We start from the raw sequence: 144,179 nt of genomic DNA, 5'->3' as shown, positions 1-144,179 counted from the left end.
TTTTCCCTTCGCAAATACCTTCTTAGTTGGGGTTGGAAGCCTGCCTTAGTTACTGTCCTATCGCTGTGAGGAAACACCAAGGTAACTCTTTGAAAAGAAAGCATTCAACTGGAGACTTGCTTACAATTTCAGGGAGTTAGTCCATTATCATCATGGCGGGGAGCAAGGTGGCAGACATGGTGTTGGAGAAGTAGTTGAGAGTTCTATAGCATGATCCATAGGAGAGAGAGAGAGAGAGAGAGAGAGAGAGAGAGAGAGAGAGAGAGAGAGAGAGAGAGAGAGAGAGAGAGAGAGAGAGAGAGAGACTGGGGGGAACTTTTGAAATCTCAAAGTCTACATGTATTCCTTATCCCTGATGACTAAGCACTCAAATATATAAACCTATGGGGACCATTCTTCTTCAAACCACCACAGGCTCCATGTCCACCTCCTCTTCTGGGACCCTGTCTGGCTTGAATCTGTGCAATCTATGCAATCATACTTGCTGGCACAGTCTCGATAAGTTCATAAGTACATCCATTCTCTTGTGTCTGGAAGACACAATTTCCCTGGAGCCATCCATCACATCTGGCTCTTACAACCTTTTTGCAAAGTACCTTCTACATAGATCCCTGAGTCATGAGGGGAGGGGTTTGATGAAGACAGCTCATTTAGGACTGAGTGCTCCAAAGTCTCTCGTCTCTCACGTTGTCCAGTTGTGAGTCTCCGTGTTAATTCCCACTCACTGGATGAAGATGCTCGTCTGATGTGTTGAGCGAGACAGCAATCTAAGGGTCTAAGGGTATAGCAGTATGTCATTAGGAGTCATTTTTCTGTCTTGTTTCTTTAGTGCATTTGTCCATTTTTTTAACAGACATATAAACTGCACTTTAGCTCAGATGACCTCTTTTTACAGCCAGGATTTTATTCTCCAATCCTGAAAGTTTCTCTTATGGGTTGATCTAGGCATCAGATTCTTGACCTGAGAGTTTTCCATAGTGTGTCCTCCAAGTCTACCCATAAAATTCCATGTTTGTATGCTGGGGGCCTCAAGCGTCCCTTGCTCTGCAATGTTAACCCTTCTGTCACTGTTTTTCCAGAGGTGGTTGGTGAACCACTTACATCTTTTCAAATCTCAGGTCTTGGGGGTGGAACCCAGAAACACACATATGTTTTAAGTTTCCCATGTGTACCCAATATATGGGTATTAAGCAAATTTGCAAACTTTCCTATAGATAACCAAGCAAGGCAGTCTATGCTTGTAATCTTAGCACTTGGGAGACTGAGATAAGAGACACAGTAGTTCAAGGCCAGCCTCATTACAAAGCATGTTAAACGCCAGCTTAGGCATCACAAGACCCTGTCTTTTTTTAATGCCTACTGATATTAAAATCACCTGGATATCAGTGTCAGAGGCAGTTTCCCAGACATCTCCAATTCTGACTAGTCTGCTTGGGAGGGAAGTAGTCACTTTAAATTTTTTTATTATTTATAATGTTATAGGTGTATCTAATATGTTTTAATAAAATCCATCCCCAATTCCTAATTACTCAAGAAACAGAAACAAGATAATCACTTTAATTCCAGCAATTTGGGGCCATAGTAAGCTAAACAAGCACCCACATGAAGTTAGGCATCAATACAGTAACCTCCTAGAAATGGAGGGCACCACCAGTTTAGCTAAGGAAGGGTGAACTGACCCAGGACAGAAGTGAGCTTTATTTTTAATAAATGTTTCAGGTGATTAAAAACATCTAGCAAACATCTAGTGTTGGAAAACACTAGCCCACACTAACAGATTCAATGTTGAGATACCTTTCTTTAATGCCAGGCTGAACATTACAACTAAGGCTGAAGACAGTCAGCACCAGAGAATAACCCTCAGAAGAGGAGCTAAGCAAGGAATTCTTGCTTTTATTACATTTTTCACATAAAAAAATATCTTAATTAATGAGTGCTTTAAAAATTTACCTGAACCTTAAGACTCATGTTGCAAGAGTAAGATTTTTCATTGCTCTTTTAAAAGGAAATTATTTCAGTTCTTGTTTCAGACTTATCCTCATAATAAGCATTTTCTAGGTAAGTGTGTGGTAAATAGATTACAAATATAATAACATTTACTAGGAAAAATGGTTGGTAGATAGATTACAAACATAACATCATCTAAACCCACTGTCTTAGAAATGCTCCTCTAAGCACAGCAACTGTTGAAGTTTATTCTATATATTCTAAGGTCTTCCTCATAACCTCAATAAACCCCCTCTGAGTCTCAATAAACCCCTTCTGAGTCCCTTGGAATTCATTTTTAGTAGTAAAAAAAAATCACCGAGTTCCTAAAAAAAGCCAATGAGACCTCATGGAGAGTTTCAAATTTGAGGTTAATCAAACCTGAGGACCTGGTGGTCCTCCTCTTGTGAGCTGTTAAACAGTAATAAAACCAGATGGCTCTTCTTTTAATAAATTTCAGCCACTTTTCTTATAAATTGTTTAAAACTTTGATGAATCCAGCTAGCACTTGGAGGTAAATGCTGAGCGATGTCTAGTTTACATATCGAACTGTCTAGAACCCGTCTGTTTGGTGGCGCCAGCATTCTTGGAGATATAACTCAAAGTGATAGAATTTTATGGTGTTCCAAAAGGTAGTGAAAATGCGCTAGGTCTGGGAGAAATAAAACCTGAGTTCAAAACTTGGCTGTCATTTAGCAACATGTGACTTTGTGTACTGAGAAAGCATTTCTGTGCCTCAGCTGAGAAGAACCATAGACACTCTTACTTACTTCTAGTACGAAACGTTGTTCTGAAATTATGTTCTCAGATGGAAAGATAAATTGCTGGTGGAAATACTGCATAGACCACAAATTGCTATACAATTTATTATTTTCCATCTCTGCCTTATTAAATAGTATACATTCCATATCACAGAAAACGCCTTTACTAAATATTTTTATGTTCCATTGAACCATTCAAAGCATTTTCATCACTCTGTCTGCCAAGTTGCCAGATCTTTAGGTCCACAGGCCTTTGACCTTCTTTGATGCTAACGCAGACCACTACTGATGCAGGACTGGAGAGGGTCAGGTGCACAGACTCTTGTGCTGATCCAGCTTATGAGACAGTCTCCATCCAAAGCGACTTGCCATGACTATTCTACGCATTGCTGTAGGTCTTGAACCCTCGGAGAAAGCTTGCTACAATCATTCTGCTAAATGAACACAGCAATAAAAATGACTCCTAATTACTCCTAATTACATATGGCTGCATCCATAGACCAGTGAATTGCTGAACTCTCATCAAGGAGGCTTCTTATTGCAGTAGATGGGAAAGAGCACTGGGATCCACAACTGAACGATATGCCAGGAGCAAGAAACTTTGTAGCACTCAGCCCTTAATGAAAAAAATATGTATATATACATATATGTGTATATAGATATATCATAGATATACATATATAGGTATATTGCCCCTTCCCTCAAGGCTCAGGGATCTATACAAAATAGGCTGCATAAAGATTGTAAGACATCATTTTCCAGACACAACTGAGCTGATACATGTATGAACTCAGAGAGTCTGTGACAGCGTACACAAGACCAGATTCAAATCAGACCAAATCTTAGCAATAGAAGAGACTAAAATGAGCACCAAGTCCCACACGTATCCAATAAGCTATTTGCGATTGACAACTGCTGAAAAGGGAGAAATTGGTTTTCTTCAATGGAGCGACACCTGGGTAAATCAACCACACCCCAGGACAAGCGGCCCTCCACCCAGGAGTAGCTGACCATCACAAAACGCATTCCGTGGGTTGTTTGGTTTTCATTTTGTTTGGTGGGTTTTTTTTTTTGTTTTCTTTGTTTTGTTATGTTTTGGTTTTGGTGTAGGGAGTGGAGGATCTCAGATGGGATGGGAGAGGGGAAAGAGTATGACCAATATATTATATAAAACTTTCAAGACAATTGGACTAATAGCTGAGCCAGCTTGGGGCCAGAGCGCTGCTGCTGTGTCCTCTTCCCGCTTGCTGTGCTCACTATTGAGAGTGTAAACAAATACTGCAAACACATGGATAAAATCTAGAGCGCATATATGTCAACTCTCCATTCAAATATCTCCTTTCAAAGAATTCTCCTCCCTAACATATATCCAGCTTGACTTAAGGAGGCTGCTGCAGGGAGTGCATCTTGGACCTGGGGAGGGATCAGTATTTCATAGCAAGTGCGTAGCAATTCTTTGACTAATAGAGTAACTTGTATTCTTCATCTTTAGCCTTGAAGACCTATCCAGAGCTACATATCAACAGAAAAACCTCACTAAACATAGGCTATATGTGTGTAATTCTATTAAAAATGGACACATTAATAAGCAGACTCCATTACGCTTGTCTGTTGGTCCTTGATATTGAGAGAAATGAAGCCATGAATATGATTTTAAAAATCATATTTTAAAAAAGTCTGCCATCCAACAGGGGTGATAAGCTATGTTAACAAATCGCTGTAATAAGAAGCATTCAGATACCACAAATGACAAAAACCAAAGCATTATCAATGAAGGGAGACGGGGAAGTTTGCTTCCGATGCTGAGGACAGCAGAACATTTATTAAGATAGGTTAAATTTCAGCCTGATTCTGAAGAATTGGATAGAATCTCGACAGTCCTAAATGGAGATGGGGTGGGGGAAACACGTATTCCAGAGACAAGAAACAGAAAAGTCCAAGCGGAGACTGAAAGCACAGGCGTCTCTCCAGGGAATGCTGAAGGATCAGGGCTGCACTAGTCCTCAGAGAATTTGGCATTCTTAGCCATAACAACAGCAAAGACGGGCTAAAGCACTAAGGATTTCAGTTTCTTCATTGTCATGTTATTAGGCCACTGGGAAAATATCTTGGGAACACATCACAAAAGGTAGCTGGAGAATTCGGACAATTTATTTGGCAGTAAGGATACAATGAAACATGTATTACAAAGAGATGCCAAGCCCTGCAAGAGCTAAAGGCAAGAAGGGGAGTAACTAGAAATGTGCAAAGATCCCTGAACTGGGGAAAGGTGTGCAAATGCAAAGGAACACACCAACCCAGCCATAATCACCCACCTTTTGAGCCTTCAGTCTGTCAGTCACCCTGATCACAGTAGGTAAGCCTTCCTGGAGAGGCTCTGAGTTGACTGCGCTAGTGATGAAGGATTTGCACTGAGAATACAAATTTCCACTTCTTGGCCCTCTCAAGCCCAGAATAATGAATTTTCCAAGACGCTGGCTAGTGTTAAGGGTCCAGGCTAAAGCTACAGGAAGAAGCAAAGTTAACTAGCTCGTGAGGGAATCCAACACACCGACAGGGATAAAGGGTCACTGGCACTTGTCAGGATGCTTAATTGGCTTGACAAAGGGAAGGGATGGAAAAGTGACTCATCTTCCTGACCCTGCCTCCATAATAGATCTATCCATCACAGCAAAATGTCCAACTTCTCCAGGCAAGCAACCATCTGTAATAATTTTTTAAAAATGGTCTGGCTCTGGTGGCCTCTGATCCCAAAATTAGGCAGGCAAATCAAGAGGATCTCTGAGTCTGAGACCAGCCTGGTCTACAGAGTGAGTTCTAGGACAGCCAGGGCTATGCAGAGAAACCCTGTCTCAGAAAAGAAAAAAAAAAAGTTAACTACAGGTAGTAAACATTTAGACTGTGCTAATCTTAAATGCTAACCAGCAATCAGTTTTTATACAAGGTGCGCTATAATGTGTCAATCCATGACCAAGAATTTTTAATATTCTGGTCAATATTCATTGTCATCATTATTAAAAGCTTAATGGCTACCTTAGTTCCAATCTAGCATCCTTGATGTAGTATAATGAGTGATCGAGCGTTTTGATAGTAAACTGAAAGGGAAATAAGGGAAACAAGATCTTCCTGCCATTGCAAACAAAGGTCATCTTTGGAGAAGCGGTAACACCTGCATTCCAGCTTCGCCAGGATTGCTAGTAGGAAGGCATGCACGCCTTTGGTGGTACAGGACTGACATCTAGAGGCTTAGCCCCATGCCTGCACGTTATAACACAAATTGAAAACTCTAAAATGTATGCGATACAATAAGACAGGAAATGGGTAAAATTCTAGCATATTCTCAAGTAATTCCTACTGCAGTCGGAAATGAAAAGTTTCCGAGTCCAAGGAACAAAAATAAAGGGCTGTTTCAGAGGAGAGAAGGTGTATTCCTCAGAAACATGAACTCGAAAGTCAAGTGGATCAACTGCGGAACTAGAAGCAAATTAAGGACCAAGATTAAGTGAGTACAAGTGCCATCGACTACCTAAAAAAACCCTAGGATTAAGCATGAGAAACCTCCTTTTCCTCCTTTTATGCTGTTGCTCAGGATAGTCCAAGAGACTCCCAAAATAATATAGGTATTGCTGGTGTCTTTGGTTCATGTTCAGAAATTGAAGGCAGGTCCCTATTGCTGAAAACACCACACCTTTCAGACACAGAACTTGGAAGATCTGAGCTATGTCTAATCTGACAGCCTACTTCCTGCGGTCTGGCTTTCATGGCACCAGATGGGAGGGAAGCAATTAGTCGATGGGCCTGTGGGGCGATGATGCCAATGAACTACAAAATCGACCAGAGCAGCAAGTTAACCCTGGTGTTACTTGCATCTCTTGGTGATAACCAACAGCTGTCTAAAGGGACTCAATAAGAGGGAAATCATGCCTGGTACTTGAAATCCAGGGCTAGTAAGGCCATGAATCTTAAAAGAGAACCTACTAGCACCAATTTACTAAACTTGCATACTTCCTAACACATTTTAAAACTTAGCCTATATATCTCATATGTGTGTAACACACACACACACACACACACATATACAGATAAGGGTAGCTCTCACCCCTCATCAGAGATCCACAGACTGGGGAGCCCAGCTCCAACAAACAAACCCTCAACAGATCTCAGAGAACAGCATGAGAGCAAAGGTGGAAATGTTGTAAGAGCCAGAGTAACAGGAAGTCTGCTGTGAGGTGGTGTCTCCTAGAAATGGCAAAGAAAAGTTCCATCCTTGATAGTCTAGCAATATGGCTGCCTAAACAAGACTTGAACAATGACAACAATGACAGTATCAATACATAGGCTAACTCGGAGAGGAGAGAGCCACAGTAGGCCCACCCCTAGACAAAGAAGTACAAGTAGATGGTGACTGCCAAGAGAGGGAGAATTAGCTACACCCAGGGATAAGACCCAACTGGTTAATAACACAATACAATATGGTCAGCCCTTAAATCATCTACACACACTAAATGCACTCAGTAGGGCACACACACACACACACACACACACACGGTCTCCTCAGGGAGACAATCATAGGCTTATTTAGATGCTACACTGTTAGACCCTAGGTTAACCTGTAAGCCTCACCTGCCCATGGACTGGAAATCTTTCTGAAATTCTGGGAGATATAGTTCTTAAAAATAACAATGAATACTTATGGGAAAGTACCTTTGGGTTTTATCCATAAAAGCCCTGACAACACGTATCTCAGGGCCACTCAACTGCAAAGTTTACATGGAGTGGTCCTGACCAAATTCCATCTTAGTTGGTATATAAAATTTTAGTAAAGTTTTTCTTAACTTGGCCCAAAATGGTGGAATTGGTTTTTTTCTGGTGAATCTTAAGATTAACAATATACACGATTAGATTTCTATTCAAGATCTGTATTTCTTAAACTCACCAGAAGCATGTCGACAAGTATAGTGGAGCATTTCATTCAGGGAAGGTAATCTGACAGATGAAGTCACTGCCCTCCAAGGATGTATAGTATGCAATTCATCCAACTGCAGACCTTCAAGCCCCAGATAAATATACAGACACAGAGCAAGTGTGGTTTTTGCATTCCCAGTGACTGCATAGGTTTTGTTTCTGTTAAGTTTCAAATCCAGGACAAAAGGCTGAGGGGCCTATTTAACATACCAAAGTTGGACCTGGCCTCTGGTTCTCCCAGCATCCTTCAGTCCCTACCTGTTACAAGGTATGGTTGGCATACTTGGCCCTCTACCCTAACCTTTCCAGCCTAGGAGCTGGGCTGCCCTTCCCCCAGAGGCTCTTCCCAATATAATCCAGACAGTTTGATTTTGACATTTGAACTCTTAGCTGCTGCACCTGGTTCTACTCTCTCCTTCCCTCTCTTCCCTTCTCCCCACATGGCCCAGCTCAGTCTGGTCATGTCCACGCTGGACTCTCCCAGATGTCTCTGCCTCTTCCTTTGTTCTCTATTTTATCTACAATAAACTTTCTCCTCACCATACCTCAGAGCAGTCATGTCCTTCCTTTTCTTGCTTTTTTTATTATTATTATTCAGTTTCCTACCAAACTTTCCAGTTAGCAGGATCTGGTTTCTTGGGAGTTCCCATTTCCACCAGGTGGCATGCAAGGATTGCACCACATCTGAGACAACACTTGGTCGGGGGAAGCCATCAACCAAAGATGTCAGGATGAAGGATGAAGGAGTTTATGGGAACATAAGCTATAAAGAAGCTCTGCTTGCACCAAAAAAGTCCAACTATTTACATAAATTTTATAACAAAACTTTCCTTGTGTTGGGCACATGAGTGTGGGTAGGTAGGTGGGTATGTATGGTATCAGCAGTCTTCATGGGTGAGCATCTGGCCTCTTCCAACAGAGTAATAACCAACAGATGTGCAAGATTGCACAGCTATTAATCCTAACCAATGGTCATCTCTTGCTTATTTGCCTATTAAATGGGTACAAAAAACTACACAGACTGTTGCTATGCTAAAAGAATCTACTCATGGGTTGGAGTGAGGGCTCACTGTTTAAAAACCATCTGATATTTGACAAAAAGGCCAAAAACACACTGGAGGAAAAAAACCAACATTTTTTGTTTGTTTGTTTGTTTTCAAGACAAGGTTTCTCTAATTGACAGCCCTGGTTGTCCTGGAACTTGCTTTGTAGATCAGGCTGGCTTCAAGCTCACAGAGATCAGCCTGCCTCTGCCTCTGGGATTAAAGGAGTATGTCAATAACACACTCCTTTAATTAAAAAAAATGGTTCTAGGAAAATTGTAGAAGAATGAAATCTTCAGGTAAATAGATTGAACTAGAAAGATCATATTGAGTGAGGCAACCCAGACCCAGAGAGACAAAGGTCATATGTTCTCTCTCATTTGTGGTTCCCAGCTCCACGTCTTTAGGTGTGAGCATATAACCTAGAATGGTGCAGACACCAGGAAGGTAAAAGGTAGTTACGTGGAAATAGCAGAACAGAGATGACATGAAGGGAGAAACAGGAAAAATGGGAGCTGGCTTTAATTGAGCAGAGGGAGGAATATCAATTCAGAAGGAGTAAGGACAGATAACACTAAGGATGTCTAAAAAGGCCATAAGAAATCATATTACTTTGATGATGTGGGATTTCCTTCTGTTCGCTGTGACTATGTTTTATTACTACTGGTTAATAAAAAAAGCTGCTTTGGCCTATGGCTAGGCAGAATAAAATTAGACGGAAAATCTGAACAGAGATATCTAAAGAGAGTAGGCAGAGTCAAAGAGACACCATTTCACTAAGGAGAAAGACGCTGGACCTTACCAGTAAGTTATAACCTTGTGGTGATACACAGAATAATAAAAATGGGTTAAATTAAGATATAAGAGCTAGTTAGTAATATGCCTGAACCATTGATCAAAGAGTTTGGGAATTAATATGGTTTCTGTGTGATTATTCGGGTCTTGGCAGCCAGGAAATGAATGTGCAGCCTCCATTTATTCTTTCTATGTATCAATAATTACAGATAATACACACAAGTGTGGGTGTAAACATATATATACACAGTTTAGATGAAGTTATGCTACTTGGGCTTCCAATGCTTCCCCCAACAACAACAGACTATCTAACAAAACCCCATACTGGGCATGAGTAACCCCTTTTCAAACTGTTGGTCAGGGATGTCCAAAACATCTCTCAAAACAATACAGCTTATTGTTGTTGCCCTTAGTTGCCTCCTAGAGGATAAAGGTAAGTCCCAATTACAGAAGACACCATGCACTTCAGACATAAGACTCTAGCTAGGGCTGACCCGAAAGCCTCCTCCCTGAGGACTAGCTCTCCTAGTACTGTAATTTGCTATGAAAGCTGCCAAGGTAGGGAGACAGTCAACAGTCCTACCCAGCTATGATACCTATGAACCACAACAGTGGCCAGCACATAGAGCAAGATCTTCCTGAAGGCGCACTAGTGACACTCACATCTTGTTAGTAACCAACAGCTGTCTAATTGGATTTACATAGTCACAGAGCTCTGCTGGAATAATGCTGCCTTCAGCTATAGCCTCAGTCTCCCTTAAAGTTACTGCTGCTCCTTCAGCGTCAACAGAGTGAAATACTCCCTACCACCAGCCTTTAAGGTGTCTCATTTCTCAGATTCAAACTATTAGGAAGTCAGATGAATATCAATGCCACTTCCACAGCCTCATAAATGCTGCCCTGTGATATTTCCCAAGTCAACAATTCTCATAGCAGGACTACAATAGAGATTTGGTCTTATCTCAGAATTCTAAAAAACGGTAAAGGAGAAAACTAAAAGAAAGTGAAGAATTATTTTCTCCCCCTCGCGTGTGCGTGCGTGCGTGTGTGTGTGTGTGTGTGTGTGTGTGTGTGTGTGTGTGTGTGTTGCATGTCCAAGTGTGGAAGTCAGAAGACTACTTATGGGAGTCAATTCTCTCCTTCTACCACATGGGTCCCAGGGATCAGACTCAAGTCGTTGGGCATGGCAGCAAATACTTTACCCACTGAGCCATCTCACCAGCCTGAGAAATTATTCTTGATTTCTATCTTGCCAGTAAACTGTGGCTCCATGGTAAATACTTGGAAAGTACAATTTAGAAAATTACAATTAACAGAATTCCCTTAAATTTATGGTTCGCAGAAACATTTAAGTGTTTGTAACAAGAGAGGTTATTATTGACTCCTAGAAATCCAAAGAACAGCAAAAGGTACCCAATGTTTCTCATGGAAACCTTGCTTTCAATCCCTGGGGCCTTGGCTAATCGTCATTTCTCCAAGAGCCACATTAAAAATAAAAATCCAAATAAATAACAAGTACTCCCATGTCATACTGTTTGGCTTCCTACTGCAAACGGGCCTGTTGGTCTCTGGAGAACAAAGCAATCCAGTGCCTCTTGAAGACAGACCTGAACATGAGGCACAGAAGAGGCAGGGCAGCGCTGCCAAATAGCTAAATGTACCTCTCAAGTGCCCAAGCATCAAAGCCCTGACATTTTGAGGTCAGTCTTCTCTGGCTCCGGCAAGAGTTTGTCTTTGCCTGTGTTCTATGTTCACACTATCAGAAGCCACTTCTGCGAGGTCACAATCAATGGAAGACGGCTTCCTTGATTTACAAAAGGACCTCACTCCCGTCAGAGCCATACTCCTGCCTTTTCAAGCTGCAGCCTCCAATCAAGCCTGACCTCACGATGAACCTTTATTTCATGCCAAACCCAGGCCAAGCTGCACTCCAGCAATACCATCTGCTGCAGCTGGCTGCCGCAATTTAAGCCAGCTGCCGCACATCAGACAAAAGCCAGTCTTCCCACACAGCACTTTGCCTCCAAATTCCAGGCTCTCTAATTATACCCACTCAGTCCCACAGAGAGCAGTATTACTAGGAAAAGAAAATGAGATTTGTATGACATTAGGCTGATGCTAAATTCAAAACCTGCTCCTTCAAACCCACCTCTGCTGTACTAAAAGAAACTAAAAGAAACACAGTCAACGGACAATAATCATTTGGAAAATCAACACCATATTAACAGCCAAACCAACAGCCAATAAACCTTCATACTGCGGTTTGACAGGGTTGTGTCAAAAAGCCTACCCTAGTCTCTAAGTGAAACATCTCCACCAAAAATGTTCACCTTTACAGAGGAAACTCTGGCATTATGTAAGGGCCCAGTCAAAAGTCTGTAAGGGGAAGAAAAGAGGCAGAGTGGTTTTGTCTAGAGAAAGCAGCATATCAATCCAAGATGAGAGAGAAGTAGAATTAGCTGCCTGATTTGTTCTACAGAGATGGAAAATCTGGATGTACTTACTCATGAAGGCGTCAAGAACAAAACAGGACACACACGTAAGCAGCAAGACTTACAGTCCCTACTGTTCTGGTTGAGGCTGCAACAGCAAAGTATCACAAATGGGGCTTGTTTCTCATCGTTGCAGAAGCAGGGAGGTCAAGATTAAGGTGCCAGTACGATCAAGGTCTGGAAAGGTCAGAAGCAGAAGCAAACTGCTAACCTCTTCCTATGACTACGCCATCTGCCTAATTCATCCCAGTGGGAGTTACGATTTCGGCCTAAGAATTTTGAGGAAAATACAAACAGATCAAAATACCTACCTACCAAAAATGTTCAGTAGAGGATCGACTTTTTATTCATGACACTAAGAAAAGTTAGGGGACACTAAGAAAAGGACAAACCATAGGTAAAAATGTTTACATAGGTTCATACTTAAATAAACACACGCAAAGACATGCATACTAGCCAACTTCCTAAGCTTGGGCACTGGACAAACCTTAATTTCTAGATAATCTCAGATGTGGGAACCCAAAAACATGAGCCTAGTCCACTTGGTCTGAAGGTTGGAGAGTTTGAGTTTATTTTTGCTCTTTCAAAGTTGTTGACAACAGGTGTGGCTATAAAACAAGATATCCTGACCTAGGGTGTGGCTACTGGTGCTTTGGACATTAGGATGCCCCGTAGGTCATCTGGCCAAAGGTCAGAGAATTCAAGCATACTTCTGCTCCTTTTAAAATAGGAGGTTTGACTTAGGGAGTGACTGTCTGCAGGATACTTGGTCTTGGGTGTGTTCACTGGCCCAAACATCAAATGTTTTGCTCAGGAATGAATGGCTTAATGTCTTAAGTATTAGAGCAAGTAACTTCTGGTTGTCCTTTTTATCATGTTAAAGCAGTCTGTTGCCTTCTTCCCCAGTTTTGTATTGAGGTATAAAATGTAAGGAAAATAAATGTGGGCAGAATTCAGCAGTCAGTATTTGCTGGGTGGCCCTCCCATTACCATCCTGTGTTTCTGTGTTTCTTTCTTATCTCTATTCCTCCTACCTAACTTTTCTAATCTTCACACCCCTCCCCGGGAACTTATGAACCCACTGTGGCTAGGATTGCGGCAGAAGTCACCCCAAAAATGTGGGTTATGACCCTAAGATTGAACAGATAAAAAGAACCAAGAGCCAAAGCAAGCTCCGTCAGCTGAAGCAGACCCTGGAGCAGGGTGAGCCAGGTGAGACACCTTGGGGCTTTTAATTTTGTTTTCTAGTACCTTAACTCCCTTACCATAGCCCTCGGTCTGTACTGAATTAACATATGTAGTAAAAAAAAAAAGCATCATGATTTACAAATACAGAGCACAAAGCACAGAAATCCAGGTCTAACAAACAAAGGACTCAGAAGATAATGAAAAATCTCAGTCTTTATCACTGGGTAATCAGAACCAGGCTTACAATGACTAGTGTGTCCCATTGTGTGCAAATACTCCATAAAATTTCACCAAAATTTAAGATTTTAACTTAAGAGCTATTGAATTAATTATTATTCCTACATTAACAATTTTCCATAAAATAAGTCAAGAAGTAGTTTAAACAAGGAAATTACTGCTTCACAGTTTTGTTGGCTTATGAATTAAATGTTCTTACTCAGGGTCACTAACAGACTACAGTCAAGACATTAGGGCTGTAATCATCTCAAGGATTCCCTGAGAAAAGGTGGGCTTCCAAGTTCATTCACATGGTTCTTGAATAGGTTCAATTCCTTTTTGACTATTGGCCAAAGGCTGTGCAGAGTTCTTGACCCTCTCTATCACATGGTGTATGTCATCAAAAGAAGCTTTCAGTGGTACAGGTGCTTGCCAATAAATCAGTGACCTGAGTCCAGTTCCTGGGACCTATTTGATGAAAGAAGGAACTGATTCCCCCAACTTGTCTTCTAGTCTACAGATTCACTCAGTGGCATGCACACTGTAATGGCTATTCTTGGTTGTCAACTTGACTATATCTGGAATGAACTACAATCCAGAAATGTGATCCAGATCTTCAAGCAGGAAGACAGCATGCCTTTGATCCAGATCTTGAGGCTGGATAACAAGGGCTTTTAATCCAGATCTGGAAGCAGGAAGGCACACATCTTTGATCCAGACCTTGAGGCAGGAAGTCACACCTTTAATCTGGGCCATACCTTCTGCTGAAAGCCTATATGACAATGGAAGAAGGAAGCGTTCATTTTTCCATACAGAAAATCAGCTGAGACAGCCGGCCTAGAGGGAATAAGCAACTACTAGATTCTTGGACTTTCCATTCACAGCTAGCCATTGTTGGACTGCAGTCTGTAAGTCATTCCAATAAATTCCCATATATATATATATGGGGGAGAGAGAGATTCATTCCATAAATTCTATGACTCTAGAGAACCCTGATTAATACACACACAAATAAGTAAAAAGCATATCAACAAAAAAAAAAACCCACACATCTCAAATGATAAGAGGGGGAAAAAGTGCCAAAAAAAGTGTCTTTTATTGCTCAGTCTTGGAACTGATGTTCCATAACTTTAGGTATACTCTATCCCTAACGGTCAAGGCATTAGGTACATCCCACTCTCAATAGGATTACACCAGGGCATAAGTACAAGAAGAGGGGGAATTGTAAAGAGGGACACACTTTAGAAGACTGTCTACTACACCCATGAAGATCAAGGGGGAGAAATAGATGAGAACAGACAATTCATACTTAAACTGTAGCAGGTATAGGCTATAATCCGTCTACACACCGTAACTCAAACAGAAATCTCCTCATTTGAAACTTGGTGACCCTAAAAGGTGCGTGCATCGTTTTAATAAATACTTAATACTAATGAATATCCCAAGATAAATCATTATGCCACAAAGGTATTTGTGTTGCCATCAGATAGGTGAAACTTGTAGGAGGTATCTGTTTTAACCACCTCAGGAAACTTTGTATCCATTGGAAAACTTCCCTTCTCCATCCTGCATGACTGATGGAACTGTTAACCACCAAGCCTGTTTGAATAACCACATAACTATCCTTTCCACAATTGGTCAAGGGGTGGACACAGAAGGTATACAGTGTCACAGTCCATCCATGTTCTTTGATGAAGGAGGCTGAATGGGCAGAGGTCTAATCTCTTTTCATTTCAACAGGAACAATAAGGTGAGAGCCTACTGCTACCAGGAGCCACCTCTTCCACCTCAAAAAAGGTTACAGTGCCAGAGTCGAGAGAGGGAGGGAGAGGGAGTGGCGGACAGAGGGGAGCAAGCCCATAATGTCTTCCTGGAGAGCTCTTTTGGCTTTATTCTAATCCTCCCAGCTTTATAATCCAGTAAATCTCATTTTGCTCATGTTTGGTTGGGTTCTAACTTTTTCTTAGCGCACAGAGTCCTAATACAAGCCTATTTCTAGGCAAGTATTAGATTTCTGTGTGACTCTCCCATAGTGAAATTCAACAGTTACTTAAAACGGTTTATGAGAATACAGATTTCTAGGCTCTATCCAACCATAGTGCTTCAGGAATCTCTACTAGGGCAGAATCCTCTTATAGAATATATATTATTTTGTTTTGACATGGTCTTACTATGTAGACCAGACTGCCCTTCACCTCATAATTGACCTGCTTTCCTCCCAAGTTCTGGGATTGCTGGCATGTACCACCATATCTAGCTTATGTATTGCTTTTTTATTATCCCAAATTGTTCTGAAGTCCTGTGAATGTGGCCAACTATTAATGTGTCTCACATCATGTTTCTAATACTGAAATTGGAGGCATGAATCTTTCCATCTAGAATTCTGCAAAAGCAACAAATATCCCTTTGCCAATTAATATTAAACCCTATTTCCTCCAACAGAAAAATCCATGAACTGCTTGCCAATGTTTATATAGCATCTGTTGATTATTTTTAATTGATGGCTAGATATTGTTTGGAGGACTATTACAAGCACAAATGTGGTCATAAATATTTGTTTAACATGACCTCAGTTCTATATCATAAAATTTTAAAAAATGGCATTGATGCTGGGCTTCGGGTTGGTGAAACCTCTGATTGAGAGATTTCTCTGGATACACTGATGAAGCAGGCCCATGTTAAGAACAGAGCACCTCCCAACATTTGCAATGTCACAGTGGTTTCTTTCTACTTAGAGGCAGTCACTTGACTACTGGCAGCTGACAGCCTGGTACAGAAAGCTCAGGTTAGGCCCAGTTTATTTTCACAAGATAATTTATATGCTATGCCAAGGGAAGAGAATGAAAACAAAATATCTACCATCTTTAACACTTGAACTCTGTTGAAATCATCATATGCTTGCAACTCCATAAATCACTTCCTTAAAGGAGACAGCTTTCAGGATTCTAACAAGGGAAGCTAGCGATCAAATGCCATTGCTGCCGACCACTTGGGGTATAAAATCAGAAGCCAGATTACCACAGAAGGACCTCGCAGTAAGAAAATAATTTCCAGAGTTTGACTGAGATCATTATCTTTCCATCCACATTTCCTAGAATGGAAAATTTCCAAATTTGCTCATGCGCTTGAAAAATTATGTCAAGGGCTCTCGTCATTAAGAGAGGAATTGATGAGAAATCAGTGATGTGGTGAATTTTAACATCCTCTTGAGCACAAAGTAAGGAAGGTTCATTTCAAGATGAATAATATGGTTGGCAACAATTAATTGAATCAGCATAAGCAATTGAGAGGATCTGAATTACTCTCAGAACAAAGAAATGTTGTATGTCTGAGAAGATAGGCCAATCACCCTCATCTGGTCATTACACATCCTCTACATATATTGAAGTATCACTTCATACCCCATATATATATATAGTATTTATAACTGTCATGTGCCAATTAAAAATAAGCTTTATTTCTTTGTGAAACCCATTCTCTATGGAAAGATACCTTGCTCACTCTTGGCACGGGGATGAGGAAGAGGGCCTTGGTCCTCCCTCAAGGAGGTGATGGGACAGACTTAGGTGACCTCCCAGGGGAGGACTTACCCTTCTGAGGAGAGGTTTGGGGTGGGGTGGTGGGAATGTGGCAGGAGAGGGAGGGAAACTGGGATTGAAATGTAAAAGGAAAAAAGATTTCCTCTCTGAGGATTAGTCTAGAAAAAAGGATATTAAAAGGCTAATAGATCGTGAGATCTCTGCCCTCAGGAAGATATTAAATGTGGCTCCCACAGAGCAAATGGCCACTTCAAAAATGAGATGTTACAGTGTGAGCTCAGCTCTACCCCCACACTCTTGCATTGGCTGCTCTGTCCTCTCTGACTGCCTGTCTGCCTCTCTCTCTCTCTCTCTCTCTCTCTCTCTCTCTCTCTCTCTCTCTCACACACACACACACACACACACACACATGCACACACGCACACACACACATGCCAGCTTGTTCTTTCATTTCTTTATACTGTGTTCTGATGAAGCATGAAGCTCTCACCAAATATGATAGCTGATCTTGAACGTCTCTTCCTCTACAATCTAGAGTTTAGATTTTACAAACTTTATATATATATATATATATATATATATATATATATATATATATTTGTGTCTGTGTGATTTTTTAAATGATGACTTTTTAAAATGTTTATTTATTAAGTGTGGGTGTTTTGCTGGCATTTTTGTCTCTGTACTTCAGGCATGCTTGGTGCCCACAGAGGTTGGAAAAAGGCATCATGGCCCATGAGATTGGAATTACAGTTATAAGCTACCATGCAGGTGCTGGGAATCAAACTTGGATCCTCTGAAAGGACAATCAGTGCTCTTAAACCCTGGGCCATTTCTCTAGACCCCTAATATACATTCTTTAAAAAAAAGCATAGACTCCTGACTGACACTTATTTCCTGAATACTGTCATTGATTTGCTTTAGAAAGAAATAATTAATGGATGGATCTGGCAAGAAGAGACTCTTTCCTGATATTTAGCCAATTTTCCCCTCAAGACAAAACAACTCAGAAAGCAATTGTGCACATCATCCAATTATTGTCCATTAAAATATGTATGAGGACAACTAAAATTATGTTTGGCAGACACTATGTACACAGATGAGTGCCCTAGCCAAGGGGTTAATTTGACTGGTTATCTAAAAATCTATTCACAAATAGCATCTTAGTGGGTTCAAAGATCAATAAATTACTACAAAATTCAACAACAAACAAACAAAAGAACTGTCCTTAAATCAAAGATTTATTTTTAGAATTCCACCCCACCCCAACCATCTTGCTGTACATGCAGAATATGGTGTATCCCTCAGCTCACTGAAGCAGAAGCATCAAACATGAGAGCTCAGCCATCAGCCGCTCAGTATAAGCCCAGAGGCTTTTCTCTCTTTTGCTTGACTGGCATCTATTCTTGCCTCCCAGAATCTTCATGCATGGCAAGGAGCTGCCTCAAGCAGATTGATATGCCTGCTCCTTTAATATATGCATGATCTTGCAGCAACCCTTCATTCCACATCTGCCAGCAATGGGAAAACAGAAAACAGAGAAATTCTCAACTGCTTCAGCATACATAAAAGGAGCACTTTTCCTGGAAATATAAGCAACTTCCCCTGTCCCGCAGCAAGCAGGTCGAGGGCTCTTTTGTTTTAGACTACCATTCCTACCACGGAATCTATTTGACTTTTAATTTGGACTAGACTCCCCACTCATCTCTTTCATGGTCCTGCCCGGTTTGGGGGTGGGGTTGAAAACTTTCGCGGGGCATATGATGATGATTCCACAGTTGCAAAGCTGCCTGCTTCCACCAAGCCTTCCAGAGCCTTTGCCAGTGGGACCAAAGGTGCTGCTCATTTGTGAGCATGCGTGTTTTTATACAGTGGGAAGGGCAAGGAGGAGGCATTGTCTTGGACCACAGAAATACCGGATCTTCCATATCCCGGAGAGCAAAGTACCTCCTCCAAAGGGGTCTTTTTTAAAAGGTCTGTGTGTGCCCAGTGATTTTTTTTTTTTTTTGGTTTTTCGAGACAGGGTTTCTCTGTAGTTTTGGAGCCTGTCCTGGAACTAGCTCTTGTAGACCAGGCTGGTCTCGAACTCACAGAGATCCACCTGCCTCTGCCTCCCGAGTGCTGGGATTAAAGGCGTGCGCCACCGCCGCCCGGCTCCAGTGATTTTTTTTTTTGATGATTTTCTTTTTGAGGACAATAAGAGATCCCAGTAGCAGCTTTAGGTACACATTTCCAGGCTTGAACTTGTAGAGTTACTCAATATGCAGTAAAATTAGAATCTACTAGAAGGGACATCTTAAGGTTGCTTTGACTGGGTTTGGTGAGTCTTTGAAAGTACAAAGTGCCTCTTTTAGGGTGCCCTAAGATCAGAGAACTTGTGACTGTCTGGTAGGGAGGAAGAAATTATCAGTAGATGTAAGAAGGGAGCCAGTATTGGTCTGGATATGGCTGCTCTTCTGCAGAAGTCTGGGCGCAAGTTGAAAGGAGTTGCAGGAGCAGGGAAAAAGCTCATGAGAGAATACTGTTAAGTGCCTTTCAGTGTAATTCCTACCAGATGATTAACCAGCTTAGGGTTTCCTGCCAGGAAGATGGACCTGCAGGAACTGTTAGGCAAGTTTCTCATCCAGAGAACCAAAGGCTCTCATTACACAGGCAAAAGGGCAATTTGGCAGTTGAGTTCCAGGCTAGATGTGTGACTAAGAGACAAGTGGGAAGGAAGATGTTAACATTTTGGGTTAAATCAGAAATGGCCCATGTTCCCTTGCTTGGGCTGATTGCCAATAACTGTGGGTTTCAACTGAGCCTGCATTCCCTGGCAAATAAGCACCCACTAGCACCCAGACCTGTGCTGGTGCCAGCTGCACACAGTCCCTTCCCAGGGCAGAAGGACATAACCAGCAGGGTTAGTGAGACATTTAAGAGATGCAGTTCAGCTAATCAAACCACAAGCACTCAGTTCCTTAGGCCTGTTTACCAGGGTCAAGAGAAAGCTTAAAGTCAGCAAAATCAAGTTTTATTTTGTTCTTTTTTTTAACTGATCTTTAGATTGTTTTCTAAAGAGCAGTTGTAGATTTTCAGTGGGCACACTAGAGTGTTTTGTTGTCTCTTAGTCCTGGAGTCCATGGAGAGATTTAACCCGGTAAAGATAAATCCAGCTGTCTCTCCCAATTATATTTACTGTCATCACAGTGGCCAGCATGGCAATATAGGGTCCCATTCCATTTAGGACTAAATTTCTCTGACGGGGAGCCTTCTTTCCGAGTTTTAGTTAGTACCCATTCCCTGGTGTTGATTTTAGGATCAATGGGGTTATGATCTGGAGCCAGGAAATCCTGGATCGAAACTTCTCCAGTGTCCTTGGAAACTATTACAAATTAGTAAGATATGTGAGCATCTAACCAGTCTTGGGGTCTGCTATTAAGTTCTTATATAAGCATTTTAATTTGTGTTTTAGGGGTGTCCCATGTCCTCAATGTGATTGGGAGTATGGTTGGCTATTTTTCTCAAGTCTCTTGGCAAAGCTTGGCTGATTTCGTTAGCTCTTCCTACTTTTCTAGGGGACTGAGACCTCCAGGAAGAAGGAAAGTAAAAATTAATGCCTGATTACTTTGTCATTCTTTGGGTCATTTTCAAGTAAAGGAGGGGTCTGTTGTCACTTTGTAGCAACTGAGGTACTCCAAAGCCAGGGACAATTTATATTAGAAAATAGTCTTTGCTACTTTTATAGGTCTTTCTCTTCTGGTTGGCGGAGGCTTGTATCCACCCTGTGAACATTTTAGACTATGAGATAAACATGAGATCTTGGGGACAAGTGGCTGGAAGGTTATGGTTTACAGTGAAGTGAAGTGTTTGTGTCAGGTTGAAAGCATGCTGGGTTGTAACAGCTAGTTTTAATTACCAAACTGATACAACCCAGAGTCGCAGGGGACGGGAGTTTCAAAACAGGACTACTTAAATCAGATTGGCTTGTGGACATGTCTTGATACTGCGGACTGTTTTGATTGCCTTAATTAATGAGGGAAAATGGAGCCCCAAAGTGGGCTGCACCATTCCCTCTTTGGGTCCCAGGCTGTACAAAGAGTAGAGAAAACTGAGCAAGCATGCCGTCCTCACGCTGTCACCCCCCACCGTGGATGTGCTCTGACTACCTGTCCCAAGCTCCTGCCACTGTGACTTCGCCACAGTGAGGGACTGTAACCTGGAACTGTTAACTAAAATAAACTCTCTCTCCCCTAAGCTGCTTTTCATCAGGATATTTTATCACAGCAGCAGAATCAAAATGAGGACTGGACCAAGGCCATTCCGAGCAGCAGTTGCCTCTCAGAACTGTAAGGCAGTACTGGTGAAGAGCTTCCATACATGTTAGGGGAGTGGGGTCCACACATTTTTACACAGCAGATGTTGAATAATTCAGAAAGACAAATAGACCCTGACCCTAAAGCATCTGCTTAGCACGCAGGAAGAGCTGCTTGCTATAACTATATCCCATTCCGACAGCACTAATTATTCTCCTCCAGTTTAGAAGTTAAACAGTTTGTGCAGTTACATTCATTTCTGGAAGTCATAAGTAGACTACAAGAATTCTCCAAATTCTATTATAATTGCCAAACGTCGGGAAAAGCTGGGGGAAACATGTCTTAACTATGTAACCAGTCAGACTCTGCTGATATTTTTGTTCTTAGAAACACAGCCAGGGGGCTGGAGATATGGCTCAGTGGTTAAGAGCATTGCCTGCTCTTCCAAAGGTCCTGAGTTCAATTCCCAGCAACCACATGGTGGCTCACAACCATCTGAGATGAGGTCTGGTGCCCTCTTCTGGCCTGCAGTCATGCACACAGACAGAATATTGTATACATAATAAATAAATATTAAAAAAAAAAAAAAAAGAAACACAGCCAGAGGAGAGCATTAAAATAGTGAGTATGCTTTGGCTCAAAAATAAAATAAAAATTTAATTAGTCAGACAAAATGTTGTGATACAGTAAATTCATCTCCATAATAAAGACACACAATGACGAAGCAGCAGTGGCTAGATAGCGCATCTTCTCTCTGGACCATTAGGAGACATAAAGCGAGATTAGGTACAGGAGCAGATGCACATACTCACCGAGGAGAGGCACAGAGAGGATGTTTTATGGTGTTACAGCATTGAGGAAAGGGAGCTAATTATTCTGGTGATGACCTGACACTTTATATTGTTAATTCCTTGGGATTGGAACATTCTCTTGAGTAAGAGCTAGCTGGTGAGATTCAGACCGTTTACGAAATTTACTAAGATCAGGAAACTCTGAAAGTTCCAATCAAGGTTCACGGACACTTTCCTCAAGATTATAAACAAGTAGTAAGTAATTGCTGGAGAGAGATACTAAGCAGCAGAACCCCCTGCAAGGTTGTGTGGGGACCTCCAAGGCTATAGCTTTTGTGAGCCATCTCCTCCCGTGGAGTGGACTGCTCAGTCATGCAGCTGCCTTTGAGTCACCCAGGGTCCTGTAACTCCTAACCCACACTCCTGACCATGTTTCCCATGTTTCTATATTTATCTGACCTGTTCGCAACTTCAGCATGGTGCAGAGTTAACGCTGTCGCAACCACCAAGACGTCGCTGCAGTTTGGGTTTTCTCATATTTAGCTCCTTGTCTGTGAAGTGTTCTGGGGTGACCTCCCAGGTGGAAGCTCTTCTTAGAAGCTATCCTTACTTGCCATATAGCCTGCTACTGTTACCTACACCAGAAGCAAGAGTAGATGAGAGGATAATCAAGAGTATCTCCTATCTGCTCTTCCTGGGTTTTGGAAGGTGAGGCGGAAACAGACGGGTAGACAGCCTGCTGGCACTAGCCCAGAGTCCTGTCTCTCCCCTCTTGTCTATCTTGGTCTTTTCATACCCAACTACAAACCCTCTTATTCATCTGCTTCAGTGCTCCAGATTTCAATTTTTTAATTTATCTTAACCTTTAATCTCCCTTAAGCCCTAAAGTCCATCCTTATCATAATAAGTCATAATATGTGGGAGTTGCTTGGAGTCTTAACCAAAGGTCCTTTCCCCTGACTTTATTGACTACTGAGAACTAACTTCTGTGTCAGTACTATCCCCTAGGTTCCAAGATACCCTGCTTTTTAACATGTAACAATTCGTATAATTGTCAAAAGTCTAAAAGTACCAGATATTGGTGAGTATGTGGAGCAAGCAGAACCCTCATGGTGGGAATGCAAAATCGCATATCAGCTATGGAAGATAATGTAGCGATTTCTTAAAAGGTTAAACCTGCATTTGCCATATGATCCAGTCCTTGCACTTTAGATATTCACACAATAGCAAAGGAAATGTGTGTGCATATGTATTTTCTTGCCCGAAAAATATTCACAGTAGCACTCTTGAAAATAGGTTGAAACTAGACACGCTCTACTTGTCCATCAACGGGTGACTGGGAACGAAACCGCAGATCATCCACGCAATGAGATACATTTAGCAACAAAAAAAAAAAAAAAAAAAAAAGGAGATACCGTGCAGATAGAGGAATATCCAAACAATTACACTGCATGAAAGGAAGCAAAGCAAAAAGAACGCCAAACTGTGATTGGGCTTATGTGACACTTAAGAGGATGGAGGCGAATGGACAAAACAACGGTGCTTAGGTATGGGGCAGGAAGGAGGCGACTATGGAGGGGCACAAAGACGCCTGACGATGGTGCTCATGTCCATTCGTGGCTTTCCACGGGCATACGTATGTCAAAGCTTGCCACGTGATGCTCTTTAGATATGTCAATTTTACCTCAATAGTTGCTGTTTTTTAAAATCCTAGACTCGGTCATCAGAATTTGAGAGTGGAAAGGGAGAACAGAAACTTTCTGTTTAAAGGCCCCAAAGACATTTGGGGGCGATGTTAAGTAGGCAAGGAATCCATCCTTGCCTCCCGCCAGCTGGTTGTCACACACGTTAATGATACATCGGGCTGATCTTCTCCACCCACCACCATCTCTGCCGGTCCTTTTAAGAAAAGGATGAACTGTTCATTATATCTCGGCGAGATTGTGCATTAAATATATAGCCGACATTTACAGATATTTTAAAGGGGTGTTCTTCTAGTGAGGTGGTATCGTGTGAACTTCTTCAACACAGTAATTTGCCTAATGTCTCATCAGTTATTCTCACCTGTAAGACGCAATAAGAAACTAAGAAAGCGAGAAATTACAAACTGGCTTCGTAAGGATTACTAGTTATTATTCTTTGGACAGCACTATCTTTTTTCCCACGCAGAGAGACATCTGCTTCTTCTCTCCCTCGTCTGCACTCAAGTTTTTTTTTTCCTAGTCTGCGTGCTTCCATCTACAGCGATATTTGCAGAAGGTCCTTGCACGGCCTTGCGTTATATCGTCATGCTCAGCCTGTGAAAACTCCCATCTGATGGGCTGGCCTGCAGCTCTTCAAATCTGCTATCCTGTATTCCAGAGTCTGTAACCCCTTCGCAGTCTGTATTCAAAGACAGGATGGCACACTCTCGATATCATCTCCAGTTCTAATTGAGCGTGGAGGTAGTTCTCCTAAAAGATACTTTCCAGGTACAGGTAGGTCCACACAGGGCTTTAGCTCTTCGGAGATTAAAAATGAAAATTCATAGTTGGTGAATCCAAAAACTCTAGAATTGAACATCTCTAACTTGAGCTTCCATCCCTGTCACTTGTTGTGTGGCACTTATCTCTAATATTTGAGCACTACAATGGAGTTTAAACTTTTTTAAAAAAATAATATTCCCTTCCATTGTAAAATACAGCACTGTGGCCAGGTAGTGGCGCTGCAGGCCTTTACACCCAGCAATCCAGCACTCTGAAGGTAGAGACAGGAGGATCTCTGTGAGTTCAAAGTCAGCATGGTCTTCAGAGTGAGTTCCAGGACAACCAGGGCTACATAGAGAAACCCTGTGGGGTGGGGAGGGCAGGGGGGCTCAAGGGGCTCACAGACTCTGGACCAACAGCCAGGGAGCTTTTATGGACCCCACCTATGTCCTCTCCATGTGTGTGACAGTTGCGCAGCTCGGTCTATTTGTAGGAGGACTTCTAGCAATGGGGCAGGGGCTGTCCCTAACGCTTTGGCTGGCTTTTGGGAACCTATTCTTTATTCTGGGTTGCTTTGCTCAGCCTTAAAACAACAGGAGGTGCTTAGTCCTATCTCAACTTGATATGCCATGCTTTGTTGACACCCATGGAGGCCTGTCCCTCTCTGAGCAGAAAAAAAGAAGTGGATAGGAGGGAATGGGAGGAGAGGAGGGAAGGGAAACTGCAGTCGGGATGTAAAATAAATGAATAAAATTTAATTAATAAAAAAGAAAGCCTGTCTCAAAAAAAAAAAAAAAAAAACCAACCACCAAGCAAAACAGAAACATTGTGGCTATTCTTAAACAGTATTTAAGGTATCAATTCAACTTTTTCATGTAGATATTTAAATAAATATCTCACATAGTCATAATATACTGAGAAAAAAAAAGGTTTTCGCTTTATAAGTTCGGGATTCCAGGGACCAAAAATATCAAGACTGGTCAAAAAATGGCACTAAAGTCAAAAGGCCAAGGCTCTCCAGCCCAGGCAGCAGTTTCTCAGGGAAAGCCCAGCCCACTCTGTCACGCGGGACCCCGCCCCTCTCCGCGAGGACCCGCCCTCCTACACCCGATCCCGGCTCTGATTGGACGAATCCGAAGGCTGTACACACAGCCGACACGCGCAAGCCGGGCGGGGCCTTCGCGCGTGCGTAGCAGCGCGGCCAGCGGCTGGCCTGGCCGGGCCGGGGGGGGGGGAGGGGGCGGCCGGCGGAATCCTGCTCCGTAACAAGCGACGCGCCGAGCCGCGCCCCGCGGTCCCGGCTGCGTGGGCCGCTCGGGTGGGGCTGGGCGCTGCGGCTGCGGTGGCTGCTGCCGCAGCGGGCGCGATGGAGGCCGTGCCGGAGCCCCGCACGCTCGCCGGGGGCGGCCGAGGCAGCCGGAGGGGCTGGTAGATGCGGCGGCCGCGGCGGCGGCGGCCCGGGCTCTCCATGAGCGAGCGGCGGCGGCGACGGGTGCGGCGGCACCGGCGGTCTTCGGTCCCGCGGGAGGTAGGCACGGAGGAGCCGCCCGCGGCCCCGGAGGCCAGGCCGCCGCGGCGGGAGGGTGGGCGTGGCCGCGCGGGCGTGGACCCCTCCCCCTCTCTCCGGGAGGACTGCGAGTCCGGCCACCCTCGGTTGTGCGGTGTTCGGTTCCCGCGACAGGTGGTCCAGTCCTCCTGGGACACCCTGTGATCCCTGGGCATGACTGCGCGGGAAAGGGGTCAGGTTGATGGAGAAATTGCGGTTGGGGAGTTTCCCAGGCTCAGTGCAACTGAAGGGGCTGGGATGGAGGCAGGTAAGAGCCAGCGAACACATCCTCCAGTGAGTCCGTGCCAGAAACTCAAGGCTATTTCAGTAAAGCTCTTTGCAGCCAGCTCTCCCTCCCCCCCTCCCGTGTTTTCAAGTTTTACATTTGAACAACTGACCAGTTTATTGCTGGAATTTTAAGCGTGCTCAAGATCATTCCAGAGTTCCCTTAAAGATAGGTTCGTGCCCTATATATCCATGCAGTCTGGGCGTTGCACATTATAATCATTGCTTTGCGGAGCTGTGGGTCACTTCTCATTTGATCACAGAAACACTAAGGAGTCATTCTTCCTTTCCAGTAAATTATTTAGGAATCCGAACTCAAGCCCCGAAACCTTGCGACAAAATTCTTTAAAATTCAAGAGATAAAATGAAGACCATGAAAAGTGTTTCTCGTTTCAAAAATGCCTTAATGGCCAAGGATTTTTTTTTTTTAAACTCTAAATGAAACTGGTCATTTTATATTAAGAAATCTGTTTGTTTCCTTGGCGTCACATTTGCCGCTCTCTGCTATTTCAGAGTAATTGATGAGAGCCCGTGTGTTAACATACTATATATAAACACCCGGTTTTCAAACTAAATATAGTACCAAGTAATTTAGAACGCAATATCGTATCTCAAGTGGAAAGCAGTGTACGTGTTTAATGTACAACAGAATTTGCTAGTAGCACAGAATGGTTTTGAACTTAATTTTGAACATAAAACTTAGATTTATCGTTGTGTTTGTGTTGTGTTTAGAAGGATGTGATATTTGAAAAGAAAGGGTGGCCAAAATAAGGCACTGGTGGTGCTCGCCTTAACTCCAGCACTTGGAAGGCAGAGGCAGGTGGATTTCTGAGTTCTGTAGCCAGCCTGGGCTACAGAATGAGTTCCAGGACAGCCAGTGCTACACAGAGAAACTCTATCTTGAAAGAGAGGGAGGAAGGGAGAGACTGACTTTAGCCATTTCTTCCTGTGTTTATTGCTCAGATATATCCCCTTTTCTTAAAACTTTTCTGTAAAAGTGAGTATTAGAAGCAGTATTGTAATTTGTAGTTACTTTTTACAACTAAAGTGAAGCAGCTTTTGCAAAACAATTTCAGCAAGTTCTGAGAATCTCGTAGCATGGCCTCTGTAGTTAACATGAAGATAAGCACAATTCTAGGTTGCAAATGAATATCCCAAGTGAATATAAATAATAGCTGTGCTATTGTTATAAGTGCTGTGTTCACTGGGCTTTTGGGGGGACCTTTTTTGTTTTTTTGTCTTTCAAAGTCAAATGTGAGATTAACCTTCATGTAGAGCAACAGGCCATTATATAGTTGTTCAGTAGTATAGATACACTTTGCAGTATAATATTTATATTCACTAATATAAAAACCAAGACATGACTCTTTTGTACTTGAAAATATATGACAGTGTCATTTTGGTTACTTAAGTGGAACTGCCTGTATTAACAAGGAACTGGAGCACAACTTGTAACTGGGAAGGTAGAAAGAGGATTACATTAAGAATAAGCCAATTAAATGTAATATGTTTCTTTGGTTCCTGTTGTCATGTTAATGTTACAGAGTGATAAGCCATTCTTAAATTTGTATCTTTTAATAGCTTTATTTTCATTTAGGATTTATTACAAGGTTTTCTTATATCACAGATAGAGCCTAATATAATTAATACAAAGGCCCATCAGATGGTCATTCTATACTGTAAAAAGAGGGATTTGGCTTGGTGTTTTTAAAAAAAAGATTGATCTAATTTTATATATTCAAATGTATTGTCTGTATATGTGTATATATACAGTATAAATGTCGTGTGTTCAGAGAGGCCAGAAGAGGGCACTGCACTACCAGGAACTGGAATTTCAGGCAATTGCAAGCCTCTGTGTGGGTGCCTGAAAACCAAAGTTAAGTCCTCTGCAAGAACAGCAAGTGTTCTTAACCACTAAGCCATCTCTACAAGCCCCATATCTATTAAAAAGTAATAAAAAGCCTAGGTATCAAAGCTCATTTCTTTTAAATAAAGATATTTGTGTGTGTGTGTGTGTGTGTGTGTGTGTGTGTATGTATGTATGTGTGTAGCGGACAGTACACAACCTTAAGTCATTCCTTAGGCTCCTCTTTTTTTGAAACAGGAATTCTCAATGGCCTGAAATTTGCATAGTATGCTTGGCAGACTGGCCAACACCCACCGAGACAGTCTCCATCTCCTCTCAGCACTGGGGATTCCATGTGTGTGTGTGTGTGTTTGTGTGTTGTGCGCGCGCGCGTGCGTGTGTGGCGCACATGTGCGTGGTGTGTTCATGCATAGCATGTGTGTGCGATCAGAGGGCAACTTTGTGAAGGCAGGTTCTCTCTTTCCACCCTCTGTGGTTCCCAGGATTAAACTCAGGTCCTCCAGGCTTGAGTGATCCATCTTGCTGTCCCAGTTTTGGCTTCTTCAATGATCTTTACAGAGACCGTGCATATTGCCCGCACCATGCACATGCAAATGCATTAAATTATTGTTGTTAGTTTCATACTGGGGGGGCCACCTAACAATCTAATTTGGACTCTGTAAGTAGTATTTTTATTTAAAGATATCTCCTTCCATGACATTTTTTATTTTGCACTTATAAAATGCAGGATGAAGACACTGTTTGAGGAGATCAAAGCATCAATTAAAAATAACTATAACCAAGATCGATCATTTGGAGGCCTGTCCTTCCTTGGGGAGGAGTTTTTACTATCAAGGCTGGCCGCAAAGCAGTATCCTGTACACCCCTCTATGTTGAAATCAGACTGAAAAATACCTGCACCATAGATGGATTCTTGATGTTACTGTATGTCATTCTTAATGAAAATGAAAATTTCCCCAGGGGAACTCTCTCTCTCCATTTTGGCAGGGAAGTTTTGTAGACTGTTTTCTCTTATTTAATGGACACCTACAGTTTTACAACTGTGAAGCTGCTTTGGATTTGGGACAAGATGGAAAAACAGCCATACAAATCTGAAGTTCATAAAGCTTCATTAGTAATTGATTTGTTTGGGAAGGAGCATGATAATTTTACAAAAAATCTTGAAAATCTCATGTCTACCATTCAAGAGAGTTACTGTTCTAACTGGCGCTGCCCGAACCCGAGTGCAGGAAGATCAGCAGCGCACAATTAGTATAAAGTAAGTTGCTCTCAGATCTGTTCCAGCACATTAATTTGTTAATGAGCTTTGCTTAATTCCTGCATCTATGTGCAAACCCACCCGATAACTTATTTGGATCAAAAAAGAAATTGCCCAGTATGCAAAGTAAATCATTCTTGGTCCAAGTTTACTGAGTTCTTTATGGCAAAGTTTGAACCTCTTAAAGGTAAAACTTCAGTGTTTTGGAGTGTTTTTATCTTTTGAATGGCCCTCTGTCAGGAAGGCTAGTTCTATATAAATAAGAAAACTAAAAATACTCTTTGGTGGCAAGGCCAGAGAATATTTAATAGGCAGAAACTCCAAATTTGGCTTCTCATAGCTGGAGAAGATGGGACTAAGAATCTTTACCATTAAGTGGAGATGGTGCTGGGGGCAGCTGAGCGATTTTGGCTTTCAGAGATTCCCAGACCTCCAAGATGCTGAACGATGGTGGGGAAGCCAAGCCGGGAAGGCCTGGGTGGAATGACGGCAAACAGAAAGTCTCGGGACCGATAGGGAAGAGGACTGAGGCTGCAAGGCAATGGAGACATTTCAGAGGTTAATTTGGCCATAGTCAGGAAAAACGGCATAACAGGTTGGAAATGTACACTGTACATATGCATATGCCATCTCCTTGTATTGCTGACAAGATGCATCTGGGTTGAAACCCACAAGGGAAGTTGTTTTTTTCTGTCAGCATGGACTGAAGTGCTTTATTAAATTTAGTTTTTTTTAATTAGCATCTTGTCAATCTGTAAATGTTTATAACTATAATTCTGTGTTAATACTGTTTTATATTTCTCTTTCATCATAGAACTGTAGAACTTTTAGGCTTATGTTTTTTGTTTTGGTTTTTCAAGACATGGTTTCTCTGTAGCTTCGGAGCCTGTCCTGGGGCTAGCTCTTATATACCAGCTGGCCTCAAACTCACAGAGATTTGCCCCCCTCTGCCTCCTGAGTGCTGGGATTAAAGGCGTGCGCCACCAACCCGCCTGCCCAGCTAAACTTAAGTTTTATAATCTTATATTTAAAGCAGACTCTGAGGTTGGCAGAGAAAGCATTTCTAACAGATGAGACAAACAAAATTTACAAGTCACAATTGTTAGTGGGTTTACTCTTCTAATTCAGCTGCTGTCTGGATTCTGCATCCAACTTTCTACTCCCTCAGAACTCAACGTGCCAAGGCACTTTTTTTTAAGTTAAAGTAGCAACAACTGTATACATCAGGATCAGTTTACAGGAAACCTTATCCATGCAGTATATTTTGAGTTGAGCAGCTTCTATAGTGTCTGCCTAAAACACAAGCCTGGTCAGGTATGTATGCTCTTGCATGACTAATGCCGACCTGCAGTGGTTGACAAAAGGAACAGTGTGAGTGTGAGTCTAGCCTGGCTGTGGAGTGAATTTCAAAACAATCCTGGGCTAAAGTTAAGATCCTGTCTTAAACAAAACAGCCACACACCAGAGATCTCAGACGTTGTGTGTGTCATGTCGTTTGTTGTGCCTCTAAAACGTAGTAGTAGTAGTAGTTTTCTGGAAGTGTGCTGACCTGCTAAAGCCATTCTTGTTTGCAAACCTCGCGATTGTTTAGCCCTCCCCAAGAAATCCCACATGGAAACTGATACGACTGGCTTGGACGAGTTATTCTGTTCCAAGATTGAACTTTGTGAAGAGCGTGGGTGAGTACGTGATAGACATTGAAAGTATTTGTATTGTGTTATAAAGAAATTTAGACTGGTAAGCTCTTTGAAGTTGATACACTTCTAAAACAAGAATGCATAAACATTGGCGCACGCCTTTAATCCCAGCACTCGGGAGGCAGAGGCAGGCTGATCTCTGAGTTCGAGGCCAGCCTGGTCCTACAAGAGCTAGCTCCAGGACAGGCTCTAGAAACTACAGGGAAACCCTGTCTTGAAAAAAACCAAAAAAAAAAAAAAAAAAAAAAGAATGCATAAACATTTATGTAATCTGTTTTTCAGTGTTCCTAGTCTAGTTTAGTATGTCAACATATATTATGTTTGTTACCAGATATAAATATACAATATAGTACTATGCCCATTGATGAATACAAAGTAAACACCTGCTCTACTTTTTTCCCTCATTGCTGAGTAGGTTAACCAGAACCTGGCTAATCAGGGCACTACAATTAAATGGACTTTTTCTGCAATCCTTATTTAGGAGAAAGGGAAATAAAAACCAAAAATGGTAATTTAATACAGTTTTAAAAAAGTCAAAGGGGCATAAATATTTATCCCAATCATTTAGCAATTTCTATGTCCATATTATTTATGCATTAGGAGTTAATATTTAGAAAATGGTCTTACAAACCATCATAAAGTAATGAAAGATAAAAGATACATAAATTATTTTTAATATCAATAAAAAATTTTAAAAAAGAACCTACCTTTATACTTTAGCAATGAGGTAGAGAAACAGATGATTTTCTGGTTAACTTAGTTATAGTTAATTACGTTTGTCAGCCAGAAGACTGTCCTGAACATTCCGGTTAATCGAGATTTTACTGTAAAGTTGTATTTTGATTAGTACTTACTAATACTAAAAAAGAGAATTAATTCATGTCATAGAAGATCCTAAACCTAAAAAGGAGGCAGGTTTTTCCCTCAGTCATTGAAACCACCTTGGAGAGAACACTTTATGGATAAGTAAAAACTATTACAATGGTTCAAACAGATTTATACTTTTATAACTCTTAATATAAACAATTGACTTTTTAAAGAGTTTTTAAAGCATCACTTCTAGTATAACAAATTGACTCTTAAAAACCTCCAGGACTAGGAAAATCAGGTAATAAAATACTCATACCATTACCCATTATAATAGAATAACTATGCTTACCAGGAGATTAAACACAGTTCAGAAGTGTTTGAAAAACTGTTTGTCCCATTATGATAATGGCTAATTTTCATTTTAGGTGTGGTGGCTTAAGAGAATTTCCCAACGAGTTTTCTGCCACGGGGCACCCCCTTTTGTTGTACTAAATATGCAGCATTGGAAACCTGAAGATCTGGCATATGTACCCTATTACTTGGATTTATCTGATCACAAGTACGTAGTTTTTGTTTGTTTATTTGCTTGTTTTATGAAGATAGAAAAAAATTAGTCCACCATGTTTTCGACTAGCCATTAAGAAGATACTGTCAGCTGAACATGGTGGCGCATGCTTGAAACCCAGTACTCTAAACGCTACAACAGGAGGATCCTATGAATTGGAGGGTGACCTCTTATATAGAGAGAGTTCTGGACCATTCAGCCACACACTGAGACCCTGGTTCTGGATTTGACTGGGATCAGAGTCCACTATGAGAAAGTCAGTTACTAGCAGCATGCATAATGACTACAGACTTGATTATAGAGAGCAGGCCTGTTTCCACACCTAGTCCTGCCTTTATAAGGTCTGTAACATTTATCAGTTGTCTTATTGATAAAGCAGAAATGATAGTATGTATCTGTAAAAGCAAGCAATTTTTTAAAAAAATACTTGAAGGACTGTTTGCCATAAACTTAAATCTGATCTTTGTTATACATTGTCATATAATTTGCAAGATATTTTGGCTGAAGGCGCCACTTTATTTAACAAGAGGAACATCATTATTTCTGCAGCTTTCCAGATTGATGACATTGGATGCACTATGATGGCCTCAAGAAATTGAATTTAATTTTGTTAAATAAACCCAGAGTTTCTTCCTCTGTCATCATTGGTTTATATTCGAGGCAACAGAGAAATAAATATAGACTGATGCTGAATTAAATTGTTTTCCCGCTTGCCCATGCTCCCCCAGATGAAGGGCTCTTGTTATGTATATACTTGGTATCCAAGGAAACAGTTCAACTATACTAGTTTCAGAGATGTATTTTCATTGTTTTGCCCAGGTAAATGTTTTATATGGAAGATCTATGCAAATGTATTTTTAATGTATTTTTCTGGGTTATTTTATATAAGCATATGTTCTGTCAAATAAAATATATCTTGTGGCCTTTGTAATTTTTATTTATATATACCTCAACAGTTTTTACAGTTTTATCCTTAAATCCAAGAAAATACTTTGTCATTTCAATTCTATATTTTCCTTTTTAGATATCGGGTAAATTCCTAGGGTAAAAGTCAGAGTTGTGTTTATCTGGCTGTATTCCTTTGCCTTACCTCCAAAGTGCACTATGGATTTGATAGTATTTGAATGTACGGCTTATGGGATGGCTTATTTACCCATTGCTTAGTTTGTTTTACCCTTTGCTAATTTCCTTGTGGTAATTTTAAAAAATATATAGAAATGTTTTGTAGATGAAACCTTTTCTTTGTGGTAGTAAGTTGCTGAAATGTGTGCCCCCCAGTGCATTTCAAGCATTAAGTTAGCCTCTGACTTAGGTTAATGTGAGCATTACAGATATATAACAATCCTAAATGTCTTATCGTTAAATGTAATGAAAATTACACTAAGTTATTTTGCAGACAAAGCAACTATAAAAAATATTAGGCTGGATATTAGTGTTGGACTAACATAGAAATGTGTTTATGTACTTAAGAGGAAATGTTCAGTTTTTATTATCACAGAGGAAAAAATACTTTAAAAAAATTAAAGTAACATCTGGTTCCTGATCATTCCATCAGGAGGCTTGGGTTTGTGTAATGCCACGGATGCAAATTCACAGTCTTTTCTAGTCAGCAGAATACGTGTTTTGTTATAAACAACTTAAAGTCACTCATCTTTTTACAATTTGAAGGGAAGCTATTTTTAAGGAAGAATACTTGACAAACTATCACTAATTTTAGTGTTTACAATAAAATAACATTGTTTTTTATATTGAGTTAAGATTGGGGCAGTATATCTGAAGACTTTACATGACAACAGAGTTCACTGCCAAATACCAAACTGCTAAGGTTTCATTATAAATCTTGCATTTCTGTGGTGCCGTGTTGAGATAGTTGTCTGTAAGGATGGTAAATGTGGGTAAAACCTGCTATCACTGTCTCACTTTGACTAAATATTATGAAAATTGTTTTTAATAGAAGGATAAGTGGCATTTTAAAAAAAATCACCCAGGGTTTATTTAAATAGTTCCCCCAACTACGGTAAATGGGATTTAACTTATAGCAAGCTTTCCTAGTAATGTATTGCATGAATCAAACTATAAAACTAGTGTCTGCGTACATAAATGGTATGGTTACATTATTAATGACTGAGGTATTCTTAATGCAGATTCTTCAGGGAATTGCACTTTATTTGGGTCATTAGTTTATTGTACAATGACTTACCTACCTCACAGGGCTGTTGTGAGGGTTAAGATGTTAAAAGTTTTTGCTACTTTGAACATGCTAATAAAACATATTTCTACCTCTTTTGTGTATAGGCAGTCTTCCAGATTCTCTCTTATGAACTTTTTTACAATTTTTAAAAATTAGGTATTATTATATGAAAGAAAATTAGTAGTAACACTTTTCACTAATGTGTGGTGGAATTTAAATATGGCCTCTGGGCCCTGAGTGGTTGGACTTGAGAAAAAAGTCACTGGCTTTTAGAAAAGAAATTACCCACAACTGGCAAACAATGGATGACATCACATGAAATCAGCTATAGTATCTGTAGAATATGATGGTGAAGAAGGAGGATTCTCTTCTTAAATCCTGTACCCTTTGAGAAATCAAAGAAAGGGGGCCAGAGTAAAGGGAATATTTCTTTAATCAACATGCCCCAAACTATCACTTAAAGGAGAAGAAGTAACTTTATAAATCTGACTACACTTGGGAGTGGGTTAGGGTGAGTGGTCTTGCCTTCCAACTTGTGCTAATCTTAGATTTAGTTCTTAAAATTTGTGTGTGTGTGTTTCCATGTAGTGTATGTGTGGTAAGAAAATTGTGTGTGTACACTCGTGTTAGCTTGTGTGCCATACAGAAAAGGATATGTGCGAGCATACATGTATGTTTGCATGTGTATTTGCATATGTGCACATGTGTTATCTTGTGTGCAGTACAGAAAAGGTAGAAACCTGCTTGTACATTGTTTGACTTGAGATTTTTGTCTCATTTTAAATAATGTATGAAGCAGTGGATATAAAATACATGAAGAGAAAAAAGATTTCTCAGTGATAATTATTTTATGTGGTAAAGCCTTTCTGAAAGACTACGTGGTGGGTTGTGTAGAACTGAAGAGCGCATAGCAAGGGAGCTAGGGCCTTGGAGTAATTTGCTGGAAGCGGGCACAGTGCTTTCGCTTATCCAGGCTGAGCCAACTCTAACAGGATAGTGAAAATCGGACTGTAGCTGAAGCCAGACATGCAGTTCAGGGGCAGATCACAGTGTTGGCATATAAACGGCCCTCAGTTGCTCTCAACCAGAATTGCCCATGAGAATGTCAGGTGACTGTCAGCTGTGTTCATTAAAAAATTATTACAGAGTTGTGTGAGTGTGTGTGTTCCTGTGTGTGCAGGCGTCGTCTCCTAAAGCTAGAGTTCTAAGTGGCTGTGACCCACTTGATGTGGGTGCTGGGAAGCAAATTTAGGCCCTCTGCAAGAGCAGTCAGCACTCTTAACCACAGAGCCATCGCTCCAGCCCCTCAACTGCATTCTTGATGAGAGCAACTCACAGTCCAAGTTGGAGCTAACTAATATAGCCTGGATTATTTAAATTGCCCATGAAATAAAATATATGATTTGTATTTGAAGGGGAGCACCTATTAAAATATTGCTATTGAGATTCCTTGGTTAAGTGATTGCTTCCCAAATTCTGCTTTGCAAATGAAAAGATAGGCACAGAGAACTTGCACAGTACTCAGGAAGCACTGTAGAATCTGCCAGCCTCGTTCTGTGCAACTCATGGAGGAAGGTGTAGCAGAGCAACAGAATCCGTATCCTACAGTCCTGTGCAAATGAAGAGGGAGCTCACAGCCGCGGCTCCACTTGCTCACTCAGAAGGACAGAGGTATGTGCTGCTCCAACCAAATGTCACTGTTCTTGGATTCTTTCGTAAAACTACAGATGGGTCTCTTGTCTTGGGGCAGTTATGAGTCAGGGTGGTGTTTCTGTAAAAGATAGTGTGATGGATGGATTACAGGAGTCTGGAATAGTAGGATGACTAGAAACTTTGCCATGACCAAACTAAAATGCAAGGCCAAGAATAAAACCAGGAGCTGTGATGACAGAGACTTCTACATCAGTTCAACTGAGCTTTGATACTCAGGCTTTTTTATTAGCTTTTAATAAAGACAAAGCGTCCATGTTCCTATCACCCAGCTTCAACTATTAACTACATTTTGTTAATGTTAAGTCCAAAGGAAACTCCAATTCCCCAGACTTCACAAAGCAGTGCCTGTATCCAGAAATGACACTAGATGAAGGATTTCTGGCAGTTAGATAAAAACCAGCTTTCTCTTCCCCACAGCTACTCATGCGCTCTCTAACACATTATTCTCTTCTATTCCCTCTCACTGTGCTTGGTGTTTATCTCTTGCTACTCCTGCTCGTCTCTCTTCTCTGCCTCCCTAGCCTGGCCATATCCAGTCTGGTTTTTTGTTTTTGAGTTTTGTTTGTTTCTATTTTTTTTCTGCTCTTGTAGTTAGACCTTTATTTAGGCTGTTAGCTCACAAATAACAACACAGAGGCTTATTGTTAATTATGAAAACTTGGCCATTAGCTTAGATTTGTCCCATCAGCTCTTATTACTTAACCTGCTTTTATTCATCTACTTCCATGTGTCTTGGTCACCTCTACTCTGTCTACTCTGAACCATATGTCCAACCTCTTCAGTACCTCCCTGGCATCTCAGCACTGCAATCCTGCCTCCTCTGCAACTGGCTTTCTTCTTCCCAGAATCCTCTCTGTCCCTCCCTAACCTCTTTCCTGCCTAGTTATTGGCCACCCAGCTTTTTTATTAAACCAATCAGAAGGTGCCTTGGCAAAGACACATCTTCACAGTGTAAACAAATATTCTGCAACAGCTCTGGACTCTTGAAGATTCCTCTGAATATTTTTTCTCTATTATCCCCAGTTGAGCAGCTATTTTGGCAGTGTCTTTACTGCACCCCTCAAATACAACTAATCCTACCTTTACTCACCACACCTTTACAAAAATCCCAGAGAGCATATGCTATGACAGATAAGTAAGTGAGACTCTCTTTAGTCAGTAAAGATAAACATCTTTCTCCTTCGGCAGCTTGATTCCACCTACTCTCTCTATATATCTCTTCCAACTTGGTTATATTCTGCCCTGCCATAGGCAAAAGCAGCTTCTTTATTAACCAATGGTAATAAAACATATTCACAGCATACAGAGGGGAGTCCCACATCAAACAGATGATTGTGCAGTTGATTACCCAAGTACTTGAATTAGGCTGCACGCTTTTTTTTGTATTAGTTAACGTCTTGTTCAGATTTTCTATAAATTGAAATTTGGGTGTAGAGTTTTAGTTCTGTTTTGTTGTTGCTGGGTTTTTTTTTTATTATGCCAACTCATGCATTTTAGGAAGTCTAGAAAGATGGTGAATCAGTTCACGAAGCACATACACCTGGCAATCCCACTTCTAGTGAAGCCAAGCTTAAGAGATTTGTTAGGCTCTCTTTCAAATCTATATACCTTAGCTGCTCTTGGTGATTGCTGCTGGAGTTGTGGGTGATTTACCAATCCTGTTGTTCCTTCAGTTCTTTACTTTTTGGGATTCTACAAAGGAAGTACTTCAAAGTCACAAAGCAATCATTTGATTACCCTGATAGATCATGAAAAGAAAGGCAGTGGAAAAGATTACTCTTTCCTTATTCCTTTTCTCCTTAATGGACACATTAATTTTTTTCTTTTATATAACATTTCTTTATTGATTCTTTGGGGATTTTACATCATGCACCCCAATTTCACTCATTTCCAAGTACCCCCATATCTGCCCTTGCAGCATTCCCTCCAAAATAAAATTTTTAGAAAATTAAAACCAAACCAAACAATAAACAACCAAAAAAAAGAACCCTCTTTGCTCTTCTGTCTTTTCCTGCCTCTCCAACACGTCTCCATTCATCTTAGTGGTGTTGGGAGCCACGTGTGTCATACGGTCTACCCTTTCGTCCATCGGCTTTACCTGCAAATGTTCATTTGCAGTGAGTCTTTGATCTGGTTCATGGCCCTGGTTTCTATCATACCATCATCACTGGACTTCACTAGAAACCCCTCTTGGATATCTCCATGGTGATCCTGTGGGTATTGTTCCACTGGACCAGTCCCTTCACATGCTCCAGCAGGTCATAGATGGTGTAGATGTTGGGGTGGGCCAACCAAAGGCCTGGCTGTGGGCCCAGGTGGTAGTTGAGCTAGTCAATCCTGGCCACCTGGGCCACCCCCTCAAGTAAGGTGCAAAGTCAGCTCTCTTATGTCCATGCCAAGAGGGCCAGTTCTCCCAAGCCCATGGTGTGTGGGGGGGCATCTCTCCAGAGTGGGGGAGGATAGCCCTCCCATGAGGATTGGAGCCAGTTCTCTTTCTGAAGTATCCAGTGAGGAGCAGGGCCAGCTTCCTCAGGGCCAGTGAAGGATGAGACCAGCTTAGCACAGTTCTTGAACTTCAACATGCATGGTTCCTATGGCCCCTTGTGGTAATACGGGCCACAGACATCAACACAGACCCCAATTGCAGCAGGGCCTTAGACTTAAGATATGGCTCTAGCCCATATGAGACTACGGCTCTGGGTGGCGACACAGGCTACTCAGATTAGCATGACTCTGGCAGAGGCATGACCCTCAGATACCAACAAGGCCACAGGTTGTGGCCCAGAACTGGCATTCACATGGCCTTCAATGGTAACAGGATCCATAGACATCAACAGACCCCGGCTACAGAAAAAGCCCAGAGCCAGAGAAGGCCCTTGACTACAGGCTCTGGCCCAGACATCACCACGACCTCAAGTAGCAGGCACAGGCCACTCATATTGTATGGTCTTGGGTGCAGCAGGCCTTTAGATACCATCACGATCTCAGGTGACTGACCAGATTCCAGGAAACCACACAGCCTTGGCTGCAACAGGAGCCACAGCTAACCACTCAGATTCGGTTTGCTGTAGGGCCATGGACACAGGACATGGCCCTCACCAGCAGCTCAGACCTGGCGACACCATGGCCTTGTGCAGCAGCACAGACCACTCAGATCATCTTTGCTCTGGGGGCTGCATGGCCCTCGGACACCAACAAGGCCACACTCTGGACTTCTGTGTGGACTTCAGTGGTAACATGGGCCATGGATGTCAACACAGACCTGGGCTTACAATAGGACCACAGGCCCAGACAAGGTCTTCAGCAGCAGCTCGGACATGGGGATCACCATGGCCAGATGGCAGAGCAGGCCACTCAGATCAGTATGGCACAACTGCAGCATGGTTCTTTTTTTAAAGATTTATTTATTTATTGTATATACAGTATTCTGCCTACATTCATGCTTGTAGGCCAGAAGAGGGCACCAGATCTCATTACAGATGGTTGTAAGCCACCACGTGGTGCTGGGAATTGAACTCAGGACGAGCAGGCGGTGCTCTTAACCACTGAGCCATCTCTCCAGCACCCCCCCCCCTGCCTTTTTTTTTTTTTTATGCAGCATGGTTCTTGGAAACCAACACAGCCTCAAGTGGCCGGCCAGACCCCAAACATCCCCACTGTCTTTGGTGGTAACAGGAAGCCTAGGACATCAATTCAGACCCTGGCTGCAGTAGGGCCATGGACCTGGATATGGACCTCAGCTGAAGCTCAGGGTGTTTGGGTGGCAGTGCCAGCCACTTACATTGGTATGGCCCCTGTGGCAGCATAGCCCTCAGATACTACATGGCCACAGGTGGAAGCCCAGACACTGGACATCCTTGAGGTCTCTGGTGGCAACATAGGCCAACATGGTCTAGTAAACACAGGTCCTGACTGCAGTTGGACCACACACAGAGACATGGCCCCTGGCAGCATCCCTGGCTAGATGCCACCATGGCCCCAGTGGCAAGCAGGCCACCCACACCAGCCTAATCCTAACCACCTTCATTTCTTCTGTTATACCTCTTTTTTTGCTTGCTCATTTGGAGATAGAATCTCATTATATAGTCCAGGTTGTTACAAAACCTGACAGTCATCCTGTCTATGCCACCCCAAAGTACTGGGGATCTTTTAGTTTTCCTGAAATATGTAGTACATGATCTAAAGTCACCAGATTGCACAATAGAGTACCAGAATGCATTTCAACCAGCTAACTATAACTACTACCCATCAATTGATATTTCATCATTATGTCGTCCCTGTACCCAAACTCCATTATATTCTCAAACTTCTATGAGGTGAATTTTCAGGTTCTATATTTGAGATCTTACTCATGTTTTTATGTCTGGCTTATTCCAGTTGACATACAACCAAATCAATTTGCTCTATTTAGATTACAATATTTCATCTTTTTATGAATGAATGGGTTTCTATTGCTCTGAAGAGACATACAATATGACCACAGCAATTCATTTTCTTTTGGCAAATTACATTTTTATAATTTTTTTCATTTTATATACCAACCATTAGTTTTTCCCTCCCTTTTTTCCTCCCATTTCCTTCCCCCATCCTATCCACTCCTCCTCCATCTCCATTCAGAAAGGGGCAGGCCTCCCATGGGAGTCAACATAGCCTGGCACATTAAGTCAAAGCATGACCAGCTCCTTCCCCTGCATCGGGGTTGGGCAAGACAACCCAGCTTGGGGAGTGGGTTCCCAGAAGTCACTCAAGTGCCAGGGAAAGCTCTTGATTCCATTGCTAGGAGCCCCGTAAACAGACCAAGATACTCAACTGTCACACACATGTAGAGGGCCTCGGTTGGTCCCATGCTATTCTCTGTCAATCCAAAGTCAGTGAGCTCCCATGAGCCTCAGTAAAACTGTTATAAAGGAAAACATTCAACTGGAACTAGCTTACATTTTCAGACATTTAGTCTATTGTCATCATGACAGGATGCTTAGCAGCATGCGGGACATGGTGCTAGAGAAGACGTTTGATGGAGGAGAGTTATCTGTCTATGTTACTTTCATTGGTTAATTAATAAAGAAAACTGCCTTGGCCCTTAAGAGACAGAAAATTAGGTAGGCGGAGTAGACAGAACAGAATTGTGGAACAAGGAAGTAGAGTTGGGGAGACGCTTCAGGCAGTCGCCATAGTGAGTCACCATGATTCTCCTCTCTGAGATGGACGCAGGTTAAGATCTCTCCTGGTAAGCCACACCTCGTGTGCTACACAGATTACTAAATATGGGTTAAAGGAAGAGGTGAGAATTAACCAATAAGAGGCTAAAACTAGGGCCAGGCGAGTGTTTTAAAAGATACAGTTTCCGTGTAATTATTTCGGGTGTAAAAGCTAGCCGGCGGACGGGTGGCGGGACGCAGCCCCACTGCTTCATTCAACAGATGTGAGAGTCCTATGTCTTGATCCCAGGGAGCAGAAGGAAAAACTGTGTACTAGGCATAGCTTGAACATGTAGGAGACTGCAAAGCCTCACCCACAGTGACACCACTTCCTCCAATGAGAACACACCTACTCCAATGAGGCCATACCTCTTAATAGTGCCATTCCCTATATGCCAAGCATTCATACACATCTGTATGGGCCATTCCTATTCAAACCACCACTGTAGGGTGGAGGCTGCTCTTCTGTTCCCAGCAAACCCAGATCCAAAATAATCACACAGAAACTGTACCAACTACAACACTACTTGACTAATTACTTAAGTGTATTGCTAGCTAGCTCTTATATCTAAATTAATCCATTTCCATTATTTTATATTTACCACAAGGATTGTGGTTTACTGATACTGGCAGCTACATAGCATCTCCTAGACTGCCTTCTCTCTATATATATCTTTTTTAACCTGGCTATATTCTGTTAAACCATTGACTGAAAGCAGCTTCTTATTAACCAATGCAATAAAACATTCATAGCATACAGAGGGGAATCCCACCATTACACACAACATAGTATTTTAGTATTGTGTAATTATATTTTCTTCATGCACTCATCACGCTGATGAAACACTTTTCACTGTTTCCATTTCATGGCTGCTGGAAAAGGACTATAACAAACAAAGAGGAGTTCACATGCTTGGAATACTGGATTCACATACAGCAGTTCATGGTTTAAAGAGTTTTTTAATTTTGAATTATGTGTCTGTAAGTGTGCACATAGTCTACATATGGTCAGAGGTCAATGGTTTCATGTCTCTGTAGAACTGAAATAACAGTTATGAGCTGCCTATGTGGATGCTGGAAACTAATCTGGTCTTTTTGGAAGAGCAGATGCTTCTAACTGCTGAACCATCTCTCCTGCCTGGTTTTTATTTTTATTTTTGAATAATATCTTCTTTCATTGATTGGAAAAAATACCAAAGGAAATAATGTAGAAAAGAAAGCATACCCCTTGAGCATAGCTTCAGAGGTGCTAGCACAAGGTCAGCTGAACCCATCACATGGGTTTGAGAAGAGAAGAATATCATGGCAGTGGGACAAGTAGAGAAGGGTGTTCACATCATGGTGGTCAGGAAGCTGAAAGACGGCTCAGGAACAAGATGTATCGATCTCTTCCAGTGACCCCCCTTACCCAACAGCACTTTTTCTAAAACATGAACTCTGTCTTATGTTTCTTCTATGGGCTATGAAGAGACACTCTGGCCACGGCAACCCTTATAAGGAAAACATTTAACTGAGGTGGCTGCTTATAGTTTCAGAGGTCCATCCATCATGATGGGAGCATGGCAGCATGCTGGCAGACATAGTGCCAGAGAAGTAGTTGAGAGTCCTACAATTTGGCAGGCAACAGAAAAGGAGATACCCCGAGCAAGGAAATCTCAAAACCTGCCCCAGAGTGACACCTTTCCTCCAAAACGGCCCAAACCCAGTCCAACAAAACCTCCTACTGGTGATACCCCCTACAAAATTATGGGGGTCAATTACACTCTAACTGCCACAGGCCCAGAGGATCAAATTCATCCTCATATTTGCAAAACTAGTATATTATTGACAGATCTACCTCTCCATCCCAGCTTATTTTGATAAATGAGACATGTAGCCTAGTTTTAGTCTGCTAAATGTTGACATACAGTTGTTCCCGAACCATTTATTATTAAACTTTCTTCTCCAATTATGTTTACCATTGCTGTTCACAAATCAGTATAAGGCTGTTTTGCAAAACATTTTGTAAGACAGTAGTGTGATGCTTCATGTACATTTTAGAATTTTTTCTACTGTGATGTCATTGGTATTTTGGTAGAAATTACAATGAATCTTCCAATCATTTTGGGAATTAAGAACATGTTTGCATGTTGATTCTCCCCATGAACCTTGGATGCTTCTCTGTGCATGCATGGAGTGTGTTGTGTATGTGTATGTGTGCATGTCTTCTTTAATTTCTGTCATCAATGCATGATAGTTTTTCATTACAAAGACCTCTTTGTAAAGTCTTTGGTTAAATTTGTTCCTAGACATTTTTTATAAGTACTGTAAATGAGATTGCTTTCTGAATTTCTTTTTTAGATAATTTATTATTGTCATATTAAATACTTTGTTTTTTGTATTTTTATGCTGCACTTTACTAAACTCATTTATTAATTATAACAGTTTATAGAATTATGAGATATAGTGGTGGAGGGGAAAGTTCCAGTGTTTTCAAATTCTTGGGACAATAAATCTGCATTTCCAGGAATTCTGAGTTTCCAAAATTGTAATATCTTAAACATACTTTTTAACAATTTTCACACTCTAGAAACGTGAATAGCTAAAAATTCATGTTTAAAGAATAAGAGACACTACTAATAGTACCTACAAGGAACTACAATGTATAGGAATATTCAAAAAATAAAATGTAAAATTTGGATCTCCCCATAAGGTAACTACCCCTCATGGAATCACATGTAGATAGTGCCCATTTAAGGAATGACTTTGCATTTTAAAATGTGTTATCAACCTTGAGAGATCTTTAAAGTCTAAAATCTATGCTATATACGTGAACCCACATTTTTATCTTTTAAAACTTACCCTTCCTTGTTCCCCATTTTAAATCTTATACCATACCTGTAAGCATCACAGCTCAGATGAAAGGTATCCTGGCTTCCAGGAGCCAAGGACACCACAAAGTCATACCACACAACAAACTTCACATAAGAGATTTATTGGGAGGGAAAAAACTCCAGGAGGGTGGCTCCCTCTGCTCAGGCAAGAAACAGCAACATACTGAATAGGATACAGGCTTATATAGAGTTCTTGGGGAGGGGGGTGGAACTTTTTGGGGTGGAGCTTTCCAGTGTGGAGATTGGTGGTATTTCATGTACAGAGATTGAGATTTTTACTCTGTAGAGTGGGGACAGGGTCCAGCAGTTAGGGCAGGTAGTGTTCTGTGAGCGGAGCCTGACAGCTAGAGGTCCTTGGGGAAGGACTCTGATCACTAGTGTGGCTAAGGGGCTTACAAGTTCCCCCACATACATTTGTTTAGATATGTATGTACATTGCAGGCTAAGACCCACTCATGAGGGAAAACATGAGCTTTTGTTTTCTTTCTGAGACTGGGTCATCTTGTCTGGTATACATACTAAGTCCATCCATTTTTTTCTGATTTCATTTTTCTTTAGACCTGAATAACTAGATCAGATCATTATCCATGAATCTTCTGATGGATAACTAGGTTGATCTATTTCCTTGCTTTCATAAATAAAACAGCAACAAACATGTATGTACATACATCACTATGGTAGCATATGGAGTTCTATGGTTTATATGACTGAGTGGAGTAGCTAGTCATATAATAGTCCTTTTAATTTTTTGAGGAACCTCCACATTGATTAATTACACTGGTTGTATTAATTTGCATACCCACTGAAGTAAGGGTTCCCCTTTCTCATATCCTCTCCAACATTTGATGACAGATTTCTTTTTTTTTCATTTTTTTATCAGAATTCTTGACAATAGCCTTTCTGACTGTAGTGAGGTGTTATCTCATAGATTTAATTTGCACTCCCTAATGACTAGGAATATTGAACACCCTTAAAAGTAGTTATTGGCCATTTTTGGTGTGTTTATTTTTTGAGCTGTCTATTTATTAGCCCTTTGTTGATTAGTGGGTTTTTCCCCACCCTTGGTGTTTAATTTTTTTACAGTTCTTAATAAATTCTAGATATCAACCTCTTATGTGAAGTATTATAGCTGGTAAAGATTTTTTTTTCTCCCATCTATCAGCTGTGTGTTCTGCTGAGTTTCCTTTACCGTGTTGATTTCAATTGCTGTCTCAGAATGCGGTTACCCCTTTACTTCCTTAAATGCTCCCCCCCCCGCCCCCCGTGCTTTAACTTTAACCAGATTTGTTCTATTATGAACTTCCTGGCTTTTTGAAAAAAAAAAAAAACAAAACAAAAATATTTGAAATAATTTAAAATATTACAGAAATACAGTGAAAGAACTTTGACATGAATGACTGTTCCATGTTTTCTATTTCTGTTTTTTTTTTTTTTCTGAGACAGGATCTCCTCACACAGCCTATGCAGAGCACACCCCCTTCTTCCTGGTCTTGAGGTCTGGTTTGGCATGAGAAGGGTTTCTGCATTTCATTGAGTTTAGTTCAGACTCCTGCTATTCATCTGATTAACGTTCAGCACCCCCTGGGACACATTTCTCCCTAACAAAACATCCATCTAGCAAGTTGAAGACAGAACCCAAGAAGCCCAGGGGAAGGAAGTTCCTGGAGCAGAGCATTTCTATTCTTTGGTGTGAACTGGGGGAGGGGTGGTCTTGAGTAGGACCTCATTTCTGGGTGGAGTGTAGCAGAGGTTAACACCACTCTTTGACCTTCTTTCATTACCTGCAATTACTAAAACTGATCTTACAGGGGCTCCTGCGTAACGTGGATGATCTCCGGGAATGCCGTAGGGAAAATGAGCAGAACTTTGAAAGCATCACTTAAACAAGAAATATTAATTTCACTCTGGCATGGTGGTGCACATATTTTAATTTCAACATTTGCGAGGCAGAGGCAGGTGGATGCTCTAAGTTCAAGGCCACTTTGGTCTACATAATGAGTTCCAGGACAGCCTGAGCTATGTAAACAGACCCTTTCTCAAAAACAAAAAACAAAACTAGCACCCACGCAAAAGAAATTAAATGTTGAAATTAGCCAAATTAAACTAATTCAATACCAAAATATTGAAATTAACTCCTTTGAAGATGCTTCTTAATATACTTGACTTCATGTACAATACATTTTTAAATACTTTAGGCTGTATCTGTTAAGTTCCCAAATTTAAGTCTGAATTTCCAGTATCAAGAAGGTAGGCATAACATAAGAAGTCACAGAAACTGGCTCAACACACTCAGGACCTGCAACGGGTTCAATGTAGACAGAGTCACAGCACTAAGGGGAGAAGTGGACACAAGCTCTCATCCCTAACCAAGAAAGCAACTTCAGTGGATAGCCATTGCCAAAGGAAAAATCACTTTTCCCCAATGGACTCCCTGGGTATATTAACCACACATGACCACAGGAAGTAAGGCCCATCCTCAGTAGATGGCCAACACAAGACAAACTCAATGGTATTTTGCAGTCTTTTTTAATCTCAAGTTGCTTTGTGCTTTTGCTTTGCTCATTTTGTTGGTCTTCTGCTTGTATATTTTGATTTCTATTTTTGTGCATTTCTTGTTCTTTTGCTTTGCTTTTTATTTGTTAAAGCTAGAGCATGAGTTGGGTAGATAGGATCTGGGAGGAGTTGAGGGGAAGAAAAATGTGTCATAGAAAAAAATTTAGTACAAATTTTTTTTCAAACAAAAAAATCAGGCAAAGGACAGTCAGCTGGCACTCACATAACTCAGTTGAGGTGTAAGGCTTGTTCCTTGTCAAGAGGGAGTCAGCCCCTTTAGGAAAATAAAAACTATACACTGTGGAAGGTTAGGAAGCAGGGGAAGTGGGGTGGGAGAGAGAGTTGTGTGGGGGCGGGGTGGAGAAAGGAGGGGCTGGGGAACAAAAACTACAACCTCTATTAGAACAGTTCCCAGGGAGTTGGGTGAACCAACAGCTGGGAGCTTGCTGTCGGCTCTGGATTCTGGGCCCTCCCTTTCCTGGCTCATTGCTGGGGTATACCGCCCCTTAGGCAGGCTCTTTCTCCCCCAGCAGGTTTTTCTTCTAGATGCTGTTAGGAGTCCAACCCTGGAGCAAGCTGTAGGAATGCAGGTCCATTCCTGCTTTTCAGATCTGACTAAGTTAACCTGACCCTCCCGCACTAGGGTTACAGGCTCGTGCTGTGAAAGCTCTGCACCTTCTCTTTTGAGACATTCATCCATCCGTCTATCCACCCGTCCATTCGTCCAACCATGCAGCATCCACCTATCCATGCCTCCAAAAGAACTTAAGAATGACATAAGAGCTGAACATGACAAAGACTAGTGCAGTTCCAATAATTATTTCATGATACAAATGTACATTTTTCAGTTTTATTTTAAACACTTCACATTAAATGAAATATAACTATAACCATTACAGAGCATTACCACAATAATATGCACCAAGAACTCTTAAAATAAAATAAAAAAGAATACAATCTTCAACAAGTTAAATGCCACTATGTAAACAAAAATAAAATAAAACCCTGATGCTAAGAGTATCTATTCAGAGGTAAAATACAGGTACAAAAACATTTAAACATGAACCTTACCAACAACCCAACCACACTCTTTGCAACAGAGGACACCGACGGGTTCTCCACATCTACAATGCTTTAGACTCCTGTTACAATCCCAGCCATCTCTGGTTCATGACACGACACAATTCATAAGGCAAATATAGAGAGGCATTGTCATCCAGTTCTTTAATTTCACATGTATATTAAGGCAACTTGGAACTTTTTGCTTGGTATTTTAAAATATGTGGGACTTTACACATGATAACTGACACAATTAAATGCAGAAGACATGTGGGTTAGATAATATGAAAGACATGGGTGACAATTTTTCTCTCTGCAGAGATGTAAACTGGATTTTTATTTGACCCATTTTCACACTAGTAAGATTTGTAAACGTTTTCTATTTAAAATGTATTACATTTATTTTTCAAATGTGAATATCAACACTGAACTCAGTACACTGGAAGTGAAGAGCCAATAAATATCCAGCCACAGACATCATTATCTCATTAATCTTGTCTAATTAAATGCTGTATACAGTGGGAAAGGAAGGGGTTAAGTAGCAGAACAGGATGGTAACTTGACATGTCACAGAGCTGTGTAACTTTCTGAATTGAAAGTCTAGAGAGGCTATCACAGATTTATTGAACTTTAAGCAGTAAGTTTATTGTAGAATCTGACTTTCCTAAAAATGAGCACTTTGGTGACAATACCAGGAATCCAACACTGCGACTGAAAACAGCAGAAGCCAGCATGAGATACACATGTATTTTCCTCAGTGTTAGTCAGAGCCATGATGTTCTAGAAAATGGGTTTGTGTATGTTCTTCCCTAGTTTTGTTTTTTCCGTTAGAAAATATACCATCCAATACCAAGACACATGGAAATCTTTTTTCTAAAGGAGTTATTTGTGTGTATATGTGTGTGTGTGTGTGTGCGCCCAGAAAGGCCAGAAAAGGGCATCAGATACCCTAGATCTGGAGCTGCGGGACAGTTGTGTGCCTCTCTGGGTCCTGGAAACCAATCCTGGGTCCTCTGAAAGAGCAGCGGTTAGTCTTAACTGATGATACATCTCTGCAGACCCCACATGGATCTATAAACATTGCATGTTCACAACTCTGGCTTATGTCATTAAAACCTAACTGGACACTAAGTGTTTGTATATCAACTACGCTCATGTCCCTTCCTATAGAACTTTAGAAATAAGGATGGAGTTAGGTTAAAATGAGCTCCGTGACGGTTCACTCTTTTGAGTGAAGAATGTAACCTATCGACATTTCAGGAGATGCCGCCACAGCACCCTAACATGGGTGTCTCACCACATATATAGTGGATCCATCACATATGCCCAACTATCTAAAACTTTTCAAAACCAAGTGCCAGTTTCCTATCATTTGATACTACATCCTAAATTGATATTCATTATCATATTTAAAACAATATTAGCATCACATGAAATCTGCAAACATCCTTTGGGCTTACCTTAAAAGTTCTTATTACTACATACAATAAATATTAATAGCCAAATGTCGCATACACATTCTTTTGACATAATTACAGAAGACAAGTGATATTGCAATTGACCAGATTTCTATTTTCCTGTCACTCTTTTCCAAATATTTCTGGGCAGTTTTAAATGCTTTCAAGATTCTGACTGAATATATGCCACATTATATCCAGTAGGTATTGGAATGCATATGTGTATATATACATATATGTATGCACATATACATTTTCTAAAAACATTAAACCTGGGGATTTTAAAACTAACATTTCATCCTTTTTTTGCATAGGAAACATGGAGCTTTACAATTGCAACTTACCAGCACAGTATTCATATGAAACTTCTCAATTTGAAGAGAAATATCCATTGTAAACTTTCCAGGTGTCAGGACATACAGTAGCTCTGGTTACTATGAACAGGAGTTCTAAGATACCATATATTTCTAAATTCTGAGTGCTATTTCTTCTGCTTTTGCATGTCTCTGTACTTTCTTGACGAAAATGATCCTACTGTTGCTCAAAAATGTTTGCTTCAGTTTTAAAGCAAGATTTAAAACTTAAGATTAAAAAAAAAATTGTCAGTACAAACTTTTGATCTAACTTACCAATGACTATGTATTTTATATGGACTGCACACTGGAAAACAATATACGAGCAAAAGCACTGTGGAAGAGAATGATTAGAATAGATGTGTGTATATTTAAAATAACTTCACATCGGGGAGGAAGAGATTAAAAGTAGCATAACAATACATTTAATAATTTGACTGATATAAAACAACACATCTAAGATTGGATTTAAAAGTGAGTATGTGCTGGAGTCAACTTTAAAATGCTTTTCTTTAACTAAGGTTTAGGTCAACCATAATAGTGCACCTTATTCCTAGTCAAACAGATTTATTCAAATCAATGAAACAGTTATTGGCTATGTGTCACTATGGTATTCAAATAAGCGACATAGAAAATACTTAGTGATTTTATTAGCTTATCTTGAGTTCTAGGTTAAAGGACTAAAAATTTACTTGCAAGGCTTCATAATCTGTGCATATATTTGTAAAAGCATGGTGTTACTTTATGAACTAAAGATGATTTTACAGAGTTTCATAGTATATGCTCAAATCTACAATGGTAGTTCATGGAAGAACAAGAAAAACTACAAGTTGCCTGAATATAGTTTTTTGAGTAATAACATATATGCTAACAGGTAAAGCTAGGCTTTATACTTACAAATGGCTTCTTAACAATAGTTAGATTAGTATGGCACTTAAGAATGCAGGATGAGCTTTTTTTTCTTAGGAAAAATATTCACTGGTCTTGTAGAAGTTATAAAGAGAGAGAGTAGGTAGGTGAAAAAGAAAAAAAATAAAGGAAATGGAAACAAAATTACTAAATACGAAAATCCACGTACCAACATAGTAACAAAATGCAAGTTAATGTGTCTAAGACTAATAGATGTTTACTAAACCATGCTAAAATAAGTTAACTACTTTTTAAATAAGCTGTCAGTGGCTGTAACAAACAGTTTTGTTTTGAAAGATAGTTTCTTTAATCAAAGCACAACCAAATTTAGAACCATTTATTCAAGTAAACATCGAGTTCCAGTTTTCCTCAATAAGTTAAAAATCCTCAGTGACCTCGGAAATGAACAAAGTAATGCACACCAGCCTAGCAGCTATATTCACTGCATGTAGTTCTATGCTGCAGGGCAAGAAATTTCTAGAACAGGAAGAAAAACAAAACAAAAAAAGCATCATTCTTTACGTCACCACTGAAAAACCATGGGAGTATAACTCAAGCCATTCAGACAATGTTGGAGGCTAACATTAATATACTCACTAACACTTTTCGAAAGCACAGATGAAATCAAGCAGTAAAAATAAAAAAGATTATCATAGTACACCATGCATCTCACATTGAACATCCAAATAACATTGGTTATAGCTTTGTTATACATCCTACAGTTAGCACCATTTTTTATTTGAACACTGAAAACAAAATTAAGACCTTAAAAATTAAAATTAAGAATATATGAAAAAAACAATATGTATCAAGGGTGGTACTAAACACCTTTCAAATATATTTACACTAACTGTCCAAAGCCTGCTGGGTAACAAACAACTGAAACTGACATGGTTGCTTTTCTATCTATGCTTAAAGCATAGACGAGGTCGGTCAGCCCATATAGAAAAAGCATAAACAATAAATATATCTTACAACAGGGCCCTAAACATGATAATAAAAACCATTGTTTTGCAACCTTATCACACTATTAGCCCTAAGATCAATTAGCAGAAAGAGCCCTCAGAGGACTGCCATGTTATTTACAATCCTTAAAAGTACCCGAAGTAAAAGCAGCCCTTAAAAAAAAAAAAAAAACCAATGTGAAGCATATGAATTTGCATTCCACAATCACTAGCCACATTCTGTGCAGTCATTCGCTACACTCCAAGGTCTGAAGCGTCTCTCATCCTAGTAAATCATGATACAGATCAAGAAAGAAGAGCTTAAACTATTGAAAACAAATTAAAAAGCAGCAAGGTTTTATCTAAATTTAGGAATATAGAAACTAGTTTATCCCAGTCTTAGTGGAGAAAAGTGCACAATTCAATTGGTTAGGTCTTTCCTTTTTTTTTCTTTCTTTCTTTTTGTTTTTTAATTATTGATTCACTGTATAATCAAGAGCAAGTCAAACTATTTGTCAGTTCAAAGTACCCAACAAGACTTTGAGTCTTCATGCCACTTCAAGTTACAGAGAAAGCAGTGCAGCTTTCAGGTTCAGGACACCGGGCGTTCTTTCCTGCGGCACCACCATGTGCAATGTCCACGAGTTCACACTTCTCAAAGTGCAGTCAATCCAAAATTGCAGCGGCAGTATATCATGCCAGCTGAGTCCAGCCATGTATCTGAGATAGGGTCGTATTTCTGTACTGTGTTCAAATAGGAAGACCCTGAGTGACCACCGACTACATAAAGGTAGTTATCAACTACTGCAGCACCAACTCCTAAGACGGGGGGAGGGTGAGAACAAACAGGTTAATTATGAAGTAGACTACATCTCACTGAAAATAATTTATATTTTAATCCATTTTCAAAATTCATTTCAACAATCTACTATAATTATACAGGTAATACAGCAATATAGGCTTAGTAGAGAAAACAAAACCAAAATCAAACCAAAACAAAAACCTTTTACCAAAGCAGTCAGTTGCCTTCACCATGATGGCTTTATTCTACTCTCCCTCCCTCCCTACTACAGGAAAGTACTCTCAAAATATGCTTTTAGTTTTGACACACAGTAATTGGCCTTGGTCACAGGGTACAGTGTGAAATTTCAATGCATGCAAAGAAAGTACAATGTTGGATCAAGGTAACTGGCATACTTACTTTTTTTTAAACTTTTTTGTTTGTTTTGTCCTGGAACTTACTTTGTGTATATGTGGTATATGTGTGTATGGTGTGTGTGTGTGTGTTTGTGTGTGTGGTGTGTTTGTGTGCTTCTTGAAAGAAAGAGATACTGATAGTTTCCCTCCTTCCCTTTCTTTGCTGTGCCTCTCTCTCCTCTCTCTTTTTCTGGATTGCTATCTCTACTTACTTTCAACATCTCCCATATTATTCTTTGGTTGTTGTATTGTATGTTATATGCATATGTATAGGTATAGTGTCAGACCAGATATCCATACAAAATCCAGAAACAAAAACCCTCCTACCAGTAATGACCAAACTCTAGATGCCTAGGCCCCCAAACCAGCAGGAATAAGGAAGCCAAAGTGTCTCTATAAAGCAGCACCTCCTAACTGCAATGTTTTTGAAATCCTGAAAAAACAAACTTAGCTGGTACACAAGACAAGAATTTCAAAACAGAAATTATAAATATTTGTTTTAATGAACCCAAAGAGAACAGAGAAAGAAAGAAAGAAAATCATGGTGGAAAGCATAGAAAATGTCCTCAGTAAAATAAATCACAGAAGAAAACTCCCCAGCTTACTGAAAGACAATGCCTATTCAGGAAGAAGATGATCTGTGGAAACACCAAGAAGACAGGACCGGAGATAAATTTTCCAGGACGTCTTGGAGATGACACTAGAAGGAATACTTCAATCTGAGGAAAGGATAAGCATACTCAAGAGGTCACAGGGAACAAATAACACCAGGACATGAAGTCAAAAGAGATCTGAGAGGACACCATAGAACTGCCAAAATGACAGGTGTTATACACACCCTCAATAATAGCTCTAAATATTAACGGTCTCAATTCCCCAATAAAAATATATGGTTTCGCAAAAAGAAACAAAACACATTAGATCAATGGGATAGAATAGAGGACCTAGAAATAAATCCCCACAGCTATAGTCACCTTGACAAGGAGCCAAAACATACATGGGAAAAAAGATAGCCTCTTTAACAAATGGTGCTGGGACAATTAGAAATCTGAACGCAGAAGAAATACTAGATGTCAGTCTCTCTCCCTAGACAAAAGTCCATTAGATGACAACTGTTCAGCAAGCAGTAAATAGTAAACAAGACTGGACGGCAAGCGGAGCTACTACCAGAGTGAAACAGCAGCCTACAAAACAGAAGACAATCTAGGCTAGACATTTATCTAATAAGGAACTAATATAAATGACTCAAACAGAAACCCAAATAATTCAATGAATAACTGAGCAAACAAACTAAACAGAGAACTCTCAAAAGTACAAATCATAAATACATGAAAAAATGTTCAACATTCCTTAGTTATCAATGTGATGCAGATCAGACGTATCTTGAGATCCCACCTTACCCCAGTGAGAATGGCTAATATTCAAGAAAACAACACCTGCTAGAGAGGACACAGGGAAAAGGAACCGACATACCATTGGTGAAAATGTAAATCATTCCATCCATAACTGAAATCTGAATGGAACTCCCCACAATGCGAAAAACAGAACTACTATAGCATCCAGCTATCCCACTTCTTGGTACACAGCCAAAGGAAAGAAAGTCAGCATGTAATAAAGATATCCATTCACTCAAGCTTACTGTGGGAGGCAGAAGGAGTCAGGAGAAATGGCGGGAAGGTTACAAGCCAGACTGCAGCATGGCAGCATGAAATCAAAACAAGCCGCAGAGAACTAAGTCCTGTAAAATCTTCCCTGACACACGTACCATACTATATGTCTGCTGCTCTCTCCTGCTCTTTCTCTGTGTATCTGTCTCTGTATGTGTCTGTCTGTCTGTCTCTCTTTCTCTCTCTCACACACACATACACACACACTTAACCCTGCATGCAGGCTAAGTTAACAGCTAAGACACAGTTCAGTTCTAGAATAATTACATGCACAAGCCTGAGTTTCAACCCCCAATGCCACAAAACAAACAAACAAAAGAAAGAGTGAATGAATGAATAATTACCTGTCCTGGGCTCTTTCATTGGTCTACACACTGTCCACTGATTTTGATGAGGGTCATATCTTTCAATGCTTGACAAATGCGAGACACCATTATGCCCACCTACCACAAAAATAAAACCTAGCATAACTCCAACGCCAAAGTGAATCCTTTTATCAGCCATGGAAGCAACCATCTCCCAGGAATCCTTACTTGGATCATATCGTTCCACACTGCAAGTATTTACCATGAGGAAGAAAATTAATCCATAGGTCATTTTGTTACTTTTTCGCTACAGCAAAACTAAAACCCACCACAGTTTAAAAAACTAAGTAAACAGATAGATAAAAATAATCGTAATTTTGTCCCAACTGTTTAGGCATCTGTAGATAAGGATTTCAGGTATAAAGTTTACTTTGTGGACAGGGTAACAACAATAGCTGCATTTTCTTTTATACAGTTATAAGATATCCATGAGGGATTGGCTTGTAGAACGCGTCCCTCACACAAAATGGCAGTATAGTATATATAAGCACAAAACCTTTTATTAGATTGCTCGCAATGAGTAAAATACCACTCTAAGAGGTAAATTCTTTAGAACATCAATTTTTAAACAAAGGTTTTAGAACCATGATGCATAGTACATACAATCAGTAACTTGGAAGCTTTACTTTTCTTACCTATATTTCTCCTTCATTCCAAGATTATACCACAGAGTACAAAAAACCTCTCATTCTCATTCTAGTAGTGTAACGACTCTATATGTTATTATTAGTTATATATGACCCATAGAATCCAAAAAGGAATATGAAATAAGATTTTAATTTTAAAATCTGCTTCTTTAAAAAAATATTATACATACATAAATATGAGTGTGAAGATACCACAGGAAAGAGAGAAGCACGTGAGACGTGGCTCTTTCCTTCCATCGTGGGGTCCAAAGGCTGAACTCAGTTTGTCAGGCTGGCACAGCAAGCACATCTACCCACTGAGCAATCTTATTGGACAAAATGTTAATGTTGTGATGTTTTATAATGTACTGGAATGCATGAATTGCACTTCTACTTTATTATAATATGCAATGTAAGAAAAGATCATGTACACACATAGATACACACATAATTGCATGCTATAAAAATCTAAATTTGTCTAATTTGTTTAAGGCGAAGTCTAAAATGTAGTTCACTACATTAGTTGAATATAAAATTTATTAGGAGAGATTTGAATCTCAGTGATAAAAAACAATTACACTTAGGACCAGTCCAAATTCCAAAATGTCTGTCAATATTACTTAAGCATATTTAAAAAGTCGATTCATACGCACAAGTTATTTAAAATTCAAACAATGACCTATAAATCGTGCTTCTGTAAAAAACCTACAACATAAGCAATTCAATTATTATGTTAAATACCTGTTCATGTGAGCAGGGCCATATCCTCCAATGGCATATATCATTCCATCCAGAACAGCCGCAGCCAAAACAACTTCCTTGTGTGGTTGTCATTGGGGCCACGGTTGCACTGTCTTATTTTGGGGATGTATTTCTCTACAGATTGCAAAGTAAGACTGTCCGTCATATCCACCTAAAGCATAGAGTTCTCCTGCAAGGACCGCCACTCCAAGGGTGTGCTTCGGCTCCGTTCATTCTCTCTAGAGACGTCCAGGTGTTTGTATCAGGATCCCCAACACTCCACTGAGCTTTTCATGTTTTTGACAGTGACCTCAGGGACGCACGTATCAGTCTCAATACCCCCCTATAACATAGACTTTTTGGTCTAAACACATATTCCAAATTCATAGCGAGGAATATTAGAGGTGCCAGACAATCCAGAGTCATTCTGGGGAAAGTACACTCCTCCACGCTAACTGGAATAAGCAGAAAAAATAATAGATTAAATAAAACCCAAATGCCTCATCACAAGAAGTGTACTTGCATTAGTAATCAAGGTCATGCGAATCCAAACCACAATAAATCATGATATAACTTCATAACTACTGCCAAGAGTGTTGTGCAAACATGGACACACTGTGGCAAAGAGCATAAACTGGAACACAATTTTATCTAATAAATTTGAAAATACATACCTCACTTAGAATTCATACTTAATGCATCTCCTCTATTGATGAATCTACTATAGACAATTTCGTAGCAGGCCTATCCAGAAATGCTCAATGGAACACAAGACAATAATTCACCAAAAAGAAAATGCTAAATAAGGTGTGTAGTATACATCTGTCCCATGACTAAGACATCACGCAGAGACCAATCGCCTTTGGACTCCACTGGCTATGCCTATGGGTAGGACTTAGGAGCATAGGGCCAAGAAAGCCTTAACTCTTTTGTTATGGTTTTGTTGGGCTCAGGCCACTCAATACCTCACAGTATGTGCAGTCATAAGGCCTCTATAGTTCTCCCATCTCCTAGTTGCTCAGCACTTAAGGAGCGGGCTCTCTGTAGCCTGCTCCATCTTTACCACAGATTTATGCCTAGGCATACCACTGTTTTCTGTTTTTCTATTTAAGTAGGTAAGCCCACAGTTACTGCGTTCTGAACTTCTGGTGGGTCAAGGCTGCATCTGGGCCTGCTTGTGAGCGACAGCTGGAGTAGTCAGAGCGCTATGCTGAGTGCTGTGCCCAGAGTCCCCGAGGCGGCCCTTGGTCCTCCAGGTTTGCGTGAGCATGCCCTGGGCCTAGGCCTAAAATGTTTGCCCTCCTAAAGCTATGGCTCTGCGGAGGAAGAAGCAGCCACAAAGACTACCAACATGGTCAGTCTCTCTTCTCATGGTTCTGGCATCCTTATACACCATGCTGGCATCTTTAGTCTGTGGGATTCACATGGTCCCAGCTGTGGTTTCTTCTTAAGCAAACCTTTTCAACCCTTGACATGCAAAAGGCTGTGAATTTCTCAAGTTCTCCATTCATAATTCTCACTAATTATAAATCCTATCTTTGGGCCATTTCTTTCCTCTCACATCTTAAGTATATTTACTTAAAAATAGGCCACACAGCAAAACAGCTGCTTAGAAATTCTTTGGCTAGATAGCCTAGCCTATTACGAGGGGCCAGTGTTAGTAAAATGATGGGGTGCGGGTCTTCACAAATTTTTAACAAGTCTTTGCAATTGCACAGCAAGGGTGGCATTTCCTCTAACGTTTCCATTTCCATGTTCTTCATATCTGTCTAAGGCTCCATCACAACCGCCCTTGACCACCCACACTTCCCCAAATATGCTGGCACACGTACGGACAGGTACATCTAGGGGATTCAGACTGATTCTCTTCTTGAACCCTAGAAACTGTCTTAATGTTCGGCCATAAGGAACTTAGAAAAATCCTTCAGGTCTGATCAACACGCACCGTTACCCAGTTTCCAACAGTGCTTCCACACTCCCGAGCATTTTGCTACAGCAACAGTCCTGCTTCCTTGCACCAACTGTTCTGTCAGGTTTTCTTCCTCTTAACAGAAAATTACTGATTGGGTATAATATAAACAATGGAAGTTTTCTTTGGCTCATGGCCCTAACCCTGGGAGGGCCTGGCTCTGACAAGCACATTTTTTTTTAAAACTACATCATAACTAGTAGAAAAAGCTATGGCACACCACAAAAGGGTTATCAAAGACGCCAAACTCCTCTCGTCTAGAGCAAATCCACTTCCATGGTCATGCTAAATACTGTAAATAATTGCTAAAACAGCCAGGGGGGGTCTTACAAAATAAGAATTTGGTTAGAGTAAGAAAAAAAAAACAAAAACAAAAACCTCACAGTGGAAATGAAACCTTGAAGCTCTAAGGTGGATTACCCAGAATTCATGGATTTCCACTTACCTAAATCATGTTAGGTAACTCACTGAAACAGATACCGCACAAAGGTACTCATCCTAATGATTCTGAGTGCTGTTGTTCTTGCTTTTATTTTGAAGCAGTGTTTTACTATGTAGGCTTGGTTGCTTAGAACTCCTTGGGTAACACATGGTGACCTCAAGCTCATGGCTAGCCTCCTGTCCCAGTCTCCCAAATCCTGGGATTACAGGAGTATATACTACACTTGGCCCCCAATAAAGTCTTCTAAGGACAAACGGTGTTCAGCTATATTGATACTTTCATGGGATGAGTATAAATTGTGCTGCTACTTAACCATCTGAGAGTTCACACAATGACTTAAAGTAGTCTCAATTACACTATCATCCTTATGACTCTACCTAGGGAGATGCTTGGTTCTTTTCTCAATTTCCTAAACTACCTAACCAACCCACACTTTCCAGACCCTAAGCCATATGTGTCTATATCTATCTATCTACCTACCTACCTACCTACCTACCTATCTATCTATCTATCTATCTATCTATCTATCTATCTATCTATCTATCTATCTATCTATCTACTCTCCTCAGACCCTTTCTCTCATTTCTCTGTTCTACCTGAATATACAAATATTCTAGTCTTCCTCCCTCTTTTCTGTTACTGTCCTACTATTTCAAGACCTTGTTCTATCAGCAACCATTTCTTTGTCCTACATCTTCAGCCTGCTCCCCTCTTTATTTTGACATCTTCTTTCAAATATACTCAATGTTTCTATTCAAGAATAAAATATAACAAAATCAGACCTTCCCAACTTGTCCATTGCTGTCTCCACAGTCATCTTTTTCACTCTTTCTCAACAGGGTATATCTACAACATTCCGACAATTCTGCTGACATGAAAGTCATTAGTGGTCTTTATACTGCCACATATAACAGCTACTATCATTAGTTTTCTGAACCTTTTCTTTACACTTTAATTTGTTGATCATATTCCCTCCTTCTTGACAAACAAATTCTTGAGGTCCATGACACTATTACTGTTGGTTTTCCATCTCTCAGAATGTTTCTGGATTGACATTCATTAATCAATCCTTTGTCCTTTCTGTATGTCTTACTGGGCCAAGCAAAAAAAAAAAAAAAAAAAAAAAAAAAAAAGAACATCATTCTGGTAACGGAGTCTATCAAAGATGTCATTGTTTAATTTATACTTTCTCCTCTCTCTCTCTCTCTCTCTCTCTCTCTCTCTCTCTCTCTCTCTCTCTCTCTCTCTTTCTCTTTCTCTCTCTTTTGGGGGGGGTTTGAGACAGGGTTTCTCTGTAGTTTTGGAGCCTGTCTTAGAACTAGCTCTTGTAGACCAGGCGGGCTCTGAACTCACAGAGATTCCGCCTATCTCTGCCTCCTGAGTGCTGGATTATAGGCATGTGCCACCACTGCCAGCTTAATTTATACTTTTTTAATTATGCTGTGGGACTTCCAAATTTCTGAACAAGATTACTGATAAACACACTCATATTCAATAAGCAGTAGGACATTTTTACTTGAATATTTAATAGGTACTCAATCTCCATGTATCTGAAACTGAACACACTGTTCCCTTAAAGTGGCTCCCTGTCTTGTATTTCTCCTTCTTGGTAGTAAACTTTCAATTCATCATTAATTACAAAATCTCATCCATATTTGCTTTTTCCTCTCTTTCAGCGTTCTTCTTCCCCATCCATCTAAGAACCAAATCCCATCAATTTACTCTCTCAAAACATCTCTTAAACTACCCTATTCTCTTGCCCATTCTTTCTTTCATTAAGACATTTATTCTTGTTATATGTATATGCTTCACGCCTGGTGCCCACAGGGGCCAGAAGAAGGTATCTAGAAGAGGGTGGTCTGATGGAGGAGAGTTATCTGTCTATGTTTCTTTCATGGTTTAATTAATAAAGAAAAAACTGCCTTGGCCCTTTAAGAGAGATAGAGTAGACAGAACAGTATTGTGGGAACAAGGAAGTAGAGTTGGAGAGACGCTTCAGACATTCGCCATAGGAGTCTCCATGCTGCGCTCTCCGAGATGGACGCAGGTTAAGATCTCTCCTGGTAAGCCACAACTCGTGGTGCTACCCAGATTACTAAATATGGGTTTAAAGCAAGTATGTGAGAATTAACCAATAGAGGGCTACAGATAATGGGCCAGGCAGTGTTTAAGAGAATACAGTTTCCGTGTAATTATTTTGGGTGTAAAGCTAGCCGGCGGCGGGTGGCGGGACGCAGCCCCGCCGCTTCACACTACAGATTGGCGCTCCAACGTGGTCACTAAATCCACTTAAAAACCTTGCCCGCTTGGGATCGGAAAGAAAGTACTCTGAGACCATGCCAATGGCTCACTGCTCCCTGCCTGCACCTGGGCAGATGGCGGAATCAGGCTTAGGCTAGCGGGGACAGCGTTTGCGGATTCCTGCCGCCATAGAGAGAGAGGTGTTTTCAGTCTGCGCAGTGCTCTGCGCATCTGATTTGGCTGTAAACTTGGATTAAAGAGTTTCTGTGCTGCACGCTCAGTATCAAAATTAAACTGCTGAGTGCAGCTCCAATGTGGACTGCTGTGTACTGAGGCAGTAGCAGCTCTGGCTCTGCTCCGCCATGCTGAATTGTGCTGAGCTCAGGACAGGTCTATCGCAATTACATAGATAACAGCGCAGTTAAGGTTTAGACTTGGCTGTAAACAGGCAGGTACCGTATTACCCCTGGCGCAACTTAAGATTTTAAGAAGTGGTTAACCTTTTAAGAAATGCTCCTGGATAGTAAAAAATTACAGATTCACAATAGAAAAGAATTCAGACATAGAAGGCCTTTAAATGGCTCACGTAGGCTTAAAAGAGAGAAAAAGAAAATATAGAGAATAAAGTTAATGCCTTAAAAAAAAAAAGGTTAAAGTCTTTAAAGAGACAGAGTACAGATAGTTATAGATTAAAAGAAAGTAAAGTGATAGAGTAAAATAAGCCACGTAAAAATGGAAAATTCACAGAGAGTCTGGATTATGTATTTTGTTGTGTTTTCTTTGATTTTTTTGACTGTAAAGGAGCTAAGTACAGAGAGACATTTCATTATATGGGCTGCCAGGCTAGACCAGAATGGACATCTTAATGGTATGACTTCAGGATTTGGATTTAAGAAACATGATGCTTTGGGAAAAGAGTTTCTTCTTTTGTTTTCACAGAGGACGAGACTCTGTGGATTGCTTCTATCCCAATATGGTATGATAGACCACGCCCTCCTGAAAGGTTGCTGTGAACATCTTCAAAATATTACTTCACTCAACTGCCAACTGAGAGGAACCTAGCACACAGGTTATACCATAGAAAGACCTAAATAACAACGCCCCCACTTCAGCAGGAAGCAGTTTGGAGAGAAATAACTGCGCCCACATTCCCAAATATTGTTTATAAATGTTCTTTTACATTTAAAGGGGGATATGATATAGATATGAATAATTTGCATTAGTATGGATTTTAAGGTCAATTTGTTATATGTATATGTATTTCTGATTTTGATTAAGCTATTGTGATTGTAGTTCATTTTAAAAACTGTAATGTATAATTAGGAAATATAGGTTGTTAATGGATAATCATTGATAATAGTTAAGCTTGTAGTCATGTTATTAGATTTTCTAGATATGTAGAGATATATTTCAGTTAGATAGACATTCTTCATATCTTTCAAAGACTGCAGAATATGGCATTTAATGTTTTAATAACTTAGGGTTTTTCATGACAATGAGACACGTCTGCTCCTGGCAGCACCAATCTACTTCGAGAGGAAGATGGGGCATCGAAGAGGCTACTTATGGAGTTTGTTAGCCATTTGGGCAAGAAACTGCTCTTGGCTGGACTGTTCCATAACTGGACACAAAGAACCCACAGAGAGAGGACTGCTGAACTTGCCTAAAGGTGAGATGGTCTTTCGGGGTTCCTGATTCATGAAAGAGTCTGCGAGACGTTCTGCAGGACACAGCAGAAAGTGACTGAACTGTCTTTGGAATTTCCTGCTTCATGAAAAGTCTGCTGGACACTATGGGCCTGAAGGCTGAAGATGGATGCCCCAAAAGGTACAGAGGAACTTTGGGTGACTGTCCAGGCAGCGAGTTGTCTCTGTCATTTTCTAGAGTTTTATAAGTTACTTATTTCTTGTTTACTTAGGTAGCATTATATCCTTCTGGAGTCTTTGATGGAGTTGAAGAATAAATAGATAGTTATAGATTTCCTTAGTTATGATAAAAGATAAAATAGATTTAAATATTGTAACTGTAATACTTACTTGATAACTGTTTTGTTATATGTAATTTTGCTATGTTAAAGTTGAAGCCTTTCTTTTCTGTTTAAACAGAAAAAGGGGAACTGATGGAGGAGAGTTATCTGTCTATGTTTCTTTCATTGGTTAATTAATAAAGAAAACACTGCCTTGGCCCTTTAAGAGAGGTAGAGTAGACAGAACAGAATTGTGGGAACAAGGAAGTAGAGTTGGAGAGACGCTTCAGACATTCGCCATAGGAGTCTCCATGCTGCTCCTCTCCGAGATGGACGCAGGTTAAGATCTCTCCCGGTAAGCCACACCTCGTGGTACTACCCAGATTACTAAATATGGGTTAAAGAAAGATGTGAGAATTAGCCAATAAGAGGCTACAGATAATGGGCCAGGCAGTGTTTAAGAGAATACAGTTTCCGTGTAATTATTTTGGGTAAAGCTAGCCGGCGGCGGGTGGCGGGACGCAGCCCCGCCGCTCACACTACAGGTGTCAGATCTCTTGGAACTGGAGTACAGAGAGTTGTGAGTGCCAAAGGGTACTGGGAACCCAACCTGGGACCCTCTGCAAAAGCAGCCAGTACTCTAAACTACTACAACTTACATCCGGCTCCCCTTGCCTGTACTTCTACAACAGCTTCTTATCTACACACTGCCGAGGTTATTTAATATGGTTCTTCTGAGTTGCTCTAAAATACAGACAAAAGGATCTGATATGTAAGTCTGATCATTAACACTATCCCCTTTAAAACTGTTTTGTAACATATATAAACATCTTCTCATTGGCATACGGTAATATCAGAAATGGCTTAGGTTGACAACCACTCACTAGTCAGAAATTTTGATTTTTTGCTATCAAACAGCTTTTATTTTTATGACCTATACTGTACCATGCCTTTGTCTCTGCATATTTCCTTATCTTCTTTCTTTGCTTGACTCTTATTTTCATTTCAATACTTACCTTAGACACGAACTTCCATACAAAATCTCCCCTAAGTTGTCCAAATGGAATAAATACTCCTCCTCAATAATTGCACAGAATTATCTTTATCACTGCATTAGCATACTATAGAAAATATTTCATTCTTCACTAAATTATGGATTTATTGAAGGCTCTTTATCTAGCACTGTTTGGTTGTAGAATTAACTGAATAATCATCAGGTTGGTTCCAATTTTTCCATAGTTATTAATAATGCTTCAGTAAACATCTTTGTAAAAATGATACTTTAAAATTTACTATGATAGATACAATCAGAAAAAGATTATTAGATGTAAATATAAGAATATTTTCCAAATTTTCAATGACAGGTTCATTGTTTTTTAATATTTGAGAACCAAAAGGAAATTACACAAGGATTTTATCAATATATATTCATATTTGAAATTTTGTCACATCAGTTACTCAGTTCATGCCAATAGTCCTTTCTTTTAAGCCTGAGTCAGACAATTAACATGCGTGAATACCGCAGGCCAATACTCTACTTGTAGACCAATCTTAATAACAGTACTCTTAGGCTAGAACGGAAATACACAGTTGAAACTTATTTAAAATTAGAATAAATGAATTGTCATTGATGGTATAACAAGTTTCCTATAGCTGGAGAGAAAGAAAACAGGTTAACCAGAGTTTTGGAAATGGCCCAGAAAGAAATCCATAGTATTGAAAGGAATATATTACACATCAACATTTTCATGAAGTGACCTCTATGAAAGGAAAGACAAAGAACCTCCAGCTATGTTGTAAGTGTCATAAGGGTGACTTTCATAAAGAACTAAATCAAGGGTTGACAAGCCAAAGTCATGGCCTAAATTCAGTCCATCTATTGTTGCAAATAAAAGTTTTATTGGAACACACCCATGCTTAATCATTTATATACCGCCTATGGTTGCTCTCATCTCACAAAGGTGGAATTAAGTAGATGCATCAAAGATAAGAAGGCCCACCAGTCTGAAATATCTTCTATTGGGCTCTTTACAGAACAGACTGACAATCCCTGCTGTAAAATATTAGGAAAATAAAAACTTTTTTACAATTGTAAAAACAAAATAAAAAACAATTTCACATGAAGTTATTTATGCTAGTTTATTTTCTCATTTCCTTAATGTTCTTCTAATCAACTATTTTCATTCAAGCTTACTCCTCCTTCTGCCCCTCATCTTAGATTCCTAGCTCTCTTCTTTAGCACACTGTTAGAAGGAAGAGGAGGAGAGGGTGAAGTGTAAAGGATAGGGGAAAGGGAGAAAAAAGGAAGAGGATGAGAAGGAAGTAGAATAAAAACATTAGAAAAATTAGTATATAACCAGAATAGATCAATGTACACACTTTGGGGGTGAAGGAAGGACTAATAATTGAATATAATAGAGAATGTATGGAAATATGATTAAAATACTCTCATAAATAATTTAGAAATAAAAGGAGAGAAGAACATCAAAACAGCAAATGAAAAGAAAAATATTTCTTAAATACAGAAAATTAGCACATTTAAAAAGCACAATATGGGATAGTATTACTCCTTTAAAAAAAAAAAAAAACATTTATTTACCTATCCCAACAGGCAAAGAGTCCAGATTTCCTCGCTACTGCACACAATACTTTGGGAGCACAGCGAGGTCGCGTCATCAAGACTGTCTGATGCGAGAGTCTATGTTCAGGCATGAAGTGGTACTTTAGAGCTTCATCAGAGATGTTTACAAGTACGATCATCACGGATAAGGTGATTTGCTTCATAGAGGTCTAGTGAGGAACTTAACACTCAGCAATGGTAATCGTACCACTGTTCAGCCAGCTGTGCTAAGTATTTCTGGCGTTCTTGGCACATCATACTTGATCCAAGACTCTAATGCATAAAAACTGTCTCTTCGGTAGCTACATTCAAGCAGTCATTGGAGACAATTTCATCTAAATCAGCATGCGTAAGCTCAAAAAACTCTTCTGTCTGGCAAACAGATTCAAAATTCTGGCATATGTATGTTAGTAGCTGCCAAATAAAGGTCATGACAACCATACGTCTCTGCAAAAACGGGAAATTCCAATACAGTACCAGGGTCAAGCTGGCTTTCAAGAAATGCACAGCATTCCTTCAGGACAAGTTTTATCTGGAGCAGGTTTGCTGCTGGCAGGAGAGATTCAACGGTGTCCTGAGAGATGAAAAACTGTCCCCGTGTAGGCGTACTCCACGATGGCCTGCAGCGCAGCCTCATCGATGCACTGGAAACTCAACCTCACCGTTCTCCTTCTCAGAAAGGTTTCCGGTGAACATAGCCTTGAAGTATGGGCTGAATTGCTGGCAAGAAACCACTTTATGAGCATGAATTTTTAAACATCACCTACTCGAAGAATGATGTCACAGAGTTCGTGATGCTGACGAAGGAGATTCAAGCCCTGCAGAAGTTGTTCTGAATGCAAGTGGGTTAAGGTTAGCAAGCATGTAGGTCGGGCTGTGTGGTCCATCTACAGAAAGTAAAAGACACAGACAGTTATTTCAAAATGCCATGCCAATGTGAGCCTGTGTCCCAAAGTGCACAAGTCAGACTATTTATTCACTACTTTGCTGGGCTTTAAACAGTGAACAATAAAACAGAGGCTTTTTAGAGATAAAGGAATTTACTATCATCTAATGCAACTCCTTTGTTATAGAGACTAGGAAGTGGAGACCCAAATTGTTCTATGATAAGGCCCAAACCGTATGGACTTTTAGATATAAACTAAATGTTTCATTGATTATTTTCATTAAAGACTCAGCAGCACTACAATAAAATACAAATATATGGTAGGAAAAAATTGCTTACAGCCAAATTAGTTTTGAAACTCTCTTTTATCAAGAATAGCACCAAAAATAACCAACTGACAGTGATTTTGTAAAGCATAAAGTTCCATATAAGAAGGATATATAGCACATATGGTTCCATGTCGTACATGAGGTTCACTTCATTAAATTGCCTCTTCCTATGACTTCCATTGCTTACTAATTCATATTTTTTCCCACAGTAGCCTTTCGTTCCAATAATAGCTCATATGAGTATTACTGTTATAGCTCTCTATAAAAAAAATACTATCTCCCAATTGTTTCTTAGTAAGTGTTAAGTATTGTCTATAACCTTTCCTTTTTCATCCTCCTCAGTCTAGGTTAAATTAAATTTCTCTAAAAGTTCGATTCCCATTTACATGAGGTTAACTTAGTATATATGTGGAGATTTGTAACCCACTCTCATTTATCTGATTTATCAGAATTACAGTCAGGCTGAACAGTGAACAATGAACAATGTCAATGAAAAATAGAAAGGTCGAAAAGCAAGAGCTAGATACTTTATAAGAACATATTTTCTCCCAGACTAAACAATTACATCCAAGATAGTTACAAAGACCTACAAATGAGATTCCAGAGATACAGGATTGGACACTAATCTCAAAAGTGAGACTAAATTTATAAACAGTCTAAGAAGATTCATCTTAACTCCAGATAATACTCTAAAAATTAGCACGGATATGATTTGTGATTGCCTTAAATGGATTACGTCAGTCTAAAGGGGCTAACAATAATAAGGCACATCAGAGACTTCATTTCTTCTCACGGCGAGCTTGGGGTGTTCTATCAAAAAAGTGTATTTGTATCTTTTGAGACTAGTAAAGAATTTTATAATGCCTCTCAAGATTTTTGAAAACAAATCTAAACCTATAACTTAGTCTAGGTAGGCAAATGAGCAAATGCCCAGTGCATACTACTAAAAGAACAGGGGACTGGGGGGATGATTCCAGTGGAGGACTGTAGAATCAGGATGACCATACTCTGGCTCTGCCCATGTCCTTTGTAGTGATCATGAAATGACCAGGAGGGGCAGCGAAAACACTGGACAACAAATTAAGGATCCTAAAGACCTGACATTTAACATAATTTTAATAGGGATTAAAATATCAACATTCCAAAATATTGGCACAAGCATAAAGGAGAGAAATAACTGATCTGACAGATGGTTTAAGGGTTTAGGGATTTTAATCTCATACCACTTTAACACCTAATCTGAGGTGGGGTTTAAGCTTCACTAATAGAATTATATTGCATGGAATGTCAGAAAGGAGACTTTGTTCTGAAATGTCAGTTCACATAGGTGCACAGACTTTAGGCATCACCCTAAAGGGAATTGAAACAAACCAGAATACCCACTGAAGAGAAGAATTCAGATCATGTCAAATGAGTAATAGAACTGAGGGTACTGAGTTTAGAGAGAAGGAAAACTGAGGGTTATGTGGTAAGTCAGGGAATATAGTAAGGGTGAATTTGAGGATTAGCTGAATTTATAATATGAAATGCTTATAATAGTGTTGATCAGCAAAGTCTCAACAATTGCAACTAACTTTGTTATTTTTAGTTGTTTACCTGAGTGGAGTTTTGCTTTCTATGTTGTACTACCTCTTAGTATTAGATAAGAAACTCATTCTAGGGTCTGTGGTACAGGTGGTATGAAAGTATAACACAATATAACTTGTAAATAACATGTGTACACACACAATACATAAGCACACACATGTGATACATATTACACAGATCCAGAGAGGCACAACAATATAATTTCAAGAGACTTAGTTCTAGAATCAGACTGCTTAGTTTATAGTATTGTCTAAACTGTTTAATAACTGTATGACCCTGTGAAGGTCACCTTAAAGCCTCAGTTTCTCATGTGTATAGCACAGCAAAACAGCATTAAAAGGGGGAAATGTCTTTCTGTTGCAGCATGTACCTGCAACACTTATTAGATGTTACTTATCAGTAACAACATTAGCCTTAAGAAGACTTTAGTTTTCCCACCTAAAAAGTAACTCTCTTCTATGTGTACCAAAAAAGGAAGGGAGCTTGCTTACTGTCTACTGGGGGCAGGGCCAATGCCTGACTATTCTATCAGTAAGACGCAGTGAGCCACATGAGGATTTGGATGATATGTTAGATTTAGACAGTTTAACTTTCTTAGGCAGCAGAAAGAACAGCTCTAGAGTAACTGCCTAGATCCTCAACCCACACATGGTGCGGGAGAATTGTCTGTAATCTGTCAATCATGTTTTAAATAAAACGCTGATTGGCCAGGCAGAAAGTATAGGCGGGAAAACCAGACAGAAAGTAGAAATGATGTAATGAGAACAGAAATCTGGGAAGGAGGAAGTTGATTCCTCCACTCCTGCCCAGACCACCAAAGCAGCAGGATGTGATCTGCACCACTAATAAAAGGTTACTGAGCCATATTATGGCTAACATAGATCAAAAAATGGGTTAATCAAGATGTGAGAGTTAGCCAGTGAGAGGCTAGAGCTAATGGGTCAATCAGCTTTATAACTTATAGAGATCTCTGTGTTATTTTGGGGGGCTTGCCGGCTGTGAGGTACCGGGGTGGAACAGAAACCCAAACAAGCAGGCCTGGCTTGTTACACACACATAGAAAAGGACAGTGCCAGACAACAGAAGCTGGCTGCCTGACTTCCTACTAGTTCTTAAGGATCCCAGCCTACACTCTGAAGGTGAGCAGTTTTATATTTGGTGACTCTATTCTAAAAGGGTGGGAGTAACTCCTCACCAGTGGATATCATCATAGCAAGAATGTGGAATCCCAGCACTCGGGAGGCAGAGGCAGGCGGATCTCTGTGAGTTCGAGACCAGCCTGGTCTACAAGAGCTAGCTCCAGGACAGGCTATAAAGCTGCAGAGAACCCTGTCTTGAGAAACAAAACAAAACAAAACAAAACAAAACAAAAAAAAGAATGTGGAAAGACCTAGCTCACGACACACTTACAAGACAGATGGAAAGGCAAGCAAGTGGTGCCCACATCAGCTCCTAAGAGCCCTCTGCATCTCTAGGGTTCCTGGCTCATGCAGGGTCAATAAGGTACTATGGCTGCATCCACACACTTACATCCTTAGAGTACGTCTTCATCTTATTTTAGCCAATGTGCGAACTATTCATTTCAAACATCAGTTTATTTCATACCAGATTAATGATAACTATCAAAAATTAAAAATAGATGAAGAGCACTCGGGAGGCAGAGGCAGGCGGATCTCTGAGTTCGAGGCCAGCCTGGTCTACAAGAGCTAGCTCCAGGACAGGCTCTAGAAACTACAGGGAAACCCTGGTCTCAAAAAACCAAAAAAAAAAAAAAAAAAAAATAGATGAAGAAAGGTCCTTGATAAGAACACTTGTAGATGCTTCTTCCACCATATTGGCCAGTAGGTGAAAACGCTTTGCTATTCAGGCCTCAAGACTGAGTTTGAGTTGATCCCCAAAACTCACAGTGAAAAAGAGAACTGACTCCCAAAAGTTGTTCTCTGACCTCTATACATGGGAATGACACATGGTTCTCTTTCTTTCTCCCCTCTCTCACACAAACAGTAACTGAAATTAAAAATGTTTAAACTAGGGGGCTGGAGAGATGGCTCAGAGGTTAAGAGCATTGCCTGCTCTTTCAAAGGTCCTGAGTTCAATTCCCAGCAACCACATGGTGGCTCACAACCATCTGTAATGGGGTCTGGTGCCCTCTGTTGGTCTGCAGGCATACACACAAACAGAATATTGTACACATAATAAATAAATAAATAAATAAATAAACAAATAAACAAATAAGTAAGTAAATAAATAAATGAATGAATGAATAAATAAATAAATGAATATTTTTTAAAATGTTTAAACTAAAAACAATTATTGGAATTAAAGTTACATAAGTAAATCATATTTTTAATGCTCAACTAAAGTAATTATCAATAAAACTTTAAAGGGGGAAGGTTAAAATAGGAACTTAAAATTAATGACACACGAGCCGGGCGGTGGTGGCGCACGCCTTTAATCCCAGCACTCGGGAGGCAGAGGCAGGCGGATCTCTGTGAGTTCGAGGCCAGCCTGGTCTACAAGAGCTAGTTCCAGGACAGGCTCTAAAAAAGCTTCAGAGAAACCCTGTCCTCGAAAAAAACCAAAAAAAAAAAAAAATTAATGACACACTAGGTTTTTCAAATTCCATTATTAAAAATTCTAATGTGATCTCTTTCCTTTCTCAAGAAATATGTCTTAAAAATTTACAGAAGTTATTCAGATATAGGGTTTTAAAACATGGTCATTGTACCAAAAGTATCAGTATCACTTAGGGGCCTAATAGAAATGAATATTCCTGTGTTCCACTGTGAACAGAGAGAGTGAGAAAGCACAGGGCAGGAGGAGGCTAGACAGCCTGCTTCAGCTCTCCTGACAAGTTCTGTGTTTGTGAACCCTGAGCATCATCAGGGTCAACTATTTCTAGCCAGAATACTGTAAAGTTTACTTGCAACTTAGTCAATATTCGTAACTTTTATTATATTTGGTTCTCAGTTATCTATCCATAAATGTCTAAAGTAACTCAAAGAAAAATTATTTCTGATCTTCAAACCCCATGCTATGAAATAATTTTACTATGTTTCTTTATCTCAATAACAGTCTTATGGAGAAGGAAGGACAAGTACCACTGAAAACCGGAAGAACAGTGAAGAAAATATGAACTAGAACCAGACAGGTCTGAGTTAAGTCCACATTTGGGTACCTAACAGCCAACCTACCTAACAGTGAGCGACCTTGAGCATAGGTTAATTAATATACAAATACATATAATATGTAATTTCAGAGCTGAGACTGGTGGTTCACATCTGCAATCCAAGCACTTAGTGGCTGAGGCAGGAGGATTTATGATGAGTTACAGCCCAGCCTGGGATAAAGGGTGAGATCCTATCTCAAACAAGTAAGTAAATCTAAAAAAATAAGGCTATAAAGAACAAAGGATAAATGTACACAAGTGTAAACGCCCAGAACACATAAACACTACATCAGGGCATTAGAAACAAAGCAAAGAGGAATCCAGGTAGTAACAACTCCCTTCTGTTGATGTCTAATAGTTGATTTCATATACTGAATTGCCTCTACATGCTAGCCATATTTTTTGTTTTAACTTTTGTTAAACAAATACTTAAGAGTACTATATATCTATGAACTGAATTAGTCCAATACTGAACAAACAGTATCAATGTCTAAGTTTCACAAGGTAACAGCATTGTAGTTCATTTCTAATGATATTCATGTTGTGCCAATATCCATAATATGTTAAAAGACTTCACAATTTTAGGTTCTAAAACCAAGATAATAAAGATCAGGCTGCGAGTTTAGTACCTATCTACTTAATTGACATCTAAGCTACAAAGAAGTGGTGCTGAAATCAGCTGGGGAGGCAATTAACTGCCACCATATAAATATAGATCACAGCCACAGCAAGTAAATAAAGAAGAAATGGGAGTATATATAATGTGATTTAACAAATCAGATGTTTATCATAACTGCTCTGTCATTAAATTCTTTTCCCTTCGTTCAGCTTTCTTTAGAGTAGAATTCAACCAGTTTTAATATATGCTTACCATCTACAGAATAAAGTGGCAATATTGCATGCTCCCTGAAAATTATTTTCATTATATCTAGAGAAACAAAGTAAAATTACCTGCTGTCACTAACATAAATCCTTATGTTTTAGGTTTGGAAACAGAAAGCAGAAAGCAAGGGCTATATAGGGAGACCCTGTTTCAAAACACAACAACAAAAGCTCATAATTCCTTAACCTAATTAAAAGCTCTGATGCAATTAACTAACAAGATTTGGAACAGAAACAGAAAAAGTGTAGATAAAAAACATATAATAAAATAATACATAAACACATAAAGATATGAAATAAAATCAAATTTTATTCTACAGTTTTAGGATTTTCCCTTTCACCAATCTTCCAAAAGCTCTAAGCAAACAGCTAAACTGACTTTCTTCTTCTGATCCTTAAAATATATTTAATACAAATGAAGAATACTGCGCCTCTATCTGTTGTTATGAGTATTAGATGAGTTAATATTTGCTAAGTATTAGCACAGTATTCAGCACATAGCACCCAGTAAACAGACTAAGTTACTGGTTAATAACCTTTCATTTTCATTGTACTTATTAAGGACAACTTCTTAAATTATACACATCCTTATGGTCTACAGAATTTATTTTTGCTTCCAAATTTCAGGGATATTTATAAAATTTCGGTAAGAACACACAAAGGCATAAAGTGAACTTTTTGTGGAATAGAATAATTGTTTAGCTGTGTAAAGATATGTTGCATTTGTTTTACCTTGCCTGCTTAAGGCACCTGATTGGTTTAATAAAAAAAAAGCTGAATGGCAGGGCTGGAGGACAGAGAGAATAAGTAAGAAGAGGAATCTAGGCTGGAGAGAGAGCGAGGGAGGAAGAGGAGATGCCCAGGGCCAGCCATCTAGCCAGCCTGCAGCCAGCCAAAGCAGGAAAGAAGGATGAACAAAATGAAAGAAAGGTAAAAGCCCCAAAGCAAAATGTAGATGAAGAGAAACAGGTTAAATTAAGTTATAAGAGCTAGTGGAACAAGCATAAGATAAGGTCGATCATTCATAACTAAAATTAAGTCTCCATGTCATGATTGGGGGCTGTTGAACCAAAAAACCTGCTTCAGTGATTCATATGACAAATTCATTACCTCTGACTCTGGAAATTAAAACATGCATCTAGAGCAACTGTGTTTACCCTTCTTAAGAGCAGCTCAAAGAATGAAGATAGGTAGCACATACCTTCCTGCAATCTGCTACCTTAGTTTAAATTATTTGGAAATCTTTGAAATTTTGCTTTACTCAAATTTGCAATTTTTCAGTATAACCCTAACTACTTCCTTACAATTTTCTGAGGTTTACTTTTACAACAGAAATTGTATTTATTATTAAAACCCTGCTCTTTAGCACATGTCTTTATTCCCAGCATTTGAGAAGCAGAGGCAGGCAGATCTCTGAGTTGAAGGACAGCTTGGTCTACAAAATGAGTTCCTGAATAGCCAAGGCTAACAAAGAAACCCTGTCTCGAAAATCCAAAACAAAACAAAACAAACAAAAAAACCAAAACGCTGTTCTTTATCTTAACTCTATTATTACACAGGGATGCTTTTCTAGTAAATACAGAAAGGACTTCAAGACTTCAAAATTAAGACTAAAAGAAACTCAAGTACTTTCAATGGCTATAAACAAAATATATACTAAACAAGACATACACTCTATTCGATCATCTAACAGTAAGACACGTGGCAGTGAAGTCTAAATATCCACAATCAAACTGATGTATTTCCAGATCTTCAAGGAGATGTAACGTGACCGACATAAACACAATCTGTAATACACATTGAGCTACAGGGACCTGAGAGGAAGAAGGACTCATCTTGCTTTGCTCGAAGGAAAAGGACAGGGCAACAGCTCGATTTATGGGTCCTGGTCCTTTGAGTAGTGTTCTTTATAGACGGAAAGGATCGTTCTTATATTTCTGCCATAACTAATAATGAAATTATTCAAAACTAAGTCCCTTTTCTTTGATACTGATTACCACACAATCTTAGTCTGGTTAGTAACTTGGCTTCCTAAGTTCTTAGATACATGAAGAGTATGCTGGAGTTTTCAATCTGAAAATTCTCATCCCCAGAAAGAATTACCTTCTATTCTAAACATAAACTGGCATTCCAATGTGTACATTCTAATCATACATCATTCTCCTGTTTCCTTTCCTGTGGACTGGGTTCCTGAAGTCTGAGCACATATGAACAGAAGAATACATTTAAGCACTTTAGGTTGGAAATAGCAATCTGTCAAGTTCTCCTCCACCCTTCCACCCCGTGCCCCCAGCCCATACTTTTTTCGTAGTACTATGAATATAATCCAGAACCTTGCATACTAGGCAAGTGCTCTACCAAGACCCAGCCGCTTGGCAGTCGCTCCTTCTCACTGACAGGTGTTAACAGTCATCTCTTGTTTTTTTATTCCTGTCCTTATCCTGCCTCTAAAAATAGAAAAGGGGCAGGGACAGCAGGGTTTTTGTTGTTGTTTTTCTTGTAAAATATATTTGCTAAACCAAACTTAGATAGATCCACTTACACATCAAAATGGTCAATGAAGGCCAGCATTTCCCTAGTAAGCAAAGCCCTGGCTTCAATGTCCAGCACAGTGAAACAAGACCAAACAACAGCCGCAAACCACAAACTACAAAAGCTAATGAGGAAACTAGCTAGGTTTGAAACCAAAGAACAGGCAAAAAAGTCATCCAGCCTCGTTGTATGACTATATGACTACTTTTCCAAAAAAGAAAAGAAAAATCTATGATATTTAAATTGTGCAATAATAAAAAAAAATTTCAACTTGCATCACCAGGAGTATCAATTATTGTTATAAAGCATTTTGTCACACGTGACTCAATCATTGCAAGACTCAATTATTTCAAAAGTAATATAATGGAGTATGGTAGCACACCGCTTTAATCTCAGCATTTGGGAGACAGAGGAAGGCGGATATCTGAGTTCAAGTTCAGCCTGGGCTATAGAGCTGGTTCCAGGACAGCCAGGACTACACAGGGAAACCCTGTCATGAGGAAAATAACAACAACAGCAACCAGAACAAAACAAAACAGGAAAACCAAGTAATTCAAGAGACATCCCATTTGGTACAAGGCAGGGCAGAAATACTTGCATTTGAACATAAACTTGGAACTTCAAACTTAGAAACTTAGTCTTTTACCACTAGGTCACTGAAAAGTAATTGTATTATTTCTTTAAAAAGTCTGCTTTCCCCTATCCCCCTCCCCCAAATCTGTCTTTAAACTTGAAACGGCAGTGCACACTTGTAATCTCAACATTCAGAAGGCCAAGACAGCAGTTCAAGGCTAGCCACTTACAGCAATTGTCTGTTTCGAACACAGAAACAAAAGTTGCTCTTTCAAACCCAAAGCGTTTGGCCTTACAGGAGATACACTTAATTCTCCATATGGCTGCATTTACAAAGAGCAAACATCAGTTAGCCATCACATTCTCAGTTCGTTTAAAATGATGTCTATCAACACTAAATCCTCTGGGCAGAATTCTCTTAGGACTGTGATGGTAAGAACTTGCACCACAACTGAAATTGTCTAGCGATCTCCGTCTCCAGGAGACTGAAAGACTGCAGAGACGCTGGAGGATCCTACTGGGAGACTAGAGAAGTGCAGGTGGGGCGAAGGGGTGAGTCCCACAGAGGATACCTTAGATCTTAAGCACTTCGTCTAGTGCAAAGTGGTTAGCTAGCTATATAGGGAAGGTACAGATTCTGCACATATTTAAGAAAACTGAGTGATGCAGATATGAAAACTGACAGAAGCCTTTAACACTCCACAGCCAGCAGGAGACAAGAGGAAAAGGAAGCATGGAAGAAGGCGGAACAAGGAATATCCCCAAAGACTAGGAATATTTTAAAAAAAAAAAAAGAAAGAAGAGGAAGAAGAAAAAAGGAAAGTACTCTGTCTATAAGACCTACGTTTGACATTGATTGGGTTCTCCTGTAATGATGAGTTGTTTGCTGGAAGAAAGAATCTCACTCAGGAGTACAGAGTAAAACGCTTACAATGGTAACCAGCCCTGCAGAACATGTCGCCTCTGTGCCTGCTCCGGTACAGACTCTTCCTCTGGCTCATGTGCACACGGGCAACACCGGCCAAAGCCTGCACCACGGGATAAAAGCAAACGGAAAATACCTGAGTCCCAGGAATAACACCTGCAATGACAGGAGGAGGAGCCACGGAAAACTGGAACCGGGACAAGAATCTCACTTGCGCTGGTCAAACCTCAACTCTTACGGGTGGGGGCGGGAAACTTCCGCCCCGAGCAGGGAATCGTCATTTCCGTTAAGGTCTTGACCCCGCCTCACCGCTCTGGCAGCGTTCCAACATTCCGACTTCCTCTTCCAGGCGTCTTCGGCCATGGCTTCGCTCTCTACGTGGACTACACGACCCAGAATGCACCTCGGAAGGTTGATTTCCGGGTCAAGAGGTCCTAGCTGGGTGCATCACCATGGAAGCGCTCGGTTTGGTCACGTGGTGGCCCTGGTTACGCCGGGTGGCGGCTGTGGGGTCCCGGGCACAGGCGGGGGCCATTTTGCCGGAGGCTGCCTCCGGGAGTGGAGGGCCCGAGCGGCCTGGCAGCTGACCGGAGCCGTTCCTCGCCATCTCTGCACCTCGGGCCTCGGAGAGGAGCTGGAAGGCTGGGCTTCATCCAGCCCTCCCGAGACGGCGATGGTTCCCTCCAGCCGTCGCTACCCGACGACCCTCCATGGCGGCCGCGCCTTCCGAGCTGCTCCTGCCGCCGCCCCTTGCAGCCGTGGGTTCCTATCCCCTCCCGAGCCGCAGTCGTCCTTCCGCTCCAGGGACTGATGGGCGTCGAGCTGGGGGCACAATGAGAGGCGAGAAAAACTACTACTGCCGCGGGGCTGCCGGGGATCACGGCTCCTGCCCCTCGACGCCGTCGCCTCTGACCTCAACCCTGCTCCTGCCGGCGGAGGCCGTGTCCAGTAGCTGGTCGGGGCCCGGGAGTGGGCTGTCGGGAGATGAGGAGGAGACGCGGCTCCTTCAACTCCTGCGCACCGCCCCGGATCCCTCCGAGGCGTTCCAGGCTTTGCAGGCTGCCTTGCCGCGGCGGGGCGGCCGGCTCGGCTTTCCCCGCCGCAAGGAAGCCTTGTATCGGGCGCTCGGCCGAGTGCTGGTGGAAGGCGGGAGTGATGAGAAGAGGCTCTGCTTGCAGCTCCTCTCGGACGTTCTTCGGGGCCAGGGGGAGGCAGGTCAGCTGGAAGAGGCCTTTAGTTTAGCGCTTTTGCCCCAACTAGTTGTCTCGTTACGAGAAGATAATCCAGCCCTACGGAAGGATGCGCTACAGATCCTGCATATATGTCTGAGGCGCAGTTCTGGCCAAGTACTTAGAACGCTTATACAAGGCCTGGAGAGTCCAGATGCCCGGCTTAGAGCATCCACCGCTCTGTTGCTCCCTATCTTGCTTACTCCTGAGGATTTATTGCTGGGCTTGGATCTCACTGAAGTAATAATATCTCTGGCCCGAAAGCTTGGCGATCAAGAGATGGAAGAAGAATCTGAGACAGCATTCTCCACACTTCAACAAATTGGAGAACGGCTTGGTCAAGAGAGGTTTCAATCCTACATCTCTCGTCTGCCCTCTGCTCTGCGGAGGCACTACAATCGCCGCCTGGAGTCCCAGTTTGGAAGTCAGGTTCCTTATTATTTGGAGCTTGACGCCTCTGGGTTTTCTGAAGATCCCGCCCCTTGTATAGCGACTCTTTCCAATAGCAATCTGAAATTCGGGATTATTCCTCAGGAGCTGCATGCGAGATTGCTGGATCAGGAAGACTATAAGAACAGGACTCAGGCTGTTGAAGAACTAAAACAGCTTCTGGGGAGATTTAACCCAAGTTCTACCCCTCATTCTAGTCTTGTTGGTTTCATTAGCTTATTGTATAATTTGTTAGACGATTCTAATTTCAAAGTGGTCCATGGCACACTTCAAGTTCTGCATTTGCTGGTTATTCGCCTGGGAGAGCAGGTCCAACAGTACTTGGGACCAGTTATAGCAGCTTCTGTAAAAGTGCTGGCCGACAACAAGTTGGTGATCAAGCAGGAGTACATGAAGATCTTTCTAAAGCTAATGAAGGAAGTAGGCCCTCAGCAGGTGCTCTGTTTGCTCCTGGGAAATCTTAAGCATAAACATTCCAGGGTCAGAGAGGAAGTAGTGAACATTTGCATCTGTTCCCTCCTGACCTATCCCAGTGAGGATTTTGACTTACCCAAACTGTCTTTTGATCTTGCTCCAGCTCTCGTCGATAGCAAACGCAGGGTACGCCAGGCAGCTCTAGAAGCCTTTGCTGTTTTGGCGTCATCAATGGGCTCAGGTAAAACCAATGTCCTTTTTAAAGCTGTAGATACTGTTGAATTGCAAGATAACGGAGATGGAGTGATGAACGCCGTGCAGGCCAGATTGGCCAGAAAGACTCTGCCACGGCTAACAGACCAGGGATTTGTGGAGTATGCCATCCTCATGCCATCTTCTGCCCAGGGTAGGTCCAGCCATTTGGCACATGGCGCAGATACAGACTGGCTTATGTCTGGAAACAGAACTCAGAGTGCACACTGTTACTGTGGTGACCACACGAGGGACAGCATGCAGCTGTATGGATCCTACAGCCCAACGATCTGTACCCGAAGGGTGTTAAGTGCTGGGAAAGGGAAAAATAAATTACCATGGGAAAACGAGCAGCCTGGAGAAAACCAGATCTCCAATTCAAAGGACACTAAAGATACAGAGCAGGTATGCTTAATTTTCTTGAGTTGAAAATGAAAGAATTTACAATGAAAAATTTGAATTAAGTGCTGATACGGACATCCATTATAGCGGTACGAGTTATGTAAGTCCATTTGATAGGGTTCCTTCTTGGTTAAATTTGAGGATGAATATGATAGGGACAGTAAATGGTCTCAATTATGGCTTATTGTTTGCATCATGTCACTCAGTCATACGACGACACCAAATACCTAGTTCATACTGGATGATGAACTAATTCCAGTTCCAAGTGGTTTCTGGAGAAGGTTGCAACCTGGCAGTTCACCTGTCCGTTAAGTGCTAGACTAGAAATACAGAGTGCTGTGGAATGCGGGTGCAAGGAGAATAATCCCACTAGAGCAAATCAAAAAAAGCCTCCTGGGTTCTGACCTTTGAACTCAGGTTCCTGTCCTTGAAAAGTTTTTATTTTAAAATTTACAAATCTACATGTAAATTCAGGGTAAGTCACTACTCATGGTCTTCATCTGTATTTGCCTGTTAACATCTTGCAATATTTGCTCCATATTTTATGAACCATTTGATAGTAAATAGCACAAATTTTGGTTTTCATTCCTTAATATTTTGACATAATCCCCTAAAATAAGTTATTTTATAACTGTATTGCTGTGCTTCAGATTATTCATAGTAATTGAATAGTATATAGCTTTTATTTAAATTTTTCCATCTATTCCCAAATTGTGTTGTATATTTTTTATTTTGCTTTTATAATCAAGATCCAGTCATGGATGTTGTGACTATTGTCTTTTTATCTAGTGTTATGTCCCTGCTTGTTTGTGGGGTTTGTATGTTTTTTCAGGTCTGGCCTCTTTTCTTCCCAAAGGCTGGGGCAATTGTTTTGTGCAGTATCTCACATTGTAAAGTTATCTGATTGTTTCTGTATGATCAGACTGAAGATAAAAATTCTTAGCAAATATATCATCTAAGTAATGGATACCACACAGTGGGATTGCCCCACCTTGAGGAACACATCATTTTGTCATTTGATCTAAACTGACAGTAAGATTCAATCTAAAGGTATATTTTCACCATTACTATAGATGTTACATTGAGACCCTCAACAATGTTTTTACTCATTGTTTTTGACATCCAGTAAGTATTTTTACTTCTATTATTTATTACATTGGGGGCTACAAAGAGTGTAATTAAAGACAAAAAAAAACATTTTATATTTGTTGCCTAAAATTCTTTATGTGTAATTATTTTAATCTATCTTTAATTTTTGCTTCTTAAAATTGAGTTTGTTTTTTTAAAAGATTTCTCTGTCTCTCTCTGTCTCTCTCTCTCTCTGTGTGTGTGTGTGTGTGTACATGTGTGTTCATGTGTGTACATGCCTGTGGAAACCAGGAGAGGGTATGAGATTTGGTGGAGCTAGAGGAGTTACAGGATTCACTGACTGGCGGTGTAAGTGCTGGGGACAGAACTCTGTTTTCTGTAAAAGCAGCAAGAGCCCTGAACTGCTGAACCGTCTTTCCAACCCCAAATTAAGTTTTTGAAAATTTATTTACAATTCAATTTTTTATCGAAAATCTTTTTTCATGCAATATATTCTGATCAAGGTTTCTCCTCCCCAACTCCTCCCAGCTCCCTACCCACCCAGATCTACAGTTTTTCTCCCAGTAGGAAATAAACAGGCAACTAAAAACCAACAATCCAGAATAAGACAAAATAAACAAACAGGAAAAAAAGCCAAAGAAAAAGCACAAGAAACACTCGAACACATATCAGAAACCATAACATATAAACAAAAGATCTGTAAGGTTTTTAAAAAAAATGCCCAGACAAAGCACTATGGAATAAAACCTGTCCAAAATACCATTTAGTTCATTTTGTGTTGGTCATCAGGTTAAGGTTTTTGACTCTAAAATACCCATGTTTGACCAATGACTGGCTCCTGTGATCTTTGGGCATGATTGGTATTTGAGTATTTTCTTAAGTACCAAGTTTTACCTGGTATTTTTCTTGTTTCACACTGGGATCTGCTGTTTTCCTGTAGGATCCTAATATTGGCAATATGATAGAGTAATATTTCAAAACCAAGTTCTGCATATAGTTTCACTCAGTGCTAATTCTTGCCATTGCAGATCAGTCCTTCAGTGGGGAGAACCAAGAAGTATCTTCTTTTTTAAAACGAGCTCCTGATTTGAATTGAATTGGGCCATGTGGGTTCTTTGCCGTTTTCTTTTATTCCATATTTGGTCTTCTTTTGTAACCAAGAGCCTAACTTCCAATATTATTGTAAATGAAGTTCAAGATTTCTTTGTGGTTCTTTTTGGTTCTTTTTGGGTTTTTTTTTTTTTTTTTTTGGTTTGGTTGGTGTTCTTTTTTGTTTTCCTCCCCCCATGAGATAGGGTCTCTGTTGGTTTGACTGTCCTAGAACTTATTATGTAAACGAGGCTGGCCTTGGACTCACAAAGATCCACTTCCTGAATTCTGGCATTAAAAGCATATGTCTAGGTTCATAGTTATTTGTGTACTTTGAATTGTCACATAGTTTTATTAAGACTCTTCAAAGAGTTGGAGATGTAGCTAAGTGACACAGTGTTTGCCTGACATGGCCTCTGGTTTCTTCTCCAGCACTACAAAAATGAAATAAAAGCGAAAACCTAACAAGCAACAAAACTTTCAATAACCTGATTCTTTGGCAGGGCAAATACTGATGCTCCTTATGATGGATTTATACCCCAGTAGTCTTCTCGTAACTTGAAAATGTCATAAATATCTGGCCTACTGAACGTCATAGCTTAGAGGCCTGGTAAACTGTGGAGAAGAGGGTATTTCTACTTATGACCCTGGGGCTAACTTGGTACTGGTCAGCATTGCAAGGAAGGACCAAAATTCAAAGTACCGCTTCTAATGAGTGCATATTGCTTTTGCACCACCTTAAAATAAAAATTGTAAGTCAGGGATTTACAGTTTGTATAATGCATTTTGACATTTAGACTTTGTGCCATACGCAGTACTGAAGCAGATGGAACTGACCTCTAGGTGTTCTCATTTCTCACCTGTTCTTTCAAAGGGTTGTATTTAGTTATTTATCGTGGTGCTGGGATTGAGCCTAGGGCCTTAATGTACTAGTTAAGCATTCTGTTAGGCTATATGTCCAGTTCCATCTTTTTTGTTTGCTTGATTTTTGTACTGAGGATTGAACTCAGGGCTTGTACTTTCTAGGCCAGTACTTTGTTGCTAAGCCAAATTCCTGGCCCTCCAATTCCGAAATGTATAGGTTTGAAAATAGTTTTCAGGTTTATATAGTCTGTTTATATAATTGCTGCCATGTTTTATAAACATTAACGGGTAGTCGTTAACTCTCTGTAAGAATTGTTCTTAGGGCTGCTTGCCCTGTGTTTAAGATGTCTAAGATGTTTAGTGAGTATATTAAGATTCTGTTCTGGTGCTCGCTTCGGCAGCACATATACTAAAATAGGAACATACAGAGAAGATTAGCATGGCCCCTGCGCAAGGATGACACACAAATCTGTGAGGTGGTCCATATTTTTTTTCTCTTTGGAGGGATATCTTGCTCAGCTTAGATATAGTAGGGAGGGCCTTGGTTCTACCTCAAAGCAATATGCTTGCTATACTTTGTTGACTTCCCATGGGAAACCTTACCCTCTTGGAGGAGTGGATGGGGGGTGGGGTGGGGTGGGGAGGTAGAGGCAGTGGGAGACTGGGACAGAGTAGACTGGGATTGATATGTAAAATGAGAAAAGACTGTTTTTAAAAAAATAAATAAACTAAAAAGAAATAAATGCTAAAGAGAAATCAGTGTTAAAAAGTGGATTCTATTCTGGCTGGGTATGGTGTGGTGGCTTATGCTTATAATACTAGCACTTAGGAGGTGAGGCAGGCGGTCTTTGAGTACTGAGTGAGTTGAAGGCCAAACAGGGCTACAGGACATCTATATCAAAATGCTAATACTAATAATAAAATGATGCTGGTGCTGACCATAACAACAGAAATCAGAAAATGAGTACATTTCTGAAATGCTAGTTTGGACTAATTTACATTAAAAGCTTCTGTGGTGAAACTGAAATTCATCATAGTAATCAAGTTGTGAATATGTATTCAGAAATGCCTGTAGAAATCCATTGTAAGTTATGTAAAATAAGGGCATGGACTAAATAGATACGCATTTGAAAAGGTACACCTTTTAAAAAGTGCATATATGTATTATTATTGTTACTGTTTGTTTTTCGAGCAGAGTTAGGATGATTGCCGCAATGGAAAGTGCAGGTGATTCTTGAATTCCCTGCCCACACTTAAATAGCCTGCTCCCAGCTTCTAGCGCATCTTGGTAAGCACATGACGGTGGTAGAGTCAGCGAAACCATAGTAGACGAACTGAAACATTCATCCTTTACATTAGGCTTCTCTCCTGCCTTGTATATTCTATGGGGTTTTGGCAAGTCTGTGTGCACGGGACTCTCCATTGTGGTCACATAAGGAATAGTTGGATCGCTGTACATACATAACCTCTGTGCTATGAATGCTCATTCCTGCTCTCCTCTCCATCCCTTATTTCCTCACGTTTGCCTTCTTCTCAGTGGCATGAAATTGCGTCTGTGCCAGCCTCCTAGAATGAGGTAGGAAGTGGGCCTTACGTGTCTGCCTTCTAAGGAAGATTGTAGAGAATTGTCATAATTCCTTCTATAAATGTTGAATAGATTTCACTAGTGAACATAGCTGAGCATAGTGCTTTCTGTTCTCAAAGGTGACTGACTATTCAGTGAATTTAGAGGTAGACCTGGTCAAATGATCTGTTTCTTCCTAATATTGATGTGATTTGTGTGCTTTTCTTTAATTTCTGCTGTTAGAAATATGTGTCTTCTATATGTAGCCTAACTAAAAAGCTTATCAGTTTTATTGAACTTTTCAAAAAGCCTCCCTCTGGTTTTCATTGATTTCTATGCTAATTTTTGTTACTTTTTCCCTCTGCTTTTAGCTACTTGTTCTTTTTCTTGTTTATATTTTATTTATTTTTTGGAAGGAAGTGGGGAGCATTTGTGCCATAACACCTGCAGGGAAGTCATAGGACAGCTTGAGGGAGTTGGTTCTCTCCTTGAGCCATGTGGGCTGTGGGGACTGAACTCTGGTCATCAGGTTTGGGTGCAGTTTTTACCTGATGAGCCATCTTGCTGACCCAACAACTTCAATTTTTTTTTTTTGTTTTTTGTTTTTCGAGACAGGGTTTCCCTGTGGTTTCTAGAGCCTGCCCAACAACTTCAATTTTTAATGATGGAAACAATTTTGTCATTCCAGAAACATCTCTATCTAATTTGAAATTTATTTAAATTTTGCTTAATATTTTTTCTTTGACTTAAGTGTAATTTACAAGTATATTATTTGATTTCCAATTATGGGGGTTTTTCTTTTTTTTAAGTATTATCTTTATGTTGCTGATTTCTAGCTTAATGCCTTTGCAGTTTGAGAACAGAAACTGTATTGTATTCTTTTCAGTTTCTTAGTATGTTTCATGGCCTAGAATATGTCTTTTCTTTCTGTTCGTGTGTGTGCACAAAAGTGTGCTTCCTTAAGTGTGAGTGTGTGTAAGCTAGAGGTTGACAATGAGAGACTCTATAGATGTCCACCTTCTGTATTGAGATAGGGTTTTCTCATTGACCCTGGAGCTCAAGGATTCTTCAGCAAGCCCAAGTGATGATTCTGTTTCTGTCCTGCTCGCTTTTCACTAGGGTTGCAGACACTGGACCCAGCAGGAGCTCTGAACTCTGTTTCTCATTGCATATGTAGTTCTTACCTTCTCTTCTGGCTGTCTCCTTAGCCCAGAATGTTGTCTTATGTTGACAAATGTCCCTTGTGAGCTTGAGAGGAATATCCAATCTTTTACTTGATGAAATTATCTATAGCTGTTAATTATGTCAGGTTCATTCATGTTGTTGAGTTCAGTAGTGCTTTCTGCTTTGTTCCATAGGATCTGTCCATATTTCTGATACAGGTATGATGAAGTCTCCAACTGTAGTAGTAGATTCATTTATTTCTCTGTGCAGTTTTGCTCATATTTCCATCACATAACTTGATGCTATGTAATTAAAGATAATGTTAGATGATTTTATTTTCTTGGAGTATTGATCCCAAGTATATTATCATATAGTACTCCTTTTATGGCTAATAATTTTCTTTTGCTCTGAAGTTCACTTTGTCTGAAATTAATACAGTTGTGTCTGATTTACTTTTTAAAATTTTATTTGTATGAGTTTTTTGCCAGTATGTATGACGTGTACCACATATACACATATACATACAGTGCTCCTGGGGGCCAGAAGAGGCTGTTGTTGGATCCTCTGAGCCTGGAGTTTTAGACAGTGTGAACTGCCAGCTAGATGCTGGGAATCTAACCCCTGACCTCTGGAAGAGCAGCCAGTCAGTGCTCTCAACTGCTGAGCCATCTCTCCAGTCCCATGCTGCTTTCTTTTCATTCATAGTAGCATGATATATCTTTATAGTTTTACTTAATGTGCATCCATTAGTATATTTAAAGTTGCTTTCTTGTAGAAAATAGAGTGTTGTGTTTTGCTTTTATTTTACTCAGACAATTTTAAATTGTTTCTTTTGTGTGAGTATGGTATATGTATGATCTATATGCTGTGTGTGTGTGCAGGAGCTATCTATTATCTATTTTATGACTCTGCCTCATTCCCTTCAGACAGGGTCTCTCACAGATAGCCAGCAATCTTCAGAGTCTCTTGTCTCTGTCCCTGAAGCACTGGGGTTACCAACATACGTTCAGTCATGCTCTACTTTTTTTTTCTAATGTGTGTTCTGGAGATTTGAGCTCAGGACCTCCTGCTTGCACATAAATGCTCTTAACTGCTGAGCTATCTCCATAGCTCATCTTGTGTTTTAATTGGTATAGATTACACCATTAATCAATTGCTCTTCAATTTTTCTCTTTCTTTCTTCCTTCCTTCCTTCCTTCCTTCCTTCCTTCCTTTCTTTCTTTTCTCTCTTATTTATTCTCTATATTTTATGCTTGTTCGTTTTCTTCTAACTGTGGTTTTTGCCTTAGAGTTTGTAGTATGCATTTACAGACATGATAAATAGAAACATTAATAGTATTGTTTGGAGTTGTTCTTGGAGCAACTAAGAACAAGAAAAATAGAAGCTGAAGATATGATTCAAAGCTTAAGAACACTTGCTGCTCTTTTAGAAGACCTGGGTTCAGTTCCCAGCACCCACATAGTGGCTCACAACCATTTGTAATACCCTCTTTCGACCTCTCTGTATAACATATACATTCATGGTGAAAAGATATACATGCAGACAAAACACCCACACACATAAAATAAAAATTTGAGAAAAGAATAAAGGAAATTTTTATTATACCTCTTTAATTGTTTCTTAGTGTATTTTGTGTCTGTCCGTCTGTCTCCATCTGTGTGTGTGTGCCCGCATGTGCACACCTGCATGTGTATATCAAGGACTTGACCTATTGAATTTTCTTTTTATATGAAGAACTCTTAACATTTGTTGTAACACAAGGTCTTACTGGGAGTTTGCCTCAATTTCTATCTGCCTGTGGATGTCTTTTTGTCCTTTTTGTGAGTAATTTCCCAAGATTCAGAGATCTAGGTTGGTGGTGTTTGGTTGGTTTTCCCTTTCTGTTTCTTGGCATTTTATTTCACTCCCTTTCTTCTCACTTCCATGATTTCCGAGGAGTCGGGTGTGATTTTTACCCGGGTCTTTTCTCTCCTCCTCCTGCAGTGTTCTCTGTCTTTAATTGTCTGTTCTATAGCTGGAAAATGATATGCTCACACATAGTTTCTGTGGCATTTATCTGCATTGGTGTTCTATGAGCTTTGTGGACTTGTGACTGGGTCTGACATTAATTTAGGGACATGCTCAGCCATTATCTTCTCACTTTGCTCTTTTTTATATGTTTGTTGCTCCTTTTATAGTTTCCCACAGTTTTGCATATTCTGTATATTCTTTTTAGTCTTTTTTCCCCTTTCAGCGCTTTCATTGTAGAAGTTGCTGTTGTCTAGACCATGTAAAGCACACACTGACGCCATTCCCACTTCTCTTCCAATGGTTTTTTTTTTATCTTACTTTCTTTACTTTTTCACAATTGCCAAATTTCAGTTTATATTAACATGTTCTTGCATTTTTGTCTGCTTTCTCCTGTATAGCCTCTTACATGTTAATTATAGGTTTCCTTTTTTTCTTTTTGAATCATGGCCTAATTATTCCAGCCTTGTTGCCATATTTGATGCTGGTTCTAATGCTTTTTGTTTTCTTCTAACTGTGATGTGTTTCTTACTAGGTTTGGTTTGGTTTAGGATTTTTTGTTTTGTTTTTTGTTTTAGTGTGCCTTATAAGTTTTGGTGGAGAGTTGACTATGGTGTAGTAGAGAAAAAGGAGGTGGTAAGTGCAGTTAGTGTGGGGGACGTGTTCGTTAGTCCTGTAATTAGAACCTGGGGATACCTGCGCTCTGGATTCCGAGATTCACCTAAGCCTTCCACTTCCCAGCCCAGTTGTGTAGCAGAGGCTGCCGGGAGGGAACTGTCACTGACCGGTTCCTTCTGTTGGATCACCAGGTGCTGGGGACTTCAGCACATCAGCTTTGCTTAAAAGGACAAGCTGCTCCTCTGGGCAGGCCTTGTTAAGCATGGAAAAGCTCTGTGTATTGCAAAATAATTGGTAATATTTTCTCTTTCCTTGCCAGAAACACTAAACTTTTTCCTTCGCCATTCAGTGTGAAGTCATGATAGAGTTCCTGGAGGAAAACTCAGAGAGGAGCAGGGACTCCACTGCGAATTGCTCCTGCCCCTATAGTTTTAGCTTGTCCCAGCTGCTGGTATTGAGACTCTAGCAATTTATTAATTAACAGCTCTTTTCCCTATCCTACCTCTGTCAACCTCACAGCTGTCTGCTTAGAAGTTCTGCCTGTCGGCTGTAATTCTGAGTATCTACCTGTTTGCTGCCATTTGACTTTGAATGAATATCCCTGGTGGATTGAAAACGAGTCTGCTTAAGCTTACACGTTTTGAATGGTGTTAGAATTTCTCAATTCCTTACACACATAAATCAGACTCCTTACATCTGTGTGTATGTGTGTGTCCATGCTTTTGTTGTTGTGTGTCTGTAGTACTGTGATTGTATGTAGACATGGTAGGAAACTGTACTGTTCTTTTTTGTACCCTTAGCCCTCCTTGACACTATCAATTTTCACAGTTAGTAACGTAATTACAAAGTTTATGTAACACAAATAATAAAGACCCAGAGTCAGATATTGGGGTTCATCCTGAAAACCAGAAAAGCAAAGCAGCCAAGCCACTAGAGAAGTCTCACCTCTACCAAGGCTGGGTGACTTCAGACTAAGCAGCTTAAGCCTCTCTTTCCTCGCATTTTATAGTCCCTCTAGTGCTGGCATTAAAAGTGTGTGACTCCCTAGGGATTAAAGGTATAAGGGACCACCACCTGGATTTGTTTCTGCATTGATCTTGTGCAGCCCAGGGTGACCTTGAACTCAGAGAGCCACAGCCTCTACATCCTGGGATTAAAGGTGTGTGCTACCACTGCCTGACCTCAAGTGGTTAAGCTTTGCCCTTCTGATAGTCAGGCAAGCTTTATATATTAAAACAAAATATCACTATAAGTTTAAAGTCAACCACAATTACTTTATTAGTTTAATAACTTAGTTCCTATTTTTTAATAGATGAATACAGTTTTGCTTCAAATCTGTAATAGAATTAGTTTAAGTTGTAAGTTTCAAGGCATTCATGAAAGGAAAAGTTGCAATAAATTTCTAAAATCCATTAATGATTATTTATAGATGTAACACCTGGTGTGTGTGTGTGTGTGTGTGTGTGTGTGTGTGTGTGTATCCTGGTTGACATTAAAACTGCCTTTGTGCTTAATAAATGCTTTTAAATGTATCATTAATTTGATGAGTGTTTATTTAGCTTTTTTAGCTTTTTGTTGTTGTTGTTTTTTCGAGACAGGGTTTCTCTGCAGCTTTAGAGCCTGTCCTGGAACTAGCTCTTGTAGACCAGGCTGGTCTCGAACTCACAGAGATCCGCCTTCCTCTGCCTCCCGAGTGCTGGGATTAAAGACGTGCGCCACCACCGCCCGGCATTTTTAGCTCTTTTTAATATGCCAATTACTAATGATGTGATAAGACACCATGACTAAAATATTGTAATCATAATTTAATTTAAAAAATTTTAAAGATCAATTAGATGCTCATTGGAGTGCTTTAGTATAAGCCGATTTTTTGTTTGTTTTATTTATGAGAATTAGCATGTGTCAAGATTTATATCCTATAAAGGATATACTGATAAATTGCTGAAATAAAGTGGAGAAAGGATGGGAATAGCTCTACAATTGAACAAGAAGGGAGTAAAGGCATATTAGACATATGAATGGCCATAGATAGCCCCAAAGTTCTGGTGAAGGAGGAGCCTATACTAGTTATGTTCAAGGCTGCTAGGAAGCCTGAAAAGAACGAGAACGGCAGCTCTGGAAGCAGTGCGGTGAGACTGAAGCCGAGCTGATGGGTTCCCTATCGAGAGGCTTACAGAGTAACAAGAGTGCTAACTACTGCATTAGTTACTTTTCTGTTGCTGTGACAAACACCAGGACCAAGGACAGCAGTTTATTTAGGCTTACAGTTGCAGAAGGGGCATCCATGATGGTGGGAGGGACAGGCTGCCAGAGCAGAAAGCTTTAACCCTAAAGCCTAAAGCAGCGAACACAAACTGGAATGAAATCTTAAAACAGCCCGGCGCTGGTGGCCTAGGCCTTTAATCCCAGCACTCAGGAGGCAGAGGCAGGCAGATGTCTGTGAGTTTGAGGCCAGCCTGGTCTACAACAGCTAGCTCCAGGACAGACTCCAAAGCTGAAACCCTGTCTCAAAAAGAAAGAGAGAGAGAGAGGGGGAGACGGGGAGAGGGAGAGGGACAGGGAGAGGGAGAGGGGGGGGGAGAGAGAGAGAGAGAGAGAGAGAGAGAGAGAGAGAGAGAGACTTCTTCCAGCAAGGCCATAGCTCCTAAGCCTCCGCAAACACTACCACCAGTTGGGCCTCATTCAGACACTACAAAGATCAGCTCTTGCTCATTTAAGGAACAGTAATTGATGAAACTAGTATGACAAAGCATGCTTACACCTCAAAGCTGAAAGAGAAGCAAAGCAAGGTTCTAGAGCAAAGTGCAAGACAGATAAGGAATGAGTCATCCTGATGAATGTACGACACTCTGAAGCAGGTGGAAGTGGAAGAGTAGGGTTTCCTTTTACTCCTTGTATTCTAGAAGTACTTTAAATTTTTTAATTTTATTTTTAATACCTTTTTTTGGTTCTTTTCAAGACAAGGTTTCTCTGTGTAACAGTCCTTAGTGTCCTGGAACTAGGTCTTGTAGACCAGGCTGGCCTCGAACTCACAGAACTTTGCCTGCCTCTGCCTCCCAAGTGCTGGGATTAAAGGCGTGCACCAACATCTCCCAGCTCTTTAATATCTCTTATTCATTTTTTAAATTTTTTTTTTTTTTGAGACAGGGTTCTTCTCTGTAACAGCTCCGACTGTCCTAGAACTCACTTTGTAGACCAAGCTGGCTGAACTCAAGAGAGCTGCTTGAATCTGCCTCCCAAGTGCTAGTATTAAAGATGTGCATCATCACTGCCCAGCTTTTTATAAAAATTGTATATATTTACATAAAAAATGTGCAGAATAGGAAAAAAATTTAAATTTTTTCGCAATCTCACTGTTGGAAGAGATTTTTCATGTATTCAATATTTGGGGTTGTTTGTTTTTTGAGATAGGGTTTCTCTGTATAACAACTCTGGCTGTCAAGCCGGGCGGTGGTGGCGCACGCCTTTAATCCCAACACTCGGGAGGCAGAGGCAGGCGGATCTCTGAGTTCGAGGCCAGCCTGGTATACAAGAGCTAGTTCCAGGACAGGCTCTAGAAACTACAGGGAAACCCTGTCTTGAAAAACAAAAACAAAAAAAAAAACAAAAAAAAAAAAAAAAAAAAAAAACTCTGGCTGTCCTGGAACTTACTTTGTAGACCAGGCTGACCTCCAACTTCCAGAGATCTAACTGCCTCTGCCTCCCAAGTGCTGGGATTAAAGGTGTTATTTGTTATTGTTTTAATTTATATATGAAGGTCAGGTCTTATTTCCATAAATGAAAGTGTACCCCTTTAGAAAATGTTGTATTTGTCTGAGTGTATTGCTTGTGCCTATGTATGTGCATGTGTGGTTCCTCTGCAGAGGTAAGCAGAGAGCACTGGAACTGGACTTAGGGTTGTGAGCTGCCATATGTGTGCTAGGAACTAAATCCAGGTCCTGGAACAGCAGTGAGAACATTTAACCACCAAGACACTTCCAGCCTCCAAGTGTGCAGCCTTTCATGTACTTTATTATGAACATTTTTTCTTTAACATGAAATAATGTGTAGTAGGAGCCCAGTGGCTATGGATAGTAGTATATCTAATGTCATAGTCTGTTTAACTGATCTTTTTTCAGAGTTTTTTTCAGTTTAGAGTTTAAAATTTTAGTCTTTAGTCTTATTTCTAGAACTCAGAGAATTACTTTTTCGTTTTTAGTTTCTTAGTGAATTATCTTTTCTTGACATATAAACTGATAATAACTTTCTTGTTATATTCTGACTTAACATCATAATTATGTAGTTACCAGGTGGGTTTTTTTTATCAAAATAGAAAATTTATATATTTAAAGGTCATTTTGACATGGAAAAGAGCCTTTTCATATAGTCTAGGAAGTAGAGTATTTAAAGTTAAAAGCATGAAATGAATACTGAGGAAACATAGGTGGTTCGTCTTGAGCAGGCATCTGTCTTTCTGACCATGTTGCAGGACAAGCTGGAGTTTATAGACCCTTTAGAGCACTCCCACTCAGTGCTGTTCTTCCTGGTAGTTAACATAAATGAGTCGTGATGCCTTTCTTCTTAGTAATGGCCAGACAATATGATGGTGGTAGGAACTGTTTTTGTTTTGATTTTTAATACTATTTCATTTTAATCTTATTTCTTTTTTTTAAATTACATTTATTAGTTTATGCATGTGTGACATTATGCCACAGTGAGCATGTGGTGGTCAGAGGACAACTTGAAGGAGTTGGTTTTCTGCTTCCTCCATGTGAGAGTCAAACTCAGGTCATCAGACTTGGCAGCAAGATTCTCTGTGCACTGAGCCATTTCTCCAGCCCGTGGTGTTGGGTTTATAGCAGTACTAACAACAGCACTTTTCCCTCTGTGTGTGACAGCTAAGAGAGACATCAAGCAACATAGTACTACAAGGACATAGTAGGATGGGTTTATTGCTGCTTCCTTTTGAATAAGAAAGCCCTGATATAAAGGACAGAGTGGAGAATCAACTCTAAACTCAGCAGATAGACTCTGTGATTAACACTGCAGATATTAAGTATGAAAGGTGCAGAAAATTTAGTCCCTGCATTCATGTGATATATATGTTTGTTATGTCCTATTGATTGTATCTATCACACTCCCTTGCTTCTCTATAGCAAGGGGTGTGTGTGTGTGTGTGTGTGTGTGTTTTAAAGTTAAGGAAAAGATGGGCTTTAGTTTACTGTTAGCAAATTTTAATGTGTGTATGAATTGCCTCAGGATCTTGTTCAAAACATAGATTCTGGAGCCAGCTAAGTGACTCAGCGGGTAGAGGCACTTGCCACTAAGCCTAATGACTTGAGTTGGAAATCCACTACCTATCTGATGCAAGAGGAGCACTGACTGTGACTGTATTCTTGTGTGAATAGGAAAAACTCTTCCTGTTAGGTGTGGTGGCACATTCCTATGGTTCTTGAATTTCACATATTGAAACAAGATTGTGAATTACAAGCCAGCATGGACTAATAGGCAAATTTGAGGTCATCCTCTATAAACCCATCAGTAAATAACAGGCTTGGTAATGTGTTTATAGCTAGGTTAGTAGAGTGCCTGCCTAGAATGCATGAGATTCTGAATTTAATCTCCAGTGCTTCAAAAATTGGGTTTGGTGGCTTCTACCTGTAATGTCAACATTTGGAAGTTAGAGGCAGAAAAATCAGCGATTTAGGTCATCTTTGACTATGTAGGAATTTGAGCCCATCCTGGCCTATGAGACCTGATCTCAAATCTTCCAAAACAAGCCACTTTGGTATTAGAGTTTGTCAAAATCATGAACAGCCTGAAAGTTATTGGTGTAAATATTAGAGTATTGCCAATAAGTAGTTTCTTTTTAAAATTCTAGAATTTTCTTTGTATGAAATTTTTATTTTTAATGCTGTTAAAAAACCATGAAAATTATAATTATGTTAATGGAATAGAGAACTGCTTGTTCTCTCTGATGGGGAAGCTTTAAAAAAAAAAAGTCAGCCTGAATGTAGAAGAGTATTAGAGTATGGAAAGGTAATGAGGAGGAGGATGAGTAAAAGAAGTTGAAATTAATGTAAAAATTATTGTAAAAGAATCTTTACTGGAGCTGGGCGGTAGTGGCTCACACCTTTAATCCCAGCATTGTGAGGCAGAGGCAGGCAGATCTCTGTGAGTTCGAGGCCAGCCTCAACTACAAGAGCTGGTTCCAGGACAGGCTCCAAAGCTACAGAGAAACCCTGTCTTGAAAAACAAAAGCAGCAAGAACAACAATAAAGAGAATCTTTACTCGATTACATACTATTTTATCTGTTAATATATCTTTTTTTAAAAAAGAATCTTTACTAAGTTACCTACTATTTTGTCTTAATGTATCTTTTTTAAAATATTCAATTAGAAGTTCATTGTAATTGGCTTCGTTTAATTACATTTGATCCTTTTACTACTACACATGATCAATTGAAGAAATTGTAATACTGAATTTTGAACAACTTTTTATCACTTATAGATCATGTGGTGTTTATAAGAAAGTACATGGAAACCACCAAGTACTCTCTCCTGCCCACCAAGTACTCTCTCCTGCCCTCCCTCCTTTCCTCCTCCCGTGTGTGTTTGTGTGTGTGTGTGTGTGTGTGTGCGCGCGCGCGTGTGTGCATGCGTGCGTGCGTATGAGATTTACTTGGCTGTTTTGTTTGTTGCTAGTCAGGCCTCCCCCATGATTGTGAGCACGTGCTTCATTGCTGAGTCCACCTCTAGCCTCTTCTTGAGTGGTTGTAACTGGAACCTGGTGGTAACACTTTTCCTATTCGTTTGTAGTAGTTATATTTGGGCTAAAGACTATTAGTACTGACTTCCCGTGGTGAGAAGAGTGGGATGTTTATTTGGTCTGTGATCTTCAGTTGCTTGTTGACCGATGCTGGAAGGTGGCATAGGGACGAGCTTAGGCTGCTAAGCAGACATTTTTTCCCTTCGTATTTTTCTTTCATCCTTTAATCATCACTATCTTGTCTCCTCTCTGGTTGTCAGATACATATTATAGAAGGTTAGAGAAAGAATTAGGTATAGTAAAATGAAAGTAGCGTTTCTGTCTTGGAAGGAAAACTACTCTCTGTCATACTGAATGAGTGTATTGCATACTCAAAAATATTTTTCTTTTTCTGAGTTTTGTAATTGGATCTAAGTTATGTTGTCATATTTATTACCAAGGAGGCTTAGCAAAAATTTGCTAACTTACTCTTTTCTCAGTTTTCAGCTCATGACCTCATCTCATCTCCAAAATTAAAGCCATCTCAAGGAATGCCAGTCAATGATGATTTGTGTTTTAGCAAAAAAAGGTCATCAAGAAACTTATTTCAGAGTAGTCGGGATTTTAACTCAGATTCAATTCCTATGTGTGGTGCTGGTAAGTAAATGTTTGGGTTAATAAGTGTGTTGAACTGTTAAAGATTCCCTAAATTTCATTATCCATTTAAGGGCCTGTAAAAACTATGTATAATCCAACATGCAAGTCTTTTTAAATAAGTGCTCATTGAAAATTAGCTAAAAAGTGGGCACTTTGACGCAATTGTTTCATGAGATCATAGGTCTGGGCTGTTCATAGTGTAGGACCATGGTCATTTAATAAGCCTCTACTATTTCTTGAGCATTTATACATGCCAGGTACTTTTCTTAGTGCTGGGGATATAGCTTTCAAGAAAGGCACAACAAAGCCAAAAAAGATTTTATTCTATGCTGGATGTGGTGATGCACACCTTTAGTGCTAGTACTAGGGAAGGAGAGACCGGCAGATCTCTGTGGGTGCCAGACCTTGTCTACAAGTTTCAGGCCAGCCAGGACTACATGTGAGACCCTGCCTCAAAAACAAAGGAAACAAAAAAGTTTTAATTCTAGTTGAGCAGGAGAGCAAATATTAAATGAATGCAAGACTTGATAGATTAGGTAGTGATATGGAAGGGGGAATAGGAATATTTTAAACTATATCATTAAAGGCAGCCATATGCAGGGGGGGGATATTTGAGGCAAAGCAGCAGACGTGAGGAAAGAAGAACGTGATTGCAGGGCAGAGTAACTGAGAAAGGTGAACGGAGAACTCTTCACAAAGAGCAGACTAGTGTGATAGGAGCGAAAAGGAGTACATGGCTGAAAATGACAGCGACCCTGGAGGGCTCAGCTGCCAGAGCTCTTAGATGACTGAATGAAGTAACCTTCATTCTGGGGGAATCTTAAAGAAGTGCTGTCACGTGCCTTATGTCCTCCAGGCTCGTTCTGGATGTTACATTTAAAACAGGTGAAAGGAAGACAAAGGGAGGAAGGGAGAAGCGATTGAGTTCCTTGTCATAACCCTGGCTAAGGTTTAGAGAGGATTTAACCAGCGTAACAGTGAATGTAAGAAGTGATTTGATTCTGATTACATGTGAGGGAAAATTGACATGATTTACTGGTACATTCCTTACAGAGAGTGAGAAAGTGGAAGTAAAAATGTAATCTAAGAACATCTGTCAGAAAAATTGAAAAGATGTTTAATTGTGTAAAGTAGGTATTTATCCAGGCATGGTGACGTATGCCAACAGTCCCAGCACTGGGGAGATGGAAGAACTCACTATGTAGACTGACCGGGCTGGCCTTGAACTCACAGAGATCTTCCTGCTTCTACCTCTGTCCCCAGAATACTCTTTGAGCTGTGTCAAGGCAGAATTCCTCTTATTTCTCTCTCTCTCTCTCTCTCTCTCTCTCTCTCTCTCTCTCTCTCTCTCTCTCTTTCTTTTTCTCTCTCTCTCTCTCTTTCTGTGTGTGTGTGTGTGTGTATGTGTGTGTGTGTGTGTGTGGCAAGCAAGACAAGAATAACATTGTTACTGGGAAATCTGATTAGTCATAAGAGTTAAAGTCCAGAATATAATTATACCAATGTTTATGAAATATATATTCATAAAATTACACTTACTTTTACTTTGTTTTTGCTGTTACCTCTCTTCAAAGGTAATACTGCAACTCAGCAGACAAGTCTTCCTGGGAAATGTGGGCAACTTGGATTGTCACAGATAGGTAGTAAAACTGGCAGTGTGGGTTCTGACTTACAGTTCCTGGGAACAGCCAATGGCCATCAAGATAAAGGTATTTATAAATATATATGCTTTCTGACACTAGTTCACATACTACTTTGTTTGATCTTAATGAAAACTTGTTACAATTGAATAATATCGGTGTTTTTCATAATTGTTATTCTAAAATATTAAACTTTAATTTTGATTTAAATATGACTAATTAAAGTTTATAAACTGATGAAGGCTAACATGAATTGAAAATAACATTAAATTAGTACTATGTGCATGCAGTTATTTAAATTTAAAGCTAAGTAGGCTTCATTGTGTCTTTTTAGGAACTATAACTTTCTGACAGGTTGTTTCAGATAAGACAGGATATAAAATGAACATGGTGGCGTATGCCTGTGATCTAAGCAATTAGAATGAGGCAGGACATAAAGTCTGGGCCAGCCTGGGCTTCAGGGTGGGCACCTGTTTCAAAAACAGGAGAATAAATGTAGAGATATAAAAGTCTATTATATATTTATACATACACACACACACATACATACATATATACAAGGGTATACACGGCTTGTTTGCTAACAAGTAGTTGTGAAATTTGGTACCTTATTATAACACTGCTTGCCTAAGACAAACTCTGGGTTCCATCCCACGAACAATTATTTAAAAAAAACAAACAAATAAACAAAAAGCTGTGCCTGTTTTTCGCATGCCTTTAATTCCAGCACTAGGAAGGTGGAGTTAGGAGGATTAGGAAATTCAGTGCCAGCATAGACTGTGTAGTGAGTTTGAAGGCAACTTCACAACAAACAAAAGATGGGACAAAAATAGAGCCGAAAGACAAGATGATAGAATTAAATCAGACTTATTAATAACTGCTACCAACATAAATAAGAAAAACTTACCATTTAAATGATAGTGATGGACTGGAAAAATGACCCAGGTGTGGAGGTACTTGCCTTGCCAGCATAAGGATCTTTGCTCGCAGTCTCTAGCCCCCACATAAATGCCAGACCCAGGACAGGGCACCTGTAGTGCTAGTGTTGACAAAGAGAGGGGCGATTCCTCTGTGTGACTGCCACATTGCTGTGGAACCCAGAGCAGCTGAGGACCAGACATGTGCCTGCACTAAGGAAATAAATCAATGCAATCGAGGGCTCTTCCCTCTGAAGTGCCGTTTAGAGTGTGTGGGGCTGTGGGGGGGAGATTACAGGGAGAGAATACAGCTCCACTGTAGAGAAAGACCCAATGGTAAATACTAAATGTCACACACTTTTTAAAAGTCACTATTTAAAAGGCATCAAAAGTAAGTTGGGGGAAGATAAGGTGCGGAAAAGATACAGTAGACAAATGCTCAAGTATGCGTTGATACAGAATATCTCCATCAAAATTATAATGAATAATTCACTAAAAATTCTCTTAATGTATGTACTTGAAATAAATATGCTTACATAGATACAATTTTATAAAATTACAAGAAGAAAATAACTTTACAAATACAGAATTTTTTAGTAGGATAAGAAAGCTTTGGATTCAAAGGTATGAAGTGTTAGTGCTCAAAATTATTTGTATTCCTGACACCACACAAAGTCATAAATGCTGTGTGAGGGAGTCTGAATGTAAAAAGGGAGGAGCCTTTGAACTCTGAGCCTGTGTGTAGCTGTAAATAACGTATTCTGTTTGTTTTGTTACAGTATATGGTAGCCTAAATTTTGGCAATAAGACTCAGCAAACGTTTGGTAGTCAAACAGAACGAACTTCTTCATACTCTGGTTCAAGTGCAAGCCCAGGACCCTTTATCCTTCCATCCTATCCCCTCTCATCTCCTCGAGCTAGTCCGAAGCACACATCTCCTCTTTCCGTATCTCCAAAGAAATCTCAAGATAATTCCATTAGTTTCTCAAATTCTTGGCCTCTTAAAAGCTTTGAAGGACTATCAAAGCCAAGTCCACAGAAAAAACTTGTCAATCAGAAATCATCTGACCCTACAGGTAGGAATGATGGCAAAGATTGGTGCTTTATTTATGTTTGAATTCATGCTTTGAAGTTAATATATAATGTTAGATTTTAAAACCTGGCTAATTGTATTTTCTTTTGACCTACAAATATTTCAGAAAGTATTTAACAATATATTTGTAAATAACTAAAATTTATTTGAAATGACCATTTCTTGACTTATCCTGCCACTTTAAGATGCTTTTTCAGAACTCAGAAAATAATAATGCTTTATAGTAGAAAGGAACATATTGCTTAAGGGCCTACTGGCAAATTTTTATCATTACAATAAAAGTATCATTTATATTTTACTGTAATATATATTCATGTATTTTATATTCATTAAATGTTTATTATTTGCTAAAATTATTGTAAAACAATTTTGTTATTTGCTGAAATATTACCTCTTAATAATATGCTACTCATATAAAATCATGATATTAGGAATCGGACAAACCCAGTTTCCAAATGAGACTATTAAAAGGTGTTTCTTATATATCCTACATGCTTTCCTGTCCTCAGCCTGTAATCTAACATATTCTCCTTTGGAGATACCCACACAACTAGAGTTCAGTTTATAACCATAAGCTCGATGCTTTCATACTCAGCCTATTTCATCGCAACATTTTCCTCTCACTGATCCTTCACATCCGGTTACTAATTTCTTTGTTTTTCCTATGAGATCAAATATCCTATTGAAAACCAAGACTTCGGTCTGTGGGCATAACACAGTGGTAGAGCCATTGCCCTTGCTATGTGTGAAGTGCTGATTTTGTTCCAAGAATCTCAAATGTGAGTGTGTGTGCTCGGCTTGTTCTCCCCAGTGGCCAATGCTGCTTCACACGCACCAATCCCTGAAGTACTGCTTTTAGAGTTACAGCAAACCAAAAATATAGGCTTCCTGGCTTATTTTAGATTTTTATCATTAGCAAATATTAGTCATGATGACTGAAAATGCAACTTAGTTCATAGTATTTTTATGTAATAGGCCGGGATTTCATATGCTTGTTTTTGCTATATTTATTAGGGAACATTGATGCTTTGTTTCATCTTATTTTACATAATAGTCTGTTTCTAATATAAGATAATCATAGTAGTACTTTCTTGTTGGAACTGCCAGCCTGTAGTTTAGGCTGTCTCAACTAGCTCTTATAACCTAAATTAACCCATTTATATTAATATATGTTCTGCCAAGTGGCATTACCTCTCTCCTATCTTGCACCTACTGTTTTCTCTCCACTCTGGCTGGTGATTCTACCTTTCTTTTTCCCAGAGCTTGCTCTGCCCAGAAGTCCCGCCTATACCTGCTTCCTAGCTATTGGCTGTTCAGCTTTTTATTATACCAGTCAAAGCAATACATTTTCACACAGTGTACAAATATTTCACAACAGATAATGTACTTTTTAATTAAAAATACTATATTCTAAATACTTATGACTAAAACTTACTTCCTCTGAAAAATAAGAGAAAATAAAATACATATTTTTCATATAGGAGAAAATTTTCAAGAAAAAAATACTCCAGTTCAACTTACACCTGCCTTGGTGAGATCACCTTCTTCCCGAAGAGGCCTAAATGGGACTAAGCCTGTCCCTCCCATACCAAGAGGAATAAGCCTTTTGCCTGATAAAGCTGACTTAAGCACAGTGGGACACAAAAAGAAACAGCCTGATGATATTTGGAAAAGTGAAAAAAATAGTCTTACAATTGATCTTTCAGAATTGAATTTCAGGGATAAAGATCTGGATCAAGAAGAGGTGAGAACCCATATCATTTTTAATCATTAAAAACCCGCTTAATATTCTGATATATATCAGTATTTTTATACACACACAGACACACACACACACACATACATATTTGCTGCATGAGGGAAAATGGTACTTTTTATATGTAAGTTTTTCTTACGTATAAAAATAATTTAGTTTGAGGTCTGGTAATATAACTCACTTGTAGCTCAGTTTAGAAGTTCTTTGACTTTTTAGAGATCCATTACCCTTGCAGATTTTAGGAGAATTTCATAGTCTACAAAATGGCTTACTCCTGTTACATCTCCAGAATGTAAGGAGCTATAGAGCTGATTAGTTTCTCTCACTTATAATCTGTGATTTCTATTTTGAGAGTCACTGATTCAATATTAATTGAATTTATACAATATTCTGTCATTGCTGTTTACCAAAAATGTCATGGTTAGTAAGTAATAGGGGGAGTTGTCTTCATAACAACTCACTGCCTAGTAGGTTGTTTATTAGCCAAGCAATAAATCTAGTTTTTACTCTGTGCACATATTAGTATCCATTTTGTTTGTACCAACTGATGATTGGCTAGCTTGGCAAAGTTAATGGAGTTCAAAAAAAATCTAAGGATACCTCTTTCTTTTATACATATATGAATTTAACCTTATGAGTTGTTTTCTTTCCTTTTCTTAGATGCAGAGCTCTCTTAGGTCCCTTCGTAACAGTGCAGCTAAGAAAAGAGCAAAGCTGAGTGGCAGCAGCAGCACTTCTGATATTGACAGTCCCGACTCTGCAATGAAGCTTGAGCTGACCATGGACTCCCCGTCCCGATCGTCCTCTCCAAACATCAGCTCTTATAGTGAAAGTGGAGTTTACAGCCAAGAATCGTTGACCTCTTCTCTTTCTACAACTCCCCAGGGGAAGAGAATAATGTACTTTATTTTCTGACATGTTAATAGTCACCTATAATTGTGATCTAGACCTTAACCACTGTATCTGGAAAAGACTTAAAGCCATTTAATGTTTAGTTCTTAAAGTGTTTAAATACAGCAGGTATGGTGGTGCACACCTTTAATCCTAGCACTGGGAAGGCAGAGGCAGGCAGATCTATGTGTGTTTGAGTATAGTGTGGTCTATTTAGCAAGGTGCAGCAAGGTAGACCTATATATTAAGACCCTGTTAAAAATGAAACAAAGAGTTTAAATAGCTTTAAGATACAGTGTGGCAGTTTACACATACACCTGCCTTATTTACCTCTAGTGGAATAGGGATAGAAAGGGAGTGTGACTGTCCCAGTAACTTAGCTCCTAATTATCATGGGCCTTGTATCAAATGCCAGTTGTTTTCCTAGCATTTGCTCTAATACTCTTTGTCCCTTAGCTTTTCTAGATCATTTGCTTTTTGGCCCATTGTGGTTTTTTTTTTTTTTTTTAATTTTAACTCATCACGAATTGACTCTAGTTCATGAGTAAGCTCTTCCCAGCTATTACCACATTATTTCTAATATCTTATTGCTATAACTTCATAAATCTTGGCACTCCATACTGGTAGCTCAGGTATCCTTGTGAGGAGAGGGCTTGCCTACATAGTACTGCTGGGATTCAAGTCCTGTCTTTCTCACACCAACTTCCCAGAAAGCCTCTGCTCTGAAAAAGTCACCTCCTCCTGGACTCTGGACATTTCTGTGACCATGTACATTTTGAAGTAATTTTCCCTTTATTTGGGACTGAAAGTCCATAGTAGAGTTGCCATTGTATGGGTAGATCGATATATAGTTAAATAATTGCTGAATAGCTTCTCTAAATAGTGGTGTAATTTTATACTCCCATTGGTGATGTAAAAGTTATGACTGTTGCTTATTCTTGCTAAAATTTGATGTGAAACCTTTTTTGTTTTGTTTCCCTTTGGCTTTATTTGGATCCTTGTTAATATAGAGCTATCAGAAGTACATTTTTAAAATTATCTTCAATTTAATGAATTTAATAAACCTCTCATAAATGGAGGTGAAGACTGCCTAATTAAAGGAGAGGTGATGTTTTATTTCAGCAATTATAGAATTTAACTGAATTTTTATGTTCCATTTTAGGAGTTTGTCTTTTATGGTTTTCTCCTTCACATTTTTAACTTAAATCATAACTTATACTTGGAAACATTTCATCTCTGGAAATGCCTTAATTGTTGCTTTCTCGATAGAATATTGGAATATATTTACATAATTGACCTAGAATGACCTTAACAAAGAAACAGCTTACAATGAACATTACACATGTAATATATATATTCCCTATTAAACCTAATGTCCTTCTTTGATAAAGGTGAAATTTTGAATTGTAACTCCTTCAGTTGCAACACAATGTTAAAAATTTGAAGCCAGTTGGGAAGAGAAGTTCATTTTGTATTTGTAACATTTAGAATTATGTATTTCTCCTTTTGTCTCAGAGTTATTTTCTTCAAGTATTGAATGCCTTTTAATAATTTATTTAAATTTATTTTATGCAAATTGGTGGGTGAATGGTGATGTCAGATCTCCTGGAACTGGAGTTACAGACAGTTGTGAGCTGCCATGTGGGTGCTGGGAATTGAACTAGTTCCTCCGGAAGAGCAGCCAGTGCTCTTAACTGATGAGTCATCTCTCTTGCCCCTAAGTATTGAACTCTTTAAGATGGGAATTGACCCATTACCTTTTATGAATTTAAGATTTCTACCATGAGTTTCACTGCTTTGGAATACATTCTCCTGGGGGAATGTCAGTGATCTGAGGATTGAACGCGGCCTTGCAGATGCCAGACAAGCACGGCATTACTGACTGCATCTGCAGCCCTTTTGTGGTTTTCTCGTTTAATGGCTTAGCCATGTTTTCTAGTCTGCTATATAGTTTAAGATGGCCTTACCCTTGGGATTCTCCTGCCTCAGCTTCCCAGGTCTATAATAGTTATTCTTTTTTTTTTCTTTTTTTTTTTGGTTTTTCGAGACAGGGTTTCTCTGCAGCTTTTTTAGAGCCTGTCCTGGAACTAGCTCTTGTAGACCAGGCTGGCCTCGAACTCACAGAGATCCGCCTGCCTCTGCCTCCCGAGTGCTGGGATTAAAGGCGTGCGCCACCACCGCCCGGCTTATAATAGTTATTCTTAACCAGCTTGTTTCTTGCCTCAAGAGTCATGGATAAAGAACATTAATACCTCCTGAGACAAGTCATCTCTCAGTGAGCTGAAAGTGAAACTGTTGAAAACGGCCATCTCGAATGAAGATTTTTCTTTCATCCAACTAAAATATGCTCAGTATGATTGTACATTTCTAGTAGTCTAGAGAAATGGCTCTTTCCAGAGCTTCAAAATGAGCCATCAAAATGGTTCTCTGGGCAAAGGTGCTTTACCCCCAAGCCTGATGACCCGCATTTGAGCTCCAGGACCCTCATGGTAGAAGGAAAGAAACGATTCCTGACCTTCTCTTGCACACTGCTGCACACATATTACTTACACACATATACACATACACTTTTGCATATACAAAGTAAATATTAAAAAAATTAGTTAAATCTCATTTTTTACTAAGGACATTGGAAATTATACATGGTAGCTAGCTGCTAAATTGTGTTGCTTTGTAAAATGTCTGTCACTCATAATATTTACTGGGTTTCTGTGCTTTAGGATTTAATATCCTTTAATGGTGAAAGCTTGCTTTCTTTGTTAAACAAGGCCCGTGGGCCTTCATAATATCTAGATGGTAGAGCAAAAAATAGTTTTAAGAAAGTGGCATTTACAAACTCAACTGTTGCTCCTGTTGATAACACAGTCTTGTCTGTTTCTGTCTGTGTAACAATAGATTGCATGTGTGTAGTGTTTTAGGAGATAACTTAGATCTGCTTCCTAGGCTTGGTGGTATACAAAATTGATTCCCTCACTTGGGAGGCAGAGACAAACGGATCTCTGTGAGTCTCCATAATGGGTTCTACTACAGCCAAGACTACATAATGAGACTAGTCTCAAAGTCAAAGCAAAACAACCCCAGAAGCAACAACAAAAGATTTTTAGTCATAATTTTTCATTCTTGTTTTCTGGCTTATATAGTATCCTAATGTGTTAGTGAAAAGAATGTACAATGAGTGATTTAAGTGTCACACAGTTCTGAATTGTAAATGTTTATTCAATTTACTTTATTTCATTAGGTCAGACATCTTTCCAACATTTGGATCAAAAACTTGTTCAACAAGACTTTGTTCTGCAAAGAAAATCTCCCATGCTGCTGAACAGACTCCTAGTGCAGGTATCTTGTTTTTATAAATATGCTTTCTTAAGAATATGGTTGATTTGTAATATAAAAAGTGATAGAAAATGCATTTTAGATTTAGGTTTTATGCTTACCAATTTGCCATTAACCATAACTCATTAAAAAGCTATTCTAATGAGAGTGAGTATGGCTCTAGTTTTGAAAGAAATATGTTTACTTGACTCAGTCATTGATTTCCCAGGCTCCTCCACGAAATATTTTTATTTAGCTGTGTGGCAGTGTTATATGCCTTTAATCCCAGAACTCATGAGGCAGAAGCAGGCGGATCTCTGTGAGTTCGAGGACAGCCAGAGTTACACAGAAAAACCCTATCTCGGAAAAACCAGAAGAAAAAAAAAAGATATTTTTATTTAATTGCAGTGCATTGAAATCTGACTGTCACCATTTTGAGAGCTCACAGTAATTCTGATATATAACATAGTCTGAGAACATTGGGTATCACAGTGGACAAGTAAAGAAGTATGTATGTTATCTAGGTACGATTACCTAAGACTAGCTAGCTATTATTTGTTTACGTGGACAAGAACAAAGTTAAATACAGAAATGGTATAAAAATGCTAAAGACAACATGCCTTTCCCACAGCTGTGTCTAGAGAATGTTTCTTCATAGAGTTTTACAACGGTTACTGTAAATAACACTGAATTTCCTGATTTTTAAGAGTATCAGTTCCTTCTGTAAGGCTATTATAATTTAAAATGAGGTTTTAGTTTTATTTTTTTGAGAGAAGGGCTCATGCAGCCAGGTGGTCTTGACTTGCTGTGTAAGTAAGGATGACCTTGAACATCTGTTTCTCCTACTCTTATCTCACAAGAGTTAGTGTCTTATGTGGTATAAAACCACCATGGCAGTCTTATGTGGTACTGGGGATCTAAGTTAGGCGCATGTATGTATAAGCACTTAGAAGAGATACTTCTTTAAACTTGAACTTAGCCAAAACCTTTGTCTACTGTTTTCCTAGCCCAGCTTCCAGTAGCTAGCACTTTTCCAACTATTTTGTTTTCATTAAAGTATTGTACTATTAATGATTATTTTTATTTTATGTGCATTGGTGTTTTGCCTGCATATATGTCTGTGTGAGAGTGTTGGATCCCCTGGAACTGGAGTTAAAAACAATTGTGAGCTGCCATGTGCTGGGAACCCGAGTCCTTTGGAAAAGCACTCAGAACTCCTAACCTCTGAGCCATCTCTCCAGCCCTAAGTGTTGCATTATTTAAAAATGAAGTATATTCTTGCTGGTTTGTAATGTAGCTAGGTATGAAAATGGGCAGTGATGCAAATATATTGAATAGGAATTTTTATTTAATCAACTTTATGTAACTCCAGTAGTGGTGAAATATTAGTATAGTATAGACAGTTTAAACATTCAAATGTTGACTAAATTCTTTGTTACTTATTAAAAGTACATAATAGTGTTATATTTTATTTTTAATTAGAGATATAATACCATTTGAGTATTTATAATATGTTTGGCAGTGTACTAAGTTTTTTATGTATATTTGCTTTCTCTTTTTCTTCCTTCCTTTCCTTCTTTTCTTCCTTCCTTCCCTCTTCTTTCTTCTTCTTCCTCTTCTTTTTTTTTTTCCCCAGGGATGGGGATGTAAACAAGACCTCACTGTGTAGACCAGGCTGACCTTGAACTTATCATATAGCCTGCCTCAGCCTCCCAGGCACGAGGACTTTTAAAGCACACACCACTATGTCTACCTCTCTATTTCCTACATTTAATTCATGTGACAGTTCTGGTTAAGTTTCTACTCTTCTTCCCATTTTACATACATTAAATGCTTTCCTAGAGTCTCTCAGCAGTTAAGTGGCAGGGCAAAGCCTACAGTCTGCTGAGTATGATACAGAGTTCTTAAAGGAGTTAACTGTCTCATTAGCCAGACCAGGGGACAGCCATCACATGGGTGCAGAAGAGAAAGGTGTGACGAACATAGGCCCCCTTAATCCACTGTTTTAACATTGAGAATTTTTTCTTTCTTTTGACAAGTTAAGGATGTTATTTATTAATTTAATCAGTTAAGTTTTGGGGGTTTTGTTTTGTTTTTTTGTTTTGTTTTATTTTGTTTTTTTGGCCTCGGTTGTCCTTGAACTTTTTATGTAGTCTAGGCTTACTTCAGACTTCTGATCCTCCCATTTCTAGTTCTTGGATGGTAGAATTACAAGTGTCCACCCCCACATCAACAATAACATACAATTATTTGGTTAACTCTTTCAAGCATTACATTTTTTATTTCATTGAAAGTTACATAGTTTAAAATATGGTAAAATTTTAATTACTAACTTTAATTACTAACATAATTTTTAATGATGTTGCTGATTTTTTTCAAAAGTGTAGTCAGCAAAATAGACTTAGAGGAGAAATATACACCTATTGTAAATATTACCTAAATTATTTAAATAAACATGTATTTTATTTTATAGGGATTACAACATCCAGTGTAAGCATAATTGGTCAACGTATGAACTATGGGTTTGGATGTGGTGATTTTGAAGATGATAGGTCACATGACATTTCACCTAGTGCTTTAAAAATACAAAATAAGGAACCCCCAAGACATAAGCATACAAAAGGTTTGTAAATTTCATGACAAATTAATTTTTAATATTCAATATAGCTAAGTCAGAGTCTTCTCTAAACATACCAAGGAAAAATAACTAAGAATTTTTAACTTTAAGGTTTTCAACTTACCGTTCATTCTATTGATAGATTTTCTCTGAAATAACTTTTTAGGATTTTTGGTCTATGCTCTTGTCTAAAGGAGCTGATGCAAAGAACAAAACATTAGTTAAAACTGGGAATCCCTGGGCTTTACCCCAAGAGCTTGCAGGTACATACATGCAAACAGGTTTTCTATAAGACATTTCTTCACTCAGAGTGAGAACAGTCATGTGAATGAATGTCTGTGTGAATGTTAACCATGGAGTCTAGATGTGGCAGCAGGAAAGTCCTTCCCTTTCTAGAAGAACTTCTTGTTATTGCTAGCTCCTTAACTGTTGTATTTTAAAACTGCAATAGTGAACCGGACATCAGGTGAGTGCTTTGTCCATTTCCCAAGTTCCTCTATGGTAGTTGCATTTAAAATAATTTCTTAGCCAGCACAGTAGTTTCTACTTGTAGTCTCAGCATTTGGGAGCTTGTGACTGGAGAATTACCCTGAATCTAAGGCCAGCCTGGGGTACATTGTGAGTCCAATAAGTAAAGAGCTACCTTTTTTTTTCCTTTTACATGTGACAGCTGTGAACCTGCTAAGACCAACATTTAAGCTGGGCATGGTGGTGCACACTGCAGTCTCAGCACTCATGAGGCAGAGGCAGGATGCTCAGACATTTGAGGCTACCCTGGGCTACATAGTAAGACCCTGCCTCAAAAAGAATGACCAAAAGGAAAAGGAGAGGGGAACCTCTGGGCGTCATTACTCCTAATCATCTTAAATCACACATGGGGAGGCAGTTGCGTGTTAGGATGTGTACTTATTTGTGTGTGGAAGTAACCCAGTTTAGCCTAGAAAATTACGCTTTTGGCTTGAGATTGACCTCTTCTGTTGTGGAGCTTGAATTTTATTCTCCACTTTCACTGCTTACTTCTGATGACGATCGCGTGATGATTCTATGATTGTATGTTTCTCTCTTCTTCAACCTGGCCTGTGTAAGCTCCTCAAGGGAAGGAAGGTTTCTGTTTCGTTGTTGATCTCTGTGGTAGCTAATATATAGGGTGTATTCTAATTTTAAATATTCATTGAATGGACTGTTTTGGATTTGTTATGAAATATATTTTCAATTTTTAAAGGCTATATAATATCCTAAAATATACCACAGTGAGTGCTTTTTAATGTGCCGTTTTGCCTTTCTTATCTTTGTTTCTTTTTTTTTTAATTCCTTTTTCTTTTTCTTTTAGGATTTACAAGGTCGTCAAATTTACAGCAGATTTCCAATTTTGACTTCACATCTACAAGTACAGATGACTCAGTAGTAATTGTTGGAAAAGGTATTTCTAAGTTGTCTAGCTTTTAAATTTAAGCATTTACTACACATAAGCAATACTGGTCAGTATTAAGTTGAAATAATTAAAAGTGAACACTTAATTTTATATTTTTTCCCATTAATGAAACCATGGGGCATTCATGTTAGTAACTTTCAGAAGTAGTTAGATACTTGTAAGGCAGTTTAGGGATATCTATAATAACTATATTATACTTTAATGTCAAATAGGTTTTATCAGTGTAGCAATTAATGTAACTTAATGTGAAATTTCTTATTTCTAATGAAAATTCAAAGTGAGCCCTTGTTATATATTTCAGAGATGCAAGGCAACCTTGCAGAAACAAAATTGTCTTTAAATATTATTTTTTTAAATGCCATCTTAGTTACTTTTCTCATATCTCACAAAAAGTGATGTAAGGGATGAAGAATTGAACTTGGCCCCTGAATTGAATCATACAGTGCTTTGTGGTGGGGAGTCGTGATGACGGCAGTGTGAGCTGGCTGCTCCCAGTGCATCTGCAGTACGGAGAGCAGAAAGACGAATCTCATGCCCGGCTCACTGTCTGCTTTCTATTCAGCCCACTCACCTTCAGGGTGCATCATCCCTCGGTTAGACTTCTCTGGAAATGTCCTTATTGACAAACCTAGAGGTATTGTGTCCAAGATGATCGATCACAATTTCAGTCGAGTAGATTTACTATCACAAGTCCACCCCTTGTCAGTTTGACATTCAAACACATCACTTTATGGGCTTTTATTAATTTTCTTATTTATTTATTTATTTATTTATTTATTTATTTTTGGTTTTTCAAGACAGGGTTTCTCTGTAGCTTTAGAGCCTATCCTGGAACTAGCTCTTGTAGACCAGGCTGGTTTCGAACTCACAGAGATCTGCCTGCCTCTTTTTCCTGAGCGCTGGGATAAAAGGCATGTGCTATCACTGCCAAGGTCAAATACATCACTTTAAATCATAACATTCCAACTTTGGCCTGATAGGTTCATGATCATCTCATAATACAAAATATAATTATTCCAACTAACAAAATTCCAGTAGTCCTACCATTAAGAAGTTCAGAATCTTGTCTGAGACTGAAGGCAGTCTGTTAGCATGGACCTCAGTAAAATAAAATACATTTTAAAATAAGATAAAAACCATGTTGCATACTTTAATATACAATGACACAAAGTAAACATCCCCATTTCAACAGGGAGTAATGGAGCCAAGGAAAGATGGGGCCAAAGCAAGACCAAAAAACCCAACAGAACTGTCACCAAATCATGCAGCTACGTGTCTGACATCTGTGGCTTGTGATCACAGTGTCTGGGCCATTGGCTTTGAGTAGCCCTATTTTTCCAACTCTGCCACTTGCAACACATTGCCGCCTTCTTAGGCCAGCTCCACTCTATGCATACAGCTTTCCTCAAAAACATAATCCTGTAGTCCTGGATCCCTAACATTCTACAATCTCCATTACAAATTAGCCTTCGCACTCATAGCTTGTCCCATGGTGTCTATTACCGTGATAAAACTGACATGGGAGAAGAAAGGGTTACAGGTTACAGGTCCACCATGAAGAAGTCAAGGCAGGAACTCAAATAGGAACCTAGAGGCAGAAATGGAAGCAGAGACTATGGAAGATAGCATTCCACCATGGTAGGAAGACATGACAGCAAGTGGCGGCATGGTAGTAGGAACAGGAAGTAGGCAAGGCTATGAACCCTCTAAGCTGGCCCTCCTAGTGGCATACTTCTGCAGCAAGGCCTTATCTCCAAGACCTCCCCAAGTAGTATCAGTAAGTGGGGACCAAGTGTTCAAATGCCTGAGACTGTGGGGAACCCAGTTTCCTTCACCAGCCTCTCAAGGAGCCCCTTGCATGGAACCTATTCCTGTCACATACTACTTGGATACCAAATTTTCTGGAATCTTGACACAAGTTTCCATGGCCCTTTATCTCTTACTTTTTGCCTGCTTGCAAAATTACCATGTGGATTATACTACCAAGTTCTGCTGCCAGCTTGGGTTGTAATGTTTAGGTGTTGTAGCCATCATCACTTTTGTCCTGTGTGTGCAGTCAGGAAGCAGAGTGGAGTGATCGCTGGTGCTCTGAAGTTGCTCTTCTCTGAGAAGCTAAGATGTAGCAAGGTTGTCCCATGCTTGGAAAAGCAAGGAAAGCACCCTTTATTTATGTGTTTGTTTTCTTAACATATATTACATCCTGACCAAAATTTCCCCTTCATCCTCAGTACCCCCACTCCCATTTTCCCCTAATCCACGCTCCTCCGTTTCTCTTCAGAAAAGGGCAGGCCTCTCAGGGATAAGCCAAACATGGCATATCAAGTTAGGAATGCATCTTTTTGTTCAGTATTACGAAATAGATTTCATTGCAAATAATTTGCTTGATAATCTCATTAAATATCCTCTTCAAATTACCTCTAGACTATTTTGAAGATTTAGTTTATAATTTCAATTTCTCTTGTGTCTTGGTCAGTGTTCTATTTCTGTGAAGAGACACCATGACCAAGGCAACTCTTATAAAGGAAAACATTTCATTGGAACTGGCTTACAATTTCAGAGATTTAGTCTATTGTCATCATGGTGAGAAGCATGGCAGCATGAAGGCATGGTGCTGGAGAAAGAGCTGAGAGTTCTCCATCCTGATGTGCAGGCAGGAAGAAGAGAGAGACCCTAGGCTTAGCATAGGCTTTTAAAGCCTCACATCCCTCACCCAGTGACACACTTCCTCCCACAAGGCCACACCTCCTAATCCTTTCAAATAGCAACAATCCCTTATGACCACACATTAAAATTTATTAACCAATGGGGGCCATTCTCATTCAAACCACCACATCTTATATCCATTAACATATTTTTACTTGTCCAGATTTCCATATAAATGTCCCTCCCTCAGGATTTATGCTCCCCTTTCTTCCTTGTGTAAACAAATCCCAGTTTAAAGTTGTGCTCTTAGAAATCATCTTAAACTCCTAGTTCACAACAATCTTATGACCCTTCCCTTGATCCTTACTTAAAAGTCCAATTCTGACCTATATATTCATGAACAGCAGTCTTCTTAAATGGGTGGGATATTTGTTTTTATACTTCATGATTATTTAACATGTTTTACCATGTGTTAAATGAAAAAATCTTAAAATTTGTTACCTGGAATGTCATTACAGAAACTATAATTGCTTGTTGTTTGGTTGATTGCAGGTGTATTTGGAAATCCAAATTCAGCACCAGCAACTTGCAACCAACCAGTGATATCCTCTTTGAAACATGAGGATACATTCTCAGTGAAACCAAGCATTGAACCGCCCTCAGGGATTTATGGAAGAGCAGTTCCGCAAAATACCCCGTCATATCTTGATGTTGAAAATGACAAAGATGTAAGGTTCTCTACTAATCTTTAGCTATGTTGTTATTTCCTTTATATGAGCTGTGGGATAGCAAACATCTTTTAATTAGCAACTTTAATTTTATTTTGTGTGTGTGTGTTTGCGCGTGCGCACACACATGCGCATGCTGATGTGGCAGCCAGAACATAGCTTTGTGTGTCGGTCCGCAATTTACACCTTATTTTAAGGAGCACCTCTGTCCCTGCACTGTGTAAGCCAGGCTAGCTGTTGCACAGCTTCTGGGAATTCTCCTGTTTCTTCTCCCCATCTTGCTGTAGGAGAACTGGAGTTATAGATGCATAGCACAATATCTGGCTTTATTTGAGTTCAGCAAGCTTGAACAGCACACTCTTTTTTGTTGTTGTTGTTGTTTTGTTGTTTTGTTTTTTGAGACAGGGTTTCTCTGTGTAACAGCTCTGGCTATCCTAGAACTCACTTTGTAGACCAGACTAGCCTTGAACTCATAGAGATCTGTCTCTGTTTCTGGAGTCCTGGAATTAAAAGTGTGTGCCACCACCATTTGAACAGTAAACTTGAATAACATACTCTTTATCCATAGAGCTGTCTCCACACTTGATTAAAATTTTAGGTAATTAAAATTTCTTTAATCACTTAAATTGTTGATATATAATATGTAAATATATAGCATATAACATAATATATGATATGTTATATGCTGAACCTAATGTACAATATATAAATATATATATTATATGCTATATAATATATAACATAATATATAATATATATTTTATGCTGAACCTGTGCTTTATATACTATGGTTGTGAGTGTATATATTCCAACAGTGACAGACTGTTCTTAAGCATGAACTTTGTTGGATATTTGCACTATATAATTCTTTCAGATTTCAGGAGTTCTAAAATAAGGATTGAAAACCATGTAGTTGGTCTAGGATCAGATATGGATACCGGTAGTTCTGGCACTTTAGAACAAAGGGCAGAAGAATCATGAGTTCACAGTAATACAACTACATAGAGAGGCCAAGGCCAAACTGGGCTTTAGGAGGCCAAGACCAACCTGTCTCAATAAAAAAAGTATCATTTGTTTTATATAGACATGTAGCTTGCTTCTGTATCTCTTTCTCTTTATGTACGCACACACACATACCCACACAATTTTCTAAGATAAAGATTTTTTTTTTTTGTAAGACAGGGTTTCTCTGTAGTTTTTGGTGCCTGTCCTGGAACTAGCTCTTGTAGACCAGGCTGGCCTCGAAAGATAAAGATATTTTAAATGTTAAACTTTCTGAATACTTCCAGATATGTAGGCAGACTTTTCTCTCCCACCAGCAAGTTCCAAATAACCACTCAGAGACTTATTATTACTTATAAATGCTCATCTTATCTACCCTCTGCCATTTGTAGGTCCCTTCTTTCAACACAGCACATTCATATTGCTTCTTTATGTGTCTCTCTTGACTCTTCAGACTCTGGTTTTCTTCTCAGCCATTTGTCTCTGCCCCCAAATCCCGTCTAGCTATTGGCCAATCAGCTTTATTTTAACAATGAGAGCAACACCTTTTCACAGTGTACAGAGGATTATTCCATAGTGTTTCCTGCTTTTTGTCTAATTAAAAAAGGAAGGTTTTAACTTTAGCATAGTAAAATTATATATAACAAAAGCAGTTATCAAGTAAAAATTACAATATCAAGTCCATTTGTATTTTGCAAAATTAGAGAAAATATTATTTATCTTATCTTTGTGAGTCTAAAGTTTTATACCTAATTTACTTTTTATCATAACTAAGGAAAACTATAAGTTTAATTTTTTAGTCTTTACTCCATCAAAGATCCCAGAAGGGTGAAATGTTACTTAATGACAGGGACATCTGGCTGCCTGGACAGTTACCCAAAGTTCTTCATTGGGGCATCTAACTTTGGCCTACAGACATAGTATATCTGACAGACATCTCTGAGAAGCAGGGAATTTTGAAGGACTGAAAAAGTTTGTCATTTGCTTTCTTTGTATCCTGCTGGTTCAGTTTGTATCATATACTGTCAACAATTGAGGCAAGGGCAGTTTCTTTGCCCAAATGGCTAGCTTTTGCCATAAAGAAAACAACCCCATATGGAGTTTCTTCAATGCCCTTTATCCTCTTTTGAAGTGAATTGGTGCTGCCAGAAGCAGATGTGTCTCACTGTCATGAAAAACCTTAGGTTATTAAACATATTAAATATCATATTCTGTAGGTATTTGAAGTGTTTGAAGACTATCTATCTAAATATATCCGTGTAGGACCTTAAAAACATACCTAATGTGACTGACTATAAGTTTGACTATTATAGATGACTATTAATCTGTATTTCTTAATTAAATTATATATTACATTTTAAATGAACTGCATAAACACAAGACCCTAAATAAGAGTGGAAACATACATACAGTATAACAAAATTAACTTTAATCAATAAACCAAAATCCATACCAGTGTAAAATATTTTGAGATTACTGTCTTTTAGGTTAGGGTACATTTGATAATCTACCGTTTTATCATTCCTATATCATATCCCCCTTTTTTCCTTTAGAAAGAAATCTTTGAATTTAAGTCTAAATGCCATATGTAGGTGGAGTTTCTCTGTGGCTCAGCAGTCACTCGCAAATAACCATAGAGGCTTCGTATTAATTTTAAATGCTCAACCACTAGCGCAGGCTTGTTACTAGCTAACTCATACATTTTTAATTAACCTGTATTTTCTTATCTATTCTCTGCCACTTGACAGCACCTTCTTTCAACACTGTATGCATGTTCATCTTGCTTATTTCTGCATCTCTCTCAACTTCTCAGACTTTGCCCTTCTTCCTAGCATTCTCTCTGCCCCCAAAATTCTGCCGTATTATCAGCCAATCAGCTTTTTGTTAACAATGAGAGCAACACATTTTCATAGTGTGCAGAAGGGTTGTTCCACAGCACAGACATTTCAACTTCTTCATGCAGACTAAAGTTTCTATTGCAAAATCTACTTATGACAAGATGAGACAAAAGAGAAAAGAAGAACAAGAGCTTTTTGATGCTAAAGATTGTGAAAGGAAAGAGCTGAATCCCTGGGAACGAATAAAACATACAGGAACTGAGAAAATGACATCTGAAAGTAAGTAATGTTATGAATACTTGTTATTTAATGTGGGTGCATGAGGTCCAATACAGTTGTAACAGAGAACGGTGGAATAGATGGATAGTAGATGATTCTGCCTTTGATTAGCTTGAAGAACTGGAAACAGGCTTCAGATTTTTATATATGTGAGTATCTAGATTTTTTTGTATCCAGGTTGACTTAATAGTCCCTTCCATCCTCCTGGAGATCTCCTCTTTCACTTACTTGTTAGAATCGAGGTCATTGAGATAGTGGAGCTTGTGTTAGATCTTGATCAAAAAGTCTCTCTAAGGCTAATGAGCTAGCTCACAGGGTAAAGGCACGTGTTGCCAGACCGGACGACATAATGAAAGGTGAGAAGCAACTCTCACAGGTAATCCTTGGCCCTCCAAAAGTGCACCATGGTGTGTGTACACAAGAAGAAGTGTAATTAAAAAGAGTAAGTCACTATTGATCATCTATTCTATTTGTCCTTCAGTATTTTTTTTACTATATATTTTACACAGGCAAGAGTAGGTACCATGATTTCTGGGGCGTAGCTTTTGAGTGCTCGTGTGTGTGTGTGTGTGTGTGTGTGGGTGTGTGCACTTAGGTGTTTGTATTCATGTATTTGTGTATGGGTTTATGGAGGTCACAGGTTGAAATTTAAGTTATTTTCTACCTTGTTTTTTGAGTTGAAGTCTTCTCTGAACCTGGATCTTACAGAGTCAGCTACAGCAGTTGGCCACAGCTATGGGGATTCTTCTCTCTTTGCCTCCACAGGGCTGAGATCAGAGGCCTGTGCTGCTACATCCATCTTTTTACATGGGTCCTAGGGATAGAAATCAGGTGCTGATGCTCATTTGTCAAGTACTTTACTGAGAGTCATCTCCTGGGATGCCTTTAAGACCAATGGATAGTTCTTGGGTATAGTACAAACTAGCAAAAAATAATAGGTTAAATTGAACTGTTTTGTGAGCTTTGGTAAACATTAACATTAATTAATTACTTTTGTTAAACTAAACTTTGTAGACTGTATTTTCTTTCTTAAATTTATGTTGAGTTTAAAGTGCATATCAAGAAATAGAAGAAAATTAATGTATAAATATAATTATGCACATAATTTTCTTAAAGTAAAAATAAAAAGGTCTAGCATATGCAAGAATTGCAGAACACTTCTTGAAATCCTATGTGAATAGAGCTAATCAGATGGGAGGTGTTGGTATGTAAATTTGCTACCTAAAGTCATCACCATACAACCTGTTAAAATAGGCATTTGTGAAGTTTAGCTATTAATATTCTCAAATAATTTCACCATGTTTTAATCTTATAAAAGCCAGGGAGTAGGAGCTGGAGAGATGGCTTAGTGGGTAAAAGCACTGGCTAGGTGACCTGGTTCATTCCAGCATCCACACAGCAGCTCACAACTGTCTGTAACTTCAGTTCCAAAGGATCTGATGGTCATTTCTTGCCTCTCAAGCACTATGTGTGCACATATACACACACATGTTCACAGAAACACACACACACACACACACACATATATATAAAATTTAAAAAGACATAAACATCCACTAGGTCAGTGTTACTCCACTAAGAGTAGTAGTAAAGTACAAACAAAAACAAATCATAAATTTGGGAGTGCTCATTGTTACTACTGGTGTTGATTGATTTTGTCTATAATGTAGCCTTTACATTAGATTTCTGGTTTTTTTTGTTTTTGTTTTTGTTTTTCGAGACAGGGTTTCCCTGTAGTTTCTAGAGCCTGTCCTGGAACTAGCTCTTGTAGACCAGGCTGTACATTAGATTTCTGAAACCTATGACTGCTTTCTTAAAGTCATTCATGTATTATTTAAACATATGAATATACATAGAAAATTGTGATGTAGATCAACCAGAATTTAAATATTTAATTCTGTTTATAGTTATAAGCATATAGGCAGTAATATTTTCTGACAACAAAGTTCTAGTTGGGTATATCTCTATTTAAGAAGATTCCATAAGGCCGGGGAGATAGCTCATTAAGAGTGTTTGAATTTGGTTCTCGGCAAAAGCATATCAGGTGGCTCACAACCACATAGAACCTTAGGTTCGTGTGAGTCTGAAGCCTCTGGCCTCCAAGAGTATCTACACTCACATGCACATACCCCACTACCCACACATACAAACTCATTTTTTAAACTAAAAATATCAGCAGTTTCCAGTTCGGTAGATTAGTGTTACTCAAAGGATGATCCTAGGTCTACGTAAACTTTTGTATTGTTTTGAGACAGTATCTCATTCCATGGTCCAGGCTGGCTTTTTACTCAGTGGCAATCCTGACTCACCTTCCCAAGTTCTGAAGATACCGGCTTGAACCATCATAGCCAGCTAAATTAACGGCTTGTTACTTATCTACCTTACTTAATGTCTTAGTTAAGGTTACTGCTGCTGTCAAGAAACACCGTGACATAAAGCAACTTTGGAAGGAAAGGGTGATTTTTGGTTTTGGGTTTGGGGTTTTTTTTGTTTTTTGTTTTTGGCTTACACTTCCTCATGATCAAAGGAAGTCAGGGTAGGAACCTGGAGTCAGGAGTTGATGTAGAGACCTTGAAGGGATCCTACTTACTAGCTTTTTCCCATTGGCTCGCACAGCCTGCATTCTTATTTGAACCCATGGAGTGATTCTACACACAATAAGCTGAGCCCACATCGGTCACTAATTAAGGAAATGCCCTACACCCTAGTCTTCTACACGCGTTACCTCAATTGAGGCTCCCTCCTCTCTGATGGTTTTAGTTTGTATCAAATTGACATAAAACTAACTGGGATACCATCAATCCCAACATGCCCCCTCACAGTTTCATGTCTTTTTCTTTTAAATCCACAGAGTCCCATTAGTGCTGCCCATATGTGCGTGAGGTTGGGGCTATCCACTGGAGCATAATTGGTAGTGTTTTTAAGATAAGGTTTTATGTAGCATAGCGCAGGCTTGCCTTAAACACACTGTGTAACCTCAAGTGACTCCTGGCCATTTTGTCTCTGCCTCCCAAGTGCTAAGATTCTAAGCACTTACTACTCTAGCTTTTATATGCAGTTCTTTCAAGATTGTAATGTTTCAATACTCTGTGTGTGCGTGCATGCATGTGTGTCTGTATAATTGATGCCTACTGGAAAGTAGGTCTGAACCAGGAACACTAATTGTTTTTTGTTTTTTTTTTTTGTTTTTTTTTTTTTTTTTTTGTTTTTCGAGACAGGGTTTCTCTGTGGCTTTGGAGCCTGTCCTGGAACTAGCTCTTGTAGACCAGGCTGGTCTCGAACTCACAGAGATCCGCCTGCCTCTGCCTCCCGAGTGCTGGGATTAAAGGCGTGCGCCACCGCCGCCCGGCTCAGGAACACTAATTGAAGTGGGTTCATTTATTCTTTGTTCGGCACATCGTCTTCCTCACATGTGAGTTATTGCTTTCCAGCACCCACATTGAGTGGCTCACAACCACCTGTAACTCCAGTTCCAGGAGATCTGACACCCTCTTCTGGCTTCTACACACACCGGCACTTACTCATATGTAATATATACACTAGATAAACTAAATCTAAAGAAAAAATAATTTGCAAAACATTCATCAAGGTCTATAATAAAGAACTCAATCAGGTATTGCTAATATATTATTACTTTTGGATTTTTAATTTTTGAAGAATTTGTATGTATGATTGGTGTACAGCATCAAACGAAAGTTCTTATATTTTGTGATTTCAACATTTCCTTACCAAAATATCTTGGGTAATAATCTTTTATCATGATCATTTTCTAGTACCTAATAGTTCCTTTTTAAAATTATTCCATGAAAGAGAACCAATGGATATTACTCACTTACAAAAGCCCATTCTTTGTGGTCTTTTCCTTCCTAATACTTAGCCCAAGTCTTAAATTATGCGTGCTGACAGATGATGCTTCCCACTGTCTCAGCTAGTGCTTTATATCTGGGAACTGTGCAGTAAATAGCTGAGTGTGGGGAGGAGGAGAAGAGACGATGAAGGGATTGTGTGACCAGAATATATTATATATATTATGAAATTATCAAAGAATAAGTTAATAAAAATGCTATATCAATAGAAAAGGTCTCTATTGATATGATAGTCTCAATGTAAATGCTGTGTACCTTCCTTTTTAAATAATAGCTGTATAGTAAAGCAAGTATATATCTATGGTTTTTAAAAATTATACCGTATTGATTTCCTTTTGTTCTTAAAACTATACTTTTTTATTTTGCTACCTCAACCCCAGTCAAACAACCTTTATGCTCATAGTATGCATCCATCAAAGTGACAAATTCCTAAGAGGAAATCCCAAGACCAAAATATCACCTCCAACAGGAGAGGGCGTCTGTGCTGGGCGGGGGGCAGAAGCTTCTCCAAAGGGAAGGCTGCATATAGTCAGTACCAAAGGGTAGTGGCATCAGGGTCCTTGGAGAGGATATGTGCAGTTGGAGACCCCGTTCTGTGAAAGATTTCAGTGAGCTCCACTGCTTAGAGAAAATAATGAACAAAGCATGAGTGATGGTAGGATAGGCCCTAAAAAAGCAAACCCAAAACAACAATAAAAACCGTAGACCTGGTTAGGCTCATGAATTTATTAGTAATTTTGGATGTACATCTTCCTTATGTTGCTAATGCTACAACTCAGTTGCTCTGTGTCATTCTTAGTTATTGAAATTGTCAGTCTTACCAGGATATTCCAGTTGCAGTATTTTATATGAGAAAAGAATGATTTTATATGAAAAAATTAATATAAAAGATATAGTTTTAAATAGATGTGATTTGGAGTTATTACAAAGTTTTTGTTTTAACAAACTAAAGCTACTAATGTTATATGAGGAAATACTCATTTAACATCTATAGTTGAGTGTGTTTATATCCTTTATGTAAAAGTTCTTTGTTGCCTTATTTAATGTTTTGTTTTAGGTGAAACATCTCCTGGAGTCATTCCACAGTATACAGAAAGAATGTCTTCTGTCACTCATAGTCCAGAGATAATGGATTCATTGGAATTACGACCATTTTCCAAACCAGAAATAGCCCTGACAGAAGCCTTGCGGCTTCTAGCTGATGAGGACTGGTAAGTTAACACCGTTCTTAATGCTATCCCTGTATCATTGAGATTATTTTAGTTCTTAGGCAGCTGACTCTTTTGAACTTATTAATGTTGCTACTTCTGCCTCAGATGTATTAACAGTTATGTTTTAACTTATATACCATAAGGACATATTTTAGCTTTATTATGAGTTATGCAAAACCTTTGGCATTAGACTGTATCTCATAAGTCACTTGAAATATAATGTATAGGGCTGGAGAGATGGCTCAGTGGTTAAGAGCATTGCCTGCTCTTCCAAACGTCCTGAGTTCAATTCCCAGCAACCACATGGTGGCTCACAACCATCTGTAATGAGATCTGGTGCCCTCTTCTGGCCTGCATACACACAGACAGAATATTGTATACATAATAAATAAATAAATATTTTAAAAAAAGAAATATAATGTATAATAAGCAACTTAGTAACAACTGCAGTATTGGCATCATTGAAAATACCAAATGCTATATATACTTGGCAGTGTTTGCGCTGGAGTATCTGCTGGCTGCTTTTTTTCTCATTTTCTACTCTAGTTCCTTCTTCACTTCATCATCACTTTTGCCTCTGCTAGACTGTGCTCATCAACATCAAACTGGGCTGTTGAACTTGGGGTATTGCTCAGTGGTAACGCATATGCTTGACATGTGCCAGGCCCTTGGATTGGAAACCAATCCCCAGTAAAACCCCATGCTAAAAGTATGCTATAACATATATTTCTAATTTCAAAATAAATCTCCATAAGCTGTATGCATTTTCCCATTTCTACTTACCTTCCTCCTTAAACTGAACATTCTCAAAAAAAGGGGTGACCCATTAACTATAGTTTTACCCCATGTTCACCTTCTTAATCTTCTTTAATTGGCTTTCAATTAGGAATCCTTTCACTAAAACTACACGGTCACTATTTTGCTAAGTCTACACTATTCATTTCTTGGTCTCTCCTCTTGGTAAACTTTTTACTTTGCCTTAGAACAATCAGTCTCTTGGTTCTTTTCCTGTTATAATACTTTGTGATTCTTTTACTCTGTTTTCCTTTAGGAGTGCTATGGAATTAAGTTCTCTGGTGTTCTCTAAGCTACTTTTTTGTTTGTTTATTTTTCAAGACAGGGTTTCTCTGTAGCTTTGGAGCCTGTCCTGGAACTAGCTCTTGTAGACCAGGCTGGCCATGAACTCACAGAGATCTGCCCGCCTCTGCCTCCCAAGTGCTGGACTTAAAGGTGTACGCCACCACCACCCTGCTTAAGCTACCATTATTTTGTACATCGGGGCAGTCTTTCCTTAGCCATCATTTCTTGTAAAGAGTCAGAGAGCACATGTTTTTAGATAGCAGATATCTCTGTTGTGAGTACTCAACTCTGCTGTTGTATGTTAGAGATGTTGAGGTGGTGCATTCCTGTAATCCAGGAAGTGGAAGCAAGAAAGTTAGGAGTTCAAAGCCAGACCCTGCTACATGAGTTTGAGGCAGCCTAGACTGTATAATTCCTTGTCCCTAAAAAACACAAGCAAAAGACAAAAAAAATATGAATTTAAAAATGTCTAGGGATGGAGAGATGGATCTTTGGTTTAGAACACTTGTTTGCTTTTGTAGAGACTTGGTTATGATTTCCAGTATCCATGTGATAGATTACAGTCAACTGTTACTACAGCTCCCTGGGATCTGACACACTCTTCTGGACTCTGTGGGCACCTGCACTCACGTGTGTACATATACACACTTATATATAAAATAAATCTGAGCCGGGCGGTGGTGGCGCACGCCTTTAATCCCAGCACTCGGGAGGCAGAGGCAGGCAGATCTCTGTGAGTTCGAGACCAGCCTGGTCTACAAGAGCTAGTTCCAGGACAGGCTCCAAAGCCACAGAGAAACCCTGTCTCGAAAAACCAAAAAAAAAAAAAAAAAAAAAAAAAAAAAAAAAAAAAAAAAAAAAAAAAAAATCTGAGCTTGAAAGATGGCTCAGAGGTTGAACACTAGCAGCGCTTCCAGAGAACCCTTCGACTTCCACATACATACATACATACATACATACATACATACATACATACCATGGCATAGGCCCATGCTCACAGATAGTATAAACAATGAATAGAGCAGCATTCCCAGCTAAAGTTCTTCCATACTTCACATTCTCTATACCTACAAGATGAAAACCATCAAATCTAGCTGGGTGATAGTGGTGCATGCTTTTATTCCCAGCACTTGGGAGGCAGAGGCAGGCTGATCTCTTTTAAATTCGAGGACAGCTTGGTCTGCAAGAGCTTGTTCCAGGATAGCTAGGCTGTTAACACAGAGAAACCCTATGTCAAACCCCCTCCATCCTGCCCCTGCCAAAAAAAAAAAAAAAAGAAAAAAGAAAACCATCAACTCTGGTATTACACCTAAATACCAATTGAGTCCCACCGTCTTTGGTTCATATCCACTGACTTTGTCTGACCCTTTAAGTCCAATAATGAAAGACAAATAGGAGCCGTAGAAATAACTGGTGGTGGTTTTCCTTGCTTCTGAGTTGTTTCCTCACTAACGAGATAACAGCCAGCTTTTTTTCTTACTATTTTTCTTAACTTTCATTTGTTATTTGTCTCCTACTTTCCAGAAAGAAGATGGTACTTTTACTGAAATAATACCTTAGCTTGACTCTTGTGTTGGTTTTTGCTATTAAAAGTTATTTGTGGTTGTGGAGGTGGCACACACCTCTAATCCCAGCACTCAGGAGGCAGAAACAGGCAGATCTCTGAGTTCAGGGCCAGCCTGGTCTACAGAGCAAGTTCCAGGAAAGCCAGGACTACACAGAGAAACTCTGTCTAGAAAAAAGAAAGAAAGAAAGGAAGGAAGGAAGGAAGGAAGGAAGGAAGGAAGGAAGAAAGAAAAGGAAAAAGTTATTTACTTGGATTTTTAAGATTACTAACTATTAAGGAAGAAAATAGTTTCCTCATTGCCCCCTCCCAAAAAAAAACATTTGCGATTCTGTTCTAATTAAATCCCATTTGAAAGATGATTTCGTCATTTGTCTGCAGGGAGAAGAAGATGGAGGGACTGAATTTTATCCGATGCTTAGCTGCTTTCCACTCTGACTTGTTGAGCACAAAGTTGCACGAAACAAACTTTGCAGTAGTTCAAGAGGTAATGTTTTCAGCTAAATTGAGTGTTGTTTAATTAGAAACTTACATACACATTTACTTGAATTTCAAACTGTTTAGACAATTCTATACTACGTTTTTTAGTGTATTTATATATGAAGTAGGGCTTTCTTAATTTGTAATATTTGAAAAGTTATTTGATGTTGATGTGGAGGATATATAATAATGCATAATCATGACCAGGTATGGTGATGCAAGCCTTTAATCCCAACACTGGGGAGGCAAAGCAGGTAGATCTCTGTAACTTTAAAGCCAGCCTGTTCTACAGAGCGAGTTCACATAATCAGATATCTTACTTTAATGTCAGAACTCATTCCAGAGTGACATTGCTGTGTTTCTGACAACATGTGGGGGGAAGTTCATGTTTCAAAGTTGTTTTTTAGGTGAAAAATTTACGGTCTGGGGTGTCGCGTGCTGCTGTGGTGTGTCTAAGTGATCTTTTCACATATCTGAGGAAGAGCATGGATCAAGAGCTAGATACTGCAGTAAGAGCTTTGCTGCACAAGGCTGGAGAGTCTAACACATTCATAAGAGAAGATGTGGACAAAGCATTGAGAGCTATGGTTAATAATGTCACTCCTGCACGTGCAGTCATTGCTCTTATCAATGGAGGACAAAGGTAATGTCAAAATAATCTTGAAATACCCTTAAACTAAAAATCAAATTATACTTCTGTGCACAGTGAGGATAAAAGCAAATTTTGCAAAAATAATTTTCCATGATAAAAAAATCATATGTTAAACGGGAAAAGAGCCATAAATTTGTTTTTCTAATAATATCACATTTGTTCAAAATCTGGAGCTAAATAAAGTTTAACTGTTGTCAGTCATCTTTATCACTTCTTTAGGGTAAGATGGCAGGCTAGAAGCTGCCTCTGAGCCTGGTATGGAAATGGAACTCACAACAGAAAGGCATTTACAACTTCAAATAGACATGATCGAGAGAAACCTCTCCATAATGAATTATAGTCAAGATGTAAAAAGTTGTCATGAACCCCATTATTATGTATAGTTGATAAATGCTAATAAAAGTATTGTCAAAACAGGGAAACAATATTAAAAGCTATGAGGAAGGAGCTGGCAAGAGGGCTCAGCTGGCAAAAGCCCTTTGCCACCATGCCTCATGATACCTTTGTTTGTTCCTCCAAAACTACATGGTGCAAGATGCAGACAATTCCCACCATCGTCCCCTGACCTCTACTCTTCACACAGCATACATACCCACACATGTGCGCAGAAGCACATGCAAACTCTTCAGTAAATGATTTCAATAACAACAATAACAAACCTGTAAGGGGAAAACACCAGCTTACCTAAAAAGACAGGCACATGAGAATAATATCAAATCTCTCATCAGTAACACTCAAAGCCCAGAAAGTGTGGGATGATATATTTTAAACTGTAGAAGTAAATAATTGTCAACCTTGGTTATTATATATGGTGAAGTTATCTTTTTAAACCTGATGGAGAAATGTGAACATTTCAACATAATGCACAAACTAAAGGCAATTCATGGTAACCAAACTAGCACTGAGGAAAATACTTCAAGGAATACTATACACTATACTATATATAAAGAGAAAGAAAGTCTCATTCATGTGAATACTGAAAAGAATACATTTCATGAGAGGAGTAGATGACCTGAGGAAACCCACCACGTCTGGCTCAGTAAGCAATCAAGCCCCTAATATGATTAGGGAGAAAGCAAAGAACTAACAGCAGTCCAAACAACCAGAGCCAGTTAACAAAAATCATTGCAAATTGCCAACCTTTCCATAGGAATCGTAAATAAAAATGGGCTCAACTCACCAAGCCTGACTACTGGAATTCTGTAGCTGGATCCCATGGTGGAAGAAGAGAACTGACTCCTGAAGGTTCTGAAGGTTGTCTTCTCACCTCCACATATGTACTTTGACGTGTGTGCTGCCACACTCACACACGTCTCCATGTCTCTCTCTCTTTCACACACACGCACACACACACACACACACAATAGTAATAATAACAACAACAACACAGACCAGTTGGATTTAATAGGTGTTTGCAGAATATTCAGAATATTCCATCTCACAGGTGTGGAATATATATTCTTTGCAGAAGCCCATAGAACCTTCTCTAAAATTAATCACAATATAGGCTGTAAAACAAGCCTTAATACATAAAAAAGAATTGACAGTTTTGATATATCTTCTTGGGTAGAGATAACTAATGTGAATCATTTGTCATTTCAGCCTCTCGGGTGATTGATGAGAAGTTGTTAATTTTTTCTTTTTATTTATTCTTTGTTTCATACCATCTCTATCCCATTCATTTCCCTGTCCCTTCGTATCAACCCTCTGCCCCTGCAACCTCCCCACCCTATGAGAAATGGTTAATTTTTTAATCAAATTTGTTAAAGTCTACATCTGTTGGAAATAGCTCATGCCTCAACTTGGACTCGCATGGTCGTGTTTGCTTTGCAGCCATCTGCACAGCGCAGTGAGAAGATGCACAGCCCAGCATTTGGCAGAGGTGGTAGAATTTATGGAACCAGAGCGTATTTTATCTGGAACAAAGGATATGGCTGAACGCATACTGCCTGCTGCTGCTAAGTTTGCTCAAGATAGCTCACAAGAAACCAGGTGAATAATTGGTAATATTTGCTAAGTCTTTTTTGTTTGTTTTAAAAATTTACATTTACTTGTTTTGTATAATGTGGCACATGAGCATATCATGACATACACGTGCCATGGTGTGCATGTGACGGTTGAAGGACAGTCTCGTGTGGGTTCTGGGGATTGAAATTAAGCCATCAGGCTTGGAAGCCAGTGCCTTTACTCACTGAATCATCTTGATGGCCCCCAAATTTTATAAATAAGGCCTTAGGCCAGGCAGTGGTGGCACATACCTTTCCCGGAACTCCGGAGGCAGAAGCAGGCAGAGGCAGGCAGATCTCTGTGAGTTCAAGGCCAGCCTGGTCTCCAGAGTTCCAGGACTGCCAGAGCTGTTCAGAGAAACACTCAAAAAACCAAAAGAAAAAACAAAAAAAAAAAAAAAACAAGAAAGGAGAAAACAAGGTTTTTAAAAATCTTAACATTTTCTAAATGGAGAAATGAGGTCTCAAATTGATACTGAGGAGAGTCTTATTTGCCAGTTTGTAAATGATAGCGAGTAAGCACATCATGAATTCTCCAAATATACAGATGACACTTCATAATTCCTAGTATTAAGTTTTTAAGTGACACAAGACTGTAATGGGCAGAGAAGTAGCAGAACTTCATTGTGTGTGCAAAAGTCAAGTAATATATTTAGGGAAAGATTACATTTTAAAGCAATTTGATAAAAATCAAGGAAAGAGGTACAAATGTAAAATGCAAGAACATAGTTAACTGTATATTATCAGCAGAAAATGGTGTATTTATACTTAGGATATTTCGTGAGTTTCTGGTGACTGTTACTTGAAGCAGTTTAGGAAGATTAATAACATTCAGCAAAAGAAGGCAAAATAATATTTATAGCTTGATACTTATGGTGCTATTAGAAAATTTGTATTTAGTCAGAAGCCTAGATTAAGTTCCTCATCTACATCACTTCAGTAAGTTATTTTGTCTTTGTTGTTAGGTTTTGTAAATTTAGGAAGGCTGGACATAGTAACCAGTAGTGTCTTGCAAAAATATTTAGAATTTTCTGGGGGAAATATATTGCTTCTAGGAGTAATGGCACAAACCTTTAATCCCAGTACTCAAGAGGCAGAGGCAGGCAGATCGCTGAATCGAAGCCAGCCTGTTTTACAGAGTGAGCTACAGGAAATTTGGGACTACAGAGAGAAACCCTGTTTTGAAAATATAAAACAAACAAATAAAAACATTTAGAAACATTCAAGAGACCCAGGCATAATGCTACATACCTGTAATCCTAATAAAACTCAAGAAGCTGAAGCAGGCCGATTATGTCAAGACCAGGTTAGCCTGGTCTGTACAGTAAGACCCTGCCTCAAACAAAACAAGAATTCCAGAGGATTAAACCACTGACTAGTTAGAGGGAGAAATAAAGGATTCTAAGTGGGTATGTGGTGTGTGTCTTTGTTTTACTTTTTTGTTTTGTGTTTTTCCTTTTTGTGCCTAGAACCTAACACACTCTAGGAAAGTGCTGTACCACAGAGCTATGCACCGGTCTGCACTAAGCCTCTCTACTACTTCCTGTTGTCATTATTTATAGTTAGATAACGCAAAACTCTTCTAATTAGTCTGTGAATTTCACTGTTGCTCATGTTTTGAGGGCAGCTATTTGCTTTCTTGTTTGTTTTTGCTTTTCCTGTAGTCCTGAGCCTAATGGCAGATCTACTTGTCTTCATATTCTAGGCTAACAAGTTGAATTGTTCTTGAAGTTACAGCCGAGTGGTTTGACTTACCTCTGTTTGTGGGAAGTCCCTGTTCGCTCTGTACTGTCTCCTCCTCTTCTGCAGCTTAGTTACATCTGAAGAGATCTGGCTGACAGCCTGTCCTGAGATCGCTCTAGATTCTGCTTTCACAAAACTTGTCCACACAAGTGTGACTAACTTATTTCAGGGCCAATCCTCTGTTCAGAGTGCTACTGTTCTGCTAAGATCTCTGCCTACGCGTCTCCAATGTGCACCTCTATGGTGCCTGACGTTTCTCTGTTAGATTGACATTTGGCTCCTTTACCCTAAAAGGATAATGTTTAGTTTTATGTAACATGATCCTAGCTTGAAGACTACCCCACCATTTCAGTAGCGTAGCAACCTTGATTGTGTCATCTAACATTAGGTTCATTTTTTAAATTTATACCTTAAATGACAGAAAATAGAATTTTGAAGAGTGGCATCTAGCTAAGTTTGGGTTAGAAAAGGAGAGAGTGAGTCAGAAGGATAGGATATAGAGAAGGTTAACTAAGGTCAGATGTTTGGCTGGGGGAGAGCAGCAAGGTCAGTGTGTGAGGAGGCCAAGTCAGAGATGATACATCTGAGTACAAGCTTTAATATGGACCATCGTGCATGTAAAAAACAAACAAAACTAGCCATACTTTGTGCTTTCTGTCTGACTCGTGGTTGAAAGATTTAAGTTGCGGTAACTTTAAAAAGGGCAGACAGGAGAATAGGGGGATGCTATTCGCTCAAGGACAGTCAGTGTATCTGAATTTCAGTGATTTACCTACTTAAGGGACCAGCAGTCTCTGTCATAGCCTCACCCACTGGGCAAAATGCATCCAGGACAGAACCAGTTTGTTACTGTATGAAAATGCACTAATGTGTTTCTCACATACCCATAGGTATTATGGTCGAAAGATGCTTTTCCTCATGATGGGCCATCCTAACTTTGAAAAAATGCTTGAAAAGTATATCCCATCTAAAGATTTGCCATATATTAAAGAATCTGTTAAAAATTTACGGCAAAAGGTATGTAAATTGTTTGATGTGTAAAACAATTTAAAAAGCAAAACTTATAAGCTAGGCTCTCACAGCACTTGAAAGGTGGAGCAGGAGAATCAAAGGAGTTCATGTTATCCTCAGCTACATATTGAATGTTGGTCTACCCTTGACAACATAGTACCCAGTTTCAAAAAGACTGGTCCGCGCTCCAAATAAATAAATAAGTATTGGATTAATAAATAAATAAATACAAATAACTACAATATAGATTTTTCCAAAAGCATAAAGAATAGTAACAGCTGTTTTTTAGATCATTTCTATGTTACCCATCTTGAAATAGGGTTAACCTGCAATTCTAAGTAGATATATGTGCTATCAGACTTGAAGAATAAATGCTTATTGTTTATTAAGATTTAAATTATGAGGCTAGAGCAATGACTCAGTGGTTAAGATCATAGGTACTCTTCCAGAGGACCCAGGTTCAATACTGAGCACCTATATGGAAGCTCCCAACTGCCTGTGACTTGAGTTCCAGGGGACCCAGTATCTTCTTCTGAACTCCAGGTACGAGGCTTATAGGCAGGCAAAACACATAAGATGATAATATAAATAATTCTTAAAATAAATCTTAACAAAAAACCTAAATGATAGTAAGACACTGTTTGAAGAAAATATTAAGGTAATATGTTAGGAAGTTGTTTGACCTGTTACATTTGTAAGCTTGCATTATCGTTCTGAAAGTTTCCAACCATATGCTGTTCAGCGCAGCACTTCATTCTCAAACTAGAATTTTTATTTTTGTAAAATGAGGATAGGAGAAAAAAATGAGAAAGCACATTTATTTTTAATGTGTTTAATGTATAATTCTTATATTGTAGCTTTATGTCATTTTTTAATGACATGGTCTCAGGAAGACTGATTTATAAAGGGATATTACAAAGATATATAGTAACAGGCATCTTAGAGCTGTTTTTCTGTCCATTGATATTGACTATTTCATAGAGATTCTTACTCGTATAGAACTTATTAAAATAGCCGTGCAAACAGCTGACTAAAATGAAGTTGATTGTATTTATGAGTCATTTCCAGTACAATAAATAGAAAAATCTATAATTTTGTGTGTGTGTGTGTGCGCGCGCGTGCGCATGTGTGTGTGCAGTTGTGAGCATGTCCTCATGAGCTTGTGAAGGTCAGAATTACTTTGTAGTATTGATTCTCCCCATTCAATTCTACTTTTATGTAGGTTTCAGTAATTGAACTCAGATATCAAGTATGCACAGCAAGTGCTATTACCCACTGAGCCATCTCTCCAGGCTCTATAAAACACATTGTGTGTTTTAGCAGGCTGCTTTGAAAAGCTGCTGTGTAAGTTAATGCACTGCTAGTTTAAATATGTCTCCCATCGACTTTGTATTTCCTTACAGGGTTTGGGAGAGATACCTCTAGACACGCCGTCAGCAAAAGGAAGGCGATCTCACACTGGCAGTGTTGGACACGCGAGGTCATCATCTGTTTCTCGAGATGCTTTCAGTTCGGGTGAAAGGTAATGTAATCAGAAGTCCATACTATTTGAGAAATGATCCTCACCATCTCAGCTTCATGTTCTCATGACCTAGTTCAGTAGGGCTTTCCAACACTGGCGTGCTGCATCATTTCTGAAATTTAAAGACTGAATTTATAATAAGAATTTTTAATTTTAGATTCTGTAGGGAAGTAAAAATGAAATCTGTCTTCCATTTTAGGGAAGTAACTGAAGTTCGAGAAGCCCCCAGAAAACCAGCTCCTCGAAATTCCTTAGAAAGTGCTGAGTACATTAAAGTCATAACAGGTTTATTAAATGCAAAAGACTTTCGTGATCGTATTAATGGGATTAAACAACTTTTATCAGATACTGAAAACAACCAAGAACTTGTTGTTGGCAACATTGTGAAGGTAAGAAAGTTAATTTTGTTAAGCATTGTGTGTGTGCATGTGTGTGTAGAATTCAGAAGACAGATTTAAGGAAGTAGTTTACTCCTTTCACACATGGAACCAAAGGATCAAATTTGGGTCCTTGCTCTCAAGATTAATTTTCATTTATAATCTAAATGGAAAAAGCATTAATGTAGCAAATTACTCAAAGCCATGGAACTTTATTTATGTTATTTGAAAGTATTAAAAGTAAGTTTAGTAACAGGAACCGATTACATAGGATTTGCTATGTTAAAACATGTTGGGCAGTTAAAATGTAATAGGAAAAAAATAAGACATTGGTCATGTAGGGGCTGGAGAGACAGCTCTGAAGTTGAGAGTGCTCCTTTTTCCCCACGACCTGAGCTGGGTTTCCAGCTCCCACTCTGACAGCTCCTAGCTGCCTATAATTCTGCCGCCTCTGGCTTTGAGGAAATCTGTACTATGTGCCCTTTACATGAGCGCACGCATACACACAATTAAAAATAAACATATTAGAAAGAAAAGAAGACAGTCAGTAGAAACTTCTTACACATTGGTAAGCTTGGCATTCTGAGAGTTCTCAGCCTGGCTTCAGTAAATATATATTGAGAGAGTCAATACATACTCTTAACAAATGAAAATTGAAGAGACCTAGTATTTGCTTTATTAAGGATGTTATAACTTTTTATATGTTTTATAAATCAGTAAATAAAAATAGGATATATGCTTATTTATATATTTACATAATTTTTATTTTAATGGATCTTTAGATAAAGAAACAAGGGCATGGAGATTAATAAACATTGTGGTGTGAGCATAGGTTACTTCTGTTTTACTAGAATTTAGTTCAGTTAATTCCATTAGTAATTTATTAAATTCCATTTAAAGTTGGCATAACTACATTAAACTTGACAAGCATACCATAATTACTTCTTAATTTCAGTGAGTCATTTTCTAGTATCTGTTAAATATAAGTAAATCTCTTGGTTAAATTTTTTAACATGAAAAATTAAAATAAGTATAAGGAAAGATTAGTTAATGGCCTTAGCTTCATAGAGTATCTTCTTGATTGCCTGATCCGACAAAAGGCTTATTTAACATCCATTGTATTATGTGGTGAGATTTATGAAAGTTAAGGAATCTGAAGAAACAGGAATAATATAGTATCATATTAAAAAGTAATAAAACTTGACTCTGAGGAGGCTGGGGAGGTAACTTATTTTGTGGAGTGCTTGTCTAGCACACACAAACATGTTAGGTCCCCAGCACCTCATAAGCTAGAGTGTGGTGCATGTGCATAGTTCCAGGTCATCCTCAGCTACATGGTAAGTTCAAAGGCCAGCCTCTGTTTTGTGTGTATGGGGGTGGGGGGTGGCTGCAGGGGACCCTGAAAAGCTTAGAGTTAGAGCTTAATGGTAGAGCACTTATCTAACATGGAAGCATAAGACCTTGGCTTTGATTCTTACTGTAGTTTAAGGGAGGGAGTTGATATTATTAATTGTCCTACCAAAATTAAACCAAAATCATGTCAAATATCTGTGGTAAAATTTCCTTGTCTTCTGTTCTGCATAAAGAGATTATAGGAACTTTCCGTAAGTTCTTAGCATCAAATGAGACTGGCCTGCATCTTAACTAACAGCACATTGATTATTTTTGCAGTCAGTCAGCCTCCTATCAAGCCACATTTGTAGCCTTCGTTTATTAAACATCTTTGGGATGATTTTTACTACATGTAACATTTAAATTTGACAAATCATAAAGTTTCTATTATCTGAGTTAAATTTAAATAGGGTATGTGTGTGATGGCCAGGTGTGGCGGTGGACACCCTTAATCCCAGCACTCAGGAGACAGGCTCAGGCAGAACTTGTAAATTTGAGGCTGGCCTGATCTACAAAGCAAGTTCCAGGACAGCCAGGACTGTTACCTAGAGAAACCCTGTCTTGAAAAGCAAACATACAAACAAATAGGGTGGGTGTGTGTGTGTGTGTGTGTGTGTGTGTGTGTGTGTGTGTGAAGAGTAAAGTAGGAGAAATAAGTGGCAAACAAGGATAATGTAAGAGGTATAAACATTGCTTTACTTTAATTTACCAATTTATTTTCAGATCTTTGATGCTTTTAAGTCTCGACTTCATGATTCCAATAGCAAAGTGAATTTGGTGGCTCTAGAAACAATGCATAAAATGATTCCTTTACTTCGAGACAACTTGTCTCCTATAATCAACATGCTAATTCCCGCAATTGTGGATAACAATCTGAATTCCAAGAACCCTGGCATCTATGCGGCTGCCACAAATGTTGTTCATGCACTGAGTCAGCATGTAGGTAAGGAATCTTAACTGGTATTCAAATGATTTTGATTTTACTTCCTTGCTTTCTTAGTCTATGTGTTTTTTATATGTTGAAATAAATAATATTTGTACCTTACTAGTATATCCTAAACTTTTTTCGTAAATTATTTTCATGATACAGTATTTAAATTGACTGTGTTTTTCACTGAGTTCTAAATTTTTGCCTCATATTCATGAAATTAAATGGATTATACATTTAAATGTAAATATGGCATTAGCTATATTTTAGGACATTACATGGTAACATCTTCAGGACATCACATAAACCTTTAGGAATCATTCTAACTGCATGATCCATGCATGTCAATAAACTGGACTCAGAGGGTGTAAAGATTATAGAGTCAGAAGACCAGAATAGCTGCTATAAAATAGTGTCTTCTCTATATGTCAGGGAGTTGCATCAATTTAATACTAACAATATGGATATGTAAGGAAAACTGAAACAATGTTGTTACCAGTTGACATGCCAACATAGATAGGGGAAATCTCACAAGACCCCGCTGTTAGATGAAGAGCCACAGGCATTATTGGCTGCTATGAGAGGTAGACTCCATGTTCTCCAAAGATAAGTCCGTGATAGATCCTAAATGGTCAGCCCAAAACACATATGCATATGTGTAGGACATCATGGACTCAGCTGACTGTATGTGTATATATATATATATATATGTATGTATGTATGTATATGTATATATATATATGTACAATTACATATGTAACAGTAATGAAGAGGTTATGAAGTTGAGAGGGAGTGGAAGGGGTATAAGGAGTTAGAGTGGGTAGAGTGTTTGTGATGGCAATGTTGTAAATATTCATACACAAAATCCTCAAAAAAATAGTGTTAAAAAAACTTCAGTTGTTGAGATACCTCAGCAAGTAAAGATGTTTTTTACCAGGTATGACAATGTGAGTTCTATCCCGGGGACCCACATGATGGAAGGAAAGACCCCTCCAGCCTTTACAGAAGCCCCTGGCTGGCCTGGAACTCTCTCTGCAGACCAGGCTGACCTCAGACTCACAGAGATCCACCTGCCTCTGCCTCCCGAGTGCTGAGATTAAAGGCATGAGCCACCACTGCCTGGCTAGATGCAAGCTTTTAAGGGACCGTTCCCAGTAGCACTGAACAGAACACATCCAGTGTGAGATGTTATCTAACAAGGAAGCTTATTAAAGACAAAGACTCTTCCCTGGATTCTCATTGTGTCTGCCTAGGATGTGACAAAATTCCAGACTCCCTGAAGGAAAGCAGTCTTCTATGTAAGTCATTGTATATATTCAGAAATTATTGTTATGACAGGGATTGAATACAAAGACAGATACCAGACAAAATCTTCTGGATGAAAGGTCCAAGTGTGAAGAAATCAGATGCAAGCGAAGCAAAACTTTTTTTTTTAGATATCTCATTATGTAATGTGCACACACAAAATTTATTCTTTTAAATTACAAAAGATTATATTAAGCAGCTAAAGAGAAAAGATGTATCCTGAGACAGAAACCTTAGCATAGTAGACAGAGCTCATATCTAGAATATATAAATAACTCTCAAAACTCACTCAACCTTGAACAAAACAGATCCAAGTAGAAAACAAGAAAAAGACATGAAGAAGCATTTGTCTGAGGAGGACATACACATGAAAAAATGTGCCCACAAAAGATATTCAGCATCACTTTGCCTTAGTGATAAGACACTACTCACTATATGAGTGTAGTAGGAGGCTGCTTGTTCATTTTCTGGCTTTCCAGACTACCAAAATAATCACACAGAAACTACATTAATTACAACACTGCTTGGCCTATTAGCTTATGCATATTTCTAGCTCATTCTTATCTCTTAAATTAACCCATTTTTATAATTTTATATTTTACCATGTCATGGCCTATTGGCAAGGTTCCAGCTGGCAGCTTGCGTCTTTTCCCTCTGGCAGCTCCATAGCATCTTTCTGACTCTGCCTCCTTTCTCCCAGCATTCAGTTTAGTTTTCCCTGCCTACCCCTGTTCTGCCCTGCTATAGGCTCAAAACAGTTTCTTTATTCATCAACCAATAAAAGCAACACATATACAGAAGGACTTCCCATACCATATGAGTATTAGAACAACTCAATTTTTTTCTTTTTAATTGTGGCTGAGGCTAGAAAGACGGCTTACCAAGTAAGAGAGCTTGTTGCTAAGTCTCATTCCCAGGATCCATGTGGTGGAAGGAGAAAGCTGACTCTCCCTGACCCCATACTTTATCTGTTGCACACGTATATCCAAACACAAGTCCAGAAAGGAAGGAAGCAGGAAGAACCAAATGCTTATGGGGTCCAGAAGAGAGAGAGAGAGAGAGAGAGAGAGAGAGAGAGAGAGAGAGAGAGAGAGAGAGAGAGAATATGTGTGTGTGTATACATATATATATATCGTTTTTCTTTTTTTTTTCTTGTTTGTTTTTTGTTTCTTGAAACAGGGTTTCTGTGTGTATCTCTGACTGTCGTAGAACTCGCTTTGTAGACCAGAATGTCCTCAAACTCACAGAGATCTGCCTGCCTCTGCCTCCCTAGTGCTTGGATTAAAGGAGAGGACCGCCTGGCTCTTGAGTACATTTCTAATGAGAGTATCAATAGTACAGCCACAGCCGGGCGGTGGTGGTGCACACCTTTAATCCCAGCACTCGGGAGGCAGGGGCAGGCGGATCTCTGTGAGTTCGAGACCAGCCTGGTCTACAAGAGCTAGCTCCAGGACAGGCTCTAAAGCTGCAGAGAAACCCTGTCTCGAAAAACCAAAAAAAAAAAAAAAAAAAACCAAAATAGTACAACCACTCTAGAAAGAATTTCAAGTTTCAAAGCCGGGCGGTGGTGGAGGGGAGGCAGAGGCAGGTGGATCTCTGAGGTCGAGGCCAGCCTGGTCTACAAGAGCTAGTTCCAGGACAGTCTCTAGAAACTACAGGGAAACCCTGTCTCGAAAAAACAAAACAAAACAAAAAACAACAACAACAAAAAAAAAGAATTTCAAGTTTCTTTAAAAACTGTTGGGCCTCATGAGGCCTGGGCATGAGGCCTAGTATAACTTCCTGAACCTAACTTGAGTTGGCGTGAGGCCTAGTATAACTTCCTGAACCTAGCTCAAGTTTGGAGACCTGTCTCTGGCTATAACTTCCACACAGCGAGTGACTCAGCACAACCCGACCTAGGCCCACCTCTGCCCAGTCTCTGCTAACATAGCAAAATATTATTGGCCCTTGTTTCTTCTTCCACCTTGGCCCATTCTAGGTTTCCCACTCCTCTATCTCAGCCTATATAAGTTTCTTTCTAATACAGTTAAACGAGATCCTGCTTTGACAGACTCCCGACTCAATGTGTATGTTTCTCTCCAGTGGCCAGGGGTGAGGTCTGAGTCGTCTACCAACCCGCTGAGCCCCAAGTCCTGCCTGTCTGGCTCTGCCCCTCCCCTTTCTGCCAGAGAACCCAGCAAAAAAAAAAAAAAAAACAAAAAACAAAAAACAAAGAAAAAAAAAACCAAAATATAAACTTAGTGTAAGACATCATTTAGACTATATCCAACTCATGGCATATCCATGGAACACTATTAAGCAATAGGAAAGAGCCGACTTGATACTTGGGTTGATTTGTATGACTCACAGAGGCATAATGCTATTTAAAAAGCTAAATTGAAGTCATACTCTCTTTTGTTTGATTTACTCATATTTTCAAAAGGACAAAATCACTTAAGTGATGAACATTCTAGTTGTTCCCTTCATTGATGGGTGATAGGGAGGCAAGTATTGGTATTTTTATGATTTACATCTTAAGTGTTCTGCAGTGGCCCCCTTTTTTGAAGGCAATTCCTCACTCCATGGCATTGATTGGAGATTTTAGAAACTTCTGAAGGCAGAACCCATTTTAAACAAATGGTTGGATCTTTGGAGACACACCCTTGAAGGGAATGTTAGGACCCCAGCCTCTCCTCTCTCTTCCCTTCCTGTATCCCATGAGGTGAGCTATTTATACTACTGTAAGCCTCCATGATGTCCTGTGCTACCATAGGCCCAAAGGAAAGGCTAAGTGAGCATGGACTCAACTGAAAACATGAGCCCAAGCAACCTTTTCTCCACTTAAGCTGATTCTTGTGTTTTATCACTACAGAAGGGGTCATTAGCAAGGTGTTTATGGTGAAGAAGCCCTTCTGTATCATATTTGCTGTATAAATCATATTATATATAAAGAAATGGAACAGGCTGGGGGTGGTGGCACACACCTTTAATACTAGCACTTGGAAGGCAGAGGCAGGTGGATCTCTGTGAGTTTGAGGCCATTCTGGTCTACAAGAGCTAGTTCCAGGACAGGTTCCAAAGCTACAGAGAAACCCTGTCTTGAAAAGCGGGGGTGGGGGTGGGGGGGGGACAAAAAGAAAGAGAAATGGGTGGAATGGAACTATGTACATTCATTCCTTATTTTGATTTTTTTTGTTTGTTTGTTTTTTGAGACAATGTTTCTCTGTATAATAATTCTGTCTATATTGGAACTTACTCTGTAGACTATGCTGGTTTCAAACTCAGGGATTTGCCTGCCTCTGCCTCCTGAGTGCTGTGATTGAATGTGTGCATCACCACCACCTGGCTTGATTTTGTCCTATAATTATGTAACATATAGCCTTTCAATATAAAAGTCTTGTCTGTACTATCTTTACCACTTCCTGTGAATCTTTTGAATTCTGGAGAAGGGAAAAATTATGTAATTATAAAAAAAAAATCTAAAAAATCCTTAAATGTAAAAACCACTTTGCCTTAAAAAACATTTTTTGCTGGTTTTGTTTTATAATAAAGCCACCAGCATTTGAAAGTGAGATGCCCAGGAGATTGACAGCACTTTCCCTTCTATGCCCTGTGTTTCTTTTTTTTAATATTTATTTATTATGTATACAATATTCTGTGTGTATGACTGTAGGCCAGAAGAGGGCACCAGACCCCATTACAGATGGTTGTGAGCCACCATGTGGTTGCTGGGAATTGAACTCAGGACCTTTGGAAGAGCAGGCAATGCTCTTAACCTCTGAGCCATCTCTCCAGCCCCTGTGATAGTTTCTTTAATGCTTGATGGGTACTTTTATTTCATCTTTGCCACAAAAATATTACTCTCATAGAAAACTAGGAGTAGGGATTAAGTATGTGGACTTCTTAAGTTGGTATATTTACATTGTAGAAATTATTGCTTTTTCCTGTTCATGCTGTTTAATCAAAGTTATTGAACGCTCTTTCTTAGAAATGTCTCTTTTTCTATTTCAGACAATTACTTACTTCTGCAACCATTTTGCACAAAAGCTCAGTTTCTAAATGGAAAAGCAAAACAAGATATGACAGAAAAACTTGCTGGTACATAATTTTAAGTATTAATTTTTAAAGTAATATGCTTTTATTATGAATTTTATAGGGATATATTCATTGTACTTAATGTAGAGTTTATGGACAAACATTTTCATGCACGTATGTTTTATACATTGGCCATATGTCTCTTCCCACTGTCTCCCCTGGCTCCTTCCCATTATTCCCGTTCAGTCTTCCAGGCCAGACTTTCTTCTACTTTCAAGTTCTATATGCATAAGGAATTTGGGTTATGTACATGAAATTTATGACCCATAAATGAGGGAAAATCTGCAATATTTGGATTTCTGAGTCTGACTTATTTTGCTTAAGATGATTATCACCAGTTATGTCCCTTTTCCTGCAAATGATATTATGGATAAGCTGATGGGTATTTCCATTTAATTCATTATAGCTGTCAATTTAGTATCATTGCTATACGGAATAGAAATAAGAACCTTTTTAGACATGTACTTACTCCAAAGTATTCTTTTAAATAACTCTAGGACTGAAGGTGTAGTTCTATAATTGATTGCTTACTTAGCACTCTGAAACAGCCTGTGTGATGCCCAGCATTTTGTACTCTTTAAAAGAGGGAAGATGAAGATAAAGAATCTGCCCTTTGTTTCAATGTGATGCTCCTGGAGGACCAGTTGGGTGATTTTATGATGAAAGCTCCATGGATTGAGCTGTATAAATTGTATTTAACTGCATTTGGAAAACATTTTATTTTCCTGACCAAGTTGTCACATATGGCCCTCTGACACCTGAAGATCCCAATCTTTACAAGTTTTGTCTCATTTTGTTTGTTTGTAAGGCCTAATAATTTAGGACAAATAGGCTAGGGCAGAAGCCCATATTTGGGATATTTGTTATTTAACAGACCTTGAATTTATTTCAGGGAAGCTCTGACTATTGCCAATGTTTTGTTTCAGATATTGTCATGGACCTTTATCAAAGGAAGCCTCACGCCACGGAACAGAAAGTGCTGGTGGTCTTATGGCACCTCTTAGGGAATATGACACACAGTGGCTCCCTACCTGGAGCTGGCGGAAATATACGAACAGCCACAGCTAAATTGTCGAAAGCACTTTTTGCACAGATGGGTCAGAACTTATTAAACCAGGCTGCATCTCAACCACCGCATATCAAAAAAAGTTTAGAGGAATTGCTCGATATGACAGTTTTAAATGAATTATGAGTTTTTGATGAAATAGTTATGATGAACAGACAATTTACATGATGACAAATGAAATTTTTTAAACTATATTTTGCATTTTGAGTGCCTGCATTTCATGTCCAGTAAATTAAGTCATTGGCTATGTTTATTTGCAGCCTATCTGTGAGTACAGATCTGACCTTCTAGCCATCACACGAAAACCTGAAATAATTAATATAAACTAGTAGTCATGAAATCAATCCATGGCACCTGGGATGAACTAAATTTTCAATGTTTTTGAGACAAATCCTGCTCATTTGCACTATTCTATAGAAACTGCAATATGTTGCCCCATTTGTACAATTAGATTTGTAATTAAAAATATACTTTTTATTATGTAATCATGTTCTGCTATGTCTCATTACTCTGCCTTGTTTTATGAAATGGAAGAAAAGTCATTTAACTGTTATCACAAAAGTTTTGTGTGCTGTTTGTGGATAACATGTTTCTGAATCAGTCTGCTAATATGATTATGCAGTATTAGCTAGCTATTGCTGCTGTGTTATTATGGCATATTTGCTAAATTTTTGGGTTTAATCATCTGCAAAATTGTGAAATTAACAAGTTATAATAAAGCATGATGACCAAAGCTTAGAAAACATTAACCATTTGAATGCACGTTTAAGAAACGTGTTGAATGTAACTTTATTTTTGTGTGCAAACACTAAGTTTTTAATTTCTGTATGTCTGTCCATTTATAAAGGTGTTATTTTGCTGCCCAGTTGTGTAATTCTCAAAAATAGTGCCAGGTCTTCTATAGTTTTTCTCAGAATTCTTGGGCTTACACGTACTGTATGCATCCTAAAAGAGAAAAGGAATGTTATAAAATAAAAGGATTTATTTCTGTAGATGTGTGGCAGGTGTCCTATTTTTCTAACTCTCGTATATGTTAAACTGAAACCAATGCTTTAGTACTGATCTGTTTTTCATTTCATCTGCCCAATCAGTGGTAACCCAAGAGTAGACCTAAGTTAACATTCCCAAATTATAGGAAATTAGCTGTGTGACACTGAGTGAGTCTCAGCTCCTCTCCTGGCTTCTAAGAGCTAGGCTAGATGCATCCTAAGGCCGTATCTAGTTCTAAAAGTCCAATTCTCTGGTTGTCCTTTTTTCCTTTGTGTGTCAGTGAGTTTCCCATCTATTTGGCTGCCTCTGGGGAGGGGTGCGCTCTGGGAGGAAGCCAGGATCTTGTAGATGGTAAGTATGTACTCTCCAGCCCTCTACTCAACTCTTCCAGCTGCTATTTCCAGCTTATGAAGCGGTGCTGTTTGTGTGTATCTAACTTTTGAGCAAACAAGCAGAAGGATGAATGTGGAAAATATCTGAAGGTCAGCGAAAGGACAGTGAAGACTTAAATTACTTTATAATTCCATAGACCATATAATTTCTTTTAGGTAAACTATAGGCCTGTAGTCTAGGTTTGTAAATTACAGACTTTTCTGAGTAGGGTCTGAAAGTAATTTTTTTTAACTTAAATTTTGGTGCGGGACAATGGTTTATATTCTGTCAGTTATGTTTTAAATAAACTCTGATTGGCCAGTAGCCAGACAGTAAGTATAGGTGGGACAACCAGACAGAAAGTAGAGGCCAGTCAATGAGAACAGGAGAATTCTAGGAAGGAGAAAGCCCATTCCTCCCTAGTCCTGTTCCAACCACAGAAGAAGGAAGATGTGATTGTCCCGCTGAAAAAGGTACTCAGCCATGTGGCTAACATAGATAAGAATAATGGACTAATATAAGTTATAAGAGTTAATAAGAAACGTGAGCTAATGGACCAGTCAGTTTATCATTACTATAGACGTCTCTGTCGTTTCTTTGGGCCTAAATGACTGTGGGACCTGGTGGGAGGACAGAAACCAGACAGGACAGAAACCCAGACAACAATATTTTTATTTTTATTTTTTTTTTTACATACCAACCCCAGTTCACCCTCCTTCCCCTTCTTCTGCCTCCCACCTTGCCACATCCCACCACCCATGCTTTCCTCAGAAGGAGTGAAGCCTCCCTTGGGGAATCAATAAAGTCTAGATACCAAGTTGAGACAGGACCAAGTCCCTCCCCCTGTATCAAGGCTGAGCAAGCTATCCCACCATAGGAAATGGGCTCCAAAAAGCCAGATAATACACCCAGGATAAGTCCTGGTTCCCACTACCAGGATCCACCCACCCAAACAGATCAAGCCACGTAACTGTCCCGCACATTCAGAGGGCCTAGTTCAGTCCTATGCAGATTCCCCAGCAGGTTCTCAAGCTGTCATTCCAGAATCCTGAATTACCACTAGCTCAGGTCAGCTGTCTCTCATTTTCTCCATCATGATCTTGACACTCCCCTTGTTCATATAATCCCTTCTCCCTCTCTTCAACTGGACTCCAAGAGCTCAGCACAGTGCTTGGCTGTGGATCACTAGATCTGCTTCCATCAGTTACTGGATTTAGGTTCTATGACGATAATTAGGGTAGTTACCAATCTGATTATTAGGGAAGGCCAGTTCAGGTACCCTCTCCATTATTGCTAGTAGTCTTTGGTTGGATCATCTTTGCAGATTCCTGGGAATTTTCCTAGCACCAGTTTTCTCCCTAACCCCATATTGACTCCCTCTATCAAGATACCTCTTTCAAGCCGTGTGGTGGTGGTGCATGCCTTTAATTCCACCACTGGGGAGGCAGAGTCAGGCAGATCTCTGTGAGTTACCTCATCCAGAATGTTTTTTTCTAGTTCCATCCGTTTGCCTGAAAATTTCAAGATGTCCTTTAAAAAAAAAAAAAAAAGCTGCTGAGTAGTACTCCATTGTGTAAATGTAGCACATTTTCTTTATCCATTAAGTTGAGGGGCATCTAGGTTGTTTCCAGGTTCTGGCTATTACGAATAATGCTGTATGAACACAGTTGAGCATATGTCCTTGTGGCAAAGGTGCATCCTTTAGGTATATGCCCAAAAGTTTTTTGTCTTGTTTTATTTTGTTTTTAAATATTTATTGTGTATATAATGTTCTGTCTGCATTTTGCCTGCACACCAGAAGAAGGCATCAGATTACATCATAGGTGGTTATGAGCCACCATGTGGTTGCTGGGAATTGAACTCAGGACCTCTGGAAGAGCAGTCAGTGCTTTTAACCTCTGAGCCATCTCACCAGCCCCTGCCCAAAAGTTTTTAAGAACTCTGCAGATAAAACTTCTAGATTAAAATTATAGATTTTTATTAATTCTGTAACAGGATTATATTCAAATAGTTGCAAATTGCATAAGCAAAGAAATATTTATTGCATATGTTTATATTTATGTATGAAATATAACACATGTAATGTTTCTTTGTGGTGAGAAAACTTAAAGCCTTAAGCAGTTTGCGAGGATACATTAACATTAATCGAAATCATGATATACAACAGATGTACAAAACTAATTCCAAGTGAAACCTGGTATCCTTTAATGCATTCCCCCATGAGTCTTGCTTACTCCCACTACCTTGAGTTCAACCATTTTAGGTTACACATTAGATCATTTTAGATTACATGTTAGGTTATGTTTATGTCCACCTGGTTTATGTCAGTTAGCATAATGTTCTCCATTTACATACAAACTGCTGCAAATGACAGGGTTTTCTTTATTGACTAAAGAGTATTCCATTGTATATATATCATATTTTCTTGAATCACTGAAGGATGATCAAATAATTATCTTTATTAGGGTTACTATTGCTGTGCTCAAACACAATGATCCAAAGTTGGGAAGGAAAGGGTTTATTTGGCTTACATGTCTCCATCACTGTTCATTAATAAATGAAGTCAGGACAGGATCTCAAGCATGTAGTCAGAGACTGCTCATTCATTTCCCAGCCACCCAGCCCCGAAATAATCACACTGAAACTGTATTAATTGCAATACTATTTGGCCGATAGTTTAAGTGTATTTTTAGCAAGCTCTTACATCTTAAATTAACCCATCTCTATTAATCTCTGCATCACCATGAGTTTGTGGCCTACCTGCAAGGTTCCAGTGGGCTCCCACAGGCATCTTTCTCCTTCAGCAATTACATGGTTTCTCTTTGACACTTGACTACTCTCCTCCTCTATCTGCTTGGAATTCCCGCCTTGCCCTATTCTGTGCTGCAATAAGCCCAAATCTTACTGCTGCATACTGGCTTGTTCCCCATGGCTTGCTCAACCTTCTTTCTTAGAGAACCCAGGACCACCAGCCCAGGGATGGCATCACCCAAAATGGGTTGGGTCTTTCCACATCAGTCACTAATTAAGAAAATGCCCTACAGTCTTGCACAGCCCGATCTTATGGAGGCATTTTCTTAATTGAGGTTTCCTCTTCTCAGATGACTTTAACATGTCAAGTTGACATTAAAACTGTTCAGCACAATGGGTTTCATATTTCTTATACAATGAATACTGTAATAAATATGGACATGAAGAAATATCCTTTATCATATCAATTTCATTTCCTTTTGCTCTCTGCCCAACAATAAGTGAATTTTCAGAGCATTGTGTACTAGCTCTATTTTTAAACTTTGAAAATTTTCAATTTTTTGTCATATTGGATGCATAA

The 144,179-nt window shown here is 39.3% G+C and overlaps 3 protein-coding genes and 1 non-coding gene across 5 annotated transcripts; 3 read left to right on the top strand and 1 right to left on the bottom strand.

Moving 5' to 3' along the window:
* The first annotated feature begins 26,102 nt into the window (after nucleotides 1–26,102).
* C7H14orf28 (chromosome 7 C14orf28 homolog) lies at nucleotides 26,103–34,856 on the top strand. Its single transcript, XM_038337803.1, is given in 10 exon segments — nucleotides 26,103–29,026; nucleotides 29,029–29,450; nucleotides 29,452–29,492; nucleotides 31,084–31,110; nucleotides 31,112–31,171; nucleotides 32,425–32,444; nucleotides 32,447–32,575; nucleotides 33,057–33,086; nucleotides 33,089–33,182; nucleotides 33,184–34,856. Coding segments are annotated over 10 exon segments (954 nt in total). The 5' UTR covers nucleotides 26,103–28,962; the 3' UTR covers nucleotides 33,251–34,856.
* A 17,141-nt stretch (nucleotides 34,857–51,997) lies between these two features.
* Nucleotides 51,998–76,786, bottom strand: Klhl28 (kelch like family member 28). The gene is given in 20 exon segments (XM_038337525.1): nucleotides 51,998–52,633; nucleotides 55,023–55,231; nucleotides 56,411–56,475; nucleotides 56,477–56,519; nucleotides 56,521–56,558; nucleotides 56,560–56,637; nucleotides 56,639–56,680; nucleotides 56,682–56,851; nucleotides 60,379–60,386; nucleotides 65,628–65,765; nucleotides 65,767–65,816; nucleotides 65,818–65,856; nucleotides 65,859–65,897; nucleotides 65,899–65,936; nucleotides 65,939–66,053; nucleotides 66,055–66,234; nucleotides 66,236–66,298; nucleotides 66,300–66,401; nucleotides 66,404–66,535; nucleotides 76,668–76,786. Coding segments are annotated over 19 exon segments (1,713 nt in total). The 5' UTR covers nucleotides 76,668–76,786; the 3' UTR covers nucleotides 51,998–52,469.
* A 238-nt stretch (nucleotides 76,787–77,024) lies between these two features.
* Nucleotides 77,025–140,478, top strand: Togaram1 (TOG array regulator of axonemal microtubules 1). Of its 2 annotated transcripts, XM_038337550.1 has the most exons (21): nucleotides 77,025–79,281; nucleotides 94,902–95,058; nucleotides 96,633–96,767; nucleotides 98,395–98,691; nucleotides 100,190–100,452; nucleotides 101,125–101,363; nucleotides 104,594–104,691; nucleotides 107,141–107,290; nucleotides 108,615–108,704; nucleotides 111,912–112,087; nucleotides 115,053–115,206; nucleotides 120,130–120,283; nucleotides 123,309–123,414; nucleotides 123,815–124,050; nucleotides 125,893–126,051; nucleotides 128,699–128,825; nucleotides 130,223–130,341; nucleotides 130,541–130,730; nucleotides 132,834–133,053; nucleotides 138,337–138,423; nucleotides 139,347–140,478. In XM_038337550.1, the coding sequence occupies exons 1-21, from the start codon at nucleotides 77,242–77,244 to the stop codon at nucleotides 139,610–139,612; spliced, it is 5,463 nt and encodes a 1,820-aa protein (XP_038193478.1). In that variant the 5' UTR covers nucleotides 77,025–77,241; the 3' UTR covers nucleotides 139,613–140,478. The 2 variants fall into 2 exon arrangements, with proteins under 2 accessions (XP_038193478.1, XP_038193479.1); XM_038337551.1 differs by lacking the exon at nucleotides 107,141–107,290.
* On the top strand, nucleotides 82,706–82,811 carry LOC119820189. The gene has a single exon (XR_005286441.1). It is a non-coding gene; the product is annotated as a U6 spliceosomal RNA (small nuclear RNA).
* Nucleotides 140,479–144,179: the final 3,701 nt, after the last annotated feature.

This window comes from Arvicola amphibius, chromosome 7 (genome assembly GCF_903992535.2).
Source record: "Arvicola amphibius chromosome 7, mArvAmp1.2, whole genome shotgun sequence".
In the NCBI taxonomy this organism is placed as follows: domain Eukaryota; kingdom Metazoa; phylum Chordata; class Mammalia; order Rodentia; family Cricetidae; genus Arvicola; species Arvicola amphibius.
Note: the sequence above shows the minus strand (reverse complement) of the source record. Positions and strands in the feature narration are given on the sequence as shown.

Coding starts and splice junctions, on each gene's coding strand:
- Togaram1 (XM_038337550.1), top strand. CDS start 77,242: ATGGCGGCCGCGCCTTCCGAGCTGCTCCTGCCGCCGCCCCTTGCAGCC. Junction 130,731..132,833: donor TTGTTGGCAACATTGTGAAG/GTAAGAAAGTTA, acceptor ATTTATTTTCAG/ATCTTTGATGCTTTTAAGTC. Junction 133,054..138,336: donor TGCACTGAGTCAGCATGTAG/GTAAGGAATCTT, acceptor TTTCTATTTCAG/ACAATTACTTACTTCTGCAA.